The sequence below is a fragment of the Tamandua tetradactyla genome, chromosome X (genome assembly GCF_023851605.1).
Source record: "Tamandua tetradactyla isolate mTamTet1 chromosome X, mTamTet1.pri, whole genome shotgun sequence".
NCBI classification, from domain to species: Eukaryota; Metazoa; Chordata; class Mammalia; order Pilosa; family Myrmecophagidae; genus Tamandua; species Tamandua tetradactyla.
In genome coordinates, this window is record NC_135353.1 from 97,014,337 (window position 1) to 97,158,515 (window position 144,179).

A 144,179-nucleotide genomic window follows, 5' to 3' on the forward strand; every position below is an offset into this window, starting at 1 on the left:
TACTTAGGACAGTTGAGCACTGTTAGGTGGAAAATATGTCCGTTATTACTTTCTATTTAGAGATTGAGTATGGTTTACAGTGATGTGTATAGATGTCAGGTTGACACTGGATGGATTGTGATGGTTGGGTTCATGTGTCAATTTGGCTAGGTAATGGTGCTCAGCTCTCTGGTCAAGTAATCACTGGTCTGACTGTTGCTGAGAGGACATTTTGTGGACTTGAATCATCAGTCAGTTGATTGCATCTATGATTAATTATATCTACAACCAACCAAGGAGGGTATCTTCAGCAATATGTGACATTTAATCCAATACATTGAAGGCTTCTAAGGTAGAGGGGGTGACTACAGCAGTCAGAAAAGAGCTTTCATCCCTACTTGAACCAGCTAGCTGCTTCTTGAGAACTCATTGAAGACCTTCATTAGAGTTGCTAGCTTGCAGCCTGCCCTCTGGAATTTGGACACATGCATCCCCACTGTTATATGAGACACCTTTATAAAATCTCATACTACTTACAGATATATCATGTTGGTTCTGTTTCCCAAGAGAACCCTGACTAATACAGCTTGTAATACTACATAAAACAATATACAGAGTCAATGGAATACATATCAAAATCCCAAAGTTATGTTTGCAGAAATGGAAAACCCATCTGAAAATTCATATGGAATTTCAAGGGATCCAGAGAAGAAAGAATACATTATTGAAAAGAAAGAACAAAGTTGGAAGACTCATACTTTCAGATTTCAAAACTACCCAAAAGCTACAGTAATCAAAACAGTATGATACAGGCAGATGGATAGAGATACAAACCAGGGGATTAGAATTGAAATCCAAGAAATAAAATCTTCACTTTTATTTGTGACTGTGGTCATTTGATTTTGACAAAGGTCCCAAAACCATGTAATGGGGAAAGAATAGTCTCTGACAAATTGTGCTGGGAAAACTAAATATCCATATGCAAAAGAATGAAGGGTGACTCTTATCATACCATATACAAAAATTAACTAAAAATGGGCCAAATACCAAAAGTAAGGGCTAAACTTATAAAATTCTTAGACATCAGCATAGGGGCAAACCTTCATGATATTGCATTTGGGAATGGCTTCTTAAATATGACATCAAAAGCACTGACAAAAGAAAAAATATAAAAACTGGTTTTATAAATTTTTTTTGTAAAATTGTGTATCAAAGGATGCTGTTAAGAGAGCTAAAAGATAACATATACAATGGGAGAAAATAGTTGAAAAACTATATATTATGAAATATATACAAATTATGTAAATGACTCTTACAACACAACAACAAAACAACAACACAACTTAAAAATGAGTGAAGAACTTGAATAGATACTTCCGTAAAGAAGATATACAGATGGCCAATAAGCACATGCAAAAATGCTCAACATGAATAGTCATCAGGACAATGAAAATCAAAACCACAATGAGAAAATGCATTGTATTTTTTTGCACTTTATTACACCACTGCCATCATCATATGAACATAACCTGTTGAATGATGAAAGAAATAGAGTAAAACCAAATCACCCTGTTATTCCAACTGAGGCCATCCGAGATTTCCTAGCTGATCATCTTAGACACTTGAGCAAGAAACATTATTGTTGTATTACTGAAGTTTTATAGCTGTGATACAGCATTATTGTGGCACAGAAAACTAATACTAGATGTTTACCTATCTATTACTTTGAACATTGGAACTACTGTCATCAGAAAATTGTTTTTAATTATAATACTCCAAATATTGTACACAGTTCTAATTTCTATTATAAATATAAATATATCACACATTTCTATTTTCTGTAGTTGTCCTATAATTTTATTTTCAGATTAAACTTTTTAAACCAAAAAAAAAAAACCACAGTGAGATATCATTTCACATCCACTAGGTTGGATATCAATAAAAAAACGGAAAACAACAAATATTGGAGAGGATGTGGAGAAGTTGGATCCAGCTTAACAAAAAGTTAAACATAGAGGATTGTGGGAAGATGGCTGAGTAGGAAGCTCAGGGAATCAGTCCCTCCATCAAAATAACAATTGAACAAGAACTGCCTGAATCAGCTTTTTGAAACTCCAGAGTCCAGAGGAATACTGTGCAGCATACAAGGAAAAGTGGGAGGAAGAGGCTGGTAAATTGTGGCAAATATCAGTGACTTTCACCTTCCCTATAATCACTACCATACCCCACTGCAGTCTTGGGGGCAAATAGCAGTGGGGACTTCAGCCTAAGCTCCTGGTGCAGCTTTCTAATGCCAGGATGGGCTGTAAGGACCTAGTCTTTGAAACTCCAGGGATGTATGCTGTGATAGGTGATCACTGCTTTTGATAAGTTACTTCAGATCACTAGGGACATCCCTGAAGGTGGTCATTTTCCCAAACTCCCTCAGGCAAAAGCAGCAGAGGACTTGTAAAAACAATACCCTTCCTCAAAACTCTGCAAAATAGATAAAGGGCTGCAGTAACTGAGCAAGTGCCAAAGCAAGAAAACACAGCTGAAAAACCACAGGAGAGGCTCCTGGTGCCCTAGGGATCTTCCCCACCCCCTGCTCATCGCTGTGTGGAACCACTGCACAGCAATTGTGGGTTCCTGTCCTTTATCTAGAGACAGCAGAGTGAACACTGTGCACACATTGGGGAGCATGCATGTCAGTGTCCATCGGTTAGGTAAAAGTTTGAGTGACTGAGCCAGGGAATTTGTTTCTGGATTGCCCTCCCAGAGTTTGTCCTGAGGATAGAGAAGTGGCTTGGGGACAGCTGCAGCAGTGTGAGAAGCAATTAATTCAAAGGAGCCTGGGGCAAAGGATTGCCTACATTAAGTCACACACCAGAGCACCCAAGAGGGGGAGGAGGTCTTGTCCAACACACATGGATCATTATCCAGGATAGACCATATGTTAGGTCACAAAAAAGTCTCCATATATTAAAAATATTTAAATCATATGATATATATTCTCTGACCACAGTAGAATAAAGCTAGAAATCAATAACAAAGAGAGAAATGGGAAACACAAATTTGTGGACATTAAATAACATATGCTTAAACATTGGATTAAAGAGGAAATCAAAAGTGAAATTAGGAAATATACTGAGGCAAATGAAAATGACAATACAACATACCGAAATTTATGGGATGAAGTGAAGTGTTGAGAAGGAAATTTATAGCTTTAAATGCTTACATTAAAAAAGAAGAAAGTCTTCAAATCTGAGACCTAACCAAAAAACTGGAAGAACTAGAAAAAGAAAAGCAAACCAAACCTAAGCAAGCAGAAGGAAGGGAATAACAAAGATTAGCGTGGAGACAAATGAAATAGAAAACAAATAATAACAATAGAGATAATCAACAAAACAAAAGTTTGGTTCTTTGAAAAGACCAATAAAATTGACAAACCCTTGGCTACACCGACAATGAAAAAAAACCAGAATATATAAATAACAAAAATAAGAAATGAAAAGCTGAAAATATTAAGGACTATAAGAAGATAATATGAACTGCACACCAATAAGTTAGATAACCTAGATGAAACGGACAAATTCTTAAAAACACAAAACTACCTACACTGTCTCAAGAAGAATTAGAAGATCTTGACAAATAATTTCTGGTAAGGAGATTGAATCTGTCATCAAAAATCTCCCAACAAAGAAAAGCCCAGGCTTCACAGGGGAATTACCAAACATTCCAAGAAGACTTAACTCCAATTCTGCTCAAACTCTTCCAAAAAAAAGAATAGGAAAGAACATTCATTATTTCTTTCTATGAGGGCAACATCACCTTCATAGCAAAGTCAGATAAAGATACTACAAGAAAACTACAGACCAATAACTCTTACAAACATAGACATAAAAATTCTAAACAAAATACTAGCAAAATGAATACAAACAGCACCTCAAGAGAATTATGCACCATGATCAAGTGGGATTTATCCCCAATATGCAAGATTGGTTCAAAATAAGAAAATAAGTTCATGTGATATACTACATTAAACAAAACGAAGGGACAATACCACATGATAATCTGAATTGCTACAGTAAGTGCATTTGAAAAAATACAGCATCCCTTCTTGATAAAAACATGTAGAAAACTAGCAATAGAAGGAAACTTCCTCAACATGATAAAGGGCATGTATGAAAAGCTCATAGCTAACATTGTAGTTAATGGTGAAAGAATGAAAGCTTTCCTTCTAAGATCAGGAAGAAGGTAAGTATTCCCACTGTCACTGCTTATTACAAAGCCACAGTAATCAAAACAGTATGTTTTGTGCTGGAGAGGATGTGGAGAAAGAGGCACACTCTTAGGGATTGAGAAAAATCCTAGAATGAGCCGAGACTCAGCATCAAGGGATTGAGAAAATCTACTCGACCAAAAGGGGGAAGAGTGAAATGAGACAAAGTGACAATGGCTGAGAGATTCCAAACAGAGTCGAGAGGTTATCCTGGAGGATATTCTTACTCATTAAGTAGATATCACCTTGTTACCCAAGATGTAATGGAGAGGCTGGAGGGAACTGCCTGAAAATGCAGAGCTGTGTTCCAGTAGCCATGTTTCTTGAAGATGACTGAATAATGATATAGCTTTCACAATGTGACTGTGTGATTTTGAAAACCTTGTGTCTGATGCTCTTTTTATCTACCTTGTCAACAGATGAGTAGAATATATGGAATAAAAATAAATAATAGGACTGGTTCCAAGATGGCGGCTTAGTAAGGTACATGCGTCTTAGTTCCTCCTCCTCCAAAGCAACTACTAGGTGAACTGAAACAGTGCAGAACAGCTCCCGGGGCCACGGCAGGGAATGGAAACACAGTGTACCCCAGTCTGGACTGGTTAGTCTGACTGCGAGACTCGGCTGCGGTGAGATCCCCAAGCAGCGCGTGATTTCCCAAGCAGTGTCAGCTGCGGCGGTTGGAGCTACTCCCTCCCTCCTTCCCGGGCCGGCTGAGAGTCTCGGAGAGGCAAGTTTCCCAAGCTGAGGTGGCCGGTGCCCCTCTTTTGTGGGAGGCTTCGAGTCTCAGCTTCGAGTCCATGGCTACGAGTCTTGGATCAGAGGGCTATCCAAGCCGTGGTGGCCCCCCCCCGCAGGCGGATTCCTGGTCCGGTGGGGAATTCCCCAGGCCGCGGCGGCCGGTGACCGATGCCCCTCACCTGCAGGCGACATCCTGGTCCAGTGGTGAATTCCCCGGGCCCGCTGCGGCCGGAGACCAGCCAAAGGGTCCCCTCAAGCCACGGCGGCTGACGCCCCCACCACGCACGGCCCTTGAACCAACGGAGAGAATTGGATCGGAAATCCCCAGGCCGCAGAGATCGGTAACCGGGGGGATCCATTCCAAACACTTGAGACAAACGTGTGCCACGAGCGCCACCTACTGGGCAGGATAAGAAAAACAGAACCCAGAGATTTCACAGAAAAATCTTCCAAACTTTTGGATCCAATACCCAGGGAAATCTGTCTAAATGCGCAGACACCAACAGAAGATAACGGATCACACTCAAATAATTGAAAATATGGCCCAGTGAAAGGAACAAACCAATAGTTCAAATGAGATACAAGAGCTGAGACAACTAATGCTGAATATACGAACAGAAATGGAAAACCTCTTCAAAAATGAAATCGATAAATTGAGGGAGGACATGAAGAGGACATGGGCTGAACATAAAGAAGAAATAGAAAAACTGAAAAAACAAATCACAGAACTTATGGAAGTGAAGGATAAAGTAGAAAAGATGGAAAAAACAATGGATACCTACAATGATAGATTTAAAGAGACAGAAGATAGAATTAGTGATTTGGAGGATGGAACATCTGAATTCCAAAAAGAAACAGAATCTATCAGGAAAAGAATGGAAAAATTTGAGCAGGGTATCAGGGAACTCAAGGACAATATGAACCGTACAAATATACGTGTTGTGGGTGTCCCAGAAGGAGAAGAAAAGGGAAAAGGAGGAGAAAAACTAATGGAAGAAATTATCACTGAAAATTTCCCAACTCTTATGAAAGACCTAAAATTACAGATCCAAGAAGTGCAGCGCACCCCAAAGAGATTAGACCCAAATAGGCGCTCTCCAAGACATTTACTAGTTAGAATGTCAGAGGTCAAAGAGAAAGAGAGAATCTTGAAAGCAGCAAGAGAAAAACAATCCATCACATACAAGGGAAACCCAATAAGACTATGTGTAGATTTCTCAGCAGAAACCATGGAAGCTAGAAGACAGTGGGATGATATATTTAAATTAATAAAAGACAAAAACTGCCAACCAAGACTCCTATATCCAGCAAAATTATCCTTCAAAAATGAGGGAGAAATTAAAACATTCTCAGACAAAAAGTCACTGAGAGAATTTGTGACCAAGAGACCAGCTCTGCAAGAAATACTAAAGGGAGCACTAGAGTCAGATACAAAAAGACAGAAGAGAGAGGTATGGAGAAGAGTGTAGAAAGAAGGAAAATCAGATATGATATATATAATACAAAAGGCAAAATGTTAGAGGAAAATATTATCCAAACAGTAATAACATTAAATGTCAATGGACTAAATTCCCCAATCAAAAGACATAGATTGGCAGAATGGATTAAAAAACAGGATCCTTCTATATGCTGTCTGCAGGAAACACATCTTAGACCCAAAGATAAACATAGGTTGAAAGTGAAAGGTTGGGAAAAGATATTTCATGCAAATAACAACCAGAAAAGAGCAGGAGTGGCTATACTAATATCCAACAAATTAGACTTCAAATGTAAAACAGTTAAAAGAGACAAAGAAGGACACTATATACTAATAAAAGGAACAATTAAACAAGAAGACATAACAATCATAAATATTTATGCACCGAACCAGAATGCCCCAAAATACGTGAGGAATACACTGAAAACACTGAAAAGGGAAATAGACTCATATACCATAATAGTTGGAGACTTCAATTCACCACTCTTATCAATGGACAGAACATCTAGACAGAGGATCAATAAAGAAATAGAGAATTTGAATATTACTATAAATGAGCTAGACTTAACAGACATTTATAGGACATTACATCCCACAACAGCAGGATACACCTTTTTCTCAAGTGCTCATGGATCATTCTCATAGGTAGACCATATGCTGGGTCACAAAGCAAGTCTTAACAAATTTAAAAAGATTGAAATCATACACAACACTTTCTCGGATCATAAAGGAATGAAGTTGGAAATCAATAATAGGTGGAGTACCAGAAAATTCACAAATATGTGGAGGCTCAACAACACACTCCTAAACAACAGTGGGTCAAAGAAGAAATTGCTAGAGAAATTAGCAAATACTTCGAGGCGAATGAAAATGAAAACACAACATATCAAAACTTATGGGACGCAGCAAAGGCAGTGCTAAGAGGGAAATTTATTGCCCTAAATGCCTATATCAGAAAAGAAGAAAAGGCAAAAATGCAGGAATTAACTGTCCATTTGGAAGAACTGGAGAAAGAACAGCAAGCTAACCCCAAAGCAAGCAAAAGGAAAGAAATAACAAAGATTAGAGCACAAATAAATGAAATTGAAAACATGAAAACAATAGAGAAAATCAATAAGGCCAGAAGTTGGTTCTATGAGAAAATCAATAAGATTGATGGGCCCTTAGCAAGATTGACAAAAAGAAGAAGAGAGAGGGTGCAAATAAATAAGATCAGAAATGGAAGAGGAGACATAACTACTGACCTCACAGAAATAAAGGAGGTAATAACAGGATACTATGAACAACTTAACGCTAATAAATACAACAATTTAGAGGAAATGGACGGGTTCCTGGAAAGACATGAACAACCAACTTTGACTCAAGAAGACATAGATGACCTCAACAAACCAATCACAAGTAAAGAAATTGAATCAGTCATTCAAAAGCTTCCTAAAAAGAAAAGTCCAGGACCAGACGGCTTCACATGTGAATTCTATCAAACATTCCAGAAAGAATTAGTACCAACTCTCCTCAAACTCTTCAAAAAAATCGAAGCGGAGGGAAAACTACCTAATTCATTCTATGAAGCCAACATCACCCTCATACCAAAACCAGGCAAAGATATTACAAAAAAAGAAAACTACAGGCCAATCTCTCTAATGAATATAGATGCAAAAATCCTCGATAAAATTCTAGCAAATCGTATGCAACAACACATTAAAAGAATTATACATCATGACCAAGTAGGATTCATCCCAGCTATGCAAGGATGGTTCAACATAAGAAAATCAATTAATGTAATACACCATATCAACAAATCAAAGCAGAAAAAACACATGATTATCTCAATTGATGCAGAGAAGGCATTTGACAAGATTCAACATCCTTTCCTGTTGAAAACACTTCAAAGGATAGGAATACAAGGGAACTTCCTTAAAATGATAGAATTTAATGATGTCCTCTGATCTATGGACATTTGATCTTTGATAAGGCAGTCAAGCCAACTCACCTGGGACAGAACAGTCTCTTCAATAAATGGTGCCTAGAGAACTGGATATCCATATGCAAAAGAATGAAAGAAGACCCATATCTCACACCCTACACAAAAGTTAACTCAAAATGGATCAAAGATCTAAACATTAGGTCTAAGACCATAAAACAGTTAGAGGAAAATGTAGGGAGATATCTTATGAATCTTACAATTGGAGGCAGTTTTATGGACCTTAAACCTAAAGCAAGAGCACTGAAGAAGGAAATAAATAAATGGGAACTCCTCAAAATTAAACACTTTTGTGCATCAAAGAACTTCATCAAGAAAGTAGAAAGACAGCCTACACAATGGGAGACAATATTTGTAAACGACATATCAGATAAAGGTCTAGTATCCAGAATTTATAATGAGATTGTTCAACTCAACAACAAAAAGACAGCCAACCCAATTACAAAATGGGAAAAAGACTTGAATAGACACCTCTCAGAGGAGGAAATACAAATGGCCAAGAGGCACATGAAGAGATGCTCAATGTCCCTGGCCATTAGAGAAATGCAAATCAAAACCACAATGAGATATCATCTCACACCCACCAGAATGGCCATTATCAACAAAACAGAAAATGACAATTGCTGGAGAGGATGCGGTGAAAGAGGCACACTTATCCACTGTTGGTGAGAATGTCAAATGGTGCAACCACTGTGGAAGGCAGTTTGGCGGTTCCTCAAAAAGCTGAATATAGAATTGCCATACGACCCAGCAATACCATTGCTGGGAATCTACTCAAAGGAATTAAGGGCAAAAACTCAAACGGACATTTGTACACCAATGTTTATAGCAGCGTTATTTACAATTGCAAAGAGATGGAAACAGCCAAAATGTCCATCAACAGACGAGTGGCTAAACAAACTGTGGTATATACATACGATGGAATATTATGCAGCTTTAAGGCAGGATAAACTTATGAAGCATGTAATAACATGGATGGACCTAGAGAACATTATGCTGAGTGAGTCTAGCCAAAAACTAAAGGACAAATACTGTATGGTCCCAATGATGTGAATCGACACTCGAGAATAAACTTGGAATATGTCATTGGTAACAGAGTTCAGCAGGAGTTAGAAACAGGGTAAGATAATGGGTAATTGGAGCTGATGGGATACAGACTGTGCAATAGGACTAGATTTTTGCTGTCAAAAATGGACAGCACAATAATACCTAATTGTAAAGTAATCATGTTAAAACACTGAATGAAGCTGCATCCGAGCTATAGGTTTTTGTTTTGTTTTGTTTTGTTTTGTTTTGTTCTTACTATTATTACTTTTATTTTTTTCTCTATATTAACATTCTATATCTTTTTCGATTATATTGCTAGTTCTTCTAAACCGATGCAAATGTACTAAGAAACGATGATCATGCATCTATGTGATTTTGTTAAGAATTACTGATTGCATATGTAGAATGGTATGATTTCTAAAAAAAAAAAAATGGACAGCACAATACTACCTAATTGTAATGTAATTATGTTAAAATACTGAATGAAGCTGCATCTGAGCTATAGTTTTTTTTCTTATATATTTTTGTATTTTTTATTTTTATTTTTATTTTTTCTCTATATTATCATTTTATTTCTTTTTCTGTTGTCATGCTATTTTTTTTTCTAAATCGATGCATATGTACTAAGAAATGATGATCATACATCTATGTGATGATATTAAGAATTACTGATTGCATATGTAGAATAGAATGATTTCTAAATGTTGTGTTAGTTTATTTTTTTAATTAATAAAAAAAATTAAAAAATAAATAAATAAATAAATAAATAATAGGGGGAACAAATGTTAAAATAAATTTAGTTTGAAATGTTAGTGATCAGTGAAAGCAAGGGGTAAGGGGTATGGTAGGTATAATCTTTTTTTTTTTCTGTTTTCATTTTATTTCTTTTTCTATCATCTTTTTATTTTTTTCTGAATGAATGCAAATGTTCTAAGAAATGATGAATATGCAACTAAGTGATGATATTGTGAATTACTGATTATCTATGTTAATTTTTATTCCATTTGTTAATTTTTTTAAATTAATAAATAAATTTTTAAAAATGGGCAAAGGACCCGAATAGACATTCCCTGAAGATATACAAATGGCCAAAAAGTACAGGAAACGGTCCCCAACATCACTAGCCATCAGGGAAATGCATATCAAAACCACAATGATATACCATTTCACACCTACTAGAATGGCTACTATTAAAAAACAAACAGAAAATAACAAGTGTTGAAGAGGATGCACAGTAAAAGCATACTCATTCTTTGCTGGTGGCCATGTAAAATGGTGCAGCCATTGTGGAAGAAAGTTTGTCGGTTCCTCAGAAAGTTAAGTACAGAATTACCTTAATATGTGGCAATTCCACTTCTAGGCATATACCCCAAAGTATTGAAATCAGAGACTCGACCAGATATTTTCACATTGATATTCATATTGGCATTTTTCACAACTGCCAAAAGAAGGAAACAAGCCAAACATCCATCAATCGATGAATGGATAAACAAAATGTGATATATACACATAATGGATTATCATTCAGCGATAAAAATGAATGAAGTCATGATAGATGTGGCAACATGTATGAACATTTCTGGAACATGAAAATGTTTGGGTAATGGATGGTGGTGATGGTACCATAACATTGTAAATGTAATTAATAGCACTGAAATATTTATGTGACTAGGGTTAAAAGGAGAAATGTTAGTTTGTACGTATATAATAGAGTAAATTCTTTTAAAAAAATCCATGGAACTGCCTAACACAGTGAACCCTAACATAAACTATGGACTTTATAGTTACTAGCACAATTATAAAAATGTGCTTACATCAGCTGTAATAAACATACCATACCAATTCATGGTGTTAATAATAGGGTGGCATATAGGAATCCTGTATTTTATGCATGATTGTTTTCTAAACCCACAAGTTCTCTAATGAAAAATTAATATATAAAAATATTATAGTCCCAGCCTCCTATGAAAACATAATGGAAAGTGGAAGAAAAACATAGAGAAAAGCTAAATTTCTAGGCTCATACTTTGATGGCTCTCTGATATTTCTAAATTATTGGATTGTGGGCACCATGCTCCTTGGATCATTTTCCTGATTCAAAAATCATTTATTATACATGGCGGAGAGACAGGAGGCTGTCCTGTTCTTAATAATGCAAAGGTAATCCATATAAAATATAATCAGTAATACTGGAATGAAAACCATGCAACCTTAGCTTTTATGTCATTAAAAGCAAAGCTCTGTGTCCACTCTAGGATCCTGCTTCCTCGTTTTTATAGATCATTTCGAAGATCTTTTCCCACATCTAATAGTTAACATCATTCTATCACATGTTTCTGGAAGCTTAAAATTAAATGCATGTCTACCTTATCGATGGACAAATAAAACATATGGATTAAAAATAAATAATAGGCGGAACAAAGGTTAAAATAAATTTAGTAGATTGAAACGCTGGTGATTGGTGAAGGGGAGGGGTATGGGATATGGTATGTATGAACTTTTTTCTGTTTTCTTTTTATTGCTTTTTCTGAATTGATGCTGATGCTCTAAGAAATGATCATAATGATGGATATACAACTATGTGATGATAGTATGAGTTATTGATTATATAACAAGAATGGAATGATAATATGATAAGAATGTTTGTGTTTGTATGTGGTTATGTATCATAAATAAAAAATAAATTTAAAAAATTAAATGCAAAATTTAATTGCTGATTAGAGCATCATGTTCATGAGAACAAGCCAATGAGTTTATATCCTCTTGTTCTATGATCATGGACTACCCCCTCAACTCTAGCCAACATTATCTAAATTATGTGCCATTACCGGTCACAGAGAGATCTGATCAAAAGAGCATTTGGGTTGCACTACCAAAACTAGTGCAAGAAACATCAGGGCATGCTACCTGAATATGTAGAAAACAATGCATAAAATAAAAACAATGCTTAAAATTATATTCAATTTGTTGGAAGTCAGTTGAAAATATTTAAAAGGATAAAAGGTCTCTCTTTTTTTTTTTTTTTTTCAAGTTTACTTTTTTTTTTATTCTTTTTTTTTATTAATTAAAAAAAGAATTAACAAAACAATTAGAAATCATTCCAATCTACATGTACAATCAGTAATTCTTAATAACATCACATAGTTGCATATTCATCATTTCTTAGTACATTTGCATCGATTTAGAAAAAGAAATAAAAAGACAACAGAATAAGAATTAAAACAATAATAGAAAGAAAAAAAACAAAAAAAACAAAAACAAAAAACCTATACCTCACATGCAGCTTCATTCAGTGTTTTAACATAATTGCATTACAATTGGGTAGTATTGTGCTGTCCATTTCTGAGTTTTTATATCCAGTCCCGTTGTACAGTCTGTATCCCTTCATCTCCAATTATCCCTTCTCTTTTTTTTTTTTTTTTTTTTTAATTAATGGAAAAAAAGAAATTAACCCAACATTTAGAGATCATACCATTCTACACATGCAATCATTAATTCTTAACATCATCACATAGATGCATGATCATCATTTCTTAGTACATTTGCATTGGTTTAGAAGAACTAGCAACATAACCGATAAAGATATAGAATGTTAATATAGAGAAAAAAATAAAAGTAATAATAGTAAAATCAAAACAAAACAACACAAAACAAAACAAAAACCTATAGCTCAGATGCAGCTTCATTCAGTGTTTTAACATGATTACTTTACAATTAGGTATTATTGTGCTGTCCATTTTTGAGTTTTTGTATCTAGTCCTGTTGCACAGTCTGTATCCCTTCAGCTCCAATTGCCCATTATCTTACCCTGTTTCTACCTCCTGCTGGACTCTGTTACCAATGACATATTTCAAGTTTATTCTCGAATGTCCGTTCACATCAGTGGGACCATACAGTATTTGTCCTTTAGTTTTTGGCTGGATTCACTCAGCATAATATTCTCTAGGCCCATCCATGTTATTACATGGTTCATAAGTTTATCTTGTCTTAAGGCTGCATAATATTCCATCGTATGTATATACCACAGTTTGTTTAGCCACTCTTCTGTTGATGGAGATTTTGGCTGTTTCCATCTCTTTGCAATTGTAAATAATGCTGCTATAAACATTGGTGTGCAAATGTCCGTTTGTGTCTTTGCCCTTAAGTCCTTTGAGTAGATACCTAGCAATGGTATTGCTGGGTCGTATGGCAGTTCTATATTCAGCTTTTTGAGGAACCGCCAAACTGCCTTCCACAGTGGTTGCACCCTTTGACATTCCCACCAACAGTGGATAAGTGTGCCTCTTTCTCCGCATCCTCTCCAGCACTTGTCATTTTCTGTTTTGTTGATAATGGCCATTCTGGTGGGTGTGAGATGATATCTCATTGTGGTTTTGATTTGCATTTCTCTAACGGCCAGGGACATTGAGCATCTCTTCATGTGCCTCTTGGCCATCCGTATTTCCTCTTCTGAGAGGTGTCTGTTCAAGTCTTTTTCCCATTTTGTAATTGGGTTGGCTGTCTTTTTGTTGTTGAGATGAACAATCTCTTTATAAATTCTGGATACTAGACCTTTATCTGATATATCATTTCCAAATATTGTCTCCCATTGTGAAGGCTGTCTTTCTACTTTCTTGATGAAGTTCTTTGATACACAAAAGTGTTTAATTTTGAGGAGTTCCCATTTATTTATTTCCTTCTTCAGTGCTCTTGCTTTAGGTTTAAGGTCCATAAAACCGCCTCCAGTTGTAAGATCCATAAGATATCTCCCAACATTTTCCTCTAACTGTTTTATGGTCTTAGACCTAATGTTTAGATCTTTGATCCATTTTGAGTTAACTTTTGTATAGGGTGTGAGAGATGGGTCTTCTTTCATTCTTTTGCATATGGATATCCAGTTCTCTAGGCACCATTTATTGAAGAGACTGCTCTCTCCCAGGTGAGTTGGCTTGACTGCCTTATCAAAGATCAAATGTCCATAGATGAGAGGGTCTATATCTGAGCACTCTATTCGATTCCATTGGTCGATATATCTATCTTTATGCCAATACCATGCTGTTTTGACCACTGTGGCTTCATAATATGCCTTAAAGTCAGGCAGCGCGAGACCTCCAGCTTCGTTTTTTTTCCTCAAGATGTTTTTAGCAATTCGGGGCACCCTGCCCTTCCAGATAAATTTGCTTATTGGTTTTTCTATTTCTGAAAAATAAGTTGTTGGGATTTTGATTGGAATTGCATTGAATCTGTAAATCAATTTAGGTAGGATTGACATCTTAACTATATTTAGTCTTCCAATCCATGAACACGGTATGCCCTTCCATCTATTTAGGTCTTCTGTGATTTCTTTTAGCAGTTTTTTGTAGTTTTCTTTATATAGGTTTTTTGTCTCTTTAGTTAAATTTATTCCTAGGTATTTTATTCTTTTAGTTGCAATTGTAAATGGGATTCGTTTCTTGATTTCCCCCTCAGCTTGTTCATTACTAGTGTATAGAAATGCTACAGATTTTTGAATGTTGATCTTGTAACCTGCTACTTTGCTGTACTCATTTATTAGCTCTAGTAGTTTTGTTGTGGATTTTTCCGGGTTTTCGACGTATAGTATCATATCGTCTGCAAACAGTGATAGTTTTACTTCTTCCTTTCCAATTTTGATGCCTTGTATTTCTTTTTCTTGTCTAATTGCTCTGGCTAGAACCTCCAACACAATGTTGAATAATAGTGGTGATAGTGGACATCCTTGTCTTGTTCCTGATCTTAGGGGGAAAGTTTTCAATTTTTCCCCATTGAGGATGATATTAGCTGTGGGTTTTTCATATATTCCCTCTATCATTTTAAGGAAGTTCCCTTGTATTCCTATCTTTTGAAGTGTTTTCAACAGGAAAGGATGTTGAATCTTGTCGAATGCCTTCTCTGCATCAATTGAGATGATCATGTGATTTTTCTGCTTTGACTTGTTGATATGGTGTATTACATTAATTGATTTTCTTATGTTGAACCATCCTTGCATAGCTGGGATGAATCCTACTTGGTCATGATGTATAATTCTTTTAATGTGCTGTTGGTTACGATTTGCTAGAATTTTATTGAGGATTTTTGCATCTGTATTCATTAGAGAGATTGGTCTGTAGTTTTCTTTTTTTGTAATATCTTTGCCTGGTTTTGGTATGAGGGTGATGTTGGCTTCACAGAATGAATTAGGTAGTTTTCCCTCCACTTCGATTTTTTTGAAGAGTTTGAAGTGAATTGGTACTAATTCTTTCTGGAACGTTTGGTAGAATTCACATGTGAAGCCATCTGGTCCTGGACTTTTCTTTTTAGGAAGCTTTTGAATGACTAATTCAATTTCTTTACTTGTGATTGGTTTGTTGAGGTCATCTATGTCTTCTTGAGTCAAAGTTGGTTGTTCATGTCTTTCCAGGAACCCGTCCATTTCCTCTAAATTGTTGTATTTATTAGCGTAAAGTTGTTCATAGTATCCTGTTATTACCTCCTTTATTTCTGTGAGGTCAGTAGTTATGTCTCCTCTTCCATTTCTGATCTTATTTATTTGCATCCTCTCTCTTCTTCTTTTTGTCAATCTTGCTAAGGGCCCATCAATCTTATTGATTTTCTCATAGAACCAACTTCTGGCCTTATTGATTTTCTCTATTGTTTTCATGTTTTCAATTTCATTTATTTGTGCTCTAATCTTTGTTATTTCTTTCCTTTTGCTTGCTTTGGGGTTAGCTTGCTGTTCTTTCTCCAGTTCTTCCAAATGGATAGTTAATTCCTGAATTTTTGCCTTTTCTTCTTTTCTGATATAGGCATTTAGAGCAATAAATTTCCCTCTTAGCACTGCCTTTGCTGCATCCCATAAGTTTTGATATGTTGTGTTTTCATTTTCATTCGCCTCGAGGTATTTGCTAATTTCCCTTGCAATTTCTTCTTTGACCCAGTCGTTGTTTAGGAGTGTGTTGTTGAGCCTCCACGTATTTGTGAATTTTCTGGCACTCTGCCTATTATTGATTTCCAACATCATTCCTTTATGGTCCGAGAAAGTGTTGTGTAAGATTTCAATCTTTTTAAATTTGTTAAGACTTGCTTTGTGACCCAGCATATGGTCTATCTTTGAGAATGATCCATGAGCACTTGAGAAAAAGGTGTATCCTGCTGTTGTGGGATGTAATGTCCTATAAATGTCTATTAAGTCTAGTTCATTTATAGTAATATTCAGATTCTCTATTTCTTTGTTGATCCTCTGTCTAGATGTTCTGTCCCTTGATGAGAGTGGTGAGTTGAAGTCTCCAACTATTATGGTATATGAGTCTATTTCCCTTTTCAGTATTTGCAGTATATTCCTCACGTATTTTGGGGCATTCTGATTCGGTGCGTAAATATTTATGATTGTTATGTCTTCTTGTTTAATTGTTCCTTTTATTAGTATATAGTGTCCTTCTTTGTCTCTTTTAACTGTTTTACATTTGAAGTCTAATTTGTTGGATATTAGTATAGCCACTCCTGCTCTTTTCTGGTTGTTATTTGCATGAAATATCTTTTCCCAACCTTTCACTTTCAACCTATGTTTATCTTTGGGTCTAAGATGTGTTTCCTGTAGACAGCATATAGAAGGATCCTGTTTTTTAATCCATTCTGCCAATCTATGTCTTTTGATTGGGGAATTCAGTCCATTGACATTTAGTGTTATTACTGTTTGGATAATATTTTCCTCTAACATTTTGCCTTTTGTATTATATATATCATATCTGATTTTCCTTCTTTCTACACTCTTTTCCATATCTCTCTCTTCTGTCTTTTTGTATCTGACTCTAGTGCTCCCTTTAGTATTTCTTGCAGAGCTGGTCTCTTGGTCACAAATTCTTTCAGTGACTTTTTGTCTGAGAATGTTTTAATTTCTCCCTCATTTTTGAAGGATAATTTTGCTGGATATAGGAGTCTTGGTTGGCAGTTTTTCTCTTTTAGTATTTTAAATATATCATCCCACTGTCTTCTAGCTTCCATGGTTTCTGCTGAGAAATCTACACAAAATCTTATTGGGTTTCCCTTGTATGTAATGGATTGTTTTTCTCTTGCTGCTTTCAAGATCTTCTCTTTCTCTTTGACCTCTGACATTCTAACTAGTAAGTGTCTTGGAGAACGCCTATTTGGGTCTAATCTCTTTGGGGTGCGCTGCACTTCTTGGATCTGTAATTTTAGGTCTTTCATAAGAGTTGGGAAATTTTCAGTGATAATTTCTTCCATTAGTTTTTCTCCTCCTTTTCCCTTCTCTTCTCCTTCTGGGACACCCACAACACATATATTTGTGCGGTTCATATTGTCCTTGAGTTCCCTGATACCCTGTTCAAATTTTTCCATTCTTTTCCCTATAGTTTCTGTTTCTTTTTGGAATTCAGATGTTCCATCCTCCAAATCACTAATTCTATCTTCTGTCTCTTTAAATCTATCATTGTAGCTATCCATTATTTTTTCTATGTTTGCTACTTTATCCTTCACTTCCATAAGTTCTGCGATTTGCTTTTTCAGTTTTTCTATTTCTTCTTTATGTTCAGCCCATGTCCTCTTCATGTCCTCCCTCAATTTATCGATTTCATTTTTGAAGAGGTTTTCCATTTCTGTTCGTATATTCAGCATTAGTTGTCTCAGCTCTTGTGTCTCATTTGAGCTATTGGTTTGTTCCTTTGACTGAGCCATATTCTCAATCTTTTGAGCGTGGACAGTTATCTTCTGCTGCTGGTGTCTGGGCATTTATTCAGATTTCTCTTGGTGTTGGACCCAGCAAGGTTGTAATATTTTTCTGTGAAATCTCTGGGTTCTGTTTTTCTTATCCTGCCCAGTAGGTGGCGCTCGTGGCACACGTTTGTCTGCGGGTCCCACCAGTAAAAGGTGCTGTGGGACCTTAAACTTTGGAAAACTCTCGCCGTCCTGGGGGTTCGCTAGCCGAAACGGCTTGAGCCGGCCCGGGGTCCGAACGCAGGGAGGGTTGCTGGTCGCCGCAGCCAGGGAAAGAGCCCGTCCGAATTTCCTAGTCGGCCCTGGGCAACAAGCGTGGCGGGAGGGCGCCAGCGGCAGCGGCCCGCCCGAGAGAGTGCACGTTCCCCGGGAGTCACGGGTTTGGAAGGGGCCTCCCCCACCCGTCACCGTTCTCCGCGGCCTGGGGGTTTCCGATCCAATTCTCTCAGTTGGTCCGGGGGCTGCGCGTGGTGTGGGCGCCAGTCGCCTTGGTTTCAGGGGACCACCTCTCCAATTCTCCCAGCCGGCCCGGGAAGGGGGAAGGGAGTAACTCCGGCCGCTTGCCACCCCGCCCGGTAAGGCCCGCGCGCCTCGGCGATCTCCAAAGGTCTCTTTAAGAGCCTATATTTGAAGGAAAAAGCAAATGGAATAGTAAATCATTTAGTAACCTTTGGTACTATGTGCTACTGAGCTTTAGAAACTGTGAAAATCCCAAGCAGATAAATGAGGGGCTGATAGCCGTAGAAGTCCTGCAGCTCCCCTGCCTACAGGTCCCCTGAGGGGAAGAATTCCTCCTCTCCTTGCAATGTCCTTGAAGTCATCATGTGTGAAGATGTTCTGGATCAAGAGCAACACCCTTCTTCACTTCGTAGTTTTTAAATCCCTTCCACATCCATGATCTCATTTGATTCTCCCAATAGTCCTTCGAGGCAAGGGTGATTATATTCTCCCCATTTTATAGATATCTCAAAGCTAGTAAGAGGTAGAGCTAGAATTTGAATCCAAACAATCTGTTTCCAAGTTCAGTGCTCTTTCCACGAAACCATCTTATCTTGACTTCAGGAACAAAGCCTTGCAGTGCTGTCCAAAGGCCATTTGTTCTTTCTTTTTCTACTCACTTGCCCATGATTCCTTCTCATCGTTATCTTTAGTTCTGCTTTCTAGTCTGTTGTAGCCCAACAGACTAGAAAGTGGTAAAGATCTGTTGCACACCTAGAAACAGAGAGAGACTTGAAAGTAAATTGCAGGCTTAGTTGCTGGCATTTATTGAGAAACTACCCATTTTCAAAAATTATAAATAATTTTTCCAAGTGTTCTTCCAAGTCATGGAGAACTTGCCCAAGTCATGAAGCCCCTTTACAAGCTATATCCCATGGTCGATTTGTTCTATTAGACAACTAAGCAATATGAGTATAAATTGTCTTTGCCAACTATTACTCATCTGAAAAGGAAATGGAGGATAGTGTTTGGGCAGTACTTTTCCTGACTTATTCATTACATGCATGCCTTTACTTGCTGTATTCCTGTTTTTTGGTATGGGCAGACCCCAGGAATTGAACCTGGGTCTCCGGCATGGCAGGTAAGAATTCTGCCAATAGGCCTGCCTAATGTACCATTGCATTGCCTGCTGTATTCCTTTTTAAAAATAGTATTATTGAAATATAATTCACATAACATAGAATTCACTCTTTTAAAGCATGCAATTCAATGGTTTTTAATATATCCATAACCATCATCACAGTCAATTTTAGAACATTTTTATAACCTCAAAAATGAACCTTATACCATTTGGTTGTTTACTTGCTCTATTTTTCATGGTAGGTTTTGCCTCAGCATGGGCCTGCTCTGAGTCACCAAACCATTTCTCTTAACTTATGGCATAGTATTCTGGTTTCTTTTAACTGGATGCACTTGCACCCTATTGAAACTTAATTATGACTTGGTGCCTAGAATACACCAAAGCACAATTAGCTTTGGAGACCAATCCAACCCTAAGATGGTGTTCTAGTTTGCTAGCTGCTGGAAGGCAATATACCAGAAATGGAATGGCTTTTAAAAAGGGGAATTTAATGAGTTGCTAGTTTACAGTTCTAAGGCCAAGGAAATGTCCCGATTAAAACAAGTCTAAAGAAATGTCCAATCAAAGGCATCTAGGGAAAGATACCTTGATTCAAGAAGGCCGATGAAGTTCAGGGTTTCTCTCTCAAGTGAGAAGGCACATGGCGAACACAGTCAGGGCTTCTCTCTCAGCTGGAAGGGCACATGGCGACCATGGCATCATCTGCTAGCTTTCTCTCCTGGCTTCCTATTTCATGAAGCTCCCCAGGAGATGTCTTCCTTCTTCATCTCCAAAGGTCGCTGGCTGGTGGACTCTCTGCTTCGTGGTGCTGCAGCATTCTCTGCTCTCTCTGAGTCTCTCATTCTCCAAAATGTTTCCTCTTTTATAGGACTTCAGAAACTAATCAAGACCCACTCAGATGGGTGGAGACATGTCATCCCCTAATCCAGTTTAACAACCGTTCTTAACTAAATCTCATCAACCAGGGAGATGATCCCATCACAGTCCCAAATACACAGCATTGAATAGAGACTATTCTACCTTTAAGAAATGGGATTTATATTAAAACATGACTTTTCTTAGGGGGCATACTTCCTTTCAAACCAGCACAGATGGCTTAGATGAATTCAGTGGGTGGCCAGTAGAGTTCCCATTTCCATTTGCCAACACATATTTATTGAATGTTTCCAGTGCTTTGAGCAAACAAAAGGTTGAGACAGAGATGAAAAAAGAGCTAAGGTTGAGACAGAGACGAATGAAAATCAAACAGGAAGACAAATGGAATTAAAGATTTTGTATTTTTTTTCCTCTGGAATTAAAGATTTCATAACACAATGTTTTAACTGATCACTCATAAGTCCTTAAAATGTTAGATTCACATTAGAGATATCATGGAGAAGGGGGCTCAGAATACAGTTGATTTCCCCTCAAGAATATGCAGTGGAATGTTAAGAGTATGCAGTGGAAAGATTTATTTATTTGAAATCTCCCTACCCTAGTCACCACAGATAATTGGTTGCAGAAGAGATGGCCCCTGAAAATGGCCCCAACATCTAAACATATGTAGCCTGTTTTTTTTTTTTTTTTTTGTAATTCATCACTAACTGCTTTTGCTGTTTCGGTCCTATCCTTTCTTGGTTCACTAGTCACAGGAAATTTTTCTTTTGAAAGCATTTGGAGGCTTCTTTTGATCTCCCTCTGCCCTCCATTCTGATAATTATTTATGCCATTCTAAACATCTGGACTGCTGCCCACCTTTCAACTGTGAAACCCCTCTTTAAACTGTTTTCCAGGATGCTTTCTTAGAAAAGAGAAATGAGAACTTTCAGCTATCTCATGGTTTTGCTTCTTGATTGGCTTCACTCCTCCCTCCACCTCCCACCAAGGAAGTCATTTCTAGTCCAAACTGCTTAAAAGATTTAAAAAAAAATCATGCACAAAGTAGAATGTAAAGCTGATCTCAGGAAGTGTGTTTTTTATATACTCAACTATTTTGTGCTGTGTGTGTATATGTGTGTACTCAGGCAGTATATGATGCCAGAATAGCATAGTGGTTGAGAACATAGGCTTTGGGGAATAAAAAATGTCTAAGAAAAATGCTTAATGTAGCGCCTGCACATATGAAGTGCTTACTAAATATTGATTGATGTGAATGAATTAACTGGACCACTTTAGAAGATAGCTACCAAAAGCTAGGGATCATATGTCCTGTAGACACAGCAGGTGGCAATGCACATGATAAGTGTATAAAGAATGTCAAAAGGATCTGAGGAGGGCTCCTTAAGTAAAAGAAGCTAAGAAAGGCCCACTATTTCTATCTTTGTAGGATTCTGACTAAGCAGCAGCCTATCTAACATAAGCAGCAGTAGACTATCCTGAAAAAGGAATTTGATTAATATTTTAAATTTCTATCAGAAGTTATATATTGTGTGACTATTCTTTATGAGAAACAATAATACTTGACATTTTTCGAGCCCTTTCACACATTACCCTTCTCAGTCCTAACAATTCTATCATTTATGTATAATTATTATTATTTTACAAAAGAAGCCAAGCGCTAAAAGAGTTAAACTACTTGCCCAAGATTGTCCAGAGAGGGAAATGGCAGGCAGGAAATGTAAAACCAGGTCTACTAAATCCAGTGCTCTTTACTCTGCAGCATGGCTGCTTTCCAGAATTGGAAGCCATCTTGGGAGAGTGAGAAGTAACCCTATAAGGACCCAGAATATGGCAAAAATTATGCGAGGAAGGGTCTCATGCATATGTTTTTGCAGGTGAAAATTTAGCTTAAAAATCCATCAAGGGAAGCCCCTCAAGGAGGGGAGAAAGAATATGGAACTATTAAACCTTGCCATCAGGGAATTCCCGGATACTGTGTCAAACTTTAGGGACACCCAAATCACTAGGCCATGCCCTCTATCATGAGACTTACTCTTGTGAAGCTTGTGTAGGTAGCAGAGGAGTTTAGACTACCTATAGGCATGCCTAAGAGTTACTTCTGGAGGATCTCTGTTGTTGCACAGATGTGGCCTCAGTCTCTCTAAGCCCAACTATGCATGTGAAATCATTGCCCTGTCCCCTACATGGGACATGACATTCAGGGGTGAAAGTCTCCCTAGCGACGTGGGAGATGACTCCCAGGGATGAATCCAGACCTGGCGCCGTGGGATTGACAATTACAACCTGACCAAAAGGGGGGAAAGAAATGTAATTAATAAATTATCAGTGGCAGAGAGTTCAAATAGATTCGAGAAGCTACTCTGGAGGTTGCTCTTACACAAGCTCCAGGTAGACCTTGCTACCTACAATAACATGTCAACCCCCAACCAGGACCATTCCAGCCAATCCTAAAGAACACAGGGCAATATATAAGGTTCCACAAGGGTTCCAGGCATGAGAGTAACTTTCCAGAAACCTACAACCTCCAGATGGGTCTCTGGTCCAGATAAGTCCTGACACCTAGCCCAGCCTCTCCAGAACATCAGATAGTTCCATCTTCCTACCCCATATTAGTAACAGACCCTTTAAATACTAAAAATTTAGAATTGCCATAGCCCAAACAACCCTAAAGAGAGGTATGGAAAGATCAAAGGTGATGATGGAACTATACATAGAAGATAGGACTTAACAAATGAATATAAATCCTGAATCATTAAATTGATACCTCTTTTAGTCTCCAGTATTTTAGGGCAGGTGGAAGTAAGAACTAAAATTGTGAAATTGTAACCCATGTCGAAGTCTGAAATATGTTCTACAATTAATTGTGGTGCTGTGCTTTGAAATTTATAGCTTTTTGTATATATGTTATTTTTCACAAAAAAAAAGAAGAAAAAAAAGTTGATTGCGATGATAAAAAAGTATTTAAGCTCTCTAGCCTCCTATATTCTGGAGCAGCTAGAAGGAAAAATATGACAGGCCTTTTATGTACCTTGTCAACAGACGAGTAGAACATATGGAATAAAAATAAATAATAGGGGGAACAAATGTTAAAATAAATTTAGTTTGAAATGCTAGTGATCAATGAAAGCAAGGGGTAAGGGGTATGGTAGGTACAATCTTTTTTTTTCTGTTTTCATTTTATTTCTTTTTCTGTTGTCTTTTTATTTCTTTTTCTGAATTGATGCAAATGTTCTAAGAAATGATAAATATGCAACTAAGTGATGATATTGTGAATTAATGATTATATATGTAGAACGGAATGATCACATGTTAATGTTTTAGTTTGTTAAATTTTTAAAATTAACATATAAATTAAAAAACAAACAAACAAAAAATATGACAGGATCGTATGGTAGCCCATGACAAACTCTGGGATCTCTCCTGTAACTCTTGTTGAAGAGCGCTTTGAAAACTATTGCTTTTTTATTTCTCTGCTTTGTATATATGCTATACTATACAATAAAAAAGTTAAAAGATAAAATAAAATTCCCCTTCAATTAAAAAAATCCATGAAGGGAAGCAATGAGGAGACATGGCCATTGACATGTGATTGAGGTTTAGGAAAGAATAAGCATCTTGCGGTCCCATCTGACTGCTGAAAGGTGCAAAGGGCCTAGTGACAGATAAATTTTATTTGCTGATATTTTCTATTGAGCTATCACAGAGCAGTAAATAATAGATTTGGAAAGCTGATGACTTCCTTCAAGTAATCAGGTAGCAATCACTGACTTTTAGGGACAGCTCTGGAGGTCTGGGGACTCACTATGCTCCATCTGTCCTTAGCTGGAGAATTGGAGAATCAAAGACCCTACTTTTAGCTGCTAGGGATGGCAGTTTGAGCCCTCCAAATTTGCAAGCATCCTACCTCAATTAACACTCTAAGTAGTGTATGTCTCTGTTAATTCCTGTTCTTAATTCTCCCCATCTAACCAGAAGACAGAAATATTCAAATAGGTTCTGGGTGTCATATCTTCCATGCCTCTACTAAAATAATTTTGCAATATATATCAAGAGCCATATAGAGTTAATACAATTTCATCCAATAATCTATTTATAAGACTCTATCCTACAGAAACGATGAGATTCAGGTAAATATTTATGTATAAGGATGTTCATAAAAACATTATTTATAATTGCAATACACTGAAAACAGACTCTATATAGAACAATGAGGAAATGATTAAATTATGGTATACCCATATGATGCACTGTTATAACCCTAATTTAGTTTGAAAGAGTACATATTGATATATCATGTATTAACAGAGGTATATAACATATAATTAAAATTTTCTTTAAAAAATTGTGCTACACAGATACATAAAAACTGAATGCAATGTGAAGACGTTAACATGTTAACAGATGGTGGGATTATGGGAGATTTTATTTTCTTCCTCATACTTATTTCTATTTCCCAAATTTTCTAATATAAGCAAGTATTTTTATAATAAAGAAAAAATTCTCTTACTGGCAATTCTCAACCATTAAACCCTAATTAAAGTCCTATTAAAGTAAAAACTGACTTAGTTTTGCTGCAATGTCTAAACATATTGAGTTTTACCTATTTTTTAAAAAGTCTCTTTAAATTTTCTTTTAAAATAATATATATTTTGTTAAATGTAGTGTGAGAAAAGCTAAACAATAGTAGGTTAAGCATTAACAAAAGATACAATAGTATGTTTTATAAGATAGTTTGTTACCTATCTTAAATAAAAAAACCCACAAAAAACAAAGAGTTGGTTTTATAGATTCTCACCAAGAGTTCTCATTATGGCAGTTCTCATTATTACCTCTGCAATACTACCCATGGGAGATAACAAGGCCAGTATTGCTTTGAGTAGCTGGACAAACCTTTTGTTGAAAGGGTATGAAGTAAAGGTCAGTTCTAAAATAATGTGTTGTTTCTTCCTGATTATGGCTATTCTTTACTATGAGGAGTCTGTGATGCTAAATATTCCAATTGGAAGCCTGACCTGTTTCATAAGCACAATCCATTCATCATTGTGTGGCATATTTCCAAATACACTAACGTTATAGAATCATCTGATGAAAACCCAGAATGTTAGAATTAGATGACCCCTTAGAGATCATCTAGCTCAAAGACTATGAAATCAAGTGGGTAACATCAATGAAGTAGGTCATTTGCAAGAAAATATTTATTATCCACATAGGAAAATGCACTCTCCCCCTACTCTGCTATCTACACACAAACATTTATATGTAGCCATCATGGTCTGGAGGGATTAGTGGCAATCATGGCTGCTACTCAGCTCTAGCTGATTCTTGATGTGGGTTTTTATAAGATAGAAATCTGGGTTTCTGTGTGAACTTTCCTAATTTCAAGTGTTGGCAAATAATTCAAAATGTGTAAAAAAATTCAGCAGGTCAAACATACATGTCTACAGGGTGGGATCTGGCTTAGTTTGTAACCCTGATCTAGCCCAACCCCCTACTCTGGGAAGGATGGACAAAATAAAGCTGATACATTGTCCTAATTTGTGCCAGAGGTCATTCAGGGAGTTTAGTGACAGAACAGGGATTACAACTCAGATTTCCTGTTAATTACAATGGGAGAATTCTAGCATTTCCCAAAGAATTTCTTACAATTGGGTAAGTGAAGCACCTCATTAAATGTTAACTATTTAATTGCAGCTTTAAAGGCATTTGGCATCTGACCTCAATATTGTAAAATGTAATGTAAAAGTGCTTCCCACATAGTATAACCTACTTCACATTCAAAATGTCATAAATGAAATGTACAGATTTTTCCCCATCCGTATAGGAATTTCAAAAAATAGTTTAAAAACAAAACATTTTGTAACTTCTATGTAGATTTAAGTGTGTCATCTCTGCTTTAACATTTTCAAATTTAGAAGTTCTTCTGCAATATTCAGTTCAATTACCAAAGATACTGGGAAATAGTTTTTCTTATATTGTGTTTTGCTTTTTGCTCAATTTGCAAAAATCTGTCATGCTTTAAAAAAATCTAATGTTATTGCATGTCTAATAAGCTGAGCAGTAACTCAAGTAGAGGATATTAACACTTGAATATCTTATATAATCTGCTGACAAGACATAAAAACTTTTGTCAAGTAGCTTTACATAAGTCCTGTATTAAAAAATTATGCTTAGTAAGATAGAACTCACTCAACTACTTGTACTTTATTTTTAATTTTGTAGTTTACACGTAGGCATACAAGACTAAATGCAAAATAATTTAGAAACAACTTCCTACTTAGCTAAATGACAAACACTGAGCACAAGAAAGGCCCTCAAAACCAAATGCCAAAATATATATTACAAGGTCAGACTATAACACTAGCAAATGTGGGAAGAGGCAATAAGCAAAATAGAATTTTTAAAAGGAAGCCTGTGTTTACCTTATAATAATGAAGACATGGGGAAGGGAAGGAAGATGCACCAAAGAACACACAAAACAATTCATTAACATATATTTGCGCTTTATTTTAATTTTGCATCCTGAGATAACAACATTTTATATCTGACAAGTGAACAACGACAAAAGCAGCAGTGAAAGTTTCATAGAGGCAGGTATCCTTCATTTTGGCACAGCTGTATATAAGTTGAGTTCTCTGGACTCAAGAAAGAAAAATGAATTCATTCCACAGGCTACGTAACAACACAAGATGCATGAAAGTGCTTGGTCTAAATGGACATATCCACTATTATTCTTTTCTGGTAAAGCTGTCCCAACAGGCATTCTCTGCCAAAGAATGGAAATACTAGGTTCTTCAACCAGATGTTTTGATCAATGCCCACTTTCTAGCTACCTGGATTTCCTGTTCTTGCAGCCAAGACTCTAAATTTGTCTGTGGGTAGTCCAATGATGGTAAACTTGTTTGTAGTTTATATACTTTCAAACACTTATAACTTGTTTCAAAGTCCAGGCATTAAAAAATTTTTAAACAGTATTCGCTTACTAGAAAAATTGAAAATCAAGAACTAAGCCAATACAGGAACAAACAAACAAGATAAGCAGGAATAAAAAAAGAACATTAGAGAAATTATTGCCTTGACTCATCATGTTGAGTTATATACAGAACTAATTTTGAGAGACTCAACATTGATATTTAGTCCAATTCTAGAACATGGCATTATAAAACTTCACATTTGCAATCCTATATGTATGTATATGTATGATTTATACATACACATCCAAATAAACTCAGTTATATCCTGAAACAGAAAAAAATTGAAGGCAAATTCTAACCTGATGTAATAGAGCCCAATCTAGCCAACACACACACACACACACACACACACTCTAGCATCAATCATTTTATTTTTCAGGAATAAGATAAGCCAATCTGTGGAGATGGTCAAATAGTCTTAGTTCCTTTATAACAGTGGTACCCAACATGTTAACCATAAGGCTCCTTTATTATTCCCTTCCCCAGGGTTTTCAAGTACTTTATTTACCAAATTGTAGGTAATAGGCTTTCTTGTTTTTCATTAATCAAAGGCAAAACTGCCAGTCACAATTTCTGATTAGCATGTGATAACCATTGTTAACAGACAAAATTGAAAAAAATATAAGCAATATACAAGGAAATTCAATATCTTAGTTGACTTGTACAGCAGGATTATGGGTAAGTATATGACTTCTAGTACACTTTATGAAATATGGAAAAAGATTCAAGGATGCCCCAGTTGCTGTCTTCATCTGCCCCAAAGTGGTAACTACTGGTTTACATCCACCAACTTCTCCTCCCTAAATCAAGTATTAACATAACACAGCTGTCCATGTGGAACACACAGGGGATTAATAGCAAAATTTGCTACTGAAAAAAAGAGTCCAACTTCAATACTGATTCTGAAGGATTTGAATGAGAAAGAAAACATACAAACATGGATATAAAGGAATCCATTTAGACATTACACAATTATGATATTCAATATATCTTCAGTAAACTTCAAAAGCACACTAATATATGAAAGATATCCTCAATTCCCCTGTGAGGTAGGCCCAGATTATTGTCCCCACTTCAATGATGGGGACATGAGGTACAGAGGAATAAAGCAGCAGAGCTAAGAATTAAACCAGAAGTGATGTGGGTTTGAATACCATGCCAATTCCCTTTCTACCTTACAGTATCAATTGTTTCCAATAGATCTTTTTGAGGGTGTGTAACTTATAAGACACTGAAGCAGATGCTGGATAGGAATGAAACTCTTAGCACATAAACGTCAGAGTGGGTCCTTCCATATACCCATTGTTGTCACAGTTATAATTCTTGCCTGGATACCAGTTATAGCTGCATAGTCAAGTTCCACATATATGCAAAACTCACAGCCTTAGTCCCCAGTTCCTAAGGAAACTACATTCATTCATTTATCACCCTAGAAAGGCTGAGGTCTAGGAGGCATCAGGTCCTTTTGAGTCTGTGTGATATGAACACACACCGATCAGTAGGCAAATATCAAACTTTTACTATGTGCAAGGCACTGTGAGAGTTTCCATCAAGAGTCACATATCTGAATAATCATTCAGAAGTTTTATAGAGTAAAAATTTCCTAACCATTCCTAGAGTCACAGAATGTTTCCTGTCTAGCTCTAGGTCCAAACCCCATGATTTTACAGATGAAGAGAACAAGACTTTTAATTTAAGTGACTTGCCTGAAGCCCATCATATTAGATCACTTCCTCATATTTTGTGAATTTGACAAACTGCACAGAAAATGGGGCATATTTTCAGGTTAGCATCATCAAAATAAAAATGTTGGCTCAGATTCAGGAAAGAGAAATTTGGGCAAGGTAAGGTTCAGGGCAAGATAAGATAAATAAATAAATAAACTTCAGTTATATTTAATTCATATAATAATACATGAACAGATACTAATAACATCTATTCCTTTTCGGTGAGAAATTTCCAAAAAGTTCACCATTTAAAGGAAACTAAACAATCTGATGAGTGTTGCAAAATAGTTTTTTTTTTTTTAAAAAGCAGACCTGTATAGACATAAAGAGGACCTCACTGAAATGAATCTGAGCATCTTATAACCAAATTAGTAAAAAGTATTTCCACTATGTGAAACTGCTCCAATTAATCAGGTATGTACAATTTCTATATTCTCCTAGGTCAATATAGTACCCTAATGAAATATTGTTTGGGGACTTTACGTTCAAGTAGTGAGGTTTTATTTTTGGCATGGGCAGGCTCTGGGAATCGAACCTGGGTCTCTGGCACAGCAGGCAAGAATTCTGCCACTGAGACAGAGATTTTTTTTTTAAGTGGTAGTTTATTTGTAAACAAAATTAAAATGGTAATGACTTCTTTTAAAGCTCTCATTACAGTTGGAAAAAATACCTATTTGTTCATAGACTAACAAATGTTATTGAACTTTAAATTATGAACAAACAAGAATAAATTTAATTTAAAATGGTGTAGTGTTTAAATAAATATTAACATAATTTGATTAATTGCTCAGACATTAGTGTTTACAAGTCATAATAATATGGATAGAATATGCAATAAATACCTGAGGTTTGGAAGCATTTCAACCAGAGACCTTGTCCTTCAAGAACCATGTTAAATTACATGTCACTAGCATTAGAATTATTCATGTGAATGGCTGACAGTTCTATTCTATAGCATTTTGACACTAATATATCACACGATTAGGGATAACAAAGAAATGGTCTTTAAATAATAAATAAAATACAATATACTGGTGAACTATTTATATACCTATTTGAAAAGGGTGATTTTTAATCTAATGATCTCCCAATCTATTTACTCTGCTTTCTTCAACATAATGCTATTGTTGTACAAGACAGACAAGGCACTTTTCCATCTACTTCTAACATTTGATGACAATGGGCTCTTTCCTAAGTTAACACAGGGGGTAGGAGGGAACAAAGAGTAGAGAATATGTCAGGAATGGAGTTACTAAGTCTGTAAATAACACTTGCCCATATTCGTCATTAACATTACACAAGCTATTAGTCTTCTGGACAAGCTTAAAAATTACCAGTTGGATCAATGTATTAGTTCAGAATCTTGGGTCAAATGAGAAGCATTCAAACATCAATTATAAAGAAGTGAAACTCTGACTGGAACGAAGATGGAGTGGCATAACAGAAAACAAAGTCTGTATTCATTATGGTCCAAACCTCCATTGAAAGAATGAAGCTGAAAAGGTGTAGGGCTTATCCATTTTACACACAATTTAGGTGAGGAAAGTTAGAGAAATAACAGCTTTAACTTGTAATCTCCAAGCCTTGTGCGATTTTTTTACTTCGGCAAATATATTTTATTTTATCTGGAAACTACAGCAGCAGGTTTCATAAAGGAAAATTATGTAACAAAGAATTTCAAAATTATTTTCTTCAATCTAAAAATAACTTTCACAAAAATATTTTACTAACCTAATAGTAAAATCCAAGAATGTTCTGAGAATTAAAAAAAAAAAAAACACTTAATGGAGGAGGAATTAACTCCACAGCATGCTCTGTCATTTCAGTATTCATTGCTGCCAATTTCATTTAAAAGTAAACAAACCCCCAAATATTCCAAAATACCCAATTGCTAATTAGACTACTCCAAAGGAAAACAGTTTGAAATAGCAGTCACATAAGAGAGAAATAAAGAGAACTGAGTATCTTCTGGGTAGTTCAAGAAAATAAGATATGTCAACTAGCATAATGAATAATAAAATCATATTTAAAAGCAATTTGAGTAGGTTTAAAATTAACTTTACACATGCTGGCAAATGGTTTTTATGATGTTACTGTTACTTGAATCATACGGTCACCTCCAGAAACCCTCTATTTCTGTCTAAATATTTGTTTCATGGAAACAATTCATTACTTCCTGGAGTTCTTTGATCAAAACCAAGCATGATTTATACAGTAACAAAAGTTACTATGTCTAAGACATGGCCATATTCTAAGTTTACAGAAAAAAATGAGATTTCAAGGGTTGACATTTAAAAGCAATGATTCTATCAGTGATAATTAGAAATTCTATATTATGCTGAAAACCAATTTTGGTATTAAAATGTCATAGTTTGAAGCGCTGGAACAAAAATCACAGATAACATTTTTTCCCCCTGACCTTAGCTGTAAAACAAGACATTTGGTATACAATTTTCAGAGATTTCCACCTTGTTTCTAGAAGTATAACTTCAATTTTGCAGCAGGCAGACATACACAATATATTAAAAGTTAGAGACTGTGGGTAGCTGAGTGGCAAGGGGGTAGTGGGGTTGTATAAAGGGAGGTGGAAAAGTGTTTTTGCAAACAATTATAATCATATCAAATAGTATCTCATTTTTCCCTCTTTTTTAATTGGTCAAGGATTGTGGATTTTTAAGGTATTAAAGGGCTTGACCTTGTAGGAAGAAAATATTTTCTCTTCATTGGGATGAATATTTGTCTAAAAGGTTTATTAAAAGTAATAAGAATAAGACAGCAGATAAAATACTATTCAGTCCCAGATACTTTTAATCTATTTTTAGCACTATAAATTACAAATAATGCCTACATATAGGCATACATTTGTAGTTAAATTAACATAATATGAAGCTTTCACTACGTTAAAATTTTAAATTCTAGAAGAGTTAAAGTATGGTGCTCTCACTCCTCTTAACCGTAAAGTGAAATATCAGTGAAATGGCTACATACGTTCTAAATTTATAAACTAATAAAATTTTTGTCTAAACACTTGTCTCTTCTCATTAATAATATCCAAATGTTTAAAAAAGATTCTCAAAAAGAGGACTTAGAATATTTTATCAACTACCAATCAGCCACTCTATATTCTTTAGCTGTAATTGCTTTGCCAAAGTAGAATATTCGATTTCCAGAAGGTGTTAGCAGTTGCTTTCATGGGGGTTTGGAATCTCCGAAGACATCTGAAATCTTAAAACATTCTTTAAAGGGCATAGTTGTGTGTATTTGCAAAAGAGGGAGAGGATACATAAAGGGAAAAAACGAATGATTGTGGGGCTGAGATGTGTCAGATGCCAAAGGAATTCCTTTAGGGGTGGGAGTGGTGGACAAAATGGGAACTACTGAATTAAATGAAAAAAAAACAGGTTCAGAAAATAAGGTTCTTGGTTTCAGATGCAATGCAGAATATCTGGGACAATGACTTCAATTTTAATCCACTTGTTACAAAGGGCAATCCTGCCCTACACCTGAAATTTTTAGCACACATATGGCTTTGCCATAAATGGCATGTTAACGGTCTATACATTCACAAGGATGCTTGCAAACTTCATTCATATTAAAATCTATGCAAAATTGTTGGCAATACAGTAAGAGTAATATTATATTTTGTAAACCATAGCATACCACATTTTACATTATGCAAAGAGACAATATTTACAAGTCTTTAGGTGATTAAATACTTTATCCACAACATAAGTGATACTTTAGCAAAGTGCAGGACAAAACCAGTGCTGTTAATTGCATTTTCTTTAAAAGCAGATTAGAGTAAAACCATTTCTAAAAGCTACCAAAGCTTATTTAAATGTGTCTAGGAAGGGACTGCAGAGTATAAATAGCCTGGAAAAATGCTGCATATTTAGAAACATTTAGTATGAAAATTGTAAGGCAGCATGCTCAAAACAAGTTTTTTTTTCTTTAACATCAGCACTGATATTATCTTTAGTGGCCAATTTTATATGTACACATATATGTATATGACATATATGTATGTATATATGTATGTGTATATATGTGTATGTGTGTATATATGTGTGTGTAAAAAGTGAGAGTGCAAAATACAAGCCTTATTTAACATAAAAAGATGTGCAAAGTTTCTTCTTAAACAAACACAAATAAAAGAGTCAGGAGAATATTCTACCATTATAAAGAATAATTTGAATACAGCAAAGGAGCCCATCTTCATTCCAAAATCATCTACAAGGCACTAAGGGTGGGAAATGACAGGTAACACAGAAGTGACTGAATAAAATTCCTCAGTCAGGTCGGAATATGGGATATTTTGGTAAGAATTCTATTAGTATTACCTGAAAAATAAAAACAAACAAACAAGAATATATTGACAAATAATTTTGATTTAATATCATTTATGTATAACCCAGAATGTCTATAATCACTTTTCACAGGACTACATTTTGATACTAAACAATAAAGTCAGTGAACTATATTAAATACAATTATATAAAGAACTTACTACAAGGTATTTTTAGGTGGCAATTAAATTAAACCAGCAAACATAACCACTTACTGCAGCTGATAGTTTTTATTGCCTGATTTACAATGAGTATTTGTTTAGGTTCATAAAAACAAACCCTATTTACATTATCATGTATCTTTCCACTATTTATTTAAGCACAGAAGGGATTATATTGCATTATACAGATTAGAAATTATACACTATATTATATCTGTATATTTTTCAATTAAAGCAGGCAATATTGTTTGAGTATTACTATCTTTTGCAGGTTGTTTGTGAAAAATAATAAAATGTCCCCAAATGGACTAAAACATTTTAATGACAGAAAGGTTTGGAAATATAATAATAAAAACCTAAGATAACTTTGAGTGTTTTGCCTGTAGTGGGTTTTAGATTTGTGGTCACTTGTACTTTTCCTTCAAACTATTTAGAGAGTGATATTAAAATAATCCTTATTTATGAAATGCAACTGGAGTACTTTATTATTAAATACACACTAAATGCCAGCAACTTGAAGCTTGGATCAATTTTAGTATTCTTTTTATTTTGGTTGGGTTTTTTAGGGTACATGGGCTAGGAATTGAACCCAGGTCTCCTGAATGGCAGGCATTCTAATTTTAATATTCTTATGAATGCTGATGCTGACTTTACCACAATGGACAGATGTGAATCTAAGCTTTATGACTAAAATCGCATAGTCTACAGCAAAAAAAATTTAGAACCTATAATTTCTTCATTCAAAGTAATGTCAGCCAAGAAAAGAAAAGCCAGGAATATGAATTCACAGAAGTCAATTCCTATTTTAGCAAGTTTCCACAAGATTATATTTTGAAATACTTTGTTTGACAGCAGCTGTTCCCATAACCATATGGTATGATTTGCACCTAGGTTAAAAGAATATTAAAGTGGTGTAACGTTTTTTATCTGATCATATTAACTGAGACTTGTTCTAAGATCTAAATAATTGCTAGCTTCCAAGATATTTTATGTTGACTACAAATTTAAAGAAGTTAGAAACCACTAGGTTCCAATGGAAAATTTCAGGTTGAGAAGATTAAAAGTAGAAAGAAGTTCTGACAAATGATACACAGAACAAAATGCTACACTTTGGATCAACTCCAAAAAATATAATTAAAAAACTGCATACTTACATACTCCATCATATTGCTAGTTTCACATTTCCTTTTAGTCAATTTCCAGTGCAAAGCAAGCTGAGAAAGTACAGTTTGTTAATTATTTTGATATTAATTTAACTAATAACAGTTTACACATGTGAATAAGTCACTGAAAATAATCCAGGAATAAGTATAAGATACAAAGCACAGCATTTAAAATACCTTGCAAAGAATATGTTTGAAAAATTGAGCATTAGTTCTCTAATCCATTCCTTTACTGGCCTGTAAAATTCACATTTAAGATGCTTATTTTTTTAACTTAGTGATCCAAATATATGAATGAGGTACTTATTTGCTTAAACTTTCTTACCTTGTGATATAATCTGTTATTTTCCCATTCTAATAACTTCTGAATTGATCTTCTGGTCTAAGAGAAAGGATCAAGATGTAGTTACAAGGTGAGCTGAAGAACTTTGTAAATTGAATGTATCTATATTTTTCTGCTTATTTGTAAGATACCATTATTTTCTCCTCTTGTTTTTCTATTAGGAATCAGAAAAAAGCAATATAACTGACAGAAGTTGCTAAAAGAATAGCAATATTTTGTGTGATTTTAATAGTCATATTAGTAAAAAAAAGGATGATAAATGCTTTACAAAATAAAATATGTACTAGTTACTCTGTGTCATGAATCCAATTGCTGGACTGTTGTCAAAATCTTTCAAGACCTAATCTAGATTTGCATGTATCTTTTCACAGGATTCGTTTTTCAGTAAATATTTAATAGGTAAGTTAACCTGATTTCTCATAAAAAGTCTTCCTATCACAGTTTCTAGCACAACAACTGGCATATAGGAGTCCGTCAAGGGCCACTGGGTGAATTAAGTAAACCAACAAATACCAGAATTTCCAGTGAAAAGAACATGTTAAAAAGAGCCAGTGAGAGAACCTGTATTTAGAAGGAAAATATAAATCAGAGAAAAAGCAATGTAATAAATGGGGAAACAGGTCAAATTTTTCCTTTTAGAATGTATGCATTTTGTAGGGATTTATAAAATTTAACAAAACCTTTGAAAACATTAAAATAAGACTATTATGCATTTCTGATTCTCATTGGAAGAGATTTTTTTAATTTTAATTTTTTATTACTATATATTATATAGTCACATACCACGTAATCATCCAAAGTGTACAATCAATGGTTCACATATCATCATATAGCTGTGTATTTATTATCACAAACGACTTTTTTGTGAAAAATAATATATATACAAAAAAGGAATAAATTACAAAACACATCACAATAATTAGTTGTAGAACAGATTTCAGAGTTTGGTATTGGTTACAATTCCACTATTTTAGGTCTTTACTTCTAGTTGCTCTAAGTAAGATACTGGAGACTAAAAGAAATATCAATATAATGATTCAGCATTCATGCTCATTTGTTAAACCCTACCTTCTCTGTATAACTCCACTTATGATCTTTCTTCCACTCTTTAGGGGTATTTGGGCTATGCCCATTCTAACTTTTTCAAGTTGGAAGGGGCTGTTGATAATATGGGATAGGGAAATGGACTAATTGATGTTGTGGAAAGGCTGGCCCCTCTGCATTTCAGCACTTTTCTGGTCCAGGGACCCATCTGGAGGTTGCAGGTTTCTGGAAAGTAAACTTAGTGTGTGGAACCTTTGTAGAATCTTATATAATGCTGTTCTCATAACCATATGTTCCCATATGTTCTTTAGGCTTGGCAAGAATGGTCTTGTTTTGGGGGTTAGCAAGCTACGATAGGCAGCAATATCTATTGAAGCTGGGTAAGAGTGACCTCCAGAGTAGTCCTTTACTCTATTTGAACTCTCTCAGCCACTAATTTCTTATTTGTTATACTTCTTTTCCCTCTTTTGTTCAGGACGGCATTGTTGATCCCACAGTGCCAGGACCACGCTTAACCCTGGGAGTCATCTCCCAAGCTGACAGGGTGTCTTTCACCCCTGGATGTCATGTACCACGTAACAGGAAGGGCAATGATTTCACTTGCAGAGTTGGACTTAGAGAGGGAGAAGCCACTTCTGAGCAACAAAAGAGGTCCTCTGGAAGAAACTCTTAGGCATACCTATAGGTAGGCTAAGCTTCAATGCTACATACACAAGCTTCACAAGGGCAAGTCTCAAGATCAAAGACTTGGCCTATAGTTTTGGGTGTTCCCAATGCTTGACACAGTATCAGTGATTTTCTCAGGGGTAAAGTTTAATAGTTCCATATTTTTTCTCCCAACCCTCAAGGGACTTTGCCAATACTTTTTGATTATCTGCTTAATATACTCCTGGATGTATCCAGGCACTACATTAAGCTATTCAGGATTAAAGGCCCTCATTCTTTTTCTGGGCTCCCTGTGTTTAGACTATTTAAATTATCTATGTAGACTGGTTGAATTAGACTACCTGATCCAGAAAATTTGGGTTCTGGACAAAATAAATCTTTATTCCTTTGGTCTCAAAGAGTAGATGAGATTCTAAAATATAGACAATGTCTGCCTTACCCTGTATTTTGAATTACCTTAATCTCGACCTGATTGGTTTCACTCTTATCTCTAAATACCAGATTATAAATATATAAAAGAGCCTCTCAAAATCCAGAAATAACAATTACCACTCAGGATTAAATGTGCCTGTTATAAGAGTGTACAATCTAGACCCCTGTTTTCTAATAAGTATTTTCTAAATGAGACCATACAATATTTGCTCTTTTGTTTCTGGCTTATTTTGCCTCGCCAAATATCCCACAGGTTCATTCACAATGTTGCATGCCTCACAACTTCACTCCTTTTTGTAGCAGCACAATATTTGACCATATGTATACACCATTGTTCACCCATCTATTTCCTCAGTCAGTGCATCCTTCAGCCACCTTCACTGGAAGAGTTTTATAAGGTTTCTGATAAACAAGTCTAGCAGGCATTGTTAACTTGGAGAACTACTTCCTAAAATTGAAATTACTTACAAATTAGAATATAACTGAAATGATTTCCAAAGCATTAACCCAAGAAACTATTCTATGTGTTTAACTGTGTAAGTTAACAATCATTGGCAATTAAATCCTAAATAAGCAGACATCTTGGTTCACTTAGAGTCAATGAATCAGATCAGCAACAATGTAGTCAAACATTTTGAGTATACACGTGGGCCACTGTACTTGATGGTACCTTTCTAGATAAAATTAGATGCATAACAAAAAGATTGAATTAGTAATTTAAAATTTTTCTCCAAAGAAAAGCCCAGGCTCAGATGGCTTCTGTGACTAATTCTACCAAATGTTTAAAGATGAAATAATACCAATCCTACACAATTTCTTTCAGAAAATGAAGGGGGAACACTCCCCACCTCATTCTATGAGAACATTATTACATTGAAACCAAAGCCAGACAAAGACATCACTACAGATCAATATCCTTAAATACAAAAATTCTCACCAAAAAATACTAGCAAAGTGTATCTGTGAAACATATAAAAAGGATTATATATCCTGACCAATTGGTATTTATACCAGGAATATGAAAATAAATTGATGCAACATTATTAGAACAAACAAGTAAACTAAATGATCATCTTAATAGATGCAGCAAAAACACTGGCCAAAATCCAAACCAACTCATGATAAAAACCCTCAGAAACTAAGAACAGAAAGGAACTTCCTTAACCCAATAAAGAGATATCTATGAAAAATCTACAGCTAACATCATACTTAATGGTGAAAGACTGAATGCTTTCACTCTAAGATTGGGAATAAGGCAAGGATATCTGCTCTCATCACCCTTACTCAATTAGTTCTGCAAATTCTAGCCAGTGCAATAAGGAAACAAAAGAAAATAAATGTCATATAGATTGGAAAGAAATAAATATAAATGGCCCTATTTGCAGATGATGTGTGGCCTAAGTAGAAAATCCCAAGGAATGTACCAAAAGACTCCTAGAACAATGAGTGAGTTCAGCAAGGTCACAAGATACAACATTAACATGCAAAAATCAGTTGTATTTCTATATACTAGCAATGAACATGTGAAAACCAAAATTAAAAATACAATGTTGTTTATAAGGCTCAAAAACAAAAAAATAAACTTAGGTATAAATATAACAAAGCACATACAGGATTTTGTGATGTTTACACTGGACCACTTCCATCATGGAAGGGGCAGCATTTTATTGTAACTGGAATAGACACATACTCTGGATATGAGTTTACCTTCCCTACACACAATGCTTATGCCAAAACTACCATCTGTGGACTTATAGAATGCCTTATCCACTGTCACAGTGTTCTACACAGCATTAACTCTGATCAAGCGACTCACCTCACAGAAAATGAAGTATGGGAATGGGCATATGCTCATGGTATTCACTGTTCTAGCCATGTTCTCCATCATCCTGAAGCAGATGGATTGACAGAACAGTGGAATGGCCTTTTGAAGGCTCAATTATGGGTGCCAACTGGATGGCAATACATTGCAGGGCTAGGCAAATGTTCTCCAGAAGGCTGTGTACATTCAAAAGCCTAATGCACTCTATGGTATTATTTCTGCCATAGTCAAGATCCATACGTTCAGGATTGAAGGAGTAGAAATGAGAGCGGCACCAGTCACTCTTACACCTAGTGATCACTAGAAGAATGTCTGTTTCCTGTTCCCGCAACCTTCAGCTGTGCTGGTCTACTGATCTTAGTTCCAAAAGGAGGAGAAGCTTCCATAGGAAATACAACAATGATTACACTGAACTGGAAGTTAAGACTGCCACCTGCCCATTTTCAGCATCTCATGCCTCTGAATTAACAGGCAAAGAGCGGAATGATTGATCCTGCCTATCAAGGGGAACTAAAAGTACAACTACACAATGAAGGCAAAGTAGAGTTTGCCTGGAATACAGAAGATCTCCTAGGGCATCTCTTAGTACTACCATGCCCTGTCAACAGAGAACTGCAACAACGCAATCCAGTCAGAATAGCCAATGGCACAAAAACTTCAGGAATCAGGATTTGGGCCACCCTACCAGGCAAAGAACCCCCCCCCCCCCCCCAGGTATGGTGCTTGCTTAGGGTAAAGGGAATATGGAATGAGGAGTGGAAGAAGGCAGTAGTAAATATGAGCTACAATCAATCATGTGATCAGTTACAGAAATGAGGACTATAACGGTTATGACTATTTCTTCTTTGTTTTGTTATGAGAATATTTGTGTGTACATATATAGCAAATTTTTTTCTGGATCTAATTCCCTGTTTTTATGACATCAGTTGTAATGTTCATGTCATAGTATTTAAGTTTGGGATATGAAGTTTAAGAGTAAATATTACCCAAGGACCTGTCACTTATTCTGGGGAGAGATAGTGCATTTCTGGTTGTATGCAGGAGAGCTGAGAACTGTTAGGTGAAAATATGACTGGATGACTGTTACTGTTTTTATTTATAGATGAAGTATGGTTTAAGGATATATGTATAGCTGACAAGTTGAAAAGGGGTAGACTGTGAAGTTTAAGCTCATATGTCAACTTGGCCAGGTTTTCATGTCCAGTTGTTTGGTCAAGCAAGCAATGGACTGTTAGTGTGAGGACATTCATGGACTTAAATCATCAGTAAGCTGATTGCATTATGGCTGATAACATCTACATTCAACTGAGGAGAGAAGTCTCATCCAATCAATTGAAGGCTTTAAAAGGAGAAGTGACAATTTTAGCAGTGAGAAGAGAGAATTTCCATCTCTACTTCTGCCAGCCAGCTTCTCCTAGGGAATTCACTGAAAACCTTTATCAGAGTCTCCAGTTTGCAGCCTGCACTATGGAATTTGGACTTGTGCATACCCACAATCACATAAGCAATTCTTACAAAAAGTCCCCAAATATTCACTGATATCTCCTGTTGGTTCTGTTTCCCTAGAGAACCGTGACTAATATAGACTTGTATACTGAAAACTACAACAACAGTGAAAAAGAAATCAGAGAGTTGAATAAACAGAGAGACAGATCATATCCTAGGAAAAATTAACACAGGAAAGATGTCAATTCTCCTCAAGTTGGTATACACGTTTAGTGCAATTCCTATCAAAATGCCAGCGAGATATTTTTGTAGCCATTGACAAGATTATTCCAATGTTCAGGCAGGCTAACTGGGCACTTGAAGTCTTCCTATTCTACCCCGCCTCATACTGTGCTCTGCTCTCTGGACACATCCCCTCAACATTCTGGCATCATACTCCTTCCTTTGTCATTTTCATGCCTTTGTCTACACAGCAACCTCCACATGACACATTCTCCACTGGGTCCCTCCATTCCCTTTTCCAAGAGGGGCCTCCCTGACCTGTAAGGGAGACCAGAAAAGCCTGGATTTCCTTAGGATCTCTGGACCTTCCCAGTCCCAGTCTCTGCCACGACCAGCAGGAGAAGGCATCCCCAGGAGCCTGACAGGCTGACAGAGGAGACAAAATTTCTCTGGAACCTGATTCTTTGCTTCCTAGTCCAGCTGGGATACCCACTAGAGGAAGAAACCTGGCCAAAGACCTTGACTCACCATGGTATTAGCCCTGTTCCCATCGTGGGACTGAAAGCCTAAGGACATCCTGTCCTCACACTACCAGAATAGCTTTCTGGAGAAGGGGCCTTGCAACAGGGATTATAAGAAGTTCTGGAAAAGTCTTCAGGGCCTCACCCTCAGACAAACCATTAGCTGCACACTAAACTTAAGTAACAGAGACTTTAGAGACTACACATGATAGAGAATATAGTCTCAACAACAACAGAAAATAGTTTAGAGAAGTCACTAAACAACTAAAAGAACTACAACTCACAGCAAACAACAATAACAACAAACCCTGGAGAATTGGGAGAATCTGATTTCCAGAGTTACCACATTATATTATTCAAAATGTCCACTTTGCAATAAAAAATTACACAGCATGAAAAGAAACAAGAAAGCATAGCCCATTCACAGGAGGAAAAAAGAAATTAACAGTGTGTCCCAGAAGAAGCACAGACATTGGACTTCTAGACGAAGAATTTATAGTAAATATCTTAAATATGCTCATGGAGCTGAAGGAAACAATGACAAAGAACTAAGAGAAACCAGAAGAACAATGACTTACTAAATAGAGTATATCAATGAAGAGGTAGTATTATATGAAAGAACCAAATAGAAATTATGGAGCTTAAAACTAAAATAACTGAAATGAAAATTTCACGGGAAGGGATCAATACCAGATTTGAGCAGGGAAAAGGATCAGAGAACTTCAAAATAGGTTAACTGAGACTATACAGTCTGAGGAGCAGAAAAAAACAAGAATGAAGAAACATGAACTGAGCCTAAGAGGCCTATGAGACACCATCAACTATACCAACATACGCCTAACAAGGGTATCCGAATGAGTATAGAGAGAAGGTGGCAGAAGAATATTTGAAGAAATAATGGTTGAAAATCCCCAAATTTGATAGAAGACATGAAACTACATGTTCAAGACTCCCAATTAATTGTAAGTAGGATACTTACAAACTCAAAGAGATCCATGCCCACACACATTATAAGAAAACTATGGAAAGCCAAACACAAAGAGAGATGCTTGAAAGCAGGAAGGGGGAAGTGATTTGTCATGAGCTCCTCAATAAGATTAACAGTCAAGTTCTCATTAGAAACCACTGTGGCCAGAAGGAAGAGCGGCAACATTTAAAACGCTAAAAAAAGATCACAACCCTGTCAACCAAGAACTCTATATTCAGCAAAACTATTTTTCCAAAATGGAGAAGGAATTAAGACATTCCATGATAAACAATGCCTGAGGGAATTCATCACTATTAGACAGGACCTACAAGAAATGTTAGAGAGAGTCCTCAAGCTTTAAAAAAGAAAGGTCACTAGACAGGAACTCAAGCCCATATGAAGAAATAAAGAACACTGGAATAGGTAAGAACATATACATACAAAAGCCAATATTACTGTATTTTAGATTTGTAACTCTTCTAATTTCCTATGTGGTTTAAAAGACAAATAGATAAAACAATAATTATAAATCTATATTAATGGGCATACAATGTTTAAAGATGTAATTTGTGACAATAACAACATAAAGGTCAAGAGACAGAGATATACAGGAACTGATTTTTGCAAATACTATTGAAGCTAAATTGCTATTAATTTAAACTAGGTTAATATAAGTTTAAGATGTTAATTATGATCCCAAGTGTAACCATTAGGAAAATTAAAAAAAAAATACACTGAAAAAGAAATGAGGAGGGAATCATTAAGCTGTAATACAAAAATACTCCATAACAATTAAACACAAAAGAAGGCAGTAATGGAGGAACTGAGAAACAAAAGGATATTACTTATAGAAAACAAAAAGCCAAACTGCAAAAATAAGTCCTTAATTATAATTAATCAATTTAGATGGCTTAAATGGTCAAGTAAAAGTCAGAGATTGTCTGAATGGATTAAAAATGATCCACATATACACTGTCTCTCTATATATAACTTTAGATCAAAAGACACAAAGGATTGAAAGTCAAAGGACAGGAAAAGATATTCCATATAAACAGAAACTACAAGAGAACAGGGGTAGCTGTACTAAAGTCAGACAAAATATACTTAGGACAAAAAACGTTATGAGACAAATAAGGAGATTATATATTGATCGAATTGTCCACCCATGGGAAAGATATACCGATTATTTTATAGCCGACAACAAAATCCCAAATATATGAAGCAAATATTGACAGAATTGAAGACTTCAATATATGAATTTTAATAATTTTTTTAAAGTAGACAGATCAATAAGGAAATAGAGGATATGAATAACACTATAAACCAACTAGACCTAAAAGAGATACACAGCACACCCACCAAACAACAGTCAAATACACATTCTTCTCATATGCACATAGAACATTTTCCAGAATAGATCATATGTTAGGCCTCAAAACAAGAATCAATAAATTTAGTACAACTGAAATCATACAAACTATCTTCTCTGATCACAACAGAATGAAACTAGAAATAAAAAACAGAAGGAAATCTACAACATTCACAAATAGTTGAACATTAAACAGACTCTTAAACAATCAATGGGTCGAAGAAGAAATCACAAGGAAAATTAGAAAATACTCTGAAATGAACGAAAATGAAAATACACCGTTATTGGATGTAGCGAAAGCAATCTCAGAGGTAAATTTATGCCTGTAAAAATCTCCATTAAAAAGGAGGAAAGATCTTAAATCAGTAACACAAATTTATACCTTAGGAACTAGAATAAGAAAAGCAAAATAAGCACAAAGCTAGTAAAAGAAGGAAATGATAAAGAACTGAGCAGAAATAAACAAAATAGAGAACAGAGAAACAATATAGAAAAATCAATGAAATAAAAAGTTGGCTCTCTGAAAGATCAACAAAATTGAACCTTTAGGGAGACCAACTAAGGAAAAAATTACTGAAGGCAGAAGTGAAAGAGGGGAGATTATTATCAACCTTACAGAAATAAGAGGTTTATAAGAGAATACTGTAAACTGTATTATAATTAATTAAAGTAGAGGAAATAGACGAATTCCTAGAAACATACAAACTACAAAATCTAACACAAGGGAAATAGGTAATCTGAATAGGTCTATAACAAGTAGATATTTAATTAGTAATGAAAAACTTCCCATCAAAGATAAGCTCAGAGCTAGAGGGATTCACTGGTGAAATCTACCAAACATTTAAAGAAGAATTAATAGCAATACTTCTTAAACTCTTCCAAAATACAGAAGAGGAGGGAGACTTCCCAATTCATTCTATGAAAACAGCACTGCCTTGATGCTAAAGCCATGCAAAGATATATAAGAAAAGGAACTACGGACAAATGTCCCTGATGAATACAGATGTAAAAATCCTCAACAAAATATGAGGAAACTGTATGTAGCACCATATTAAAATGATTATATGCTGTGACCAAATTAGACTTATCCCAAGAATGCAAAAGTGGTTCAATATATATAAATCAATGTAATATACTCCATTAAATGAATGAAGGAAAAAAATACACAACTATTTCAATTGCTGCAAATAAAGCAATTTTTACAATAAAAGCACTCAACCAAGTAGGAATAGAACTTATACTGATATAAGGCATCTATAAAAAATCTGGGACTACTATCATACTCAATGGTGAAAGACTGAAAGCTCTCACCCTCAGGAACAGGATCAGGAACAAGACAAGGATGCCCAATTCTGTCCCTGCTATTCAACACTATATTATAATGTTCTTTAGGTACTATATGTTCTACCTTTGTAATTAGAAAGGTAAAAGAAATAAAGGAAATCCAAATTATAAAGGAAGAAGTAAAACTATCTCCATTCAAAGATGACATGATCTTACATAGAAAATCCAAAAGAATACTCAGTAAAACTATTAGTGCTAATAAATGAGTTCCACACAGTAGCAGGATAGAAGATCAACACAGACAAATCAGTTTTATTCCTATATAGAAGCAATAAGCAATCCAATAAGGAAAATAAGAAAACAATTCCACTTTCCATAGCATCCAGATAATAAAATACTTAGGAATAAATTTTGGGTGGTGCAAGACTCATATTCTCAAACTACAAACATTACTGAAAGAAATTAAAGAAGATGAAAACAAATGTAAAGATATTCTGTGCTCATAGATTGAAAGACTTAACATTGCTATGATGGCAGTATTCCTCCAAAGAATCTACAGATTCAATATAATCCCTATCAAAATAACAGTGGACTATTTTTTCAGAAATGTAAGAGCAGATTCTAAAATTCATATGGAATTGTATGGGCCCAAATAGCCACAACAATATTGAAAAATAAGAACAAACTTGGAGGAAGCACAGTTTACCTACTTCAAAACTCAGTACAGTAATGAGAACAGTGTGATACTGGCATAAGAACAGACATATAAATCAAAGGAATGGAATTGAGAATACAGAAATAAATCCTCACATCTATGGTCATTTGATTTTTGACAATGATGCCAAGGATATTAAATGGGGAAAGAATATTCTCTTCTACAAATAGTACTGAGACAACTGGATGTCCACTTAGAAAAGAATGAAGTTAGACCCTTATCTCACATTATATACAAAAATTAACTCAAAATGGATCAAAGACCTAAATATAAGAGCTAAAACTATAAAAGTCTTAGAAGAAAACATAGGTGTAAATCTTCATGACCTTGGATTTGGCAATAGATCCCTACATATAACACCCAAAGCACAAGCAACAAAAGAAAATAATAGATCAACTGGACTTCATTAAAATTAAAAACTTTTATGCATCAAACAATACTAAGACAGCAAAACACCAATCCGAAGAATAGGAGAATACATTTCTAAATCATATTATCTAATAAGGGTATACTATCCAGAATATATAAAAAACTCTTATAACTTAACTACAAAAACAGTAAAAGCCAATTAAAATGGACAAAAGACTTGAATGGACATTTATCCAAAAAAGATATACAAATGGCCAACAAGCATGTGAAAAGATGTTCCATGTCATTAGTCACTGCGGAAATGCAACTCAAATCCACAAAGAGATTCCACTTTATACCCACTAGGATGGTGATAATCAAAGACTGAAAGTTACAAGTTTTGGTGAGGATGTGGAAAAGATTGAACCTTTTGTATACTGCTGGTGGAAATGTAAAACAGGGCAGCCACTGTAGAAAACGGTTTGTTTTTTGTTCTAGTTTGCTAGCTGTTGGAATGCAATATACCAGAAATGGAATGGCTTTTAAAAAGGGGGAATTTAATGAGTTGCTAGTTTACAGTTCTAAGGCTGAGAAAATGTCCCAATTAGAAATGTCCAATCAAAGGCATCCAGGGAAAGATACCTTGGTTCAAGAAGGCCGATGAAGTTCGGGGTTTCTCTCTCAAATGAGAAGGCACATGGTGAACACAGTCAGGGCTTCTCTCTCTCGGCTGGAAGGGCACATGGTGAATACGGCATCATCTGCTAGCTTTCTCTCCTGGCTTCTGGTTTCATGAAGCTCCCTGGGAGGCGTTTTCCTTCTTCATCTCCAATGGACTCTCCGCTTCGTGGTGCTGCAGCATTCTCTGCTCTCTTTGAATCTCTCATTCTCCTTTTATAGGACTTCAGAAACTAATCAAGACCCACTCAAATGGGTGGAGACATGTCATCCCCTAATCCAGTTTAACAACCACTCTTGACTAAATCACATCATCCAGGGAGATAATCTCATTACAGTTTCAAACATACAGTATTGAATAGAGATTATTCTACCTTTATGAAATGGGATTTATATTAAAACATGGCTTTTCTTAGGGGGCATACTTCCTTTCAAACCAGCACAGTTTTCTTCAAAAAGTTAAGCACAGAATTTCCATATGACTAAGCAATTTCACTCTTAAACTCACTGTATGGATAAACTCTGAAGGAGAGCACTTGCACAGGTCAATCTGCAAAGCCTGTAGATTGGGGAAGGTGTTTTCTTTTATTTCCTTCTATTTATTTTTGTTGTTAGCTCCTGGCATTCAAAGGTAACACTGTCATAACAATAGCTGGGTAGAATCTTAAGAAACAGATGCCTCAGAGTCTAAATTCCAGTGATAACACATTCGAATATCAAAATATCCAGGTTTCGGCACACTCCACTCAGTATGTGTTCCTCCCTTGGGCACGTCCATGTTAACCTCTGTAACATGTACTCTCTCTTTTTAATAAACTTTACTACTTATTACTAAAAAAAAAAGTCCAGGTTTCAACAACAGATTATAACATACACACACAAAAAAAAACAGGAAATGATGTCCCAGGCAAAGGAAATTAAAGCATTAGAAACCATCAATGCGGAGCACCAGACCTGGAACATACCAAAGACTAAAAAAAATGGCCCTAAATATACTCATGGAGCTAAAGGAAAACATGAACAAGGAACCAAAGAAAGTCAGGAAAATGATAGATGAAAACAAAGAGTATCAACAGAAAGAAATTATGAGAAGGAACCAGACAAAGTAACAGAAATGAAAAGTTACCTAGAGGTCAGTTTAGTTGAACACAGTAAGTACATGGAATCTTGAATAAGGCGAGAGATCTTGTTGGTTTGTACAGGTTAGTGTGATGACCCAATATATCCCAGAGTGATTTGGAAAGAGAATAAAAAAGTATTTGCAAAGTCCCCTTGGGGGAAATGGGAGAAAGGAGGAAACATTTAACTACCCTTTAGGGGAATTCCTGGTATTTTTTGCAAGCAGTTGGGGCAACCAAATCAACAGGCAGAGCCCTTGATCTTGGGGTTTGCCCCTATGAAACTTACTCTTGCAAAGGAGAAGCTAAGCCTATCTATAATTATGCCTAAGAGTCACCACCAGAGAACTGCTTTTGTTGCTCAGATGTGGCCTCTCTCTCTAAGCTAACTCAGCAGGTGAACTCACTGTCCTTCCCTCTATGTGGGACGTGGCACCCAGGGGTGTAAATCTCCATGGCAACGTAAGATAGGACTTCTCTGGTTACATGGGCTCTCAGGGGTCTCATGGCTCTCTCGTCGCTCTCCAAAATATTACCTCTTTTAAAGAATTCCAGTAACAAATCAAGACCCACCTGGAATGGGTGGAGTCACATCGCCCTCTAATCAAAGGTTAATACCCACATCTGGGTGAGTCACATCTCCGTGGAGATAATCTAATCAAATTTCCAACCTACAATACTGAATAGGGATTAAAAGAAACTGCTGCCTCCACCAGAAGGATCAGGATTAAAACATGGCTTTTCTAGGGTGCATAATCCTTTCAAACTGGCACATTCTTCCCTCTGGACCCTCAAAACGACATGTTTTTCCTATATACAAAATACATTCATTCCATCACAATGTGAGAAAGCCTAAAAGCATTTCAATAACAATACAAATGCAACACAAAGTCAGAAACAGTACAAAATCTCATCAAAGTCAGCTACAGGTATGGTCTGTCCTAAGTCAAAATTCTCTGGTTCTGGACTTGTAAAACTCACAAGAAGTTATTTGCTGCCAATATACAAAGAAGGGACAGTCATAGGATAAATACCCCATTTCCATAGGGAGAAACTGGAAGAAAAACAGAGCTCACTGGATTCAAGTAGTTTCAAAGACCTGCAGGGCAAACCCCATTAGATTTCAAAGTCTGCTAGTAATTTATCTTTGGGGCTATAGAAAGTAGCAGTCCCACCCTTTCCAAGGCCCTACACAGTGACCCATCTCTCTCCAAATGCAAGCTTGGGGGACACTGGGGAGACCAACTTTTTCTCGGCTCCACTCTCTCCAAGCTTTGGGGCCACACCCAGGCTCTCTGCCATCTCCAGGACACACATACTCAACCCCTGCCTGTGTTGGCAACCAGGCTCTCCCCAAACCCCAAGGAATGTGTTTCACCCTCTCCAAGACCTGAGGCGGCATGATTTATCTGAAAACCTACAACTGCTCTAATAAAAAAAGAAAACTTTTCTTTCCAGAAAAAAAAATTTCCTGGAGGGAATAAACAGCAGATTGGAGCTGGTAGAAGACAATCAGTGAAATTGAAGATAAGACAACTGAAGCCACCCAGTCTACGGAGCAGAAGGAAGAATTAAGAAACACAAACAGAGCCAGAGGAACTGTGAGTTCCTCTGAACTCACAGAGGAGTTTGGTTGAAAACTTTCCAAATTTAATGAAAGACATTAATATAAACATTTGAAATGCCCCACAAACTCTAAATAAGATAATTCCAAATACAGCCATGCCACAGCATATGATAATTAAAGTGGTGAATGCCGATGATAAAAAGAGAATATTGAAATTCACAAAAGGGAAACAACAAGTCACTTAAAAGGGAGCCTCAATAATATTAAGTACTAATCTCTCATCTGAACACATGGAGGCAAGAAAGCAGTGGGATGACATATTTAAAGGCTGAAAGCAAGAAAACTCTCAACCAAGAATTCTGTATCAAGTAAAATGTCTTTCAAATGAAAATGCTTATAAGAAAACAGGAGAAAAGAGAAGGCTCAAAAGGATATTGAAACAATTTCATAGTGGGACATATGAAAACTTAGAATATAGACTATAAGCTTTATAGCAATGTTAAACTTCTTGAACTTGATAAGTGCACTTAAAGTGCATATAAAAGTGAATATTCTTGTTCTTAGGAAATGTACATGGCAAATGTACAGTGTTCAAGGATTATGATATATACAATCTACACTCTTGAATGTTCAGAACGGATTGATAAATAGACAGACAGATGGACAGATTGACAGACTGACAAACTGATGAATGGATGGATGGATAGAAGGATATGGTAAGGATGGCAAAATATTAAAATTGGTGGATCTGCTTTCAATGCTGTTTTATAACTGGAGAAACTAAGAGTGGGGACATGAATGGACATTTGCACACTGGTGTTTATGGTGGCAGTGTTTGTGATTCACAATGGATGGAGGTGGCTTAAGGGTACAATGAGAGACGAATGCAAGGGGGAACTGTGGTGTACATATACAATGGACTATTGAGTGGCTGCCAGAAGGAATGAAGTTGTGAGGCAAGCAACTAGGTCAATGAACCTTGAGGACTGTATGGTGAATGGAATGGCAGAAATAAAAAGACAGATAGATATTATCATGCCTCACTCATATGGACTAACTATAATATACAAACTCAGAGAACTGAATTCTAGAGCATGGATTATCAGGTTGGGGCCTATTGCAAAGGGTCCTAGATTCTAAGTTCTCACAGCAGTCACATCTATTCTGGAGTTCTGTTATTTCTAAATTCTGAGCTACTGAGCTGTCTGTAAATAACCTGTTCATTCCCTGGAATGTCAGGTATATATGTGACACCTAAGACTCAGAGTTACAGCACTGAAGCTATGAAAGTCAACAGTACCCCATACAGCAACCATCAGAAAATTGAAAAAGTGATCAAACTTCGACTAGAGATATGAATGAAGCTGATCTGGATAGGACTAAGGTAAATCAGAATACAGGGAAACAGATGATATGGTCCATATTTTATACTTCAACTTTTGTGTGAGACCAAAGGAAAATATGTTTATTTGGTACGAAATTTATATTTTGTGTAGCAAATTATCTAATTTAACTTGTATGGTCTGTTTATTTGAACATCATAATTACATGGAATCTTGAATAGGATGTGAGATCTTGTTGATTTTTACAGGTTAGTGTGATGCCTCCAAATATCACAGAGTAATGTGGGCAGAGAATTAAAAAGTATTTGTAAAGTCCCCTTTGGAGGCTGGGGAGAAAGGAAGAAATATTAAATTTCCCCATCTAGGGAATTCCTGATATTCTCACAAGCAGTGGGGACAACCAAGTCAATAGGCTAAACCCTCAATCTTGGGGTTTGCTCCTATGAAACTTATTCCTGCAAAGGAGAAGCTAAGTCTACTTATAAATTATGCCTAAGAGTCACTCCCAGAGAAACTCTTTTGTTGCTCAGATATGGCCGCTCTCTCTAAGCCAACTCAGCAGATGAACTCATTGCCTTCCCCCCCTACATGGGACATGACTCCTAGGGGTGTAAATCTCCCTGGTAATGTGGAACCTGATTCCTGGGATGAGTCAGGACCTGGCATCATGGGATTTAGAAAGCCTTCTTGAGCAAAAGTGGGAAGAGAGAAATGAGACAAAGTTTCAATGGTTGAGAGATTTCAAACAGAACTGAGAGATTATCCTGGCAGTTACTGTTATGTATTATATAGATACTCCTTTTTAGTTTATGGCATATTGGAGAGGCTAGATGGAAGTACCTGAAACTGCTAAACTGTGTCCCAGTAGCCTTGATCTTGAAGATGTCTGCTTAACTATATAACTTTTACAGTGTGACAGTGTGATTGTGAAGACCTTGTGGTCGATGCTCCTTTTATCCAGGGTATGGACAGATGAGTAAAAAATAAGGAAAAATATATAAATAAATAATGGGGGGGGTAAGGGTAAAAAAAAATAGGTAGATTGAAATACTAGTGGTCTATGAGAGGAAGGGGTAAGGGCTATGGGATGTATGAATTTTTACTTTTTTCTTTTTCTGGAGTGATGCAAATGTTCTAAAAATGATCATGGTGATGAATACACAACTATATGATGATACCGTGAGCCACTGGTTGTGTACTGTGGATGTATTGTTGTATGTGAAGATTTCTCAATAAAAATAGTAAAAAAAATCAATATGAATAGTTACCACATGTTTGATTAGTTACATAGATTTGGTCACTGTTGGTATTCCTTCGTAGATGTAAAATGTGGAATGGTTCTGAATAAAGGGCTTTTAGAATTTAAAAAAATCTGATCAGTGGTTCCTTTGGGTGTGTGTGGCAAGACTGGGTAGAGGCACAAAGGAACTTTCTGGGCGAAAGAAATGATCTATATCTTATTTGAGAATATTCATTTGTCAAATTTCACTGAACTATACAATTAAGATCTGTGCATTTTGCTGTATATAAATTATATCTCAATAAACTTAATATGTGGTATAAAAATTGGTGGATCTGGGTATATGGGGAGAGGGGGTATGATGGAGTTCTCTGCATGGGGTTTGTATTATTTTTGTAACTGTCTCATGAATTTGAAAGTATTTTAAAATAAAAAAGTTTACAATTAAAAAAGAAAACTTCAACAGGCAGACTGTGACTAAATATAATAATCTATGCCCTACATTTATAAAATGTCTCTGCCCAGAGCACAGAATATATTTTGTGAACATCATGAATAAGAGGCCTAAATTATGTAGAGATTTCATGTAACTTGCCGAAATCTATCTGTATCTCCTCTCCAAGGACAATTTTATTTTCCATGTGGCATTAATATAGTTAAAGCTTTTGTTTCTATCATATTCATTTTCCTTCTTTTTATAATTGGGTATAAAAAGATGGAATCAAACAAGACAGTGAACTGGTCAAATAACATCTATCTCCTAAAACAATGCCTTATTGATGGTGAGAAACTGATAAAGAATAGTTCTTTTTGAACAGTCTTCTCAATTTGGCAATCTTTTAAGCAAAAAAGGTAAGAGGAAGTAAAAGGTAAAGTAATTTCAAATTTAAGGATGCTTTTAGTCCTAAAAATTCTAGGCCTGAAAATTGCCTATAATATCATGATTGTTTTAGTGTTAGTTGTAAAAACTGGTAAGTGTAAAGCTCACTTATAAAACATATAGTTTTGGAATCCTACCTGAGTCAAGAGAGAATAGGGGGAGCTCGGGACACCCTGATATACATTCCTTTTCTATGTTACATAGTTTGCTAGAAAAAATATACATGAATTATACTGGTTAAAAAACAGTTTATAAGGCAAATTATTTACATAGAAGTTATCTACTTGGAAACTTTTACAATTATTAGCTATAAATTATATAGCAACTTTGCTACATAGGACACAGTAATCACATTATGCCCATTTTATTTTGTGGAAAAATAGACATGACTTCCATAAAGCTGGATACACACCTTGATTAGAGCAATATGGCAAACTATGGGTCAAATATGGCCTGCTCCCTTTTTTATGTAAAAAAAAGGTTTTTTTTTTTTCCAAAAAATTTTTTTCCAAAAATCAGGTTTTATTGGAATACAACGGTGGTCATTTGTTTACATATTGTCTATGGTTGCTTTCATACCACAATGGCAGAGATGCAACAGAGAGGCCGTATGGCCCACAAAGCTTAAACACTCATATCTGATCCTGTAAGAAAACGTTCACAGACTCCTGCTAGAGAATTAAAACCAAGGGCTAACTATTTATCATATCACTTAATCTAATGTTGCTTTTCTCTCACAAACAAGAAATTAGACCTAAGAACTAGGATGTGGTTAAGAGAATACAGTGTCACAAAGACAAAAATAAAAACAACAAACAAAATATTGGATTTTCTTCTGGTTGTGCCATTTACTAGGTGGCCCTGGAAAAGTTACTTCACCTCTCTTGACCCTATTTTCCACATCTGTAAAATAAGAGATTTGGGCTATGTGACTGCTAATCTTGCTTTCAACAGAACTACGGTTTATAAAATATATTTTACAAATTAGAAAGCAGTAGTGAAGGCAGAAAAATACTTAAATTGCTGTCTTTTACTTTTTATTTTTCCAAATAGATAATAAAGCAGTAAGGTACCTTTAAATCGTTACTACCACCTCATAAAGTGTAGTGGCTTAGAGCATTGAACCCCAGAAAAACATGTTCTAAACTGAATCCATTCCTACAGGTGTGGAAATATTATAAATAAGATTTCTTCAAAATGTTACTTAAGTTAAGGAGCTGCCCAAATAAATCAGGTCTGGCTTTAACCTGGAATCCTGGAGTCCTTTATAAGAAGAGTAAAAGTCAGGCAGAGAAAAAAAGCCAGAGGGAGCAAGCCAGAAACTAAACATCAAGGGAATCCAGAAGAGAAGGAAGAAGCTAGGAGAGGCTGCCATTTGCATTGCCATGTGACAGAAAAGCCAAGGACAAAGGATTGCCAGCAGCCTGCCCCAGAACACCACAGTGTTCTAGGGGAAAGACTGCCTTGATGATGGTTTGATTTTGAACTTCTCCTAGCCTCAAAACCATGAGCCAATAAATTCCCATTGTTTAAAGCTAGGAAACTAAAATGCCAAATAAGTAATGGTATCATGATTTTATAGGTGAGGAAACAGTTCCAAAAAATAAGTAACTTGAAAAACGTTACTAGCTCTTGCTTAGTGTTTCATTGACTAGCATAATATTAAGAATATGGCATGTACTAATTTGGGAGCTAAGGGCAAGGCATATAAAGCAAATAGATGAAAGGCTGGGTAGTTCCGTGCTGAATTAGAGACTGCATGCCCTACCAAAAGGGAGTAGCGGGTGCAAGGGTGGTTCAATGGTAGAACGCTCGCCTTTCATGTGGAAGACCCAGGTTCGATTCCCGGGTCTTTCGATTGCACCCCCCAAAAAAAAATTAAAAAAAGGGAGCAGCTACCATTCAGCTAGAGCCAACTGCTGGCATATGTGTATGTGTATCCAGTACTGCCAGATCTTTAGATTTTTCAGAAGAGGCCAGATATGTCAAATTTTATTTTAAATATCCCATTTTTAAAATGCTGACAATTGATTCAAATGTTTAAATACAGAGTGGGCTCGATTTGGTTCATGGGATGACAGTTAACAACTTTTATACTAACTAAATTTTTACTTGACAGATGATACCTCAACTTCAGTATAAACTCTTTTTTTTTTTTTTTTGGCATGGGCAGGCATCAGGAATCGAACCCAGATCTCCGGGATCAGTATAAATTCTTAATTAACCAAAGTAATGGGGGATAAGGAGAGATCACAGCATCACTATTAATCTTGCTTTCCATCGAACATTCTTTCAGAAGTATGACTGAAAAATTCCTTCTATATCAGACTTTCTGGTAGAGGTATTAATAAATAGGTAAAGAAGAAATAGGCCATCAGCAAGAAAAATAAATCCTAGATAACATTAAAACCAAACAAATCTGTTCTAAAGTATTTGAGATAGGCTGTATTTGTATGACAGACAATCTTAATCATGAATTAATACACATGGAGCCTTTAAAAATAATGGGGGTGGTCCCAAGAGAACGTCTTTTGTTGCTCAGTTCTGGCCTTTCTCTCCAGCCAACACAACAAGCAAAATCACTGCCCTCCCCCTGTCTACATGGGACATGACTCCCAGGGGTGTGGACCTTCCTGGCAATGTGGGACAGAAATCCTAGAATGAGCTGGGACTCAGCATTAATGGATTGAGAAAACCTTCTCGAACAAAGGGGGAAGAGTGAAATGAGACAAAGTGTCAATGGCTGGGAGATTCCAAATAAAGTCGAGAGGTTATCCTGGAGGTTATTCTTATGCATTAAGTAGATATCACCTTGTTATTCAAGATGTAATGGAGAGGCTGGAGGGAACTGCCTGAAAATGTAGAGCTGTGTTCCAGTAGCCATGAGATGATTGTATAATGACATAGCTTTCACAATGTGACTGTGTGATTATGAAAACCTTGTGTCTGATGCCCCTTTTATCTATCTCATCAACAAACGAATAAAACCTATGGCATAAAAATAAATAATAGGGGGAACAAATGTTAAAATAAAATTAGTAGATTGAAATGCTAGTGATCAATGAAAGGGAGGGGTAAGGGGTATGGTATGTATGAATTTTTTTCTGTTGTCTTTTTATTTCTTTTTCTGAATTGATGCAAATGTTCTAAGAAATGATCATGATGATGAATATGCAACTATGTCATGATATTGTGAATTACTGATTATATATGTAGAATGGAATGATCATTTCTTAAGAATGTTTGTTTGTTTTTTAATTTTTTTAAAAAATATAACATTAATTAACCCCCCCAAAAGAAGTTAATTATATATGAAAAATAAACTATATTTTGTATAGCTGAAAAAAAATAATGGGGGTGGTAAATTTAATTTTTTCTTTACAGTTTTATTTTGAAATAATTTCAAACTCACAGGACCATTGCCAAGGTACTATAATACCCATACATAGAACTCCAACATACCCATCCCCAGGATAACTGGATCCACCAATTTTAACATTTTGCAACATTTCATATTTGTCTGCCCGCCCACCCTTGCTCCCTTCCTACTTTCTGATTATTTGAGAGTAGATTGTATACATCATGCTCCTCTCCTCCAGGAAAAAAGTAACATCTGACAATTAAGAAAACAAATTTATCCTATTATTTTTAATCTACAGAAAGCAATTTGGGAATATTGTACATGCTTTGATGAACAATAAACTAAGCTCTATTTAAAGCAAAGCTCTGACCTAATGGTAATCACCAAAAGAATCAATAAAATGCTTAACTTTTCCATTCTAAAAGTCACAGGGGTATGGGATTTTAATTATTTGTCTTTTAGAAGTAGACACGAAAGAGGGAAGAGAAGGATGGAGGGGGGAAATGAGTAATTTTGGGGAATAGATTTTGCCTTTTACGAAACAACTGCACCATTAATTACTCCTCCATAAGGTGCCATAATTTTCAATGGGGTTCAGTGGGCTAATTATTATTTAAAAGTTTACATAAAATCGTCAGTGTGGTATAGGGAAAAGAACTTTAGGTAAAATGAATTAATTTTCCTCACTGCCTTCCATTAAAATTTCTAAAGATATCTTCCTGCTGAGAAAAAAATCCAAAGAATAAATTGAAAATTTAAAGACGAGATTAAGACAATAGTCTTTAAAAAAAAAAGATAACAGTAGTCTTAAATCCAAGACATAACTAGTATTACTATACTAGCAAGTTATTGTAACAGATTTAAAACTAAGCAAGATTTTCATCCTGACTTTCTAAGTTACTCTCACTTTTGCCTTTCTTTGGATCAGGAGAAGCTGGCCCATATAACTGCACCTGGAAATACTTAAGTCACAGCTTTATGTTTTGTAAAATGAATAATTATCTCACTTACATTTATATTTCTTAAGTACTCCTCTTACACTGCATTTGCTTAAAATGATGGGAACCCATATTATGTGATAATGAGTGATTGAGCTGATAACAGTTGGACAAATTACTTAATCTTTCTGTCCCTGAGTTTCCCTATCTCTAAACTGAGGACAGCATTGTTATAAAAATTAAACACATCACGTACAATTCTTGGAAATTGTTCTTGGAACATAGTAAGAACTCGATAAATATTGGCTCTTACTGTTATTATATAATAAAATGGTTACTTACTCTTTTGTTGAGACAAACAACAGGCCACAGACTGCAACCCAGTGTGCAACAGCAGCAGAGGCAACCACACAGCAGCCATTTCACATTGACTGGGAGAGCTTTTTTTAAACATGCATTCACACGGCCAATGCTGGTCTTAAATTCTTCTGGGGCTACCTGTAACGAGAACATTTTCTTTAACAGTTAGTGGGCAGCTTGTCATAAATGATCTCTACACCTAAGGAAAATGATTATTTTATTAGTTAACAGTAATATTTTAAGCACTTACAAATATATATTTCTGTCCCATTTCCCTCCATAAATATGGATGAAACTGTCTTGGATGACATTAAAAAGCAAAATAATATAACTTCATGTTCACAGAGCTTAGCCTGATTTTCCAAAACCAACTTTCTGAAGTGATAACAATGAAATAACAACAATAAAGTTGACGGTAAATGACGTTCATTAGGGAGTTTTCTTACCAGTTTTGTCATAACTCATTACTAAGGCAATATTATTTAGTCTCAAGTCATTCTGACTAAAAGTGAGTAAGACTAGAAGCATAGAGCATATTAAAAACTCAAATACTACCAGAGGAAATGGACTAAAAATAGACCTTTTTAATATTCCTGGATTACTTTTTAAAAAGCACCTCTCAAATATTTTTTCCCTGGCAAATTTCAACATACCAATTTTAACTCTTTCCATTGTTTGCAGGGAAAAACTATACTCATAAAAGACAATGCTGAATGATTATATTAAAAAACATTATTCAGCATAAAATGTACTTCCTACTGATTCAAATTCTGAAATGTGAAAGGTCTTTTAAAACACACATTTAATATTTCTAATTATTACCTACATTCCTGGAAGTGGCTGCTTGTGCCTCTCTCTGTAAATAAGGACAAGATTAGTGTGCCAGCTTGAAAGGATGTATGTACCCTAGAAAAGCCATGTTTTAATCCTAATTCCATTTTGCAATGGCAGCTGTTTCTTCTAATCCCTATTCAATATTGCATGTTGGAAACTTTCATTAGATTATTTCCATGGAGATGTGACTCATTCAAGAGTGGGTGTTAAACTGGATTAGGCGCAGATGTGTCTCCACCCAATCTAGGTGGGTTTTGATTACTTTACTGGAATCCTATAAAAGAGGAAACATTTTGGAGAAAGCTAGAGAATCTGAGAGAGCAGAGAATGCCACAGCACTATGAAGCAGAGTCCACCAGCCAGTAACTTTTGGAGATGAAGAAGGAAAATGCCCTCCAGGGAGCTAGAGAGGAAGCTAGCAGATGATGCTGAGTTCGTCATGTGCCCTTACAGCTGAGAGAGAAACCCTGACTGTGTTCACCATGTGCCTTTCCATTTGAGAGAGAAACCCTGAATTTCACTGGCCTTCTTGAATCAAAGTATCTTTTCCTGGATGCCTTAGAGTGGACATTTCTATAGACGTGTTTTAATTGGGACATTTTCTTGGCCTTAGAACTGTAAACTAGCAACTTAATAAATTCCCCTTTTTAAAAGCCATTCTGTTTCTGGTATATTGCATTCTGGCAGCCAGCAAACTAGAACAGGTAGTTCAAAGGCAAGGCAACAGATTTATACTGAAAATTCTGCTTGAAGGTTATCCAATTCAAAAGTATACTAAAAATAGTTTGTTTGTAGTGAAATCACATTGCTGTGATTTCATATCACCAATATGATTTCCTTTCATTTAAAAAGCTGTCAGAGTTGTAAAATGTATGGGAAAAAATTCCAGGGCCTGGCAAAATAAAAAATTATCAAATTGTTAGAGAGAATAAGCAGTTATAAAATAAAAATCATTAGTACTTTTGAATAAAAAATAAGTTTTACTGCTTCTTCCAAATAAAAATGTTTCTACAGGAATCAATTTGCTACATTTTTGACTTTTTAAATAGAGATGTTTTAGAATTAACACCACGAAACATACCTATTGGCAGTTGTTACAGATGACCACAGAATTCAGCATGATTATGGTTAAAACATTAAGTAATTATATATGTTTTATCAAAATTGTTCATGCTACTCAATAAGGTCAATTGCTTAATGCGTAAATTTGATTTTCTTCCTAATATTAATCAACTACAGTTATGAAAATGTAAAGCTCAAAACGTTGTTTACATGGGGAAAGTAAACTAATTTCATTATCCTAGATTGTCAGCAACATGATCTAAAGACAACCCATTGAGTAAAAAGAATCCCAAATAAATGACAAAATTTCTAGATTAAATATAGAAATAAATCCAGACAGCCATGCCTTATAATTCAAAACAGAAAACACTGACAAGCTAATAATGATTTTAATTTAAAGAGGAAAGCAAATTAGACAATAAATCAAGAGATCTGGATTACAGTTACTCGTTAGTTATGAAAAATCCTAGGTAAAATCATTTAATTTTTCTGAGTTTCAGCTTCCTATCTATGAAATGAGAATAACAATCTTTGTTTTATATACCTCACTTTAGAAATTACCTCCTGACTATAATGCTTTGAAAAAAGAAGTCTGTGAATCACATGTCTTTACTAGATTTGGAGAAAGAAAATCACTGTGTCTCTTACTATATTTGGAGGAAAAAAAGAAAAGAAAAGCTCTCTCTTTGCATGGAGTCTTACCAAGAAGGCAAGGGGTTTAATCAAGTAATTATTAATCCATGCTTTTCTACATATTATAGTATAAATAAATGTATAATCTGCTACATTTTGAATGCAAACTCTGAACTCTTCAGTTCTTCAACTCTTCAAAGAGAAAATGAAGATGCTCTTTTAAAATGTACCAGGCTATTAAGATTTACCTCTCAAAACAGCAATACTCAACTTCTTTTTTCCTAGTGAATCACTGATCAACCAAACAAAAGTTAAGATAAGGAAAAATATATGTATATATTTACCTTTAATCTGAAATATAAAATCATTATCAATTCTGTATATGTTGTATTACAGAATCACTAAAGCATCTTTTAAACACAGCACATTTTGAAATAAAGTCATGTAAATTATAAAACTATTAAATCATCCTTTTACAACTTTAATTGGTTGTAATTAGTATCTAAATTTATATTTAGAAGTGAGTACATGTATCGATGAAAAAAATTAAAAGAAAAAGGTGAAGTCATAGGCAGAAAGGAATTAGTCCCAAAGAAAAAAATGAGCCTTAGAAAAGAGAGCTCCACTTTCAACTCGGATGAAGTCTGAACAAGAATAAAGCCATAGAATAAAAGGAAATAGGGAAAGGAAAACTTGCTTTTTACTTTAAATATTGAGAATGAATTAATTTATATGCTGTGCCAGTTTGAAACTGCTGTGTACCTCAGAAAAGCCATGTTCTTTAATCCTTGTCAATACTGTTGGGTGGGACATTTTGATTAGGTGGTTTCCATGGAGATGTGTCTCCACCCATTCAAGGTGGGGTTGCTTCCTTTATGAGGGAAGCATTTTGGAAAAAGTTTTAGAGCCCACACAGCCAGAGACCTTTGGAGATGCAGAAGGAAGGCATCCCCAGGGAAACCTTATGAAATGAGGAGAGAAAGCTAACAGACATTACCATGTGCCCTCCCAGCTGACAGAGGTGTTCCAAACGGCATCAGCCTTACTTGAGTGAAGGAAACCTCTTGCTGGTGCCTTAATTTGGACATTTTCATGGTCTTAGAACAGTAAACTTGTAACTTACTAAATCCCCTTTTAAAAGCCATTCCATTTCTGGTATATTTCATTCTGGCAGCTCAAACTAAAACATATGACGAGGTATATAAAATTTGTTTAAAAATTTGTCTTTTATTACATGAGTCTGGTAATAAATGAATTAACAAAACATACCTAAAATGTGGCAGTTTTCCTTCTTTCCCACACTTTCTACTTTTAACATATAATGTTCTCAGTTTGAATTCTCTTGCCATGGACAAGTTACTAAAAATAAGAATTCAAATTTTTTGAAGTCATATGACAAATATATTTGAAAAGAAAATTTCTGCTACAATTTCAGATAATAAACTAAAATCTACATTTTGACTTTACAAGGCCACCAACATTGTCTTTGGAAAAAATCTGTATTTGAATAACACTAAAAGTCATAAAATAGAGATAAAGGGATAGAAAATAATAATTATATAACTCTTGATTTTAAACTTATTTGAAAAAAAAAGTTTAGTTAGCTGTGTGGAATTAGAGTTAATAACATTTTACTCATTTACTTCCATGTAACTGAGTATTTCTAGTAATGATAATTAGATGGAAGCCCCTTATTTTCTGGCCCAAGAGCAGGTTGTAAAGAAACACTTAATTCCTTTTGACTCTCTTGGAAAGAAAAAAGAAAACCACATCATAAAGGTGGGGAAAGGGTCATAACATTTTATAACAGGATGCCAGAGACTGTTAACAGAAGGAAATCTAAGCAAAGCTCATTCAGACTGATTCCTTTCCTTCAATCTTGGGGAACACAACCCTATCAATCACTTGTCATATAGGATCACAATAATGAGTCAATTTTATAGCTTACAATTCTCAACAACTGCACACTAATTTCTACATAATACCATTCAATTGTTTTAAGTGGCGGTCAGGAAGCTTTAATATCATTTCTAAAGTTCTGTGTCTTTTTCATTTTCTGGTCACCAAGATATTTGAGTATTCACCTGCCTGATATGTGCTATCATGACAGGAGGACTTCTCTTTAGTGAACTGGGGAAAATATCTTTCCTATACTGAATATAAAAGATTATCTTTTTTGCAGAAAAAGCCTTAACACATCAGCAAAAACTAACATTTTAATTTTAATTAATATTGAGGTACAGAGATTGTCAAAATGGCTTTTTAGGGTTTTCAGGATTTCACTCTGCATAATTTGCTAAGCTTATACATGAAAACTATTTTATAATCCCCTTCATTCTGGAAAAATGATTTTGTAAAAGACTTTTTCTACCTTAGCTACTGCATTTATTCATTTTAAATTATTTAACACAAAGGCTAAGTCTCAAATTCTAACTTTTTCCCCTTTTAGTTTTTTCAGTCACGTTAAGTTCTTTTAGCCGCCTCGCCAAGGTATCAGAGAATCATTCTGGTAATCTAAAATAACATATACAAATGAAACAATGCCTACTGGAGAAAAAATACCCCATTACAGAGAAAGTGAATAAAATTAATGTTACCACTCTGTAATTTAAAAAACTCAGACTTTCAGAATCCCTTTTAGTGTTTTTCTCATTGACAAACACTAAACTAAGAAAAACATCACAGTATCATTTATGCCTTATCCAATATATGAGAAATTTTGTACACCTTAAATAATGCACACTGGAATAAATATCTAAGTGTCATTAGGATATGTGCTACAAAAACAGTCTCCTGAATAGAATGGATGTCTTTCAGAAGAGCTCATGTCCACATCATTTAGGTTGCGTGAATGCATATCAAAAGCACCTGAATATTCTTACTTTTCTAGCTTAAAAAGGTACACTATCTTTTGGGACAGTGGAATTTTTAGTTTCAGAAATCTTTGGAGGTGTGAAGTGAAATTCTGAAGATTCTTTGATACATAAAACTGGGCAATTTCAAAGTCAGATGACTTTTTTTTTTATCTGGAAGTTTTATTACCTGACTTATTTTTAGGTTATTCATTTTTAGACTTTCTTGGACCTGTAATTCAAACTCTTAAAAAAACTAAACCAAATCATTGTATCAACTAACTACCAAAGCATTCAGCTATTTAACCATTTAGAAATTTCTGAATATTTGGTAATATAATGGCTCTTCACTCGCCTTCCACATTTCCTCAAGTATCAAAATAGTGTAAATAAATTTTTGTCTTAGTCAGAGCCTTCTCTTTTAGGTCTAGAAAATTAGTAATAATATTGTAAGAGGACTTTGCAAATACAATTTCGAATCCTAGGAAGTGTTAAAAATATTGAGCTTCTATGTTAGAAGATACTATTGAATATAGAGGAACCATGGAACAGAAAGACAATAACAATTAAATTATTGTAGTTAGTGTAATTTTTTTTACATATCAATAAGTATATTGGTCTGATAAGACACAGAATCTTTGTCATCTAAGCAGATTACTCAGATGGTTAAAAACCTTTTACAGCATCTCACTAAAAGCAAACAAATAATCCAAGACAACATGGTCATTTTAACAGAGTGAAAACCAAATTCTTGTTTTGCATGGAGACATATCTGATAAGAAAACTATTAAAAATCTTATAAAACTATAAAATATTAGCCAACCTTAACCACAACCAATAAAATTCACTTATAACAAGGCATCAACAACTTTCTATATCCATCCATTTTATCCTACACATTCCTGTTTCTTACTCTCCAACTATGAGTTATTTTACTTTAGGGCGAAAAGAATTCTCTTTTTCTTTAACAAAAACACTTCCTGCATACTTTACATATTTAAATTACCAAAAAAGATCTTGATATCAATCTTCAAGCCAACATCCGACAAAACACAATACTTTTTTTTGTGTGTGAAAAATAACATATATACAAAAAAGCAATAAATTTCAAAGCACATCACACCAGTTATAGAACAGATTTCAGAGTTTGGTATGGGTTGCAATTCCACAATTTTAGGTTTTTACTTCTAGCTGCTCCAAGATACTGAAGACTAAAAGAATATCAATATAATGATTCAGCAATCATACCCGTTTATTAAACCCTATCTTCTCTGTATAACTCCACCATCACCTTTGATCTTTCTCCCACTCTTTAGGGGTGGGTTACATAATTTTAGAATCTTAAACTATCTAAAATATAAAAAAAATGCAACAAAATTTCTTTTCATGTATAAAAAATCATACCATTTTCAGAAAAAATAGAGTGATACGAAGTTAAATAATAATAAAGAGTCCCAAACACTAAAAACATTGGGAATTACTGACAGAAATGAAAACAGATTATAGCTACCTGTGTTGAGAGAAAAAGGTAAAACTGGAAAAGCTGAACGGATAAATAAATAATGGCTGTCATGCATGGACAATGGACAAAATAACTGGTAGCAGGTTAGTAGTCAGGGAGACAGCTTTCAGTCACTAACAAGACAGCTTGCAAGTACCCTGCCTTTTGTTATTTTACTTCATTATCATTGAATTAAAGTGTTTTCCATAACATCAATAAGCCACGAAACAGTGCTTTCGGAATTGAAAAGTTCAAAGCAAACTCTCACTTACCTTCCCTGTTAGAACTGAGGGAAATTCACTATCAAACTTGTTGCTCAAGCCAAACCTTAAAAACAAAGAACAAAATATATTCTACTCAGCATATTTAACTCTTTGCGTTTTTCAAAAGTTACAGTCATGCTGAAAAAAAGTTATGTAACAGTCATAAAAAATAAATCTTTGACTACTTATCCCAATTAATAGCAAAAGAAGCTTAACAAGGAGCAGATGTTAAATTTGAATTCTAACTAATATGGGATTAAAAATATTAAAGTGGAAAAATATTGATATAGAGCTGGAAACACTATAATTTTTGACTGAAATGTTAAAACCCACTTCAGGTGGTAACTATTGGAGCTAGATGATAGTATATGGGAGTGCCTTATACTATTCTTCTGCTTTCGTGTATGTATGAAAATTTTCCTAATAAAGTTACCCTTCCACACCCCAGTAATTTAGCCTTTGGAAGTACAGAGTTTGACAACTTGTCACCTGTTACTATTCAGATACTCAAGGATCAATAAAGTTGATCCTTATTACTGGTGTTCATGTCCTGACTCTCTTCAGGTACATTCACTGAAATCTGTACTACGAAGTCAAAATGGATTTTACAAGCCTTCATATACTGGCTTGATTTCAGTAAGGATAACAAAAATCGCTTCTTATAGTGATATCAATTCATAGTTACTACAATTTTATGTTGGTGGATTATAGGTTGTAAGCAAAAACAAAAAGACAAAGACATTTACTGAGAACTCTTCATGAGGTTGGCAATGAGTTACTATTAACTACATAGTCACTATGGGCCAGGTGCTGTGACAGTCACTTTAAATACATTACTTTTAAATTTTATAACCCTACAAGAAAGATATTGTCATCTCCATTTTACAAATAAGGAAGATGACACTGAGAACAAATAATTAACTTAAAGACTTGCCCCAAGTCATATATCTACTAAGTAGGGAGAACTAATATTAAAATGCTATTCCCAAAGTCCTTTTTGTATTAGATTAACCAACTGAGAGTAGAGACTGTAGCTTATTTATTTTGCCATCTTCCATTAAGCCCAGTAGTATAATGGATCTAGTAGGCATTTTAAATGTTTGTTGAATAACAAGTTTATACCACTTTACTCAACTGATTTACAGCACTCAGATCTTAGGGTCACTTTAAAGAAACATGGACATCAGGTCCTTAGTTAGGAATTTAATGTCCTATTAAAACTCTATGTGGGAATATCATACTCTTCTTGTATCATTTATACTTAAAACTTATTTTCAAGAACACAAGTCAATCATAAGCACAGAGTCTTTATACCTAGCAGCTAGAAGCAAGATACATATCTGTGCATAACTATATTATACCTTTTATGTTTAAAATGTATTTTAAAACAAGTTGTTTTAAAAACAGTTGAGAAAATTAAGAAACAATTATAAAAAAACCTTGAATCCATTAAAGTACTTCATTACTTCTGTTCTTCAGGTATTTGTACCTGCAATGAGAACATAATAGGCAAATATACACTGCCTTTAAATCTATACATAGACATAGGAGCATAGCCAAATTTAAAACAAGACAGTACACCCTGTGCAAGAATTTTTATGAGAACTTTCATCCATTGTTTGAGAAACTGACACTCTAGTAGTAAACATATAGTTAGTCAAAAAGATGTAATTTAATTTATTATTTCATAAAGAGTAAACTCTTATTGGGTAACAGGAAAAAGAGATGTAGGTCTCAGCTATAGAAAGTAGAAACAATGCATTTTAAAGTGCAGCTCTATTTCCATACCTTGTCTAAATGCTTTTTAGATACAATGTCAATAACGTGCTACTATCTCTTTAGAGACTGCTGCCATTATAGCTTTTTCCAGCTGCCATGCCTCTATAGGTATCAAATACATAGGACACAGAGAGAAGTATCCTTCAAAATGTATGGAATATTTTTATTATTAAAAAAAATTCTTAGCTTTCCTATTCTCTCTTTGCACTTATCACCAGACAAATGAACTTTCATTGGCCCATTTTCTTAAATCTTTTTTATTATCAACCAAAATAAAATATAAACATGAATATCCTTAACACACAAATGTTCCGTGCATGGTATACAATCAATGGCTCACAATATCATCACATAGTAGTATATTCATCACCTTGATCATTTTTTAGAACATTTGTATCACTCCAGAAAAAGAGATAAAAAGAAAAAAACTCATACATACCATACCCCCTACCCTCCCTTCTCATTGACCATTAGTATTTCCATCTACTCAATGTATTTTAACCTTCGTTCCCATTTTTTTTCTATGCCCCTTACACTCCCTTTCATTGTTCACTAGTATTTCAATCTACTCAATTTATTTTAACATTTGCTCCCCCTATTATTTATTTTTAATCCATATTTTTTTACTCATCTGTCAATATCGTAGCTAAAAGGAGCATCAGACACAAGGTTTTCACACTCACATAGTCCCATTGCGAAATCTGTACCATTATACATTCATCTTCAAGAAACATGGCTACTGGAACACAGCTCTACAGTTTCAGGCACTTCCATCTACCCTCTCTAATACACCTTAAATTAAAAAGGGGTATCTATAAAATGTGTAAGAATAACCTCCAGGATAACCTCTCGATTCTGAAATCTCTCAGCCACTGACACTTTGTCTCATTTTTCTCTTCCCCCTTTCAGTCAAGAACGTTGTCTCAATTCCTTGATGCTGAGTTCCAGCTCACTCTAGGATATCTGTCCCACGTTACCAGAGAGGTTTACACCCCTAGGAGTCATGTCCCACGTAGAGAGGGGGAGGGCGGTGAGTTTGCTTGCCGTGTTGGCTGAGAGAGAGACAGGCGACATCTGAGCAACAAAACAGATTCTCTGGGGATGACTCTTAGGTCTAATTTTAAGTAGGCTTAGCCTATCCTTTGTGGGGATAAGTTTCATATGAACAAACCCCAAGATTGAGGGCTCGGCCTGTTGATTTGGTTGTCCCACTGCCTGGAGAATATCAGGAATTCTCCAAATGGGGAAGTTGAATTTTCCCCCTTTCTTGTTGCTCCCCTAAGGGGACTTTGCAAATACTTTTTTATTCACTGTTCAAATCAATAGTCTATCTTTCCTTCTGGTTTCATTTGTGCCTCCTTCTTTCTTAATCTATTGAAATTTGATTTTATCATTATTTTTTATTAGAGAAGTTGTAGGTTTACAGAAAAATCATGCATCAAATACAGAGTTCCCATATAGCACCCTATTAGTAGCACCTTACATTACTGTGGCACATCTATTACAATTCATGAAAGAACATTTTTATAATTGTACCATTAACTATAATCCATTGTTTACAATATGGTTCATTGCTTGCATTGTACAGTCTTAAAATCTGATTTTGATGCTGTTACTTCACTGAAAAGAATCTCCTAAAGTTCACGTTTATTTACTGCCAAATTCAATGTTCTTTTCTCCTTCACTTTGCGTGTAGCTTGTGACACTGTTGATCATTCCCTTCCTATCTCTCTTCCATTCTTCCATTCTACTCTCCCTAATTCTTTTGCTTCTTCTCCAAATTTAGCTTTTACTTATTTGCTTATGTTTGGAAGGGAACAATAATAATTTATCTATCTTTATAGCTTGACAATCATTTCTATGCTGATGAAGATCAAATCTACATCTCTAGTTCTATATTTTCAAACATGCTCTAGTCCCTCATCTCTTATTGTATACTAAAGAATTCCATTTGGCTATCTTGTTGCAAAATACCACTGTAAGTGAAACATGCCTAAAATTAAATGTTACCTTTTCCTGGTAAAAGTTTCTCCTTGTCAAAGTTCTCATCCCTGTCAATGGCACCATTAATCACTTTAACCTAGAAACTGGTATCATTTTTGCATCTTCCCTATATCCAAAAGTTCTCTAAATACTGTTATTACTTCTTTGGAAATCATTCGCATGAGTCCTTCATTTTTACTGCCACTGCCATGTTCTTCTTGATTTTGCTCATGTGGTTCCTCTTGCACCCTCTCCCTAATTTAAATCCTATACAGCCTTCAAGGCTCAATTCAAGTTCCAACCCCTTCTGTGATGCCTTGAATGTTCAAGTCTTCATGGATGCCCCCCTTTCTGTGAATACTCACAGTTACTTCTAATCCATTTTATACAATTCAACAGTTAATAAAATATTGTCTCTCATTCTTTGCTGCCCTTAGCAATATCTTCAAGGCAAACTTCACATTAGCTTTGTAAGGCAAGGCCCATACTTTGTTTTCACTGAATTCTTTACGGTATTTAGCCCAATGCTCAAGTTCTCAAGAAATACCTGCTATATTCAGTGCTGTAATTTTCTTCTACAATATAAAAATGGATTTCCCTTTCTAATGTAAAAAGCACATTATAAATGGTAAGCAAAGTGCCATTGCTTAAAAAATACTGTTCTATGGTCCAAATACACTTAAAATGGCATGAAGAAAAAAAACGGTATGAAGAAGAAAGTGACATCATCAAACAGCTGCTGAAAATCTCTTACCAAGGATTCAACAAAAAAAGATAATTCTGAATTTTTTTAGCACTCTGGAGGAAGATATAGACTGGAGAAGGGTCCTACAGGTGTCAAATTGAAGAAAGAGAGAAATATCAGGTAGGAAATCTCTACATCAGAGCAGACAGTGCTCTACCCTCCCCATACTGGGTCTCACACACAGCACACGTGGGACTTGAAAAGGTAGAAGAAAGGATTAGCAAACTTGAGGCAGAAGATCTAAATTCCTACACACAAAAAAGCAGATACAGGGAAGAATGGAAAAATATGAGCAGGGTCTCAGGGAACTGAATGACAACATGAAAATACACAAATATACATGTTATGCGTGTCCCACAAGGAGAAGAGAAGGGCAAAGGAGCAGAAAGAACAATGGAAAAAACTATCACTGAAAATTATCCATCTTTTATGAAAGACATAGAATTACAGATCTAAGAAATGCAGCATACTGCAAACAGAAAAGATCCAAATGAACCTACTTCAAGACACTTACTAATCAGACTGTAAAGTGTCAAAGTCAAAGAGAATTCTGAAAGCAGCAAGAGAAAAGTGATCTACCACATACAAGGGAAGCTGAATAAGACTATGTGAAGACTTCTCAGCAGAAACCATGGAAGTGAGAAAGCAGTAGTACGGTATATTTCAGATATTGAAAGAGAAAAACTCCCAATCAAGGATTCTATATATAGAAGCTGCCCTTTAAAAATGAGGGAGTGTTTCAAATATTTTCAGACAGACACTGAGAGAATTTGTGAAGAAGAGACCTGCTCTACAAGAAATACTAAAGAGTGCACTACAGGCAGATAGGAAAAGATAGGAGAGAGGGATTTGGAGAAGAGTGTAGAAATGAAGACTATCAGTAAGGGTAAAAAGAGAGAAAAAAATGAGATACAATACATCAAAATAAAGTCATGATGCATGCAACAATGTGGACGAAATTTAAGGACATTATGTTGAGGGAATTAGCCAGAAACAAAAGGATAAATATTGTATATTCTCACTAATAAGAACTAACATTAATCAGTGAACTTTGAGAGATAAATTGAGAACACAGGTTATTAGGAGATAGTGAGTAGAGATTGGGCATTTGATGCTGAAGGAGAACATAATGTTCAACAGGACTGAATATAAAGATTCAGAAATGGATAGCACAATACTGTGTGATGGTAGCACAATACCGTAAATTTAATGAACAAAGCTGAGTGTGAGTACAGTAGAAAGTAGAAGGATAGGGGCGTGTACGACACCAGAAGGAAAGAGAGAGGATAAAAACTGGGACTGTATAATTTAGATGGTGAGTAAATGTACAACTATAAGAATGGTTTTACCTGAGAGAGAACAAATTAATGTCAACAGTGCAAGGTGCTGAAAATGGGATGGTATATGGAAAAAAACAATCAAGGCAAACTAGTTTACACAGATAACAGTAACATTAACACTTTCATTAATTGTAACAAAGACAATATACGAAAGCTAAATGTCAATAAGAGGCAGATATAAGGGAAGGATATGGTATTCTTGGTGTTGTTGCTGTTTCTACTTTTTTAAAATTTTATTTTACTTTTTATTCTTCATTTTTTTCCTCTTCTTCTTTCTCTGCAGAAGAAATGGAAAGTCCTTGTATAGATCATGGTAGTGAATGCATAACTTTGTGATTATACCAGGAACCATTGGACTGTTATTTAGGATGGAGTGTATGGTTTGTGAATAAAATTATTTAAAAAATAAACAGAAAGATACAAGCACTGGAGACAATGTAGAGAGAGATGTACCTATTCATTGTTGGTAGGGAAATAGAATGATACAGAAACTCCGGAGAGCAGTGTGGTGGTTCCACAGGAGGCTATGTATAGGGTTGCCATATGATCCTGCAACTCCATTACTAGTGATATACTTGGAAGAAATGAAAGCAGGGACACAAATGGCCATTTGGACTCTGGTATTTATGGTGGCATTATTCATGATTTGCAATGGATGGAGGTGGCCTAAGGGTACATCGACTGATGAACAGAAGAGTGAACTGTGGTGTATACTGTATTAGCTAGGGTTCTTGAGAGAAACAGAATCAGCAGGAAATATTCAGAGATACAAAATTTATAGAAGAGTCTCACGTAATCATGGGAATGTAGAGTCCAAGGTCTGTAGGGCAGGCCACAAGCTGGTAACTCCGATGAAGGTTTGCAATGAACTCCACAGGAGAGGCTCAGCCAACTGAAGTAGGAAGAAGGCTATCTCTTCTGAATTCTCCTTGAAAGCCTTCCAATGATTAGATTAAGTGCCACTTGTTGCAGATGGCATTCCCCTTAGCTGATTACAAATGCAATCAGCTGTGGATACAGTTGACGTAAATCATGACTTAAGTCCATGAAATGTCCTCATAGCAACAGACAGGACAGCACTTGCCCAACCAGACAAATGGGCAACGCCAGCAGGCCAAGTTGACACATGAACCTGATCATGACATATACATACAATGGAATATTGAGCGGCTGCAAGAAAGAATGAAGTTTGAGGCATAAAACTAGGTGAATGAACCTTGAGGACAGTGTGATGAGTGAAATAAGGAGAAATGAAAAGACAGATGTTATAATGTCTCACTAATATGGACTAATTTTAATGTGCAAATGCTGTGAATTGAATTCAAGAGCATAGGTTATCCAGAGAAGGCTTATTGTAAAGGTTCCTAGATTGTAAGCTCTTACAGCAGTAACATTTATTCTTGGGTTGTAACTGCTATTTCTAAATTCTGAGATGCTGAGCTCTTTGTGAATAACCTGGTCATTCCCTGGAACTTCAGGTATCTGTGTGACACCTGAGACCCAGAGTTAGAGTTCTACAATCATGAAAATCAGCATTATCCCCATATAGTAACTAGTAGAAAAGTTGAAAAAGAGATCAGACTTCTATTAGAGAGATGAATATAGCAGATCTTGTTAGGACTAAGGTAAGTCAAACTAAACGGTAAAGTATGATATTGATATTGACTGTATTTTAAAACTTCAACTTCTATATGAGACCAAAGGAAAATATGACTATTTGGTGCAAAATTTATGATGCAAAATTTTTATTCTCTGTAGCACAATATTTAATTTAACTTATATGGTCAGTTTATTTGAACACCATAACTACATGCAACCTTAAATAGGGAGTGAGATCTTATTGATCTGTACAGGTCAGATGATGCTCTGATACATCCCACAATAATCTAGGCAGAAGATAAAAAAGTATTTGAAAAGTTCCCTTGAGGGACTGGGGAAAAATGTGGAAATATTAAACTTTCCCAGCTCTGGAAAACATGATTTTCATGCAAGCATTGGGGACTACCAACGTAACAGGCCAAGCCCTCAATCTTGGGGTTGGCCCTAATGAAATTTATTCCTGCAAAGGAGAAGCTAAGACTACTTACAATTTTGCCTAAGAGTCACCTCCAGAGAATCACTTTTGTTGCTCAGATGTGGCCTCTCTCTCTTAGCCAACTCCACAGGTAAACTCACTGTCCCCTGCCCTACATGGGACATGACTCCTAGGGGTGTGAAACTCCCTGGCAATGTGGGACCTGACTCCCAGGGATGGGCCTGGCCCTGGCATTGTGGCATTGAGAAAGTGTTCTTGACCAAAAGGGAGAAAAGAAATGAAATGAAATAAAGTTTCAATGGCTGAGAGATTTCAAGTAGAGTCAAAAGATAATTCTGGAGGTTATTCTTACACATTATAAAGATATCCCTTTCCAGTTTTTGGTGTATTAGAGCAGCTAGAGGGAAATACCTGAAAACACTGAACTGCAATCCAGTAGCCTTGATTTTTGAAGATGATTGCATAACTATATAGCTTTTATGGAATGACCATGTGATTGTGAAAAACTTATCATGGACGCTCCCTTTATCCAGTGTATCAACAGATGAATAAAAAAAATTTAAAAATAAAGATAAAAAATAATAAATTATGGGGGGATAGAGAGTATGGGAAATTTTGGGTGTTACTTTTATTTTCAGTTTTATTCTTATTTTTATTGTTTCTGGAGTAATGAAAATGTTCAAAAATTGATTGTGATGATGAATACACAACTACATGATGATACTGTGAACCACTGACTATACACTTTGGATGATTATATGGTATGTGACTATAGCTCAATAAAATTGCATTTAAAAAAAGTATGAAGAAAGGCAAATTAGGTCCAATACTGTCACATAATTTTGACTAATAGGCTGCAGCAATGCTCTTCTTGCTTACCAGATATTTATTTCCTTAACTTTCTCCTTTAGAGACTCAGCAGATAAAAAGAATGCTAAACTCAGACAACCTGAGGAATAGCATTTCATTTAATAGCTTCTAGGAAAATGCTATAGAATGCAATATGTTTGAATGATATGTTTTAAGCCAAAACACTTTATGGTTATATTTTTTGTGTCAAGTGTAAGTTTCATCAATGCCCAAGTAATAAGGAACGATTTAACATTTCTTTGGAGTAGAGAACACTAACGTGAAGGATGACTCCTCTTAGTTGCTCTTCCCTCTTTTCTTTCTCTCCACATTGCTCACTGTTTTTCATCTTTGTAAAAATGGCTTTCAAAGACTTGTAGAAATCAAAGTTCATATGCTCAGGTTGTTTAAGAAAGGTAGGGAACTATATTAATAGATCAAAGTGTAGTAAAATTTTGCCAACAAGGAACTTAATTTTTTACTAAGAAATTGCACACCTATAGTAACACTGATTCTGAAGCATGCACATTAAACTATTTGCTATAGCAAGGAAAAGGCAAGTCTATGTCATACAATTCAAAGGGATTTAAAAAAATCTTCTAGTTAAATCTCTTTAATCTTTCATATGGAAATATTCACACTTTACAACGCTGTACAATGGCAAGTTCCTGCAGCTACAGCATTCTCAAAGCCTAAGAATCTTATAAAATATTTACCTTACATTAACACAAATCAAGAATACATTACTAAAATTTCTCAAAGATAACTGTTTACAGAAAAGGTATTCATTCTCTGATTTAAGAAGTATCAATATGTGTAGTACTCTCTGAATATTTGCAGAAATGCAGACTGTTTGACATATTTGGCCATCTTCTTCAATTCTATATCTAGCAACTTCAGCTCTTTTAGATTCATTTCAATGTGTAAATTTTATAAATCCCTCAGAATTGGCAACCTACCAACTCTGCTAACTTCTATACAGGTGTACTATCAAGAGTGAATATCCATATATTTTAAATACTCCAAAGAATGTGGTCCCTCTATAAATAAGAAAAAAAATCTCATGAGATGTAATATTCTTTGTATTTCAACACATTGGATCTAAATATTTATCCTAAAGAAAACAAGAAGAAAAGTGATAGGTACTATGTTTATCATTCATATCTATAGTATTTGTGAAACACTTTATACTTCCAAGAGACATTTCACTATTTCTGCTTCTATCATCTCAAATTCATGGGAATTAATTTAGCTACATTTTATAAAATGTGGGTAAAGATCCCCAAATAACGTTTTATGATCATTGTGTCAGAACTGGAAGTGCAATTTGAATTCTTTAAAATATGTAATTAGTGTGTTAAGATGATACAAGTAAACAAGGGCACTCTAACACTTAGGGACTAGCTTAATAAAGCTTTCAGAGGTAAGGCCATGTCATAACCCCTATCACTGGGACCAGTGATATTATTGTATCAGTATATGTCTGTCCTCAGAAACAAGTACTGTGCATGGTGATTCAACCAACTTGTATTAATTGAAGACCTGTAATACAGCTTACACTATAATGGGCATATTGAATGTTACCAAAGTAAGCCAATATTCATTTAACTCACATTTACTGTCTATTTCATGCCAGGCATTCTGCTAAGCACTGAGGATTCAGAAGGAACACGGCATTGTTCATACCAATGAAGCCTACAATTTAGTGGGGGCAGAGAGGACTTACAGGAGGTGATGACGTATGAAGAGCTGGTGTAGGGGAAGACACTGGCATTCTAGATGGAGGTTCCCACTTGAGCAGAGGCAAAGAACATGTCATAAATGGGGAACTCAAGCAGTATGGGAAATAACAGGAGATTAGGCTGATAGATAGGCAAGATCCAGTATATGAAGGGTTCTTTATGCTATATTATGGAACTTAGACTCTATCCTATAGGTGAAGGGGAAACCATATAATTGTCTTAAACAAGAGAAGTGGTTTGGTTAGATCTGTATTTTTTGGTGTCTCAGTCTAGCAGCAGCCTGGAGAACAGATGTGAGGGTAATAAGGATGAATGAAGGATGAGTAGTTAGGGTACTGAAAAGGGCCTGAATCAGGGAAGAGGTGGTAGGGAGAGAAAAAAATGTTTAGGTCATATACTGTTAACACTTGGTAACTGCTTAGCGATTAATTAGTAGGAAGGAAGAACCAATGATGGGTAATGGAATAGGTGGAGGTACATTCAACTGAGATGCAGAATACAGAAATGTGAGGGTTTTCTTTTTGAGGAGTGGGGGTGGGAATGTGTGTGGATGTGGGGGGATGCATGCTGTCTGGAACATGTTGAATTTAATATGACAGTGGGCCACGAGGTAAAGAAGCCCAGCAGGCAGTTAGATAAAAGTCTGAACCGAGTCTGGTACAGAGATCCATATTTGGGAGACATCCAGGGTTGGAACCATGAGAGGCAAGAGGAGATCATTCAGGGCGAGTAGGGAATGAGAAAAGTAGTGGGCTGATGAAAAAAATTCCTGGAGAACACTGCTATTTAAGGAGCGAGAGGAAGGGGAGCCCATGAATAAGGCAGAAAAGGAATAACCTGAGAAATACTAGGAGAACCAGGAGAATGAAGTAGCCAAGAGTTCCAGGGATTGTTTTTGGAAGCAAAATGTTTTTGTTTTTGTTTTTTTAATTAAAATGTGAATATCCTGAGGAAAGACATATACCTTCCAGTTCAACTAGGCCCCATGGCTCATTATGCTATACCATTTTCCATGACTTTCCTTACCTATATGTTTGCCACTGCTGGAGAAGAGGCCTCTAAGAAGGAGGGAGTCATTATAGTATGAAATACAGCAAGAGAGGCTGAGAAAAACAGAGGATGTAAGATGCTCATTGATTTAGCAACAAAAAGGTTATGATGATCTCAATGAGCCAGTCTCCCCGTAGTCATGTGGCAGAATCCAGATTACAGAGGGGTAAAAATGAAGTTGATATAGTGAATATAGCTACTCTTCAGAAATTAGAAGAGAAGGAAAGAAGAGAGGTTAGATAGTAGTTACAAGGGAATGTGTGTCAAGGGGCTTTTGTTTTAGTCTTTTTAAAGAATGAGACTGTGAACATGTTTACAGGCTGTACCTGTAGAGAGGTAGAGAGAGGTAATACTGGAGAGAAAGGGGCTGCCCAATGGTGCAAGGAAGCTTGAAGAGAAAAGTATAGAAAATGTAAGTGGAGGCAGGATCTTTGGACAAGTGGAAGGACTCCTTGAGCTCTGAAGTCGGAGGAAGAAGGTAGAGGATTTAGGCCTAATTAAGAGCCAATGCAGGTTTTTCAGCAGGAAAGTGACAGAATTAAACTGTATTTTAAGAAAATTACTTTGGCACAATCACACAGAATGGACTGGAGTGGTGAGAGGTTGTAGTAATTAAAGCGGATGGCAACAATTCAAACTAGAGTAGTGCCAGTAGGAACAGAAAAAAACGAAAAACCTAAGAGCCTTTTCAAAAGGCATGATGACATAACTCTGGTACAAAGTGGCATGGGGCAATTCAAGGAGAAGGGAGAGTTAAAAATGACTCAAGAATATTAAATATTACCCTGGGAGATTAGAATGGTGGCACCAGGGTCAGAATGGGGCAACTGAAAAGCACAGGTAGCATGGCGAGGGAAAAACAAGCTTAACATACAGCGAATTTGAGATGATGGGATACAAATTTTTAACTTTGAAAAGAAACAAAGACCTCTATAGGATAGAAAATTGCACAGAGAATGAAATTAACTGTTAGGTGAGAATAAGAAATATTTCTTTCAGAGAGGGCACACAGTTTAGGGCAACTCTAACTACCATGCTAAAAAAAAACTAAATGCAAGCTGACATTTTTGATGCCACAGGATAAGATTAAATATTTCCTAAGAATCTTATTTTACTAACGAAGATTTTACCATAGGAAGACCATTGTCTCAGATCAGTAAACTTTCTTCTAAATATTTAATCTTTTTTTCAAATCTCAGACACAGCATATCAAGTGAGCTTTCTAGGTGAGAGAATGTGTACAATACAACTAAATAAGGTTCTAAACTATATACATTGGTCAGCAGTCCTAGTACTGTTTTGGTGCTTTTCAGGTTTTGGTTTCAAAGGAAATTAATACTGACAGTTACCAGCAGCACCACTACTCTCACTCCCAATTTCAGATTTTTTTTAGCTGAGAGGGACCTATCACAGGGGCCTGGGCATGGCAAATGTCAGTACTTCCTTTAATGAAGAAAATATACTTATTAAATACTTCATTATTGTTGTACAGAGAGTAGAATGGAACTACAATTAAATTTCAGGGAACTTAAATTCTGTTTCCTTGCTTCTCCTCCTCTGTTGTCTCAATTTTAGAAAATAGTGAAGCAGATGGGTGAAGTGCTAGAGTATAAAAATTATGGAGTGTAATAAGAAACCTTTTCTGTTTCGTCTCATGGAATAATCTGAAGTTGTTACTTTCATAATTAGTTCAAGTATTAAACTGCCTCCTTAATGAGAGAAAGTAATGGAAGTAAATCAGCACAGTAAGCTGGCATCTAAGCATTGTAGGCTATCTGCAAAATTCTTGGACCAAGAAAAACTGTTAAAATTACCTAATCAAAGAGCAGGCCTAAAAATCTCCCTAAACCTTTCCACAATATCAAAATTTTCATTAATACATTTCGTGTAAAATCCCAAAAGCACATCACAATAAAAATCCTCAACATGTTAAAAGTTAACACGGTGGGGGGAGGTGGGGCATATTATAATTTCATATAATATGAATTCAATGGAAAGTCAATGGGGCTAGGTGGGCCATTATCAAAACCAGAGGCAGCATGACTTGATAGAAAAAAAGGTCTATTTTGAAAATGCAGTAACAGATAGCATAACTGAGAGGATGAGTATGAAACAATACTCAAATTTCCAAGTACAAGCACATAAAAATGAGGACGTACCCTTTAAAGCTCAGAGAATCCTTAATTTTCTCTTTTCCTATGAAATTACTGTTATTAAGTCCCTTCCCCTTTTATTTTCTCAAATGCGATTCAAGATTTGAATTTTTTGAAAAGTCACTGGATTAGTTTTCAAGAAATCATCCTTAGTTCCTGAAGGACTAATTTCCATATTTATTAAGTGTCTGCATATTTGATATTTGTGCCTACAAAATCCCCTGAGTATCTTAGAATTATTTCAGTGTTAAAAGGCCTTAGAAACTATCTACTCCAACCCCTTCATTTTACAGATGAAGAAGTAGCCTGAATAAGGTCACAGAGCCAATAAGAAGCAAAGCCAGGACTTGTATCCAAGAGTCCACGACTGTGCTTCTCATAGCTGCCTCTCAAAGTGAAGCTCTACTACGTAAATAATGTGAGAATGAGGAATGATCAAGACAGAGAAAGGATTACTGCATCCATTCACACAAGGAATAGATAGGAAGAATAGATGGATGAATATGTGGATGGATGGATATACTATCATATTACTCACAAAATAGATCATGTTTTCTGTTTTAAAGAATACAAGCCTAAGTCTTGTCACATGTCACAGCACGGTGTTCCACTAGACACCAATCTTAGCAGCACAGACTAACTGGTATATGCTCCAGTTTAAAGACTATTCTCTTGCCGGGAATACACAGAAGAAAGGAGACTCACCCTTACTCAACCCCACTGGCTACCAACCCCTAAATTCCCTGTCCTACACTCTCTCTGCACTGTTGCCTGGCGTTGTGAATCACACTTAACATTCGCCTCGCTTCCTTTCCACCTGTCCCTTAGGATTCTTCATTTAGACCAGGTGTGCTTTTCTAACTGTAAGCCTCAGTCTACCCTCCCCCACTCCACAGGCCACTCAATCACCTTCTCGTTCCTCTGACGCCAAATCTCAGCCTTTTCAACCCCCATGGCCCCCTCTCGCTTACACAGTGATGTGGCCGGCGCCCCGAACCAATACAGGGTCAGGGGCATATCGCCGCAGATGCTCCTCGCTGACTACCCGAGGTGGGGGCGGCGCCCGCTCCTCTTCCTCCTCCTCTTCCTCCTCCTCCTCCTCCTCATCTTCATCTTCGTCGTCTGGCCCCGAAACCGACGACGACGACAGCGACGAAGACAACGACGTTGCAGCTTCTTCCTCCTCCTCCTCTTCCAGCTCCGAGATGGTGTCGAACTCCGCCATGTTGGGCAGCAGGATGCTCATCACGTGACCTTGCGATCGCCGCCACCCTCCAGGGGAGAGTTAGAACCTGCTTAGTCGTTGGAAGAGTAGGGGGAACAAAAAGACGAGAAAGAGGAGGGGGTTAGGGACAGGATTTGCCGAGACGCGCCTGCGTATTGGGGGAGACCGGGGGAAGGGGGGTTGTAGGCAAGGGAACGTAGAACAGCGAATTCAGTGTACGCTTGCGCGGCTCCAAGGGGAGGGGGGCGTTAGAGGTGGACTCCAGGGAATTACCGAGGTCGGGTCTGCGGGTGCTGATCTTCATACTGCTCTTTGACCTTCTGGTGCTTGTATCCGGGGGACGTAGCTTCTGATTTCATTTCCTGTTAATTAATGTTGGTATTATTACCCTAGTGCAGGCAGGCGAGGAGAAGCATTTTTTATAAGTGAGATTAGGATTTTCCCTAAATATCTAACTTATGTTCGGCATTACAATTTAAAAGACTTTTGCATCAGAACTTTGCCACAATCCGGGGAGGCTGAGCAAGCATTTTTATTAACATTTAACCAAGAGGAAAACTTTCTGTTATTACTTCTATCATATAACATTTATGGTGGATTTACTAAATGGCAATCACTGTACTAAGTGCTCTATGTGTACATCTCATTAATCCTCCACAACCTTGTGAGGTATGTACCGTGGCGACTTCGTTTTATTGGTGGGAAACCTAGATGCAGAGAGAATAAGTAACTTGCCCAAGGTCATGGAGCTAATAAATGGCAGAGAAAACTGAGTCTCAGGAAATTTAATTCATTCAGGTTTATGGTGACTTTTGTCCAAAATTTTCTTATTTAAATATTATATTTATTTTGTAGAGATCATGTATTTTTTATTTCCAAGCAATGTCCCCAAATGTTGCATACTTGACAGCAGTGCAAAAATCCATGTGGTAATTCAGGAATCATTGAGACAGCAAAGTCACACAGCAGCTAAATAACAGAACAAATACTGCAATCCCGGTATGCTAATACCACATTCAGTGCTCTACTACACTACAGCTGCATTTCAGTTAGATGGTGAGACTGCTGAGACAGACACAGCCAAATTTTAATTTAGGATGAATATTACATTAGCAGTATAGCAATATAAATAATATATTTAAGGTGTAAGAGGGAGGAATAAATTATTTCTATAAGATACACTGTTCAGTCCGTCATCATTATCAAGGAGTTTAGATTATTAAAGTGAAAAATTCCCATTGTATTTAAAAGCTTGATTTTTTAGGAACTTTAAAAATAAGTGGTAACACTATCAATACGTAATAAAACCTAGCTTTCTGTGGTATAGAGAGCTTTATCTACTAGTCAGATATTGCAATAAAAGATGGGAATCTTAAAATATTTCACAACAGTCTTCTAGCAAGACACATGTGGTATAACTTGACTTTACTTGGTTGTCAAGAAATAATTATCACTTGCCAATTAAGAGGGTGAAAGATCTTAGATTTAAGGTCAAATTCAATATTCTGCAACAGTTCTCTCTCAAGAAACAAAAAACCATAGACAACATTAAAAATTTTCCAAACAAATTATCTACACATGTCCCCAGGGTTAATGTTAGAGGGAAATATTTCACTGATTAATAATTAAATGGTAGCTTCTCCTTTTCACTACTCAGGATTAGCCTAGTGTCTAGGTTAGTCTAGTCTAGTCTATTTGAAGGAGAGAAACGGAAGGGAATAGGGAGTGAACTTGTGACAAGTGCAAATGAGGTGCTGGAACTATGAAATGATGCCTATTAGGGATGGCAAGGAAGGAGGGGGAAAGAGAAATTCTAAACAGAAGTGAAAGAGGCCCCTGCAATTAGATGTCAAAAGGACAAAGCAGTTCAGTGAAGTGCTGTACTTGAGAAACTGACAATATAGTCAAATCTGCACATCTGTTTCCCTGCATATATATCATGCTGAAAAGGCATATTTGGTTCTAAAGGTAATTTGTTTGGTAATGTGGAGTTGGGAAAGCTGAGAAAAGCACAATTTGTTTATCCATTGTCAGCAAACACATGATTTCCAAAGCATACTTAAGTAATCATTGAAAATAGTAAAGCAAGTACTGAATGAGGAAGAAAGTAGGCCATGTAACATTCTGTCTGATGTGCTAAACTGGGCACAGGGGTAATTTTCCCATTGGATGGATGGAAACCCTAATATACTACATCACAGGTATAATGATAGAGGGTTTCAACCTTAAAACAGCAGAAAAGAATTGTAACCATTTACCAACAGCTTTATTTCATTAATTTATTAAAGTGTATGATCCAATGACTCAAATTTATGGAGTTGTGAAACTATCACCACAAATTAGTTTTAGAACATTTCCATACCCCCTCCCAAAGAAACCTGTTCACTTACAATCACCTTGCCATTCGCACTTCCAACTCCAGGCAACCATTAATCTACTTTTTGTCTCTAAAGATTACCTTCCTGTATTGGCAAAGTACCCTGACGGAGGGGAGAAAGACTATAGAACTATTAAACCTTATCGTCAGTGAATCCCCTGATACTATGTCAATCTTTAGGGACACCCAAATCAATAGGCCATGCCCTAGATCAGGAGGCTTACTCTCGTGAAGCTTATGTAGGTAGCATAGAAGCTTAGACAACCTATAGGCATCCCTAAGAGTTACTTCTGGAGGACCTCTGTTGTTCACATGTGGCCTCAGTCTCTCTAAGCCCAACTCTGCATGTGAAATCATTGCCCTCCCCCCCTACAAGGGAAGTGATATCCGGGGTGAAAGTCTCCCTGGCAACATGGGAGATGACTCCCAGGGATGAATCCAGACCTGGAACCATGGGATCAACAATTCTATCCTGGCCAAAATGGGAAAGAAGTGTGATTAATAAAGTATCAGTGGCAGAAAGAGTTCAAATAGAGTTGAGAGACTACTCTGGAGGTTTCTCTTATGCAAGCTTCAGGTAGACCTTACTACCTATCATAACCTGCCAACCCCCAACCAGGACCATTCCAGCCAATCCTAAAGAACACCTAAGACAGTATATAGGATTCCGCAAGGGTTCTAGGCACTAGAGTAACTTTCCAGAAACCTACAACCTCCAGATGGGTTCCTGGTCCACATAAGTCCTGAAACCTAGCCCGGCCTCTCCAGAACATTGGATAGTTCCATCTCCCTACCCCACATTAGTGACAGATCCTTCCAATATCAAAAATTTGGAATTGCCATAGCCCAAACACTCCTAAAAAGAAGGATGGAAAGATAAAAGGTGATGGTGGAGTTATACAGAGAAGAAAGGATTTAACAAATGAATATGAATGCTGAATCATTAAACTGATATCTCTTTTAGCCTCCAATATTTTAGAGCAGCTAGAAGTAAAAACCTATAATTGTGAAATTGTAACCCATGTCAAAGTCTGAAATATGTTCTGCAACTAATTGTGGTGCTGTGCTTGGAAATTTGTAGCTTTTTTTGTATATATGTTATTGTTAACAAAAAAAGAAGGAACTAAGAGTCAATTGTGATGATGAAAAATAATTTAAGCCCTCTAACCTCCTATATTCTGGAGCAGCTAGAAGGAAAAATATAAGAGGATCATATGGTATAGCCCAAGACAAACTGATTTATCCTGTAACCACTTTTTGAAGAGTGCTTTGAAAACTATTGCTTTTTTATTTCTTTGCTTTGTATATATGTTATACTACACAATAAAAAAGTTTAAAAAATAAAAAAAATAACTTTCCTGGACATTTCAAATAAATTGGATCACACAATGTGTGTCCTTTTGTGTCCAGCTTCTTTTGCTTAGATTAATTGATGAATAGTATTCCATTGTAGGAATATATCACATTTGTCCCAGAATGACTTGTTGAAGACTGTCCTTTCTGCATTGAATTGCAATGGTAGCTTTGTTGAAAATCAACTGACCATAAATGTATAGGTTCATTTCTGGACTTTAAATTCTGTTTCATTGATCAGTACGTCTATCCTCATGTCAGTACCAAACCATCAGTACCACCACCAATTGATGGATGGATTGTTTCCACCTTTTGGATATTATGAAGAATGCTGTTATGAACGTTCACATACATGTCTCTGCATGGACATGTGCTTTCACTTCTCTTGGATACCTTTGAATGGAATTGCTGAATCATATGGTGTCTATGTTGAACTTACTAAGAAACTGCCAGACTATTTTCCAAAGTGGCTACATTAGTTTACATTCCAATCAGCAATGTATAAGGATTCAATATTCCCCATATCCTCACTAACACTTGTTATTGTATGGCATTTTGACTATATCTATTATGTGTACTAAATAGTATTGCATTGTGGTTTTATTTTGCATTTTCCTAATGATTAATGATGTTGTGCATCTTTTCATGTCCTTATTGACCATTCGCATATATTCATTGGTGAAATGTCTATTAAAATCTTTTCCCCATTTAAAAAAAGTTAGTTTTTTGTTGTTGTTGATATTTGTAGATTCACAGGTTAAGGTAAGAAATAATAGAGACCCTGTGTTCCCTTTAACGAGTATCCTCCAGTGGTAAAACTTTGAATTTTTACAGTAATTTTACAGTTACTACACTGTAACTACCAGGAAATTGAAACAATCCATCTATCTTATTCATATTTCTGCTATTATATATACATTAATTTGTGTGTGTATGCATTTGTCACATGTGTAGGTTTGCATAACTACTACCACTATCAAGATACAGAACAGTTACATCACTACAAGGATCCCTCTTGTTGCTCTTTTAGAACCACACCCAACACCCTCCCACTCCCTCACCCCTCTCACTCTCTTGAAACCATTAATGTGTTCACCATTTATAATTTTATGATTTCATGAATAAGCTATAAATTGTTTCATACTGTATATATAACCTTTGGGGATTGGCTTTTTTCACACAGCAGATTTCTTTTGAGTTTTATCCAAGTTGTTCCATGTATCAATGGTTCATTTCTTTTATTGCTGTGTAGCATTCCACAGTATATATATATATATATATATATGTAGGAGAGTTTGCTTAACTATTCACCAATTGAGGGACATTTGGGTGTTTCCAGGTTTTGGGTATTATGAGTGAAGCTTCCATGAGGATTTGAATACGGCTATTTTTCCCTTTGTAAAATTGGGTAGTCTTACTGAGTTGTAGGTGCCTTTTATATACTCTGGGTAGAAGTCCTTAATAAAGCATATAGTGGTCAAATACTTTCTTTCAGTCTGTAGCTTGTCCTTTCAGTTGGCTAGTGGTGTCTTGAAATGCAAAAGTTTTTAGTTTTGCTGAAATCCAGTTTATCATTTTTTCTTTTATCACACATCCCTTTTATGATGTACCGAAGAAATTTTGCTGAAACCAAGGTCTCAAAGATTTGTCCTTATGTTTTCTTCTAAGAGTTTTATACTTTTAACTCCTGCACTTAAGTCTATTATTCATTTTAAGTTAATTATTGTATATGGTATGAAGTAAGGGTCTAAATTCATATTTTTGCATGTGGCTATAAAATTGTCCCAGCATGATTTGTTGAAGACTGTCCTTTCTGCATTGAATTGCAATGGTAGCTTTGTTGAAAATCAACTGACCATAAATGTATGGGTTCATTTCTGGATTTTAAATTCTGTTTCATTGATCAATATGTCTATCCTCGTGTCAGTACCAAACCATCTTAAATACTGTAGCTTGTAGAAGGTTTTGAAATCAGGAAATGTAAATCCACTAAATTGTTCTTTTCAAATATAATTTTGGCTATTCTGAGTCTCTCTTGCTTTCTATATATAAATTTTAGGATGAGCGCATTCATTTCCTCAAAAATGCTAGCGGGAAATTTGATAGACATTGCATTATAGATCAATTTTGGAACTGTTGCTATAATTACAATGTTGTCTTTGGATCCATGAACATGGGATGTCTTTCAATTTATTTAGATCTTCTTTAATTTCTTTCAATAATAATGGTTTGTAATTTTCAGTGTGCAATATTTGCAATTCTTTTTTTAAAAATTTATTTCTAAGTGTTGTAATATTCTGATTGTTGTGAATGGAATTATTTCCTAATTTCATTTTGGACTGCACATTTTTAGTACATGAGAATGCAAATAAAAAGCATAAAAATTTTAATTTTTGTTGTGAGAGATGTTTTAGGTTTACAAATTCCCATATATCACTCTGTTATTAACACCTTGTGATGAATCTGACTGATCCCTTTTTCATTTCTGTTTCTAAATATTTTTAAAATACTTTCTTTGTGGTTGCTGTGGGTTTGTATTACACATCCTATATCTATAATCTGCTGATTTGAAAAGGTACCAACTTAGCTTCAATAGCATACACCATCTCTGCTCCCATATCCCTCTGTTTCTTCTCTTTATGTTGTTTTTGTCCCACTTTATGACTTTATATTTTGAATGTCTATCAGGAAATATGCCTTTTTCTTTCTCATTCAATCATATTCTGATTCTTATATGAGTTGAAGAGTAGAGTTGTATATTGAGGATACAATACTATTGTGTTTTGCACTTACCCTTTTAGTTAGCCTTACCAATGATCTTCATTTCTTCACCCTACTGCAGGACACTCTCTCCTGTCATTTCCTTTCAACCTGTAGAACTCCCTTTAATACATCTTCTAGGGCAATTCTTTTTTTGACAGCTTTCTCAGTGTCTATCTGTGAATATTTTCACTCTCCCTCATTGTTGAAGGACAGTTTTGCCATGCCAAGAATTTTTGGCTGGCAGTTTTTCTCTTACAGTACCTTAACTATATCATACCACTGTCTTCTTCCCTCCATGGTTTCTGATCAAAAATCAGCACTAACTCTTATCGATGATAACTTGTATGTGACAAGTCACTTTTCTCTTTCTGTTTTTAGAGTTCTCTCTTTACCTTTGGCATTTGACAATCTTACCATGTATCTTGGAGTAGGTCTATTAGGATTTAATCTGTTTGGAGTATGTTGTGTTTTTTGGATATGTACATTTATGTCTTTCATAAGATTTGGGAAATTTTCAACCATTATTTCCTCAAATATTCTTTGTGTCCTTTTCCCTTCTCTTGTCCTGGAACACCCTAACACATATGTGAGTGCACTTCATGCTGTCACTCAAATCCCTGAGATACAGTTCATTTTTTTTCTGTTCTATCTCCTCTGACTGTATGATTTAGATGGTCCCATCTTCTAGTTCATGATTCTTTCCTCTGTTTGTTCAAATCTGATGTTGAATGACTATAGTGTATTTTTAATCTCTACTATTGTGTCTTTCATCCTACTAATTTATATATATTTTTTATGCTTTCAAATTCTTCTTTATGCTAACACATTGTCTTCTTAATATCCTTTATCTCTTAATGCGTATTTTCCTTCATCTCCTTGAATTAATTTAGGAGATTTGTTTGAACATTTTTGATTAGTTGTTCTAACTTCTGAGTCTCCTCTGAAGTTTTAATTTGTTCCCTTGACTGAGCCATATCTTCCTGTTTTCCAAAGTAACATGACTTTTTGCTGATGTCTAGGCATCTGCTTATCGTGATGGGAACTCTAAAGGTCCATTTATCCTTCTTATCTACGGTTTTGTTGTTGATTGGCTTTGTGTTAAGGCTCTTCTTTGGTGCTAGGTCCAACTTATTTTGGGCCTTTAGAGTAGCTTGTGTTTTAACTGTTTAGATTTTCTTAGCTCTTCTTCATTTGATTCTTGCCTTGGATATATGGTGCAATTTTTAGGATTGCATTTTTTCTGCAATTGTTTCACTTCCAGGAGAAAGCTTCCTTTCTTCTGTTACTTCTCTGAGAATCTTGATCTGTTCTCATTGAGTCTTTTATTTTTTTGCATAATTTTATCCCCAGCAACTATGATTTGTTTAAATTCTCTCCCTCACTCAGTGCCCCCTTTTCCTTGACATTTTTCAGTTCATCCTGTCTTACAGCAGTTCACCTCCCTCCCCTTTTTTTCCTTTAAAGCTATTCTACTTCTGGTTTCATTCCTGTTAGAGTATCCTGTTCCAGGGATCCAGATGTAGTCAATCAAGAAAAGTGAGTACGGATAGTTCAGTGGTAGAATTATCGCCTGCCATGGAGGAGACCTGGAGTTGGTTCCTGGCCCATAAAGCCCCCCAGGAAAAAAAAAAGAAAGAAAATAAACATGTTGTGAACAAAATTCCATGATATACGTATCACATATCTGCCTCTGTGTGTGTGTGTGTATAGATATAGAAATTCATTTATGTAGGGAGACACATAAAAAAGAAAGGTAGGTCAATCCAGAAAGTTCCTTTTAGTATTCAGGTTGACCAATAAACAGAGACTGGGTTGGTGTGTTCCACTCTTGCTGCAGTCTCTCTCTTTTTTCCCCTCTAGGGGCTCTATTGTATCTGGCATTCATCAACTACTTGTGTTCCTCCTTGGGTCTCTGAAGATGGGTCCCTGTGCCTGGATGTGTGTGGAGTTCTAATTAGCTGCTGTGAGTGGTTCTATAATCTGCATCTGTGGCAGTAGGGACCTGGGCTATGTTGCCTCTGTGCAACCCTTGATTATATGGGATGCAGTGAGGAGGGGGTCTGGACTTGTAGGCCCAGGATGACAATCTCCTACCTGATTTTTGTGATTAATTTTCTTTTTCTTCAAATCAATATTTGTGGAGTCTTTGGGTCTTTGTCGTCCTCCAGAGAGCCAAGTAAGTGGGATTTGTCCTTTTGTTAGTTGATTCTGTTGAACCCTGTGAAATTTAAGCCTTAAATACCCATGCCCTATTCCCACCCCATCTGCTGGAAATCTGTATTCTAGACTTTGACTCATAAGTTTGCTTGTTCTAATGATTTCAAATCAGGGAAGTCATAAAATATTTGTCCTGTATCTGATTTATTTCACTCAACAGAATGTCTTCAAGATTCATCAGTATTGTTGCATGTGTCATGACTTCATTTATTTCTAAAGCTGGATAATAATCCATTGTGTGTGTGTGTGTGTGTGTGTGTGTGTGTGTGTATATATATATACATTTTATTTATTCATTCATTGGTTGATGGGCAGTTGGGTTCCTTTTATTGGCAATTGTGAATAATGCCCGTATGAATCTTGGTGTACTAATATCTGCTTGAGTCCTGCTTTCAATACTTTGGGGCATATACCTAGTAGTGGGATTGACAGGTCATATGATAGTTGTTTTAGTGTGTTAATGCTTCTGGAAATGCAGTGTACCAGATATGGGGTGGCTTTTATAAAAGGAATTTATTGTTACAAGTTTACAGTTCTAAGGCCATAAAAATATCCAAACTAAGGCATTCAGGAAAAGATACCCTGACTCAAGAAAGGGCCGATCATGTTTGGGCTTTTGCTGTTAGCTGGGAAGGGACATGGTGACATCTGCTAGCTTTCTCTCCCAGCTTCTCATTTCAAACGGCTTCCCTGGGGGAGTTTTCTTTCTGCATCTCCAAACATCTCTGTCTGTCAGCTCTGAAGCTTTTTCCAAAAATGGTGCCCTCTTAAAGGACTCCAGTAACCAACCCAATTTGAATGGGTGGAAACATCTCCATGGAGACCACCTAATCAAAAGGTCCCACCTACAATTGGGTGTGTCACATTTCCATGGAAATAACTAAATAAAAAAGATCCCACCCAACAATATTGAATCAGGATCAAGAAATTTTGGGGGGCTACATAACAGTTTCAAACCAGCACAGTAGTTCTATACTTTGATTTCTGAGGAATTGCCAAACTGTCTTCCACAGTGGCTGCACTATTATACATTGCCACTTGCAATGAATGAGTGTTCCTGTTTCTCCACATTGCCTTCAAAACTTATTTTCCATTTTTAAAATAGTAGCCATTCTAAGGGTGTGAAATGGTTTCCCATTGTGGTTTTGACATGCATTTCTCTGATGGCTAATGATGTTGAGCATCTTTTTCATGTGCTTTCTGGGCATTTGTATATCATCTTTGGAGAGAGGTCTGTTCAAGACTTTTGCCCATTTTTTAAATTGGGATGTTTGTCTTTTTGTTGTTGAGTTGGGTGATTTCCTTATATATCTGGATATTAAACCCTTGTTGGATATGTGGTTTCTAGAAATTTTCTCCCATTGTATAGGTTGTCATTTTACTTTAAAGATAAAATCTTCTGAAGTGCAAAGGTTTATAATTTTGATGAGTTCTCATTTATCTATTTTTTTCTTTTATTGCTTGTGCTCTGGGTATAAAGTCCAAGAACCATTGCCTAAAACAAGGTCCTGAAGATGTTTCCCTACGTTTTCTTCTAGAAATTTGATTGTTCTGGGTCTCATATTTAGCTCTTTGATTGATTGCAAGTTGATTTTTGTATAAAGTGTGAAGTAGGATTTTTCCTTCTTTTTCTTCCAAATGGAGATTCAGTTTTCCCAGCAGCATTTAAAAACATTTTTATTGTGAAATATAAAATATATCTATATAGATATATAAAGTGATATACTTCAAATAACATTTTAAAAGGTAGTTTTAGAACAAACTTTCAAGTATGGCATGGTTTATAGTTCCACAATTTTAGGTATTTCCTTCTAGCTAGTTTAAGACACTGGAGAATAAAAAGAAATATCAATATAATGATTCAGAAGTTGTACTCATTTGTTAAATCCTCTCTTCTCTGTTACAACTCCTCCTTCTCCTTTGATCCTTCTCCCAATATTTGGGGATAATTGTGCAATGACCAGTCTAACTTCTTCATGTTGAAAAGCAGTGTAAAAATTATGGGATGGGGGATGCAACTGGTTGATGCTCTTGGAGATACTGATCTTTTAGTGAGTGAACCATCCATAGTCTCAAAGAGAACACTGGGTGTTCTTTAGGGTTTATAGGAATACTGTTGGTTGGGTCTTGGCATACCTTGGCAATTAACAATATCTACCTGATACTAGCGTAAGAGTAACTTACAGACTTGTAAGTTACTTGACTATTTGAAATCTTGTAGCCACTGATACCTTATTTTATTACATCTATTGTCTCTCTTTTGGTCAGGTAGTCCTTGTAAATCCTATGGTGCCAGAACTGGGCTCACCCTTCCCACATTGCCAGGGAGACCCCTGGATGTCATGTCCCATGTAGTGGAGAAGGTAATGATTTTACTTGCAGAGTTGGACTGAGATAGAGAGGCCATATCTAAGCAATGAAAGAGGTTCTCTGGAAATAACTCAGGCAAAATTATAGGTAAGCTTAGCTTCTCCATTAGACAAATAAGTTTCATAAAAGCAAGTCTCAAGATTAAGGGTTTGGCCTATTAACTTGGGAGTCCCCAATATTTAAGAGAGTATCAAGGATTTCCCAAGTGGGAAAGATTAGTAGTTCCACATTTTTTCTCCAGTCCCTCAAGGGACTTTGCCAAACTTTATAATTATCTGCGCACCATACTTTGGAACGTATCCAGGTATTGCATTAAGCTATACAAGATTGCAAGACCTCTTTCCCATTTTTAATCTCCTTGTGTTTAGGTTAACTGAACTAGCCAGACAGATTTAGTTAAGTTGTGTGCTTCAGAAAAGTTAGGTTTTCAGCAAAATAATCCTTTCTGAATTTTGTCTCATACGATAGGTGAATTTCTAAAATACAGACAATATCATCCTCCACCCTTTATTCTGATTTGCCTTAGTCCCAAGGAGGTCAACTTTGTTTTTATCTCTAATTGAAGACTGATCTCTTTTTTGGCTTCTTTAACAGTTGCTGTATGTAAGAATGCTGACTTTCAGAGCTGCAGAAATCCAACTCTGAGTCTTAGGTGTCACACAGGTTCCCAAAGTTCCAGGGAAATACCAGGTTATATATACATAGCAAAGCATCTCAGAATTTAGAAATATCACTTAAAGCTCAGGAATAAATTACAGCTGTAAGAGCTTATAATCTATGCCCCAATTTTCTTATAAGTATTTTCTAAAAGAGACCCTAAAAGAGACCATACAATATTTGTCCTTTTGTTTCTGGCTTGTTTTGCTCAACATAATGTCTTCATGGTTTGTTCATGTCATTGCATGCCTCAGGACTTCATTCCTTTCTGTAGCCACACATTATTTTATCTTATGTATTACCATAATTCGCCCTTCTGTTTCTCAGTCAAGTTACCCTTCAGCCACCTCCATCAATTGGGTATCATGAAAAATGTTGTCATAAACTTCAGTGTGCAAATGTCTATTCAAGTCTCTGCTTTCAGTTATTTTGAGTAACAGGATTGCGTAATGATATGGTGACCCTATATTTAGGCTCCTGTGTATCCACTACATTATTCTCCAGAAGGACTGCCCCATTCTGCTACCCTACCAACATTGAATAGGTATACCTCTCACTCCACATTTTATCTAGCACTTGAAACTTTCTATTCATATATTTTGAATCTTCAGATTTTGTTGAGATATATTCATATAGCATATATTCTATCCAAAATAAACAAAGTTTCACAGTCCTCACTTCATTGTGCAGTCGTCACTCTCAGTTTTAGACAATTTTCATAGCTCCAAAGAGAAAAATAACAGATAGTAACCCACATCAAAGAGAAAATCTAAAACTCCCTTTACCTCTTGTCCTCCCCCCCAATTATTTACCCCTAGTATTATGGTACTAGTGATGTAGTCCTGTTAAATGTATATTACAGCATGTAGTTTTTCACATATACCCTTCTATTATTAACTCTTTGTAGAAGTGTCAGGCTTTTGAAGAAATTCATGCAAAAATTTATATTTGTAGTGCTAATTGGTGAAGTATGTGGCTCTAAAAAGACCTTTTAATCATATTCACCTTCAATATGGCACCATTACTTATAAACCCACAAATGAACTACTGTCATCTCTATCCCTTCCCATACTTTTAAGTTCAATCTCGTGAACTAGTGTGTTTATATATTACATAACCATTCTCCCTTCTCTAGCTCATGTCTATCTCTAGGGTCTCCTATATTCTACATTTTAAGACTCTGAATTTACATTTTCTAGGGGGTTCATATTAGTGAAATCATATAGTAGCTATCCTTTTGTGTCTGGCTTATTTCATTTAGCATTATGTACTCAAGATTTATCCATATTGTCATATGCCTCAGAACCTTATTTCCTCTTACTGCTGCATAATATTCATAATAGGTAAATACCACATTATGTTTATCCCCATGTCTGTTGATGCACACTTAGGATGTTTCTATCTTTTGGCAATTGTAAATAATGCTGCTATGATAATGGTGTGCAAATGTCTGTTTGTTGCTCTTCTGGGTGTATACTGAATAGTAGTATTGCTGGGTCATAAGGCAATTTTATATTTAGTTTTCTGAGGAACCCCAGACTGTCTTCCACAGTAGCTGTATCATTATAAATTCCCACCGGCAGTGCATAAATGTTCAAATTTCTCCACATCCTCTCCAACATTTGTAGTTTCCTGTTTGTTTAGTGGCAGTCATTCTTGTGGGCGTGAAATGATATCTCATGTGCTTTTGTTATTTGCATTTCTCTTATAGTTAATGAAGATAAACATCTTTTCATGTGCTTTTTAGCCATTTGCATTTCCTCTTCAGAAATATATCTATTCATATCTTTTGCCCATTTTGTAATTGGGTTGTTTGTGCTTTTGTTGTTGAGTTGTATGATTTCCCTATATTTTCTTCTAGATGTTTTCTTCTATATGTTGAGTTGTATGTTTCCCTATATTTTCTTCTAGAACTTTTTTGGCACTGGAACTTATATTTAAGTCTTCAATCACTTTGAGTTAATTTTTGTATAGGGTGTGAGGAAGGGGGCTTCCTTCATTCTTTTGGCTATGGATGTCCCAGCCTCATTTATTGAAATCTCCCGGCTTCATTTACTGAAAAGACTATTCTGTCCCAGTTGATTTGGGGGTCTTGTCAAAGATCAATTGACCATAGATTTGGGTGTCTATTTCCAAACTTTCAATTTGATTCCATTGATTAATATGCTTATCTTTGTGACAATACCATGCTGTTTTGACGACTGTGGATTTATAATAAGCTTTAAAATTGGGAAGTGTAAGTCCTCCCACTTCGTTCTTTTTCAGTATGGTTTTGGCTATTTGGGGCCCCTTTCTCTTCCAAATAAATTTGATAAGTAGCTTTTCCAAGTCTTCAAAGTAGGTTGTTGGAATTTAATTGGTATTTCATTGAATCGTAGATGAATTTGGGTATAATTGACATCTTAATGACATTTAGCCTTTCTATCTATGAACCAGAATGTCTTTCACCTAGTTAGATCTTCCTTGATTTCTTTTAACAGTGTTTTGTAGTTTTATGAGTATCAATCCTTTCCATTCCTGGTTAAGTTTATTCTTAGATACTTGATTCTTTTTGTTGCAATTGTGACTAGATTTTTTTCTCAGTTGTCTCCTTAGTTAGGTCATTATTTGTGCATGGAAACATTACTGGTTTTTGCACATTAATCTTGTATGTCACCACTTTACTGAATTTGTTTATTAGCTCAAATAGCGTTGTTGCAGATTTTTCAGGGTTTTCCAAGTATGGGATCATATCATCTGCAAATAATGAAAGTTTTACTACTTCCTCCCCAATTTGGATGGCTTTCATTTCTTTTTCTTGCCTGATTTCTGTAGCTAGGACTTCCAGTACAATGTTGAATAATAGTGATGGCAGTGGACATCCTTGTCTCATTCCTGAACTCATGAAAAAGACTTTCAGTCACTGACAGTTGAGTATAATGCTGGCTATGGGTTTTTCATATATGCCCTTTATCATATTGAGGAAGTTACCTTTAATTCTAACCTATTAAATTGTTTTATTATCAGAAAAGGATACTGAATTTTTAAATGCTTTTTCAGCATCAATTGAGATAATCATGTGATTTTTACCTTTTGCCTTATTAATTTGTTGTATTATATTGATAAATTTTCTTGTGTTGAACTACCCTTGTATGCCTGGAATAAACCCCACTTGGTCATGGAATATAATTCATTTGATGTGACATTGGATTTCATTTGCAAGTGTTTTGTTAAGAATGCATCTATCTTTATTGGGGAGATTTGTCTGTAGTTTTCCTTTCCTGTATCTTTATCCAGTTTTAGTATTATAGTGATGGTAGTTTCATGAAATAAGTTAGGTGGTGTTCCTTTTTCCTCAATTTTTTTGGAAGCATTTGTGCAGGAATAGTGTTATTTCTTTTTAGAATGCTTGGTAAAATTTCCTTGTGAAGCTGTCTGGTCCTGGGTTTTTCTTTGTAGGAGGATTTTTGATGACGGATTGAATCTCTTTACTTATAATTGATTTGCTGGGGTCTTTTATTTTGTCTCGAGTCAGTGTATGTTGTTTGTGTGTTTCTAGGAATTTGTCCATTTTATCTAAGTTGTCTAATTTGTTGGCCTACAGTTGTTCATAGTAACCTCTTATGATTTTTTAAAAAATTTCTTCAAAGTCCATGGTAATAATCCCCCTTTTTCTTTTTCTTTCTTTTTTTTTTTTGCATGGGCAGGCACTGGGAATCGAACCTGGGTCTCTGGTATGACAGGCGAGAACTCTGACTGCTGAGACACTGTGGACCCCCCCCCCCCCATTTCTGACTTTGTTCATTTGCATCTTCTTTTTCTCTTTGTCAGTCTAGCTAGGGAGTCCATTGATTTTATCGATTTTCTCAAAGAACCAACTTTGGTTTTATTGATTCTTTCTATTGTTCTTTTTTCCTCCAATTCATTTAATTATGCTTTAATCTTTGTTATTTCTTTACTTCGATTTGCTTTGGGGTTAGTTTGCTGTTGTTTCTTCAGTTCCTCCAGGTGAGCAGTTAGGTCCTCAGTTTTTGCTCTTTCTTCTTCTTTTTCTTTTTAATATGGAATGCTTCATGAATTTGCGTGTCATCTTTGCACAGGAGCCATGCTAATCTTCTCTGTATCATTCCAATTTTAGTATATGTGCTGCTGAAGTGAGCACTCTTCTTTTGTAATATAGGCATTTTTGGCAAAATTTTCCTCTTAGCACTGCCTTTGCTGCATCCGTAATTCTGAGATGTTGTTTTCTCATTTTCATTCATCTCCAGATATTTACTGATTTCTTTTGAAATTTCTTCTTTGACCCACTCATTGTTTAATAGTGTTGTATTTAATCTCCATATATTTGTGAAAGTTCTTGTTCTTTGGTGGTTATTGATTTCTAGCTTCATTCCATCATGGTCAAAACGTGCTCTGACTAATTTCAATCTTTTTAAATTAATTAAGACCTGTTTTGTGCCCCAGCATATGATCTATCCTGGAGAACATTTAATGAGCACTAGAGAAAAATCTATGTCATGGTGTTTTGTAATGTAATGATCTATATTTGTCTGTTAGGTCTGACTCATTTGTCACATTGTTTAGGTTCTCCATTTCCTTATTGATCCTCTGGTTGTTCTATCTATGGAAGAGAGTAGTATATTGAAATTAGTTTTAACAGTATTTGCCACATGTACTTTGGAGCTCCTTGTTTGGGTCCATAAACATTAATGATTGTTATTTCTTCTGGGTGAATTGTTCTTTTTATTAATATGCCATGTCCTTCTTTGTGTCTTATGATATATTTTCATTTAAGGTTTATTTTGTCTGATATTAGCATAGCTACTCCTGCTTTCTTTTGGTTACAGCTTGTGTAGAATATCTTTTCCCATCTTTTCACTTTCAGTCTGTATATATCCTTGGGTCTAAGATGAGTCTCTTGTAAACAGAATATAAAGGGGGGTTATTTTTAAATCTTTCTGCCACTCTGTATCTTTTAATTGGTGAATTTAGTTCATTAACATTCAAAGTTACTACTTTAAAGGCAGTTCTTGAATCTACCATCTTATCCTTTGGTTTTTATTTGTCAGAGCTATTTATTTTTCCTTTTCTCTCCTTTTATCCATTAACTTACCCTTACTAGTACTCTTCAAATATGTGGTCTCCTCCAGACCTCTCTCTCTTGTCTTTTTTATTCAGCTGAAGAACTCCCTTTCAAATTTCTTGCAAGGCCAATGTCTTGATATAAATTCTCTCAGGGGGTGCAAGAGTAATTCAGTGGTAGAATTCTTACCTGCCATGTGGGAGTCCTGGGTTCAATTCCTCATATGTACATCCCCAAAAAAAAATAAGCAAAGCAAGCAAACAAAAATTCAACAAATGGTGCTGCAATAATGGGAGGCTCACATGGAAAAATAATGAAATGTGACCTCGCCATACAGAATACAAAACATAAAAAAAAAAAATCAATGTATGGAGACTTCTGGGAAAATGGCCAGTACTGTGGCTCAAAATTAGCCCTGTTCCATGGAAAAGTTGGAGAGGGGTCAGGAGGGCAACTTAGGTGGTGAATCAGGAGTGCAGCTGACTTGGGAGAGCCTTCTGCACCACATGCGGCAGCCCTGGTTGTGGAGGCTGAGAAACTGAGAGGCAGAAGGCAGGAGCCTGGCACGGAGGTGTGGAGCTTGCAGGAGTGCACAAACTGGAGCACAGGACTAGGAAGTAAGCCCCTTACCGGGGCAGCCATGTGACCGGTGACTCACCCCACACCCCACACCCATGCACCTGAACCCCATCACCCCCTCCCATTCCCCATGCTCCAGGTGCCCCGAGCCCACCAGCTTTCAGTGCACATATCTGACCCCCACCTCCACCCCCAATGCAACCCAACCCAGCACACCTCCTGAGCACTACCTCCCCCTCCCTGTTCCCTGAAGGCTGTTGCCAGCACATAAAGATTGTGGGCACTAACCTCCATACCTAGGCTACACCCGCCCCCACCCATAGTGTCGCACAGCTTCACCTTGCCCTCCCTGAACTCAGCACATCCCTTTATGGCACTCCCAGGCCCAAGCAAGTGCACGGGCCCCAATTAAGTAATTCAGCTTTGGAAACCACACTTAACAACAGACCTAGAACCATGCATGTGCACAGCCTTCCGCCTCACTTCCCAGCCCTGAGAAAGTGCCAACCTGAGCAGCCAGGTCACATCTGCCCCCAATCCACAAAAGCGTAATGCAGACCTGCTGCCACAGCTCTATGCCTGTGCACAAAAAGGGCCCCATGTCTTAGATTAGTGCACAACAGGGTTATGCCCCCCCAGACCTGTGCACCACCACAGTTACATCTTCCCTGGCCACTGGGTGCCCACATTCACAACCATCAGCATAACATTCCCAACCTGCACCCATACCAATCAAGATATTTACATGCGATGAAGACAGCAGAAGATCACTAAGCATATCACAATACAGACAGATATAGCTCTGCCTAAAGATGAAATTAAAACATCAGAGGAGACACAGACATTGGAACAACTAATCAAAGATGTTCATACAACTCTACTTAATAAAATAAGTGGGTTAGAAATGACATAAAGGAGATTAAGAGGACAGTAGAAGAGCACAAAGAGGAATTTGAAAAAATAAATGGAAAAATAGTGGAAGTCACAAAGAATAAAGCCTCTGTTGACCTAATAAAAAACATGCTAGAGGTACACAACACCAGATTTGAAGAGACAGAAGAGAAAATACGTGATATAGAGGACAGGATAATTGACTTCAAAGACTCAAAACAGCAAATGGCAAAAAAGATGGAAAAAATTGAGTGAAAACTCAGGGAAATGATAAACAAAACAAAGCACACCAAATATAAGAATCATTGGTGTCCCAGAAGGAGAAGAGAAGAGTAAAGGGCTAGGAGGAATAGTTGAGGATATGATAGGGGAAAACTTTCCAACACTCATAAAGGACATAAATATACAAGTTAAAGAAGCCCAAAGAACTCCTAACAGAATAAATCTCAATAGGCCTTCCACAAGGCACATACTAATCAGTCTGTCAAATGTTGAAGAGAAGCAGAAAATCCTGAAACTGGCAAGAGAAAAACAGTATACTACATACAGGGACAATCAAATAAGAATGAGTTCAGACTACTCAACTAGCGAGAAGGCAGTGGTATGACATATTCAAGATCCTGAAAGAGAAAGTCTTCCAGGCAAAAATTCTGTACCCAGCCAAACTGTCCTTCAAAATTGAGAGAGAGATTAAAGTTTTCACAGGCAAAGAAGTCCTGAAAGAATTTGTCAACTGGAGATAGGCCCTACAAGAAATACTAAAAGGAGTTCCACTGGCTGAAAAAAAAAATACAGGAGAGGGAGATCTAGAGGAGGACACAGAATTAAAGAGTACCATTAAGGGTAATTTAAAGAATACAAAGAGAAAGAGGGTAAAAGAGTATATAGATCTGAGAAATAAAACAAAAAAGATAACATGGTGGAATCAAGAAACACCTTTTCAGTAATAACTTTGAATGTTAAGGGACTAAACTTACCAATTAAAAAATACAGATTGGCAGAATGGGTTAAGAAACATAACCCAGCTATATACTACTTACAAGAGACTCATCTTAGACACAAGGATACAAATAAATAGAAAGTGAAAGGATGGAAAAAAATTTTCCATGCAAGATGTAACCAAAAGAAAGCAGGAGTAGCTATGCAAATATCAGACAAAATAGACTTTAAATGTAAAGACATTATAACAGACAAAGAAGGACACTATATACTAATTAAAGGATCAATTCACCAAGAAGATATAACAATCATAAATGTTTATCCTCCCAACCAAGAGGCTCCAAAGTATATGAGACAGATATTGGCAAAACTGAAGGGAGTGATAGATGTTTCAACAATAATAGTAGGAAACTTCAATACAACACTCTCTCTATAAATAGAACAACCAGCAGAAGATGAACAAGGAAATAGAGGAGTTAAACAACTTGATAAATGAATTAGACCTAACAGACATATATAGTCATTCCACCCCAAAGCACAAGGTTATACCTTCTTCTCTAGTGCTCATGGAACATTCTCCAGGATATATCATATGCTGTGGCACAAGACAGGTCTTTATAAATTTAAAAGTATTGAAATTATTCAAAGCACCTTCTCTGATCACAATGGGATGAAGCTGGATCTCAATAACTACCAAAGAATGAGAACATTCACAAATATATGGAGATTAAATAACACACTCTTAAACAACCCGTGAGTCAAAGAAGAAATTGCTAGAGAAATCAGTAGCTATCTGGAGATGAATGAAAATGAGAATGCAACTTATCAGAACTCATGGGATGTGGCAAAGGCTGTGCTGAGAGGGAAACTTATTGCCCTAAATGCCTATACTAAAAAGCAAGGAAGAGCAAATTCGAGGACTTAACAGTACACCTGGAGGAACTTGAGAAAGAACAGCAAACTAACCCCAAAGCAAATAGAAGAAGAAAAATAACAAAGATTAAAACAGAGATAAATGATTAGGAAAACAAAAGAACAATAGAATGATAAATCCAAAAGTTGGTTCTTTGAGAAAATCAATAAAATTGATGGGCCACTAGCAACACTGACAAAGAAAAAAAGAGAGGATGCAAATAAACAAAATCAGAAATGAGAAGGGGTGAATTTCCACAGACCCTAGAGAAATAAAAGAAATCATAAGAGGATACTATGAACAACCATATGCCAACAAACTATGGAACTTAGATGAAATGGACAAATTTCTGGAAACACAGCAATCAGTTACACTGACTCAGGAAGATATAGAAGATCTCAACAAACCAATCACAAGTAAAGAGATTCAATCAGTCATCAAAAATCTTCCTACAAAAAAAGCCCAGGGCCAGATTGCTTCACAGGGGAATTTTATCAAACATTCCAGAAAGAATTAACACCAGTTTTGCTCAAACTTTTCCAAAAAATTAAGGAAAAAAGAACTCCACCTAACTCATTTTATGAAGCTAATATAATTTTAATACCAAAACTGGGTAAAGATGCTATAAGAAAGGAAAACTACAGACCAATCTCCCTAATGGACATAGATACAAAAATTCTCAAGAAAATATTAGCCACTCGAATCCAATAGCACATTAAAAGAATTATACACCACGACCAAGTGAGGTTTACACCAGGAATGCAAGGATTGTTCAACACAAGAAAATCAATTAATGTAATACAGCACATTAACAAATCAAAAGGGAAAAATCACATGATAATCTCGATTGATGCTGAAAAAGTGTTCAACAAAATTCAGCATCTTTTTCTGATAAAAACACTCCAAAAGATAGGAATCAAAGGTAACTACCTCAATATGATAAAGGGAATATATGAAAAACCGATAGCCAGCAATGTACTCAATGGAGAGAGACTGAAAGCTTTCCCCCTAAGATCAGGAACAAGACAAGGATGCCCACTATCACTACTATTATTCAACATTGTGCTAGAAGTTCTAGCTAGAGCAATCAGTCAGGAAAAAGAAATAAAATGCATCCAAATTGGAAAGGAAGAAGTAAAGCTCTCATTATTTGCAGATGATATGATATACTTGGAAGATCCTGAGAAATCTACATCAAAGTTATTTGAGCTAATAAACACATTCAGCAAGGTGGTGTGTATAAAATTAATGTGCAAAAATCAGTAACATTTCTATACACAAGTAATGAGTTAGCTGAGGAGTCAGTTAAGGAAAATATTCCATAAAAATAGCAACTAAAAGAATCAAATACTTAGGAATGAACTTAACTAGGGATATAAAGGACTTGTACACAGAAAATGACATAACATTGCTAAAAGAAATCAAAGGAGATCTAATCCTGCTCATGGATAGGAAGGCTAAATGTAGTTAAGATGTCAATTCTCCCCAAGTTGATCTGCAGATTCAACACAGTATCAGTCAAAATTCCAACAACCTACTTTGAAGATTTTGAAAAGCTAACTACCAAATTCACCTGGAAGGAAAAGAGACCCTGAATAGCTAAAAGCATCCTAAAAATGAAGAATGAAGGGGAAGGATTAACACTCCCTGACTTTAACAGCTATAATAATGACACAGTGGTCAAAACAGCATGGTACTGGCATAAAGACAGAAGCATTGACCAATGGAATCAGATTGAGAGTGCAGACATAGACCACTAAATCTATGGTCAAGTGATTTTTGACAAGGTGCCCAAATCCTCTGAACTGGGACAAAATCATCTTTTCAATAATTGGGCATGGAAGAACTGGATATCAATAGCCAAGAGAATGAAAGAGGACCTCTATTTTACACACTACACAAAAATTAAATCAAAGTAGATCAAACACCTAAATATAAGAACTAGCATCACAGATTCTGGAAGAAAATGTAGGGAAACATCTTCAAGATATAGTAATAGGAAGTAGTTTCTTAAACTTTACACACAAAGCACAAGCAACAAAAGAAAAAATAGATAAATGGGAACTCCTCAAAATCAAATACTTCTGCAGTTCAAAAGACTTTGTCAAAAAGGTGAAGAGGCAGCCAACTCAGTGGAAGAAAATATTAGGAAATCACATATCATAAAAATGTTTGATTTCCTGTCTATACAAGGAAATCATACAACTCAACAACAAAAAAACTAACAATCCAATTATAAAATGGGTTAAAGATATGAATAGGCATTTTTCTGAAGAGCAGATACAGATGGTTCAAAAGCACATATAGAGATGCTCATTTTCACTGCTATAAGGGAAATGCAGAACAAGTCTCTAATGAGATACCACCTCATACTTATATGAATGGCTGCTATTAAACAAACTGGAACTATAAATATTGGAGAGGCTGTGGAGAAACTGGGGCACTTATGCACTGCTGGTGGGAATGTACACAGGTACAGCCACTATGGAATACTGTTTGGCAGTTCCTTAGGAAACTAAATATCGAGTTGCCCTATGACCCAGCAATAGCACTACTTGGTATATACCCAGAAGAGCTGAAAGCAATGACACAAACAGATATTTGCTAATCTGTTCATAGCAGATTATTCACAATTGACAAAAGATGGAAACAAACCAAATGCCCAACAACAGATGAGTGGATCAACAAAATGTGGTATATACATATGATGGCATGTTATGCAGCAGTAAGACAAAATGACATCCTGAAGCACAAGACAAGATGGATGAGCCTTGAGGACATAATGCTGAGTGAATTTAGCCAGACACAAAAGGATAGATACTGTATGATTCCATTTTTATGACCAGCATAAAGGTATAATCAGAGGCTTATAATACAGAATATAGGGGACTTAGAGAAACATAGAAACTTGAGATGGGTGAACCATTAGTTAATGAGGTTAAACACCCATAGAAGGGAATAGATAGGAGTGAAGGTGATTCTCTAGTAGGTCTAGAAGTAATATTGAAGATGAACAAGATTGAAAGGGGTTGTATAGGCCTATGTATCCCACTGACTCACATTAGAAATATGAATGAATTCTTGTAAGAATTACATCGAAGATATGATTCTTGTATAAAGAGTGTTTAAGTCCAGGGTACAGGGGGAAATTGCTATTGCATGCTATGAGCTGTGTTCAAAAGGAAACCATCAGCACTACTACAGCAACAGCAGACGCAAATAATGGGGTGAAGGACAAGAGTAAAGAGGAGGTTTAGATTTCTTATTTGGTGAAGGTGTGTCTATTGGTTTTCTGTCTCTTGGGAACAATGAAATTATCCAAAATTTAGGATGGTGATATACTGTGGTCTTTGGGCCCGCTACATGATGCCCTATGAATGCAGGTGGCTGAAGGATGCACTGATGGAGAAGTAGATTGGTGAATGATGGTGTATACTTATGAATGAAGGTTGTGCTGTTACAGAAAGGAACAATGTTTTGAGGTATGCAACGATGAATGAGCAGTGAATGAACATGTGGGACATTTGTTGAGACAAAAAAAGCCAGAAATGAAAAAACATCAATAGTATGGTCACTTTTAGAAAATGCTTATAAGAAAACAGGGGCCTAGATTGTAAGTTTTTAGAGCAGACACATTAAGTACAGAGTAGTGATTATTATTTCTGGATTTTGAGAGACTGTTTTTTATATATAACCTGATATTTAAAAATAAGAATGAAGCTGAACAGGTTGTGGTTAAAGTAATTCAGAAATAAGGGTAAGGAAGACAGTATCTCTATTTCAGAATCACACATACTCTTTGAGAGCAATGGAAGAAAGATTTATTTGATCTGAAACTGAAATTTCTTTGTAGTGCATAATCTAATTCACCCCATCTGTATAGCTCATTTGAACAATTGAAACACAGGGGCACAGAATAAGAGGTCCTTTAATCTAGTATAGATTATTGTAATGCCTGGAAATACCCTAGAGCAATATTAAGCAGATAATAAAAAAATATTGGCATAGTCCCCTGAGGGAGGGGAGAAAGACTATGGAACTATTAAACCTTATCATCAGGGAATCCCCTGATACTGTGTCAAACTTCAGGGATACCCAAATCAATAGGCCGTACACTCGATCAGGAGGCTTACGTTTGTGAAGCTTATGTAGGTAGTTTAGAAGCTTAGACTACCTATAGGCATGCCTAAGAATTACTTCTGGAAGACCTCTGTTGTTGCTCAGATGTGGCCTCGGTCTCTCCAAGCCCAACTCTGCAAGTGAAATCATTGACCTCCCCCCTATGTGGGAAATGACATCCAGGGGTGAAGGTCTCCCTGGTGATATGGGAAATGATTCCCAGCGATGAATTCATACCTGGCACTGCGGGATCGACAATTACATCCTGACCAAAAGGGGGAAAAGTAGTATAATTAATAAAGTATCAGTGGCAGAGAGAGTTCAAATAGAGTTGAGAGGCTACTCTGGACGTTCCTCTTACACAAACTTCAGGTACACCCTGCTACCTATGATAACCTGCCAACCCCAATCAGGACCATTCCAGCTAATCCTAAAGAACACCTAGGGCAATATATAAGATTACACAAGGGTTCCAAATTGATATCTCATTTAGCCTCCTTGATTGGGAAAATTTAATCTTGCTCTTGTTTTTGAAGGACAACTTTTCTGGATGAAGAATTGCTAGAAATTTTTCTCTTTCAGTATCTTAAATACATCATACCACTGCCTTCTCACCTCTGTGGTGCCCATTGAATACTCCAAACACAATGTCATGTGGCTTCCTTTATATATTGTGACTCACTTTTCTCTTGCTGCTTTCAGGAGTTTCTGCTTCTCTTCAGGATTGGCCAGTCTGATTAGTATGTATATTGGAGTGTGGTCTATTTGAATTTATTCTATTTGGAGTTCATTGGGATTCCTTGATTTACATATTTATGGTTTTTACAAGGTTTGGGAAGTTTTCCCCAATTTCCAGAAACCTACAATCTCCAGATCGGTCCCTGGTCCAGATAAGTCCTGAAACCTAGCCCAGTCTCTCCAGAACATCAGATAGTTCCATCTCCTTACCCCATATTCATGATAGACCCTTCCAATATCAAAAATTTAGAATTGTCATAACCCAAACACCCCTTAGGAGACATATGGAAGATTAAAGGTGATGTTGGACTTATACATAGAATATAGGACTTAACAATTTAACGTGAATGCTGAGTCATTAAATTGATATCTTGTTTAGTCTCCAGTATTTTAGAACGTCTAGAAGTAAAAACTTAAAATTGTGAACTTGTAACACATGTCAAAGTCTGAAATATGTTCTACAACAAATTGTGGTGCTGTGCTTTGAAATTTATAGCTTTTTTTGTATGCATGTTATTGTTCACAAAACAAGAAGGAATAAAATTCGATTGTGATAATAAAAAAGTATTTAAGCCCTCTAGCCTCCTCTATTCTGGAACAGCTAGAAGGAAAAAATATAAGAGGATCCTATGGTAGCCCATGACAATCTCTGGGATCTGTTCTGTAACCACTTGTTGAAGTATGCTTTGAAAACTATTGCTTTTTTTTATTTCTTTGCTTTGCATATATGTTATAGTATATAATACAAAAAGTTAAAAAAAAAAAGACTTTATATATGGACACAGAAAAAAATTTCTCAGCATTTGATTGTCTGTGAAATTTAATCTTTCCCTTGTTTTTGAAGGACAACTTTTCTGGATAAAGAATTGCTAGAAATTTTTCTCTTTCATAATCTTAAATATATCATACCACTGCCTTCTCCCTTCACGGTGCCCATTGAATTCTCCAAACATAATCTCATGTGGCTTCCTTTATATATGGTGACTCACTTTTCTCTTGCTGCTTTCAGGATTTCTGCTTCTCTTCAGCATTGGCCAATCTGATTAGTATGTGTATTGGAATGTGGCCTATTTGAATTTATTCTATTTGGAGTTTGTTGGGGTTCCTTGATTTATGTATTTATGGTTTTTATAAGGTTTGGGAAGTTTTCCCCAATTATCTCCTCAAATAATCTTCCTGGCCCTTTACTCTTCTCCTTCTGGTCACCAATGATTCTTATGTTTGTGTACTTCATGTTGTTCATCATTTCCCTGAGATACAATTCAAATTTTCCATCTTTTTTGTCATTTCCTCTTTTGCAGGTTCAGATTCAGTTGTCCTGTCCTCTAGTTCACTTATTCTTTCTTCTGCCTCTTCAAGTCTTCTGTTGTTTGTCTCTAGTACATTTTTCATTTGAACTACAGTATCTTTCATTTTCATAAGATTTGCTTTTTTCTGTTTATTCTTTCAAATTGTTCTTTATGATTATCTGTTGTCTTCTTGATATCCTTTATATCTTTGGACAGCCCACTGAACTTACTTAGGAGATTTGTATGGACATCTTTGATTAGTTGTTCCAATTTCTGGTTCTTCTCTTATGTTTTAATTTTGTCATTTCATTGGGCCATATTTTCTTCCATCTTCATGTGATTTGTGATTTTCTGCTGCCTTTGATGTATTTGATCATCTTAATAAGGTTATTTTGAAAGCTGATTTCCCTTGCTCATCTAAGATTTTGTAGTGTTGCACAAAAAAAAAAAAAAGGGACAAGGCTTTAAGCCTCCTGGAATGTTATATGAAATGGAATAAACCAGGCTGAGTCTCCAAAGTTTCAGGAAGTAGGTTTTATTTTCTATGGCCAAAGGCTCAGCCAAGTAGCTGCTGAAAGTCTGAGCCCCGAACAAAAGGCAATCTTAGCTTTTATAGACTGTATTACATACTAGAGATAAGGTAAGCTTAATATGGTCACTGGCAATATTAAAGGAAAAACAATTGATTAGTTTAAGGAACAAAGTGGGTTACAAAAGCAGATGAGCTATTAAGGGAGGATCCCCATCCCAGGTGTCTTATCTCACTTGCCTGCAGTTTCACCCAGTCCTGGAAGGCTAGGAGAGGGGTTTTCTATCCCAGGAATGTGTCTTATCTCACTTGCCTGCAGTTTTACCCATTTCTGAAGGTCAGGAGAGAGGGGATTTTCCAAAGAGAAGGCAGCTGAACCAGAAGAGGGGGGAGAGGCCTGCCTGCTTTAAAGCCTGCTTGCTACAGTAGTTGCTGAGTTTGCATTGAGAGTCTCCTTATTTTTTGCAGGGGCAGACACCAGGAATTGAACCCGGGTCTCCGGTATGGCAGGTGAGAATTCTGCCACTGAGCCACCATCACACCTCCCTGAAAGTCTCCTTTTACACTTGGTTTGTCAATAATTCCCCACTGGAGACCTACAGCAGGAGGTGAAATTCTAACTGAAGACATGTTAAAAACTAGACAGAAAGGCAGTTTGCAAGACTGCACTTTCCATATCTTCTCAGCAGATGGCATGTGGGCCTCTTTTACCCTTCAGGCCTGACTTTACTGACTAAATCAGCTGTCTGGGCTGGAAAAAACCAGTTGCATAACCAGTCAAGTTCACATGTCTCCATGCATGCTGAAAGGCACCAACTCTGGGGCTGAGGTGTGCATAGAGTGCATTTCACAGAGAATCTGCTTATGGACATGATGGGTGTCTTGGCTCCCAGGCTTCTGCATGGAATGACCTTGGGTTGTGGGACAGAATATTTCAACTACCCCTGCCCATAGGCAGCCTTAGAATGCCTGGTAGTGTGGCATGGCTTGCTCCCACATCCCTGCCTCTCCACCCATGAACTATGTGAGCTCTCTGGGCCTCTGTGGAGAAACAATAGAAGCAGTGGGACCCAAGGAGTCTCTTTCATTGGCCAATTGTCATATCAGCTCAGCTCCATGTTCCCCTCTCCTCCTGAGGGGAGGAGTCTGCAGTCTAAGCCAAAACCAGGCACCCACAGCAGCCTGTTTCAGTGGTGGGGGTTAGGCATCGTGCTCTGCAAAGTCTCTGTGCTTATCAAGTATACAAAGTCTGCTGGTTTCTGGGTTCCCCATGGGAGCTCCTGGCTGCAAAACTGAGAGGGAAGTTCTCTCAAGCTGATACAGTGGTGGGAGTGTGAGAATGCCCACTTTGGCTCCTGCTCAGTTCTGCACATTGTGACCTACCCCTGATGTGGATAAACTCACCGCATCCTCTCAATTGTAATTTCTCTGCTTTTTCATTCAGATCCTCCTTATATAATTTAGAAGTCCCTCTCTGATGTCTCATACCCTGGATCTATTGTCTTGGTCAATTTTCTGTCACTTCTGTATTTTTTCCATGGAGCAGAAGTGAAGTCAGCCTATCCCATTCCACCCTCTTCTGCGAAGTCCTATTCACCATCATTTTTTGAAGAGACTATTCTTTCTCCATTGAGTGTTCTTTGCCCCCCTGTCAGGAATCAGTTGATAAACATGTGGCATGTTTATCAGCCATAAACATGAAAGTTGATTTCTGAGCTCTCAGCTTGATTCCATTGGTCTATATGTTTGTCCTTGTGCCAACACCATGCTGTTTGATTACTGTGGCTTTGTAAGAAGTTTTAATATTGGGAAATGTGAGTCCTCCAAATCCATTCTCCTTTTTCAAGCTGGCTTTTGCTTATCAGATTCCCTTACCCTTCCATATACATTTTAAGATTGGTTTTTCCAGTTACACAAAGGGTGCTGTTGGAATTTCACTTGAAATTGCATTGAATTTATGGATTACTTTGGATAAGATGATATCTTAATGATATTTAGTCTTCCAATCCAGAAACTTGCAATGCCATTCCTTGTGTATAGTCCTCTTGAAATTATTTTAGTGATATTTTGTAGTTTTCTGTGTACAAGCCCTTTTTATGTTTGATTAGATTTATTGCTAGCTATTTGATTCTTTTAGTTTCTATTCTGAATGGACTTTTTTCCTGATTTCTTTTTTCAATTGTTCATTGCTTGTGCATTGAAACACTACTGGTTTTGGGTTATTTTCTTTTCCTTGCCACTTTATTGAATATATTTATTAAGTCTAGGAGCTTTGTTGTAGATTAGTGAGGATTTCTGTATACAGAATTATGTCATCAGCAAATAGGGAAAGCTTAACTTTTTCCTTTCCAATTTGGATGCCTTTTATTTCTTTTTCTTGCCTAATTGCCCTGGCAAGAACTTCCAGTACAATGATAAGTAACAGTGGCGACAATGGGCATCCTTATCTTGTTTCTGATCTTGGAGGGGAAGTTTTCAGTCTTTCATCTTTAAGTAGGATGTTAGCACAGGGCTTTGCATACATTATTCAAGTTATGGAAGTATCCTTCTCTTTCTAGTGTTCCAAGAGTTTTTATGAATTTGGTATGCTGGATTTTTTCAAATGCTTTGTATGCAGCAATTGAGGTGACCATGTGGTTTTTATCCATTCATTTGGTTAATGTGGTTTATTATTATTGATTTTTTAAATGTTGAACCAAACTTATGTACCAGGGATATAACCCACTTGATCATGGTGTATGATTTTTTTAATATGCTGTTGAATTTGGTTTGTTGAGGACTTTTGCATCTGTATGTGTAAGAGATTTTGCATTGTAGTTTTTTTTCTTGTGGTATCTTTATCAGGCTTTGGTATGAAAGTGATGTTGGCCTTTTAGGATAAGTTAGGGAGTGTTACCTCCTCTTCAATTTTTTTGAAGACTGAGCATGATTTGAGTTAAATCTTATTGGATTGTTTGGGAGTATTGCCCTGTGAAGCCATCTGGTTTGGGTTTTTTTTTTGGTTGCACTTTTCTTTTTTTTTTTGTCTACTTTTTCTCCATATTAAAGTTTATTGAGGATTTTATTGAAACTTCCTAGTGACATTTAATTTAGATTTGCACTGATAGTACATCCAGCATCTTCAGTAATTTTCTTATTGTCATCATAAGCCATAATTCATATAGGATAGTAAGGTAGGAATACTCAAAATGAAGTCCTAAAGCTTATCTACCTTTATAATACAGGTCTGCCTGCCTTCAACATTCTATCTACCTCATTTTCTGTATGTGGGTTAAGTTGAAATACAGCCTCACAATCAAGATGGATGAGAAGTGACTTTAGGAAGGCATGCTGAATTTCTACCTAAAGAAAAGAGAGAATGATAAGATTTTGGCCAGACTTTGGAAAAAATAACTTGATCAACCATCTGAATGAAAGCTATTCAATCAGCAGTCTTCTTCTCACAAATAGGAGTTCTAGTAGAGAGTTATTCATTCAATTAATATTTATTGAGAACCTGCTGTTCCAAGTGCTAGGGATAACAGTGAATAGCAGCTGGTAAGAACTGTTATCATGGTGTTACTTAACTATATCCTCTTTTAGCCCAGGAGCTTGATCAAGTAGACATTCAATCCAAGTTTTATTACATGAATGTTAGCAGAACTTGTCTTTGTTAAGATTGAGGGCATAAGACTGCCCTGACAGCCTCTTGGTAATGTGATTAAGTGATACCTCAGAAAGATCCTCTGTTCCAAAAGTACTTTTGGGTCCATTTTTAGGTATTATAGATATAGTAGTTTGTTTTTTAAAAAAAATTTTTATTAGAGAGGTTGTGATTTTACAGAATAATCATGAATAAAATACAGGATTCCCATACACCACCACACCACCAACACCTTGCATTGGTGTTCAGCATTTGTTAAAATTGATGATTACCCCCTTTTTTGTAATTGTGCTGTTTTTTAACAGTATATACCTTTGTTACAATTGATGAAAAATTATTAAAATAGCACTATTAACTATCATCCATAGTTTGCTTTAGGTGTATTTTCACCTAATAATAGGGTGAGATATACCACTGTGTTATTAACACCTTATGCAACAGTCATACGTTTGTTTATACATCAGGAAAAAACATTCTTATACTTGTACTATTAATTATTGTCCTTTATCTACAATAAGTTTCACTGTGTTACAGTCTTGTTTTGTCTTTTAATTTTTATTCTAGTAACACATATGACCTAAAATTTTCACATTTAACCACATTCCCATATATAATTCAGTGCTTTTTATTACAGTCACAATAATGTGCTGCCATCATCACCATCCATTTCCATACCTTTGCAATCAACCTAAATAGAAATTCTGTACAAAGTAAACATCAATTCCACCTTTTCTATCTGCAATCTATCCCCTGGTAACCTATACTCTAGATTCTAACTCTATGAGTTTGATTATTATAATTAGTTCATATCAGTGACATCATGCAATATTTGTCCTTTGGTGTCTGCCTCATTTCAGTCAGCATAATGTCCTCAAGATTCATCCATGTTGTCATGTGCGTCAGGACTTCATTCTTTTCTATGGCTGAATAATATTCCATTAGGGAGATTCATAGAAAGCCAGAGAAGCATAACATAGCCATGAGAAGTAGAGAGCCCACTAGCCAGCTGCCTTTGGAGATGAAGAAAGAAAACAGGAGTCTCAAGTCCTGTTGAGTCTGCAATACACAGAGATCCTTGTGTCATGCAGAAATGATACCTTGATAGAAGTAAAAGACTTCCGGAGAAGATGGCGGCTTAGTAAGACACACGGGTCTTAGTTCCTCCTCCAAAACAGCTACTAAAGAAACAGAAATGGTACAGAACAGCTCCCGGAGCCATGACAGAGACCAAAAAGACAGCATACCCCATTCTGGAACGACTGAACTGGCTGGGAGAATCTGCTGCGGTGAGATCCCCGAGGGGCATGCGCTTCCCCGGGCCATGGCGGCTGGCAGCCAGAGCCCCTCCCTCCCTCCTTCCCGGGCCAGCTGGGAGATTTGGACAGGCGGCCCCCTCAAACCGCGGCGGCCAATGCCCCCCCATGTGTGGCTTCCCGGGCCGGCTGGGAGATTTGGATTGGAGGTCCCCCAAGTCATGGAGGCCAGCAACCGGGGTCACTTCCACACACGTGGCTTCCCAGTCTGGCTGGGAACTTTGGATTGGCACTCCCCCAAGCCATGGCAGTCGGCACCCCCTGCCACGCTTGGCTTCCCGGGCTGGCGGGGAGATTTGGATCGGTACTCCCCCAACCATGGAGGCCGGTGCCACCCCCCACGCGCGGATTCCCGGGCCGGCTGGGAGATCTGAATCGGCACTCCCCCAAGCCGTGGCGGCCGGCGCCCCTCCCTCCCTCCTTCCCGGGCCAGCTGGGAGATTTGGATCAGCACTCCCCCAAGCCACAGCGGCCAGTGCCCCTCCCCTACGTGCAGATTCCCAGGCCGGCTGGGAGATTTGGATCGGCACTCCCCCAAGCCGCTTTGGCTGGCGACCCTCCCCCACAGCGAGAGTCTTCCAAAGTTAAAGGAGCCACAGCATCTTTTACTGGTGGGACCCGCAGACAGATGAGCGCCACATACTGGGCAAGATAAGAAAAACAGAGCCCAGAGATTTCACAGGAAAATCTTTCAACCTGCTGGGTCCCACACCCAGAGAAATCTGATTAAATGCCCAGACACCAGCAAAAATAATGGATCATGCCAGGAAAATTGAAGATACGGCCCAGTCAAAGGAACAAACTAATAGTTCAAATGAGATACAGGAGCTGAGACAACTAATTCTGAATATACGAACAGAAATGGAAAACCTCTTCAAAAAACAAATCAATAAATTGAGGGAGGACATGAAGAAGACATGGGCTGAACAAAAAGAAGAAATAGAAAGTCTGAAAAAACAAATCACAGAACTTATGGGATTGAAGGACAAAGTAAAAAAGATGGAAAAAACAATGGATACCTACAATGGTAGATTTAAAGAGACAGAGGCTAGAATTAGTGAAATGGATGATGGAACATCTGAATTCCAAAAAGAAACAGAAACTATCGGGAAAAGAATGGAAAAATTTGAGCAGGGGATCAGGGAACTGAATGATAATATGAAGTGCACAAATATACGTGTTGTGGGTGTCCCAGAAGGAGAAGAGAAGGGAAAAGGAGGAGAAAAACTAATGGAAGAAATTATCACTGAAAATTTCCCAACTCTTATGAAAGACCTAAAGTTACAGATCCAAGAAGTGCAGCGCACCCCAAAGAGAATAGACCCAAATAGGCGTTCTCCAAGACACTTACTAGTTAGAATGTCAGAGGTCAAAGAGAAAGAGAGGATCTTGAAAGCAGCAAGAGAAAAACAATCCATCACATACAAGGGAAACCCAATAAGACTTTGTGTAGATTTCTCAGCAGAAACCATGGAAGCTAGAAGGCAGTGGGATGATATATTTAAATTACTAAAAGAGAAAAACTGCCGACCAAGACTTCTATATCCAGCAAAATTGTCCTTCAAAAATGAGGGAGAAATTAAAACATTTTCAGACAAAAAGTCACTGAGAGAATTTGTGACCAAGAGACCAGCTCTGCAAGAAATACTAAAGGGAGCACTAGAGTCAGATACGAAAAGACAGAAGAGAGAGGTATGGAGAAGAGTGTAGAAAGAAGGAAAGTCAGATATGATATATATAATACAAAAGGCAAAATGTTAGAGGAAAATATTATCCAAACAGTAATAACACTAAATGTTAATGGACTGAATTCCCCAATCAAAAGACATAGACTGGCAGAATGGATTAAAAACCAGGATCCTTCTATATGCTGTCTACAGGAAACACATCTTAGACCCAAAGATAAACATAGGTTGAAAGTGAAAGGTTGGGAAAAGATATTTCATGCAAATAACAACCAGAAATGAGCAGGAGTGGCTATACTAATATCCAACAAATTAGACTTCAAATGTAAAACAGTTAAAAGAGACAAAGAAGGACACTATATACTAATAAAAGGAACAATTAAACAAGAAGACATAACAATCATAAATATTTATGCACCGAACCAGAATGCTCCAAAATATGTGAGGAATACACTGCAAACACTGAAAAGGGAAATAGACACATATACCATAATAGTTGGAGACTTCAATTCCCCACTCTCATCAATGGACAGAACATCTAGACAGAGGATCAATAAAGAAATAGAGAATTTGAATATTACAATAAATGAGCTAGACTTAACAGACATTTATAGGACATTACATCCCACAACAGCAGGATACAACTTTTTCTCAAGTGCTCATGGATCATTCTCAAAGATAGACCATATGCTGGGTCACAAAGCAAGTCTTAACAAATTTAAACAGATTGAAATCATACACAACACTTTCTTGGATCATAAAGCAATGAAGTTGGAAATCAATAATAGGCAGAGTGCCAGAAAATTCACAAATACATGGAGGCTCAACAACACACTCTTACACAACGAGTGGGTCAAGGAAGAAATTGCAAGAGAAATTAGTAAATATCTCGAGGCAAATGAAAATGAAAACACAACAAATCAAAACCTATGGGACGCAGCAAAGGCAGTGCTAAGAGGGAAATTTATTGCCCTAAATACCTATATCAGAAAAGAAGAAAAGGCAAAAATTCAGGAATTAACTGTCCACTTGAAAGAACTGGAGAAAGAACAGCAAACTATTCTTCTTGAGTCAAAGTTGGTTGTTCATGCCTTTCCAGGAACCCATCCATTTCATCTAAATTGTTGTATTTATTAGCATAAAGTTGTTCATAGTATCCTGTTATTACCTCCTTTATTTCTGTGAGGTCAGTGGTTATGTCTCCTCTTCCATTTCTGATCTTATTTATTTGCGTCCTCTCTCTTCTTCTTTTTGTCAATCTTGCTAAGGGCCCATCAATCTTATTGATTTTCTCATAGAACCAACTTCTGGTCTTATTGATTTTCTCTATTGTTTTCATGTTTTCAATTTCATTTATTTCTGCTCTAATCTTTGTTATTTCTTTCCTTTTGCTTGCTTTGGGATTAGTTCTTATTTCTCCACTTCCTCTTCAGTATTTCTGGTTTTCTGCTTTTTAATAGTACCCATTCTAGTCGGTGTGAAATTGTATCTTATTGTGGTTTGGTTTGCATTTCCCTAATAGCTAATGTTGTTGAGCCTCTTTTCATGTGCTTTTTTTTTTTTTTTAGCAATTTGTATATCCCGTTTGGAAAAATGTCTATTCAAGTCTTTTGTCCATTTTTAATTAGGTCATTTTGGGTTGTTTGTCTTTTTAATGTTGAGTTGTAGGATTTTAAAAATATATTCTAGATATGAAACCCTTATCAAATATGTGGTTTCCAAATGGTTTCATCCATTGAGTAGGTTGTCTTTTCACTTCCATGACACAGTTTTAAATGCACAAAAGTTTTTAATTTTGAGAAGGTCCCATTCATCTATTTTTTGTTTCATTGCTTGAGCTTTGGGTGTAAAGTCGAAGCAATAGGCCTCCTTACCTTTCCAAGGAGGAAATTTGATAATTGGCTTTATCAATTCTTCAAATAGGCCATTAGAATTTTCATTAGGATTGTGTTGAATCTGTAAATAATTTCTTTTTGAAAATTTATTTTCTTTGTAGTTCCTGTGGGTGTAAAATTTGATATCCTAAATCTGCAACAATCATATTTGAATTGATTCCAACTTAATTTCAAAAGCATACACATAAACCATTCCTATAGATCTCCTTCCCCCCAAACTTTTGTTGTAATTTTTACAAATTATGTCTTTATACATTTACCTTTATAAGAGGTCTTTCTTTATGCCACTTTGATCCAAAGCCTACTGTTCTTTCCCTTCAGTCTGAGAAATACACATTAGTATTACTACAGGAGAGGTATAGTAATGAAATCCCTCAGTTTTCTTCTTCTGGAAACATCTTAATCTGCCCTTCATTTTGGAATGAAATTCTTATTGCATATGAAATTATTGCTTCACAGTTATTTTCTTTTAGCACTGTATTTTGTATTACTGCCTCCTTGCCTCCAAGGTTTCTAATGAGAAATTGGGACTTAATCATATTGGGATTGTCTTGTACATAACTCATTATTTTTCCTTTTGCAGCTTTCAGAACTCCCTCCTGTCCTTGGCATTGGACATGTGTGGCATAGTTTTCATTGAATTTATCCTGCTTGGGGGTTTGTTGTGTCCCGACCCATGGGACGATCAACTGAGGCTCTACACCTGTAAGGGAGGAATGGTATGGGACAAGAGACACGAAGAATGACAACAAGACAAATATTCTGATCAAGCTGCAAAAGTTTATTGAAAAGGCTGGGTATATATATACTCTAGGAGAGGGGGTAGCTAGTAGGAATAGGTGACGATCTCTAATTGGATGAATAAGGACAAACGGATGATTTGGGATTGGTGACTGCTGTTGCTAGGGCAGAGGGCAGATGTAGGTTAGTACTTTTGGTGTGAACTTTAGGCGCAAACTACAATTACTTCCATGAAGAAGGCTGATTATAGTTTAGGCTGTTCTTTGTTTCAGCCTTGGCGGCCATGTTGCATGTTTCCGGCATCACTGAGGGTGGAATTTATGCATGCTACTTTAATTGTCCCCAACATCTCCTCCCTTTGTTTTCAAAAGGATGGAGGAAGAATGCTGATTGAGCATTCTTTTGGCATTAACCTTTGCTGGGGGAAGTAGAGGCCTCATTCCCCAGGGTGTTTGTGGCTCTGTTTTTCTGGGGAGAGGAATTTTTGCAGAGTGAACCCCTATGCAAATGAGGCATACTTCTCAAGGAGCTCAAAAATGGCCTTTAATTGTTTTGGCCCTCCTTTGCAGTGCTTTGCCTTGCACCCAGCGGTACCAATCATAGCATGAGCTAGAAGCATACTTTCAAGTTGTATGCTGCTCCTGTAGGAGGGGGATTCTTACCCGTGAGGGTGGGTAGCAGTCAGATATTCTGGATTCACACCTTGGTCAGCGAGGTGAAGCCAGTGATAATGCACTTGAATGGGCCTGCCTAGGGCAGAATCAATTTGATCCTTAATTAGCTGTATTATCCTTCTTATGGCCCAAGGTGCAAAAGATATTATAAGGAGTAAGGTTATTAAGGGGCCTAATATAGGGAGGAAGTAAGGGAGGATTCCGTTGAGTTCCCAGGAGGAACCTCCTAGGGCTTCCCATTCACGTTTGCGGTTTGCAATTCCTTCCCTGAGTTTGGTCATGGAATCTTTATTCCAGAATGGTCAGAGTAGAAGCAACATTCCTCACCTAATGCAGCACAAAGCCCTCCTTGCTTAAGGAAAATTAGGTCTAAGCCTCTCCTATTTTGGAGAGCAACCTCCGATAGAGATGTAAGGGATTTTTCAAGATTGGTGATGGAGGTTTCAATGCGGGCTAAGTCCTCGTCTATTGCAGTTCTTAGATTGGAGAGGCTTTGTTGTTGGAGGGTGATTGAGGAGATACCGGTGCCTAGACCAGCAACACCAGTAGATGGATTCTTAGACTTCAGTCATCTGTCACCTTAGCCGTCATTGAATAGGTTATAGCAGGGCTTGCTGGTTTATTAGTAGCTTCAGCTGTGCTGGAGAAAGAAAGAGAGAAAAATGCCTTTTCTCAGGGCAACTTTTTTGCCCTGGACAGATTGTTATTGTCTATTTGTTTTGTTAATCGCTCTGGCAACCATTTGGCTGAATCGAATTCCCTAGAATATATATACACTGATCCTCTGCCCCATATCAGGACCGGATCCGGTCCTCGCCAAGTGTTATCCAATGGATCTTTCCAGAGGACTGTGGCGAACTGTGTTTTTGATTCTGTGTGCCAGAATCGTTCTGCAGCAGAACGTCCATCTTGATCCAAGATTAAAAAATTTAAAATTAAAAGTGAATGTGAAAGCAAATTTCTGGGTGACCTTTTAGTGGGGTACCACTCCCCCTTTTTAATTTTTTAATGGTGTTTTTAAAAGATAAATTTGCTCATTCTATTATTCCCTGTTTTTGTGGATTATATGGTATGCCTGTGGTGTTTAATTTGCAGTTGTTGACAGAATTTTTGAAACATTTGACCTGTGTATTCAGGACCATTATCAGTTTTTATATGCTGAGGAATTACTAGCGCAGCCATGGCTGCCAACATGTGTGCAACAATGTGTTTATTTGCTTTACCCGTTTGAGGTGTAGCAAATATAAATCTATTAAAGGTGTCTATGTTAAGATGCACATATTTAAGATTATTAAATTTTGGGATGTGTGTTATATCCATTTGCCATAGTGCATTGGGCACTAGACCTTGGGGCTTAACTTTCAAATGTGGTGTAGGTAAATGTGTGACGCAGCTAGGGCACTGTTTAATTATTTTGCACGCTTGTTCTTTGGTGATGTGAAACATTAGCCGTAAGGTGCGAGCATTAAGATGATGCAGCTTATGAGCTTTAATAGCTTTTGTGACTAAGTCAGGTAATTGGTTATTAAGAATAATGTTTGCACAGTACATAATACGCATGGCTTGATTAGCTAATTGATTCCCTAAGGACAGTGGTCCAGGGAGATTAGTATGGGCTCTAAGGTGACCAATAAAGAATTGTTGGGTTCTGTTTTGAATGAGAGATTGCAATTGAATAAACAGATAAGCTGCTTGAGAGACATTTTAAATTTGAGCTGCAGTTTTTAATAATGGCACAGATTGAACAATATAAGCACTATCTGTATAAAGATTAAAAGATCTGTTTGGATAAGCTGAAAACACCGCTATGACTGCTGGTAGTTTTGTTAGTTGAGCAGAATTGCAGTGTGTTTGGAATTGAATAACTGTATTATTAACAACATAAGCGGCAATTCCTGATGAGGACCCATCAGTAAAGATTAAGAGGGCATTTTTAAGCGGCTGTAAGGATGTTTTAAGTGGGAATATAAAATTATGAGTGCTAAGAAACTGCAAAAGTTTATTATTAGGGTAATGATTGTGTATTTGGCCTGAATAGGAAACACAAGCAACAGGCCAAGAGTCTGTAGTTTGAAAAAGCCAATTAACCTGTGCCATAGTATATGGTTGAATAATTATGTCTGGATCTTTACCAAAATATTTAACACTTTGTTCTTGATCTAAAAGAATGATATCAGCAAGTGCCTGATAGTAGGGATAAATAGTTTTTGCAGGAGAAGCATGTAAATGAACCCACATAATAGGTGCCTTTTTCCAAAACCCCGCTGTAGGTGTATAAGCTGTTCGACAAATTACTAGAGCTAATGGTTGAGTATAATCTATAAAAGTAACAAATTGTGATTGAATAGCTTGCTCTACTTCATCAATTGCTTTACGTCCTTCAGGGGTGATGGTCCTGGGGGAATTGGGGTCAGAACTTCCCTGAAGGAGGTCAAATAATGGTTTAAGATCTCCAGTGGTTAATTTTAAGTAAGGTCGGAGCCAATTAATATTTTCTAAAAGTTTCTGGAAGTCATTTAACATTATTAATTTGTCCAATCTTAGTTCCATTTTTTGGTTGGTGATTTTATTCCCATTTAAATGAAACCCTAGATCTATGTATGGGCCTGTTTAAAAATGGAAGAGTTAAATTTGACACCATTTTTCTTCTTTTTAAGTAGGTTCAGAAGTCTTGAATTTATTGGACTTGGGAATCCTAAACTAGTATTTAGATATTTTGGTAAAGTTGGATTAGCCCATGTTAGGGCTAGTAGCAAAGGTGGGTTAGGAATATAAACCCAATAAGTATAATTATGTCCCTGTCTTTCAGCAATTAAAGTTATATGTTTTATAATATACATTACCCATTTAGTTATTATTTTTGTCCAGGTCGACATGTCTGGGTTTATTCTCTTCAAGGGAATCCAAATTGAGGTTTCATTACCTGTAATGATAAGGGCAAATCCCCTACCCACACCTTTATCATGTCTGGGTTCCATAGATTATTTTTAATATTTTTCTAATAGCTCAGCTATTTTAAGATTAGTATGAGCTCTTATATGCATGATAAGAAGAGGATTAATTCGACTTTTGATTAGTGTTTGTAAATGTAAAAACATTCAGGAGAGTTCATCTCTTTCAAACAAAGAAGTTGTTTTAATGTGAGTAACTGTTTGGCAAACATACTTACAATCAGAAACAATATTAAGAGATTGTGGAAAACTTTGCAATACTTGAATTACAGCTGCTAATTCAGTATGCTGGGCTGAGGTATAAGGCATTTTTTAACTTGTTTTCCACTGGGGTGACATATGCAGCCTTCCCATTAATATTATTATCAGTAAAGACAGTAATAGCTAGCGGGGAAGCCAGAACTATTTTAGGCAAAATCCATTGCATTCATTTTTAAAAATTGTAAAGGTTTTGACATAGCAAATGATTATTCATTTGTCCTTTGAAATTATTTAGTGCTATTTGCCAAGAGGTATTGAAAATATACAGACTTTGAACCTCTTCCTTTGTGAGATCACACACTATGCGATTATGACTTCTTAATTGATAATTTTTTTGGTGACTTTAGGCTATTTAAGAAATAATCTTTTGCAAATATGTATTTAAACATTTTTGTTAATTGTTTGGTTTAAAAAATCCATTTTAAAACACCATCTTGCTAAAATAGGCCTGTGGGAGATTGCAAGGTAAAGAAAATAATAAAATCAACAGGCTTTTTTAGATCTATTTGAACAAGCTGTCCTTTTTGAATGCATTGTTCAATTAATTGTAACTCGTTCAGCTGCAGCTGTTAACTGCCTTTTGCTTAATAAATCAGAATCTCCTTGTAAAATATCAAACAAGTTTTGTAATATATAATTAGGAATCCCTAAAGTGGCAAGTAGCAAAAATGAATGCAGAGTGCCAATAGTGACGTGTACCCATAGCAAATGACCAGATTTTTAAAATTGAATTCATTGGATTGATTTAAAAGGAATGCAGGAATGTGGATTTTTTATAATTGGTTGCGCATTTTTGCTAATTTTAAATTTATTGCATGCAGTTTTTATGGTATTTTCTCACAATAGTGGCCAAATTTCGGTTTGCTTACATGACCGGGCCCAGTTGGGTCCTCTGGGAACTGGCTAGGGACCAAGAGGAGCTTCCTGGGACCTAGATATCTTTATTAAAGTACACCTCCTTCTGGGGGGATAGCCAGTCCTCCCAGCTAGAGGGTACATTTTAACTATTTCTTACCAAGGTCATGTGATAGCAACATCAGTTACATGTAATGGCAACATCAAGTGAACAAAAGAGACTCCACAAGTATATTTTTTCCTTGCATTCAACCCTCAAATCTGATCTGCTTCCAATATAAGCCATGGTTATCTTGGGATAAATTTAGTTTATACATACATAGTTTATATAAACACTGGATAAAGCATTAAAGTATTTTGGCTTAAAGGAATTTAGGTATTTAAATGATTTGAATATTATTTAGTCAGTAATAGATTCATTTATAGTAATAGTACTTAGATTAATAAATTAAGCCACCTGGTTTAGGGCAAGAAGCAGTTTTTGCCAGTATAATGATATCTAGGAGAAAATCAGTATTTTTTATACAGATAACAACATGATAAAAGTTAATATAAGTTATTTTGATAAAACACAGACTCTTTGCATTTTAACTAATTATTTAGAAAAAAAAATTTCTAAAAAAGCCTAAGAATCCAAGAAAACATTGTCATTTTAGACTCATTAAATCTTTCTTGATTTTAACCAGAATTTCCATTTTTACAAACCCTCAGCACTTATTATATTAGTTTAGGCTTTGTCCCATATTTTTCTCATTTAGTAACAGTTATTCATTTTAGGATAAAACTATTCTGTTTTCCTATTAATAAAAATACATCTTTCATATTTTTCATATTTAAATCATTACTTTGAACAAATATTTTACCACATATGTAATTACCATCAAAATTAAATTTGTTAGAATAATGTTAAATATTTAAAATACTTTAGTTAATGTTTCAAATATGCATTAACTATTAATATATAGTTTTTAACAAGAATTTTTAGTTTTAAAGTTTTTAAAATATATTTCTCTTTTCAAACATGAATAGGAGCTAAACTCATGGTCAGTTTCCAAAATGCTGTTTATTGAGGATTTAAGTTAACAAAAGGAGATGGGGTTGCCGTTCCCATTCTGAGTCATAGGATTTTATCTGCAACATTGATATAAATTTCAGTAGAATAATTATTTTGATTAAACCAAGGTAACTTAACAGAACACTTTGAGTTAGAACTATAATCTTGAATTGTATACCCCTTAGGGGACTAATTTGTTACAATTCCATGAGTACTGACTCTAGTTCTGCAGTGATTTTATTGAACATTTTTCGACACAGATGTATATGAATTTTTATATAAAGTCAGCTTATTAAGAACTTTTTCTTTTCTAAAGGTATGGTAAAGAAGCAATTTTTAAAATTTATCATAATAATAGGAAACGTTACAGCCATTATGCTGAAGCCAATAATATTTTTGTGTGACATGTTTAAAAAGTTTTTTAAGTAGAGCATCAGAAGCCTCCATACCCGTGGAGTGTAACAATCCTGTAAGTAAATATAAATATTCCTGTTGTATTGATGATGAGTTGCTCATTATAAGACATAAATTTAAAAGCCCTCCCAAATTCCAGGAGGCGTGTACACTTTAGGTTCCTCAGTAAAGGTATATTCCTATGCTGTGACATAAAACATAAACTCAAAAGTCCCTCACAAATTCCAGAGGTGCCTTATCTCTTGTGGGAACCAGGGACAAAGGTTTCCTTTTTTTTTTTAAACTAAAAAAATTGTAACAAATCTTTAACTTTAACCTTTACTCCCTGTGTCTTTAAAGCATCTGTTAGACCTTCTACAAAAAGTTTTATGCTGACTAATTTCTTGTCCCATTATTATTTACCGAGGTTCTGTCGGCAGGGTCTTCTTATAGGCTCTTTCTGCAGGGCAGGTTCCCCCACAGTGTCCTCTTTTACAGGCTATTTCCCACAGGGCAGATTCCCTGCAGTGGCCCCTTTTACAGGCTTTTTCCTGCAGGGCTGATTCCCTGCAGTGGCCCCTTTTACAGGCTTTTTTCCCCCTTTTCTACAGAGCTTTTGAATATCTGGGGCTAAAGAATGGACTTTTAGGATTTCATTAATTAGGTTCCAGTAAGTAAAAGCAGTAACCGGGACCCTTTCAGGACCAAAGGTTCGGTAGTAGTCTTTTAGACAATCTCCGACTCTTAACCAGCATTGGTGATCTATAGTACCTTCTTGAGGAAACCAAGGACAAGTTTTTAATAGGAAATCAAAAAGTAGGTAAGATCCTTTTTCTTAACTCTAGTTCCTCATGCCTTGAGTGACTCTTTTACTTGCTTAATATACAATTGGGGTTTGGAAAGTTCTTGTCCCATTGTGAGGGTGGGGACTTACCAATTCCATTGAATTTTCTATTCTTTTCTTTTCCTTTCACTGACACTCCTGCTACGACGGATCCCTCTCGTGGGCGAGTACCCTCATGATGATCCTTGGTGCGATGCGTGTGCCTGGCCAGGCCGTTTGAATGCGGTGTTCTATCCCTCACAAGGCTCGAGCCCCACGTTGGGCGCCAGTTGTCCCGACCCGCGGGACGATCAACTGAGGCTCTACACCTGTAAGGGAGGAATGGTATGGGACAAGGGACACAAAGAATGACAGCAAGACAAATATTCTGATCAAGCTGCAAAAGTTTATTGAAAAGGCTAGGTATATATATACTCTAGGAGAGGGGGTAGCTAGTAGGAATAGGTGACGATCTCTAATTGGGTGAATAAGGACAAACGGATGATTTGGGATTGGTGACTGCTGTTGCTAGGGCAGAGGGCAGATGTAGGTTAGTACTTTTGGTGCGAACTTTAGGCGTGAACTACAATTACTTCTGTGAAGAAGGCTGATTATAGTTTAGGCTGTTCTTTGTTTCAGCCCTGGCGGCCATGTTGCATGTTTCCAGCATCGCTGAGGATGCAATTTATGCATGCTACTTTAATTGTCCCCAACATTGTTGGGCTTTTTGAATATGCATATTCTAGCCTTTCATTAAATTTGTGACATTTTCTGTCATTATTTCTTTGAATATTCCTTCTGCCCCTTTCTCTCTTTCTTCTCCTTCTGTGACTCCTACAATCTGTATTCATGTGCTTGATGGGTCCCATAGGTCTTTTAGGCTTTGTTACTTTCTTCTTTTTCTTTCTTTCTGCTCCTCTGCCACAATCATTTCAGATGTCTTGTCTTTGAGATCACTGATTCTTTCTTCTGCCAGATCCAGTCTTCTGTTGAAACCCTCTGGATTTTTTCCACCTCTGTTATTATATATTTTTTAATTCCAGCAATTTTATTTGGTTCCTTTTAAAAATTTCTCTCCTTATTGAGATTCTCATACTGTTTATTCACTGTTTTACTCATATCCTTTATTTTTTCACCATGTTTTCCTTTTTCTCCTGGAACATATTGAGGGTCAATTTTCAAGGTCTTTGTCTGGCATGTCCAATGTCTGATCCTGTTCATTGACGGTTTCTGAATTTTTATCTTGTTCCTTTGGATAGATGATCATTCCTGTTTCTTTGTCTTTTAATCTTTTTATTTGCACACTATGGATTTTAATATTTTAAAGTATTGTTTCTGTGATTTGGTCCTTGCCTTGTCTGTTCCTTATGTTAATGATATGGCAGATATTTCCTTGAGTGCCAGCTCTCCCCAAAACAAATAAACCAAAGGAAAAAGTGTCTTTCACTCTCTTTGCAAATCAACTCTGCTTCAGCTAGTGGTCTCCTTAAGCATTTAGCCCTCTGTTCTAGTTTGCTAGCTGCCAGAATGCAAAACATCAGAGACGGATTGGCTTTTAATAAAAGGGAGTTTATTTTGTTAGTTCTTCAGAGGAAAGGCAACTAACTTTCCACTGAGGTTCTTTCTTATGTGGGAAGGCACAGGATGGTCTCTGCTGGCCTTCTCTCCAGGCCCCTGGGTTCCAACAACTTTCCCCAGGTTGACTTCTTTCTGCATCTCCAAAGGCCTGGGCTGAGTTGGGAGTGCCAAGATGAGGCATGCTGAGCTGCTTAAGCTGTGCTACGTTGTGCTCTCTTATTTAAGTACCAGCCAATTAAGTCAAACATCATTCATTGCAGCAGGCATGCCTCCTAACCGACTGCAGATGTAATTAGCAACAAATGAAGTTCACATACCATTGGCTCAAATCCACAGCAACAGAAGTAGGTGCCTTCACCTGGTCAAGTTGACAACTGAATCTAACTACCACATGTCCACCCCTGTCAACTTGGCAACTACATGCATCACCTTAAACAATATTAAGGTGCAAAAAAAATTCTCTTCCGGCTGTGGACCTGTGAATCTCAAAACAAGTTGTCTGGTGCCATATGCAAAGGAGGATATTCACAGGATACAGGTTTTCATTTCCATAGAGAGAAATTGGAAGAACACAGATGTAAAATCTGCAGGGCAAACACCATTGGATTTCGAACCTGAAAGTCATTCATCCTTTGTCTTTAGAAAGTGGCAGTCCCAACCTTTCCAAGGGCCTATGCAGTGGCCTGCCTTTTTCCAAATCAACCTTGGGGAACATTAAGGAGACCACCTCTCGGCTCCACTCTCTCCAGGCATCAGGGCCACCCCTGGGCTCTCTGTCATTTCTGGGGCACACGCTCAACCCTTCCATGTGGTGGCAGCCAGGCTCTCCCAGTCCCCCAAGGAGTATGTTCTACCTTCTCCAAGGCCTGAGGGTGCACAACTCTTCCATTCAATGAGAGGGGAGACTCATCCTCACTCTTCAGGGTAAACTCACCCTCTCCATGTATATGGGTGGGTCCACTCTCCTGGCCAAGGTTTCTTGGCTTCAGACCCGAGCTTCCATGGTTCTCACTCTGCAAACTCCAATTTCTCCCTTTTGTGTCCTTTGTCAAGATTGGCAGTGGTTCCATTTACACCAACAGTCTCTTCAAGCACTCCAGGACTTTGCCATCATTCTCTTTCACTTCCTCCAAAATCTTCCCCTTAGCCATCCAAAGCACCATTCCAACATATCTGGTATTTGCAAACCACAGAAGCACCCCACTCTCCGGTACCAAATCTGTTCTAGTTTGCTAGCTGGCAGAATGCAAAACACCAGAGACAGATTGGCTTTTAATAAAAGGGGATTTATTTTGTTAGTTCTTCAGAGGAAAGGAACTAACTTTCCACTGAGGTTCTTTCTTATGTGGGAAGGCACAGGATGGTCTCAGCTGGCCTTCTTTCCAGGCCCCTGGGTTCCAACAACTTTCCCCGGGGTGACTTCTTTCTGCATCTCCAAAGGCCTGGGCTAAGCTGGGAGTGCTGAGATGAGGAATGCTGCGCTGCTTAGGCTATGCTACATTGTGCTCTCTCATTTAAGCACCAGCCGATTAAGTCAAACATCATTCATTGCAGCAGGCACGCCTCCTAGCTGACTGCAGATGTAATTAGCAATAGATGAGGTTCATGTACCATTGGCTCAAGTCCCCCACAGCAACAGAAATAGGTGCCTTCACCTGGCCAAGTTCACAACTGAATCTAACTACCAAACCCTCTTATCAATAATCTTAGCACAAGGCAAATGCAATCTGAGCTTGTGTGTAACCATGGAATCTCCTTTTTCCCTTGGTTTATGTTTGTTCTTTGCTTTAGGAATTCTCTTGTTTGTATTTTATAGGAATTAGAATGCCCACTCTCCTCCATTTGAAATAGATTTTCGCCACCTGCTGGGTGCTTTATTGTATGGTTTAATGCAGATAGACCTTTCCCCCAGGATACTTTGACTTAATTGTTTCTTACACAGCTTTAGCTGTCTACAAGGCGCTTCAATGCTTCCAAGACTAATTCTGGGAGGGTGAACCCAAAACAGTTTCCTGATTGTCTTTCAGACTTCCAACAGATGGGTTGACACTAATAAACAGGCAACTTAAATGATGTTCCCTCTGCAACAAAGGTGGGGACCTATAATGGGCTCTCAGACTGACTTCTACCATGCTTGGAAGGGGTTTGGGGAAAGGGCAGTAAGGGCTCCAGTAGTTTCTCCTATTGCTTTCAAAGTTGCATTTTCTTGATTCCTCTCTTGTTCCATTCCTCCAGCCCTTTAATTGTTTTCAGTAGATATGAGGGAGAGTACTGATTTAAGATTTCTCTGCTGCTTTTGCCTGAGGGGTGCTAGAACAGTGACAGCCCTCAGAGCTGGCCCCCAGTAATCTAAAGTAGCTCATCAAAAGTAGCAATCAGTGGTCAGACCTCACATCTATAGAGTTTGGATGGTTAGGTCTTTATATTCTACAGTGGTACCAGCAAGATCTACCAGGAGCCTGGCCTGCAGCCCCATTTCTGCCTGCCCTGAGGCAGGGGCATGGGGAATGGTAGCAGGGAGGGAGAAATTCACCAGTATTTATCACAATTTTCCAGTCTTTTCCTCCCACAATTTTCCAGTCTTTTCCTCCCACAATTTTCCAGTCTTTTCCTCCTACAATTTTCCAGTCTTTTCCTCCAGTTCTCCCTTGGTTGCCACACAGTACTCCACTAGTCTCCAGAGTTTCAAAATAGTTGATTCAGACAATTTGTGAAAGTTCAATGAGTGTTGTGATTGAGGGGTTGATTTCTGGAGTTTCCTACTCAGCCATATATCCACAACCCTCAAGGCCCTTGGTATTTGTTAATATTGAAGTGAAATTTGTTATCACTTCAGTAGTATTGTTATTTTAGCAATATGATATCTTTCAATCCATAAACACAAGAGGTCTTTCTGTTAACAGATAAAGACTGTGGATTCTTCTGCCCAATGCAATCAATAACCAAATTCCTGAGACACTTGGGTTTCAAAGAGTGAAAGAATTCATTATTACACATTTAGAGGGAGAACAGACAGCCTAACAGCCCAAAATCTGTCTCCCTGAGTTTAGGGGGTTCAAGGTTTTTAAGGATTTTAGCAAGGGGAGATGAGATCATTTCAAATAGTAAGTTCAAAGTGGAAAAGGAGACAAGTATTATTATTATCATTTCAATAGGAGAACATAAGTTGAAAGAAGGGGAGGCAGAGCTATAATTTATCATTTCAATAGGAGAACATAAGTTGAAAAGAGGGGAGGCAGAGCTGTCATTCAGTACTAACTGAACTATCAGTTCAGTGCAAACCAAAAGGAAGAAGTAGTTAATGGCCAACTTCATTAGCATTAGGGCCTTTGCTTTACAAGAGAATGACCAGCTTTTACAATCACAAAGGCACAGGATAAGGGCTTTTTACACTCATTTCAGAGATCAAGGCACCTGGACTACAATTCAGAAATCAGAGTATTTCTCTGTCTAGTCCAACATTCCAGAAAGCAGAAAGGAATTTTTATATTATGATTTACTAATCAAAATCATCCCTTAAATTCTGATTTCTTGGTTACATTTCCATTTATTTACATTGTTCTTAATTTAATTCAGCAATGCTTTGTGGTTTTCAGTGTACAAGTTTTGTATTTCCTTGACTAAATATATTCTGAAGTATTTTATTCTTTTGGATGCTATTGTAAATGAAATTTTTAAAATTATACTTTAAGATTATTCATTGCTAATGTATAGGAATACAACTGTAACTTTGCATCTTGGTTTTGTATCCTGAAAAATTGCTGAATTAATTTATTAGCTCTAATAGAATTTTCTTTTTTGGTGTGGGTTCTTTAGGGCTTTCTAGTTATAAATCATGTCATATGCAAATAGAGGTAGTTTACTTCTTTTCCATATTGAATGCTTTTTATTTCTTTCTCTTATTTAATTTCTCTGGCTAGAAATTCCAGCTGAATAGAAATGTTTGTACTAGGCTTTCTTGTTTTGTTCCTGATCTTAGGGGAAGAGCCTTCAGTCTCTCATCATTGAAAATAATGTTCAATGTGGGTATTTCAAATATAAGCTTATCATGTTGAGGAAGTTCCCTTTTATTCTGAGATTATTATCTGTGCCTTGTTTCTATTATGAATTATGTTGTATTTTGTCAAAATTTTTTCTGCATCAATTAAAGTGATCACATACTTTGCCCCTACTTTCTACCAATGTTGTACATTACATTGATTGATTTTCATATGTTAAATCACCTTTGCATTCCTAGGAGGATTAAGACTCATTCATGGTATATAATACTTGTAATAATGTTATCTGCTTTTTCTTTTAGAATTACCTCAAGTAACTTTAAATTTTTTTTTTTTTGTTACTAGGAAAGTTGTGGGTTTACACAGCAATCGTGCATAAAATACAGGATACCCAATTTTCTATTTTAAAAAAGATTTTCACATCGATATTTATGGGAGATTGTGGTCTATAATTTTATTTTCTTGTAATTGCTTTGTCTAGACTCAGTATTGGGGTAATATTGGCCACATAGAATGAGTTAAGTAGTGTTCTGCCCTCTTTAATTTTTTTGGAAGGGTTTGAGAAAAATTGACATTAACTCTTCTTTAAATGTTTGATAGAATTCACCCGTGAAAGCATATGGCCCTAGGATTTTCTTTGTTAGGAGTTTCTTTTCATTACTGATAAAATCTCCCAATTTGTTATGTCTACTCAAATTTTCTATTTCTTATTGAGTCTGTAAATGTGTGCATTTCATCTAGATTATCTAATGTGTGTGCATACAGTTGTCATATTATTCTATTACAATCCTTTTCATTTCTGTGAAGTCAGTAGTAATGCCTAAACATGTTTTTATTTTAGTAATTTGACTCTACTCTGTTTTTTCCTCATTAGCCTACCTAAAGACTTGTCTAATCTTTTAGTTTCATTGGTTTTCTATATTCTTCTTCTATTCCCTGCTTCATTCACCTTTGCTCTAATGTTGGCTTCACTCTTCTGTGAGATGTGTGCTTACATTGCTCTTCTTTTACTAGTTCCTTAATGTATACAGCTAGGTTATTGATTTGAGATCTTTCTTCTTTTTTAATTTTAAGTATTTAATTTAGGCATTTACATCTATAAATTTCTGCTTCAGAACTCATCCAAGAATTTTGTTATTTTATGTTTTAGTTTTCATTCTTCTCAAGGTATTTCTTAATTTCCATTACCATTTCTTTTTGACTTATTGGTTATTTAAGAGTGTTTTGTTTAATTTCCATGTATTTCTGAGTTTTCCTTTTTTGATTTCTAGCTTCATTCCATTGAAATCAGAAAAATTATTTCATATGATTTCAATCTATTAAAATGTATTAAGATAGTTTGTAGCCTATCATATAGTCTATTCTGGATAAATATGTTTATATAAATATGTTCCATGTGCACTTGAGAACAATGAATATTCTGCTTTTGTTAGTGGAGGGTTCAATATATGTTAAGTCTAATTGGTTTATAGTTTTGTTCTAGTCCTCTATTTCCTTAATGGTTTTCTGTTTGGTTGATCTAAACATTATTGAAAATTGGCCATTGAAATCTTTAAAATTTTGTAGAACTATTTTCCTACAATTATGTTTCATATATTTTGGGGGCTCTGTTGCTAGGTGCATATATGTTATTTATTTATTTTTTATGTTATTTATATTTATTAAAAGGTTGTAGATTTTCAGGAAAATTATGTAAAAATTGTAGCATTCTTATATATCCCCTATTTTGACACTTTCCATTAGTTTTGTACCTTTCTTAAAATTGATGAAAGATATTAAAATTGTACTATTAACTTTAGTCCATAGTTTACATTAGATGTTTTTTCCTATGTACCACCCTATATTAACATATTGTACTTGCATCACACATTTGTTACAATTTTTATAATTGTACTATTGCACTATTAACTACACTGCATGTTTTATCTTTTAATTTTTATTCTAATAATATATATAGATATATGACCCAAATTTTCCTCTTTTAACCTCACATATATAATTGAGTGCTGTTAATTACACTCACAGTAATATGCTACCATGACCATTATCCATATACAAAACTTTACAATCCACATTAATAGAAATTTATTACAAATTAAGCATTAATTCTCCATGCTTTACCCACCATCTCAGCTATAGCCACCGGTAATCAATATTCTAGATCCCAATTGTATGACTCTATGGGTTTGCTTATTCATACTAATAACATCAGGGTGATGACACAGTATTTGCCTTTTTATATCAGGCATATTTCACTCAGCATAATGTCTTCAATAGTTATCCATGTTGTCACATGTATCAGGACTTCATTACTTTTTGTGGCTATATAATATTCCATTATATGTATATATGACAACTTGTTTATACATTCATCAGTTGATGGACACTTGAGTTGCTTCCATCTTCTGACAATTGTGAATAATGTCACCATGAACATTAGAGTGTAAATTTCTTTTTTCCATTTACCCAATTTATTTTACACTTTGTCCTCTGTATTATTTTTTATCCATATTTTTATACTTATCTGTCCATACCCTTGATAAAAGGAGCATCAGACACAAGGTTTTCATAATCACAAGTCACATTGTAAAAGTTATATCTTTGTGCAATTATCTTCAAGAATCAAGGCTACTTGAAAATGTAGAGCTGTGTTCCAGTAGCCATGTTTTTTGAAGATGATTGTGGAATGATATAGCTTTCACAATGTGACTGTGTGATTGTGAAAACCTTGTGTCTGATGCTCCTTTTATCTACCTCATCAATAGATGAGTAAAACATGTGGAATAAAAATAAATAATAGGAGGAACAAATGGCAAAATAAATTTAGATTGAAATGCCAGTGATCAATGAAAGGGAGGGGTAAGGGGTGTAGTATGTATGAATTTTTTTCTGTTGTCTTTACTTCTTTTTCTGAATTGATGCAAATGTTCTAAGAAATGATCATGATGATGAATATGCAACTATGTGGTGATATTGTGAGTTACTGATCATATATGTAGAACGGAATGATCAAAAGTTAAGAATGCTTCCTTTGTTTATTTTCATATTTAAAAAAAATTAAAAATTAATAAAAAATAAAAAAATCTGTGCAAATTTGGTAGTGTAAAAAAAAGAATCAAGGCTACTGGAACACAGCTCAACAGTTTCAGGTATTTCCCTCTAGCCACTCCAATACACCATAAACTAAAAAGGGATATCTATATAATGCATAAGAATAACCTACAGGATAACCTCTCAATGCTGATTGAAATCCTTCAGTCACTGAAATTTTATTTTGACTAATTTCTCTCTTCCCCCTTTTGGTCACGAAGGCTTTCTCAATCCCTTGATGCTGGGTCCCAGCTCATCCTGGAATTTCTGACCCATGCTGCCAGGCAGACTTATGTCCCTGGGACTTGTGTCCCACAAAGGACGGAGGGCAGTGAGTTGACCTGCTGAGTTGACTTAGAGAAAGAGGCCACATCTGAATGACAAAAGAGGTTCTCTGGGGAGTGACTCTTAGATCTAATTTTAAGAAAGCTTAGCCTATCTTTTGCAGAAATAAGATTCATAGGGGCAACCCCCAAAATGGAGGGCTCACCCTATTGATTTGGTGGTCTCTACTGCTTGCGAGAGTATCCAAAATTCTCCAAGGGGGGACCTTGAGTATTTCCTCCTTTCTCCTCAGTCTCCCAAAGGGACTTTGCAAATACTTCTTTATTCATTGCCCAAATTATTCTGGGGTATATCAGGGCAATACACTATCCTGGATGAACCAACAAAATCTCACATGCTGCTCAAGGTTCCATGTACTTATGGTGTTCAACTAAACTGGCCATACAAGTTAAATTAGGAAATTCACTAGCCAAAATATAAATTTTGCACCCAATAAACATCTCTTCCTTTGATCTCACACAGAAGTTGAAGATTTAAAATGTGGACAATATCATCCTTTAAAATGTGTTCTAATATACCTTAGTCCTATCCAGATCAGCTTCACTCATATCTCTACTTGAAGTCTGATCAATTTTTCAACTTTTTAAACACTTCCTGTAAGGGGTACTGCTGATTTTCATAGCTTCAGAACTTAACTCTGAGTCCCAGGTGTCACATAAATACCCGAAGTTTCTGGGAATAGCCAGGTTATAAACAAAGAGTTTAGTATCTCAGAATTTAGAAATAACAGTTAAAACCTCCTCAATATATGTCACTGCTATAAGAGCTTACGATCTAGTGCCCTTTAAAATAGCCCCAGCCTTATAACTCATGTTCTAAACTTTGGCTCACTGAGTTTTTATATTATAGTTAGTTCATATAAGTGAGGTATGCTAGTATTTGCCTGTTTGTCCCTAACATTTGATCCAACATACCGTCCTTAAGGTTCATACACGTAGTTGCATGCCTCGCAACTTCATTCCTTCTTGCAGCTGCTCAGTAGTCCATTTTAAGTATATATCATAGTTCCCCCTTCCATTCCTCAGTCTTTGTGCCCTTAGGCCACTTCCATCCACTGTGGGTCATGAACATTGACACCAGAAACACCAGTGCGCAAATGTCCATTCCTGTCCCCACACTCAGTTCCTCCAAGTCATAATGAGCAACAGGGTTTCAATCCCACCCCTAGCCTCCTGTAGAACACTGCCCTCAAAGGTGCTGCACATCTCAGTTTCCCTACCAACAGTGAATAGGTGTATTTTTTCCTCCACACTTTCACTAGCACTCGTTTCTCTCTGTTCATTTTCTTTTCTTTTTTTAGTGCAGAGAGAAACAACCAGTATTATTTATTTGGACGTCTGTGTCATGGAGGATACAAACTATATTCATCCTCTGCTCTGTGGGACCGAAACCAAAACAGAACGAAAACAAGCAAAAATCCCCCAAGCCCCCAAAAAAGCAGCAAGAAGGAATGCAAACAAGTCCTATGGAACACGGGTCTCACTGATCCAAATAGGCTAGGATAAAACACGGCCAATCGGTTTCTTTAACGCTCATCCAACGTGGTTTATCTACTGCTTTGTTTTCTTGTTGCGCTGAGAGTGGACTTAGGAAATGGCGGAGCCATTTACACATTTCCCCTGCCTCTACAAGAATTTTCTTTCCCTTTGTTTCCTCCTTCAGAAGTAGAGTCAGCGTCTCCTCCACCAAGGAAGTGCTGTGAATGACGACGGGGAAAGGCCCAACAGGAGATCGGGAGCACAGATCTCATGTCCCTCGAAGCCTTGCTGTGTGGAGGCAGTCGTCAGGGCAGCCCGATGGAGCTACGGGTTATAAAAAGAAAAGGAAAGGAAAAAACAAAAGCGAAAACAAAAATGAAACCCCACCCCAAGTCTTGTCTTTTCTCAAAGTATATGAGAGACTGGAGGGATGGAGATGACCCTTCAGAGGATGCAGCTGTTAGGAGATGATGGCCGGAGACCACGTGGTCAGCGTCAGGTTGTCGGCACTCCCTGACCGCTTCCTCTTGGATCTTCTCAAGTCTTCGTACTTGTCCTCGCAAAGGCGGGAGATGGCCTCAAGTTTGTGAGCTCTCTCCCTGCTGAGGGGCTCCAGGTTAAAGCTCAGGTTGTTCGCTTCTGCCAGAGAACGAAGATCAAAATAATACTTGGCATAAACACTGGAAGGAACGTTGATGTTGAATTGAAGCAATTCAAGAAATTGTCACTGTAGCTCGTTCATGCCTTCGACCGTGATATCTTTCAGGATCTGGCAGTAATCCACATTCCAGACCGCCTGGTGGTCCCACACTTTGGAGGCCAGCAGAATCGCCCCCAGTACAATTCGCTTCCAGTTTGCCGGACAGATATCTATCTCTGCATACGTTAAAAATCTTTCAAGATATACCAGGGTGACAATGGCACATTCGGCTGTTAGCTGAGCAGAACTGAACAGCATCCGAACAAACCGGTAAATCTGTTTCTGCTCTGGGTTGTGTTTGTCATAATCTGGTGGCACTTCGGATTTCGAAAGAGGGTGAAGGTTTTCATCAAAAATATCTAAGAGCATCCTTCCATCTGGGTTCCTGTTTTTGATGTGATAATATATTGCGAGAGCTACACATTTAATTGTATACTTGAGGTTTGGTTAACTGACTGTGCTATCGTCTAGGAAAATGGTGGAGCAGGAGCTGTATTTCCTTGCTATTTGTCCTGGAGGATGATGGTTAATGGAGAGACTCTTGTGCTTTTCTCTCACGTCCGTCTGAGATTTACTGAGGAATATCGTGCTGGCCCGAGGATGGTCTGAGGGATTGAATTCCATGTTCAAATCGTCGATGTTCTCCTGGTCGCTGATGTGCTGCAGGTTGCAGCCCGTGTCCTCGCGGCTCAGGTCGGTGTCGGGCCGGTAGGACTCCAGCCGAGAATGGGCATTCCTCCTGAGCTTGGGGCTGGACGATGCGCAGCACGCGGTAGTGTTCCCCACCTTCCGCGGACCTCCTCCTCCTCTTCCTGGGGCTCTCGCCTTCCTCCACCTCCCTGCCCCCGGGAGTGGGACAGGGCAGCGGGTGGGGTGCGGGGCAGCAGGGCGGCGGGGCGGAAGGAGGGCTGGAGCGGGAGGAGGGCTGGGGCAGGGGTGGGCGGGCGGGGTGGGAGAGGCTCGCCTCCGCCGGGATGGGGAGACAGAAGCCGCAGCCCAGCTGCCCGGGTCAGCAGCTGCAGCGGCAGCAGCGGCGGCCGCGGAGGTGCCTAGCCATGGGCGGCAGCGGCGGTGGCGGTGGCGGTGATGAGCCGGTGGCAGCGGCCCAGGCTGCTCCCCTCAGCAGCGCACGCGCTCCCGCCTCCCTGAGGCCTCATCCACGACGCCGGAGGGAGCGCGTCCCGGGCCCCTGTACTCGGGCGGGAGGAAGGCACAGCCCCACCTGTCTGTTCATTTTTAAACAGTTTTATTCACACATCATCCTAAGTGCATTGAGGTACCTTCACCACCATAATCTATAAGAAGATATTTCCTTTTTTTCCACAAAGAATCTATACCCCTTCCCCATGCCCCCTCACCCTTGACATTTCTTTTGGGCGCAATGCCTTTGTTACATTCAATGGAAGCATGCTACAATGTTACTGTTGACTGCAGACTCTAGCTTGAATTGATTGTCATTTTTCTGTATACCAGCTATTTTCAACACCCTGCAATATTGAGATTCATTTCTTCTCCTTCATGCAAAAATGTTTTTTTATTTGTACATTTAATCACCATCATTGTCCACTCTAGGCTTTCCTAAATTATACCATATCGGTCTTTATTCTCTATCTTTCCTTCTGGTTTCATATGTGTCCCCAGCCCTTCTCCCTCAATCATACTCCCATTCAGCTTCATTCAGTTAATTTGTATTATTGTACTACTAACAGATAATATTGTACTGGTCATTTCTGAGTTTTTACAATCAGTACTGTTGCATGATCTGTATTCCTTCCGCACCAATTGCCCAATCTCTATTCTATTTTTATCTCCTGATAACCTGTGTTCTTAATTTCAATATTCAAAGTTCACACATTAATGTTAGTTCATATTAGTTAGATGATACAGTATTTATCCTTTTCCTTCTGTCAAATTTCACTTAGCATAATGTCCTCAAGGTTCATCCACGTTGTTACATGCTTCGTGACTTTATTCTGTCTTACAGTTGTATAACAGTCCATCATATGTATACACCACAGCTTGTTTAGCCACTCATCCATTGATGGACATTTGGGCTGTTTCCATCTCTTGACAATCATAAATAATGCTGCTATAAACATTGGTGTGCAAATGTCCATTTGTGTCCTTGCCATCAGGTCTTCTGAATATATACCTAGTGTGCTGGTTTGAAATGACGTATGTACCCTAAAAAAGCCATGTTTTAATCCTAATCCCATTTTGTGAAGGCAGCCACTTCTTCTAATCCCTATTCAGCATTGGATGTTTGAAACTGTAATTAGGTCATCTCTCTGGAGATGTAATTTAATCAATAATGGTTATTAAGGTGGATTGGGTAGAGGTGTGTCTCCACCCATTTGAGTGGGTCTTGATTGGTTTACTGAAGTCCTGTAAAAGAGGAAACATTTTGGAGAATGAAGGAGATTCAGAGAGAGCAGAGAATGAAATAGCCATGAGAAGCAGAGTCCAGCAGCCAGTGACCTTTGGAGATGAAGAAGGAAAATGTCTCCCGGGGAGCTTCATGAAACAGGAAGCCAGGAGAAGAAGCTAGCAGATGATGCCGAGTCTGCCATGTGCCCTTCCAGATGAGAGAGGAACCCTGACCGTGTTCACCATGTGCCTTTCCAGGTGAGAGAGAAACTGTGACTGTGTTCGCCATGTACCTTCTCACTTGAGAGAGAGACCCTGAACTTCATCGGCCTTCTTGAACCAAGGTATCTTTCCCTGGATACCTTTGATTAGATATTTCTATGGACTTGTTTTAATTGGGACATTTTTTCTGCCTTAGAACTGTAAACTAGCAACTTATTAAATTTTCCTTTTTAAAAGCCATTCTGTTTCTGGTGTATTGCATTCTGGCAGCTAGTAAGCTAGAACACCTAGTAATGGGATTGCTGGATCATATGGCAATTCTACACTTCACTTCCTGAAGAACTGCTGAAGTGCCTTCCAGAGCAGTTATATCATTTTACATTCCCACCAACAGTGGATAAGCATGCCTCTTCTCCACATCCTCTCCAGCACTTGTCATTTTCTATTTTTCTTTTTTTTGATAATGGCCATTCTAGTGGGTGTGAGATGATATCTCATTGTGGTTTTGATTTGCATTTCCCTAATAGCCAGTGAAGTCAAGCATCTTTTCAAATGCCTTTTAGCCATGTGTATTTCCTCTTCTGAGAAGTGTCTGTTCATGTCTTTTGCCCAGTTTTTAAATTTATTTTTTTAAAACATAACAACATGCAAATGTTCCTACCATATGATCATTCCATTCTTGCTATGTAATCAATAACTCAAAATATCATCTCATAGTTTTATATTCATCCCCATGATCATTTCTTAGAACATTTCCATCAATTCAGAAAAAGAAAAAAAAAACACATGCATACCCTACCACTTAACCCTCCCTATCATTGATTGCTAGTATTTCCATCCACCCAATATATTTCAGCCTTTGTTTCCCCTATTTTTTCTATGCCCCTTACCACTTCCTTTCATTGATCACTAGGATTTCAATCTACTAAATTTATTTTGACATTTGTTCCCTCTATAATTTATTTGTTTATTTTTAATCCATATGTTTTACTCATCTGTCCATACTGTAGATAAAATGCACATCAGACACAAGGTTTTCACAAGCACCCAGTCACACTGCAAAAGCTATATCATTATACAATCATCTTCAGGAAACATGGCTACCAGAACACAGCTCTACATTTTCAGGCACTTCTCTCCAGCCTCTCCAATATACCTTAACTAAAAAGGTGATATCTGTATAATGTGTAAGAATAACCTCCAGGATAACCTGTGACTCTGAAATCTCTCAGCCATTGACACTTTATTCTGTCTCATTTCTCTCTTCCCCTTTTGGTCTAGAAGGTTTTCTCATTCCTTGATGCTGAGTCCCAGCCCGTTCTAGGATTTCTGTCCCACATTGCCAGGAAGGTTGACACCCCTGGTTGTCATGTCCCATGTAGAGAGGGGGAGGGCAGTGAGTTTGCTTGTCATGTTGGCTGAGAAAGAGAGGCCACATCTGAACAAGAAAAGAGGTTCTCTGGGGGTGACTCTTAGGCTCATATTTTTCAATTATTTTCCCTATATTTTCTTTTGTATATCAGATTTCAGATGCCCAGTCCTCTAGTTCACTAATTCTTTTTTCTGCCTCTTCAAAGCTATTGTTGTAAGTTTCCATTGTTTACTTTATCTCTTCTGTTGTGCCTTTCATTCCCATAAGTTCTGTGATTTGTTTTTAAAAATTATGAGTTCTTCTTTTTGTTCTCCCAGTGTCTTCTTTGTATCCTCCCTCAACTCATTGATTTGATTTTTGATGAAATTTTCCATGTCTGTTTGAACATCCTGAATTAGTTGTTTCAACTCCTGTATCTCATTTGAATTGTTGGTTTGTTCCTTTACTGGGTCATATCTTCAATTTTTCTAGTATGACTTGTTAATTTTTGCTGGTGTCTAGGCATTTCATTTTCTTAATTAGTTTATTTTGAAGGTTGTTTTCACTCTTTTATCTAGTATTTTTTTGCTGGATAGCTTTGTTCTCTTTCTGTTCTTTGACATTGAGTTCAGCTTATTTTAGACCTCTAGCATAGGTTCTATTTAATTGCTCAGAGTTTTTCAGTTCTTACTTTTCCGTTGCTTGCCATTCATATATGAGCTTCTTTCTGAGGAAGGCCTCCTCAGATATTATAGGCCCCAGTCCAATTTTCCTACACCAGTCAGGCCCATGTTTCAGGAGAAAAGAGTTGCCAGCATCTGTTTTCCCTGAAAATGAGACCAAGCAGGTTGTCAGACTTTCCTGAGAAACCTCTAGACTGTGTTCTTTTTCTGTCCTGCCCAGCATGTGATGCTTGCCTTCCCTTGGCTTCCCACCAGTGTAAAGTAATGTGATGCTGTCAACTTCAATAGACTCTCCAGTTCTTTGTGGGGTTTTAGCCTTTCCACCTGGTCCTGACTGGTGTATGCTGTGTGTCCAGTCACTGATGTTGCCACAACAGTTGTTCTGTACTATTCCTGGCTATTTACTAGCTGCTGTTGAGGATGAACTAAGTTCCACACCTCACTAAGCCACCATCTTGCCCTGACTCACAAAATATCTTTTTAAGTCCCTTCTTTTAACACTTTTGAGTATATAACTAGTAGTGGGATTTCTGGGTCATATGGGAATTCTATATTTAGGTTCCTGAGAAACTACCAAACTATCTTACACAGTGCCTGAACCATTTTACATTCCCACCAGCAATGAGTTTTTCCATTTTTCTATACTTCTCAAACACTTGTAATTTTCTGTTATTCAATAGTAGTTATTCTAGTAGGTGTGGTATGGTATCACATTGTGGCTTTGATTAGCATGTCTTTAATAACTAGTGATGTTGAGCACCTTTTTATGTGGTTTTTGGCCATTTGTATATCACCATTGGAGAAATATATATATTGAAGTCTTTTGCCCATTTAAAAATAAGGTTTCTGCTGGTTTGAAATGATGTACGTACCCTAGAAAAACAATATTTTAATCCTAATCCTTTTTGTAAAGGCAGCTGTTTCCTTTAATCCCTATTCAGTATTGTGTGTTTGAAACTGTAATCAGATCATCTCCATGGAGATGTGATTTAATCAAGAGTGGCTGTTAAACTGAATGATGCTGAATGTGGGAATGATAAACGGAGGAGGCCTGGGGACACAAATGAAATCAGAAGGAAAGATAGACAATAAAGACTGAGATGGTGTAATTTAGGAATGCCTAGAGTGTGTAATGATAGTGACTAAATGTGCAAATTTAAAAATGTTGCTGCATGAGGAATAACAAAGAACATTATTGCAGGGTGTTGAAAATAGATGCTAATTAATATTTTAAAACTTTAATGTATGTGTGAGATAAGCAAAAAATGTTTATTTGGTACAAAATTTATATTTTGACTAGTGCATTTTGCAATATAACTTATGGGGACAGCTTAATCGAACACCATAGTACTTGGGACCTTGTGTAGGGCATGAGATTTTCTAGGTTTGTCCAGAGTGATGCCCAGACAAATCCCAGAGCAATTTGAACAGTGAATAGGGAAGTATTTGCAGAAGCCCCTAGGGAGAATGATGAGAAAGGGGGAAAATTCAACTTCTCCAAGTGGAGAATTCTTGATATTCTCACAGGCAGTGGGGACAACCAAAGCAATAGGCTAAGCCTCCAATCTTGGGGCTTGTCATATGAACATTAATCCCACAAAGGATAGGCTAAACCTACTTAAAATTAGGCCTAAGAGTCACTCCCAAGAGAACCTCTTTTGTTACTCAGATGTGGCCTCGATCTCTCAGGTGACACAGCAAACAAACTCACTGCCCTCCCCCTCTCTATGTGGTACCTGACTCCCAGGGGTGTGGACCTTCCTGGCAACATGGGACAGAAATCCTAGAATGAGCTGGAACTCAGCATCAAGGGGTTGAGAAAATCTTCTTGACCAAAAGGGGGAAGAGTGAAATGAGACAAAATAAAGTGTCAGTGGCTGAGAGATTCCAAACAGAGTCGAGAGATTATCCTGGAGGTTATTCTTATGCATTAAATAGATATCACTTGTTTAGTTAAGGTGTAATGGAGAGGTTAGAGGGAACTGCCTGAAAATGTGGAGCTGTGCTCTGGTGGCCATGTTTGTTGAAGATAATTGTATGATGACATGGGTGCTGCAGTATGACTGTGTGGTTGTGAGAACCTTGTGTCTGATGCTCCTTTTGTCTATGTTATTGATGGACAAGCAAAACATATGAATTAAAAGTAAATAAATAATAGGGGGAACAAATGTTAAAATAAATTTAGTAGATTGAAATGCTGGTGATCGGCAAAGGGCAGGGGTAAGGGGTATGGTATGTATGAATTTTTTTCTGTTTTCTTTTTATTGCTTTTTCTGGATTGATGAAGATGCTGTAAGAAAAGATCGTGATGATGAATATACAACTACATGATAGTGTGAGTTATTGACTATATAATAAGAACAGAATGATCATATGATAAGAAAAAATGTTTTTAAATATATGAAGCAATTGAATAATGTACAAAATCTATGAAGAAAAGTATGAAATAGCACTAAATAATGTTAAAGAACACTTAATAAATTGAGATATAAACCATAAAAAAATAGAGTGGTTGTTAAGCCGAATAAGATGAAGACATGTCTCCACTCATTTGGGTGGGTCTTGATTAATTTACTGGAATCCTATAAAAGAGGAAACATTTTGGAGAAAACCAGAGATTCTGAGAGAGTAGAGAATGACATAGCCACAAAAAGTAGAGAGTCCATCACCCAGTGACCTTTGGAGATGAAGAAGAAAAATACCTCCTGGGGAGCTTCATGAAACAGGAAGCCAGGAGAAAAGTGAGCAGATGATGCTGTGTTTGCCATGAGCCTATCCAAATGAGAGAGACCCTGACTGTGTTCACCATGTGCCTTCTCATTTGAGAGAGAAACCCTGAACTTCATTGGTCTTCTTGAACCAAGGTATATTTCCTTGGATGCCTTTGATTGGACATTTCTATAGACTTGTTTCAATGGGGACATTTTCTCAGCCTTAGAACTGTAAACTAGCAACTTTTTAAATTTCCCTTTTAAAAGCCATTTTGTTTCTGGTATACTGCATTCTGGCAGCTAACAAACTAGAACAGGGTTATTTGTCTTTTTATTGTTGAGTTGTAGGATTTCTTTATATATTCTAGATAGGAGACCTTTATTGGATTTGTGATTTCTAAATATTTCTTTCATTCAGTAGGTTGTCTTTCACTTTCTTGACAAATTCTTTTCATGCACAGTAGTTTATAATTTAGTGGAGTTCCTATCTATCTATTCATTCTTTTGTAGCTTGTGCTTTGGGTGTAAAGTCTAATAAAACATTGCCTAACATGAGATACTGGAGATTTTTTCCTATGTTTCTGTTATCAGTTTTATAATTGTAGCTCCTTTATTTTGGTCTTTGATTCATTCTGGTTAATTTTTGTATATGGTGTGAGGTCTGAGTCCTCTTTAATTCTTTTGAATGTGGATATTAAGTTCTCCCATCACCATCTGTTGAAAAGATTAGTTTTTACCAGTTGTGTGGACATGGCAGCCTTGTCAAAAATCAACTGTCTAGAAGACTTCCAGGAAGATGGTGGAATAAGATAGGTTGAGTTCATCCCTATTCCAATGAAAAGCTAGAAAAGTGACAAAAATGACCAGGACAGTGATTACTGGGTGTAAGTGACCTGAGTGTGTCTTCTACACCACATATGGAGGACCTTGTTGCAAAAGCTGAAAAATTGAGATGCAGAGAACCTGAGATCATCCAGCAAGTGCAAACAGCCTAATGTATCCCTTTCCAAACAGAAGCCCAGAACCTACAGGAGTGCACAGACAGGGAAATGGGTGCTAGAAAGTAAGCCAAGCTGCATTTCTTGAATGTGCTACACCCACGTGCACTGCCCTGCCCCAAGACCTGTGAATCCTTCACAGCAAATGCACATGAACCCCCCACTCCCTACACTGTGCTCTAAGCATTTCCACCACAATCCCCCCACCTATGAATCCCTGCCACAAAACCCCACCCCACACATATACACATGTCTGCCCTATTTTGACCCACATCTCCCATACAAGCACACAGTCTCACTCTGCCCATCTTGAGACCCCCACACACATGCCCAGCTCCCTCGAATCCCACATCACCCTCCCTGCCCTTGCAGGCACTCACCTGTGCATCTGGGCTGCAGGCCCTCACCTGAATACCCAGAACACACCCTCTCCTAGCCAATACAGTTATGCAACCACACTCCACCCCTTGAACTCTGTGCACATGTACATCAGCATCCTTCCCCACAGAGCTGTGCACGTGCATGTGCCCGCCCATATCCTGCCTATCCTGGCACACATGCATCAGCACTCCACCCCCTCAACCCCTGCACCCCAGCCCCCCGCCCCATGTATGTGCACATCCTTGCCCCACCCTCCAGCAGAAACACCCTGCTCCCACACCTGTCAGGTGCTCATGTGTACCTTGGTGCCACATAACCCCACCTTGCACATGCGTGTACCCATTCCCCACCTCCACAACACCTGCACATCAATGCCAGGGCCCCACTCACCTGAGAACACCAACACCTGATGCATGTTTTGCAAACTCCATGACTTATGCCCTGCCCCTGCACACTTGCATATCTACACTCTGGCCCCCCTGGGCCCCTGCCCCTCCATAAGTATGCACACCCTGCCTTTCTCCTTCCCTGAATTCTGTGCCCTGTACCCCACACCATGATGCTCATGACCCACATGCTCCACACACCCATGCACATCATGCCCACACACAAGCCGCCATGCATCCATGCAGCTACCCATCCACTTCCATCTGTGCCCTACCTCTGTGCCCCCCAAACCACACCCTGCTCTTGAGATCCACAGCCTGCCTAAGCTGCACCCTATAGCCATGCCCCCCACACTGCATCTCCACAACCCCGTGCCCAGCACACCGTACTCACAGAAACCAGCATAGTGTCTCAGACCCATGCCTAGACCTGCAACACAACCCATCACTGCACTGTTGTGCCATGCCCCATGGCTTGCATCCTGCTCCATACCCATCCTGCAAATAAGAAGCTTTAGTCTACTGAAGTAAATCAACTTCCAAAGTAACCCTATCAAGATATTTACATGCATAGAAAACAACAGAAAATCACAAAGCATGTGAAGATGCAGAGACTTATAGTGCTGCCTAATGAGCAAATTAAAACACCAGAGGAGACACAGACTTTGGAACAACTAATCAAAGATGTTCATATAACTCTATTAAATAAAAGAAGTTCAATGGCTAATGACATAAAGGAGATAAAGAAGACACTAGAAGATCATAAAGGAGAATTTGAAAGAATAAATAGAAAAGTAGCAGATATCACAGAGTTTAAATATGCTGTAGACCAAATAAAAATTATACTAGAGACACACAACAGGAGGTTTGAAGAAGCAGAAGAAATAATAGCAAACTAGAGGACGTGACAACTTCTTTCAAACACACAAAATATCAAATGGCAAATAAGATGGAAAAATTTGAATTCGATCTCAGGGAAATGATGGACAAAACACAGTACATAAATATGAGAATCATTGGTGGCCCAGAAAGAGAAGAGAAGAGTAAAGGGCTAGGAAGATTAGTTGAGGATATAATGG

General features: G+C 36.7%; 1 protein-coding gene, 1 non-coding gene and 1 pseudogene across 3 annotated transcripts; all 3 read right to left on the bottom strand.

Annotated features, from left to right (window-relative positions):
• Positions 1 to 27,064: 27,064 nt before the first annotated feature.
• On the bottom strand, positions 27,065 to 80,049 carry CHIC1 (cysteine rich hydrophobic domain 1). Of its 2 annotated transcripts, XM_077146573.1 has the most exons (7): positions 80,002 to 80,049; positions 79,475 to 79,795; positions 64,837 to 64,891; positions 57,665 to 57,820; positions 35,344 to 35,400; positions 35,010 to 35,069; positions 27,065 to 33,688 (listed from the first exon to the last, which is right to left on the bottom strand). In XM_077146573.1, the coding sequence occupies exons 2-7, from the start codon at positions 79,747 to 79,749 to the stop codon at positions 33,638 to 33,640; spliced, it is 654 nt and encodes a 217-aa protein (XP_077002688.1). In that variant the 5' UTR covers positions 79,750 to 79,795; positions 80,002 to 80,049; the 3' UTR covers positions 27,065 to 33,637. The 2 variants fall into 2 exon arrangements, with proteins under 2 accessions (XP_077002688.1, XP_077002687.1); XM_077146572.1 differs by lacking the exon at positions 80,002 to 80,049 and having other exon boundaries at positions 79,475 to 79,936.
• A 15,450-nt stretch (positions 80,050 to 95,499) lies between these two features.
• On the bottom strand, positions 95,500 to 95,606 carry LOC143672256 (U6 spliceosomal RNA). Its single transcript, XR_013169726.1, has one exon. It is a non-coding gene; the product is annotated as a U6 spliceosomal RNA (small nuclear RNA).
• Positions 95,607 to 133,761: 38,155 nt separating this feature from the next.
• LOC143671522 (cyclin-Y pseudogene) lies at positions 133,762 to 134,788 on the bottom strand (annotated as a pseudogene).
• Positions 134,789 to 144,179: the final 9,391 nt, after the last annotated feature.

Excerpts from the sequence above, each read along its gene's own strand:
- CHIC1 (XM_077146573.1), bottom strand. The coding sequence starts at position 79,749 with ATGAGCATCCTGCTGCCCAACATGGCGGAGTTCGACACCATCTCGGAG. Across the intron at positions 64,892-79,474 it reads GGCGCCGGCCACATCACTGT|GTTTGGCTTGAGCAACAAGT; the intron begins GTAAGCGAGAGG and ends TTTGTTTTTAAG. Across the intron at positions 33,689-35,009 it reads CTAGCAATATGATGGAGTAT|GTAATACTAATAGAATTCTT; the intron begins GTAAGTATGCAG and ends TTTATTTTTCAG.